Source organism: Pagrus major, chromosome 23, assembly GCF_040436345.1.
Source record: "Pagrus major chromosome 23, Pma_NU_1.0".
In the NCBI taxonomy this organism is placed as follows: domain Eukaryota; kingdom Metazoa; phylum Chordata; class Actinopteri; order Spariformes; family Sparidae; genus Pagrus; species Pagrus major.
Window position 1 is genome coordinate 24,366,701 of NC_133237.1, and position 118,013 is coordinate 24,484,713.

Here is a 118,013-nt window from a genome sequence, read left to right on the forward strand (position 1 = left end):
CACATATTAATAATTCTGTGAATCACGGACCCTCCCTGAACAACTGATCCAGGGGTTCCTCCAGAGGGTTTACCTTTTAGTCAAACATGTAGCCAGTCGATCCATCTGAGAGGATTATTATTATATTTGATGAGATGAGTCTGTTTTGTAAGTGGGCAGCTAACTATGCATCATATACACCCTGCAGCCACTCACTACTTTTATTTTACGTGCTTTCATTGTTGTACAGTTGTACAATTTTTATACTGACTGTGTGTACTGTTTAATCTTTAATCTGTGAAAAGGGAACCAAAGTAATCATTCTGACAGGCCTATATTTCCCCGGCGTTACAGAATATTGTGCATGGATTTATAGAAATAAATAGTCCTCTGTGAAAGTCCCTGAAGGCCTCCGGACTCCAATTTAAGAATCTGTGTCTCATCATTTTGGTACAAATCATGGTTCTGCCTGCTGCTTAATGAGACAAGAGCAATTTAATGCACCTGCTTCTGACGCTGAGACAACTTTTATCACATTTCACACAAATGTGTCAGTTTTTCAAATAACTTTTCACTGATGATATTATTGAGGATATTTACCTCAGACAGATACTCTCACTGCTCCCCTCGGTCCACAGGTCGCTCCTCTGCTCGCGTAGCTCAGCTGGGATGCCGCCTGGAGTCGACAACGTTGGGCCTGAGAATTCGGTTCGGTCCGCAGGACGGCTGGAGAGCAGCTGGAGGCTCTATCTTCGCGGGTCAGGTCAACTGAAGCAGAGAGCGTCGATCAGGCTCGACACCCAGGACTGGACTGGAGATGGGGCTGCCCTCCGAGATGCCAGCGCGAGTCTGTGCGGCAGTGGGCAGAAGCATGCGCTTGTGTGCACGGCCGTGTCAGTGTGTGAATGAGTGAATGTGTTCGAGTGTGTCTCCCAGTGCCTGGTGTACGAGCACAATGCCCTGCTGTTTTCGCTGTGCCCTCCCTCCCTGCTCCTTGTCAACCTCTGTCCCAACCCTGCAGCCCTTTGCGTCCATCCAACTCAGCAACCTATTTTTCTTTTTTCTTCTTCTCCAGCTCACTTGTTCATTTATGAGAGCCTTCTCTTTTCTTCTGCCCTCCTCTTTCCCTTTCAATCTGTTTACGGGTTTCATTGAAGTTGTTCGAGTGTAGGGAGTCAGTCCTTAGGCCACCTCTTGTTCACTGTTCTGACAGGGGAAAATGTGTTTCATTGTAGTTTTTCATAAGGATTCGTAACTAAATAAATATATTTGACACTAACGAAAAGATGTTTATAGTGGAGATGTAGAAATTGTGTAGTAAATGATGATAAATGATGTTCAGATGCTGCAGAAACTAGAAGAGATGAGCAGGGGAGCAGCGTTTTTGCCTCCATGCAGACGACCAGGACTGACGAATGGATTGAGCCTGTCAGTGAATGTGTCTGTGAAGGTGTAAATGTGGACTCCGGATTCTGCGCAGTAGAAGGACGCACGGCCCTCAGTGTAGTCCACGAACACGCCCACCCTCCTGGGCCTCTGCTCCAGAGCCAACTGGGTGACAGGAGAGGTGTTGGCAATGAACTGTCCTCCAGCCTTCAGGCTCAAAGTCCAGAAGCCGTTTGCAGGGCAGACAGTAAACCTGCCCTTCCTGTTTATGGACTGTCTGACAACACCCAGGCTCCACTCGATCTTCTCCCCGACCTCCACCTCCCAGTAGCACCTCCCGCTGCTGAAGCTCTCCTTGCCCAGTACGTTCGCCACGCGGTCGAACCGCTTCGGGTGATCTGGGACCTCCTGGAGCTTGTCCGTGTGTCTCACCTGTTTTCTGTCATCTGAGACGGAGAGGTAGGGGTGGGCTGTCTTAGCGCTCAGGTTGACGTCCACTAAGAGAGAAGGAGGAGAAAGGGTCAAGAGTGGGTCGAACAGCGGGGAGATCATTAGATCATTAGATCACTGGATACTTTTTGGGCGAGAGACCACTGTTAGAGACAGTGTTTCAACCTTTGTAAGTGTGAAACCACTGGATATTTTTATTAACCTTCACCAGACCAAAATTGAAAAAGCAAAACAAAAAGAAAATGATGATAAAACAAACCTTACCTGTGTATTTCTCGATCCTCTTTAGTTCTGTCAAAGAGTCACAGGGAGAAGAAACGTGACTGTCCCTGAATTTCTTGTCGAATGCTGATTTAAAACATTTTAAAAAGTTGCTTTACTCACCAGATTTGGAGAGCCTGTTGACTTCTACCTTTATCTTTTCCATCATGTCTGACAGCGCCCGTCTGACGACCCCGACACAGGGGTCTGTTTCTATGGTGATCTTGGACCAGTCCTTCATCTCAGAGGGACACATCGTGGAGACAATGCTCTGCGTGACATAAAGACATTTTACTGATGGTAGCCAGTGTCGGCGCCATCATCGTTATATTACCTGCAGTAGAAATAAAGGTGCTTACCACGGTGACTTGCTTCACATCATCACTCTGATCACTGTTCACATGAATCTGAGGATCAGACTCTGTCGTCTCCTTCCTCAGCGCCTGGATCTCCTGTTCCAGCTCCTCCATCAGTGTCTCCACTCTCCTCTCCTCCTCTCTCTGTCTCTCCTCTATTGCTGCAACGACCGCTTTGTGACTCTTCTCCATGGCGTTTACGAGGGTGGAGAAAACCTTCTGGCTCTCTCGCACCTCCCTGAGGTAGGAGCTCTGTTTGGACATCGTCATGTGTCATCGTTCGACCATAAAGACGCAAAGATCTTAATGATATGTAAAGGTTTTAACTCACCTTTTGGAGCTCAAGGGAATATTTCAACCTTTCTTTCTTCTGCAGCCTTTCCTGAATCATTTGTTCAACATCTATAACCTGCAACAGTGACACAAGCGTACAAAAAAATGAAAAATGTATTGTCAGATCAGAACACCTGTGATGAGATAAGAGATGATAAAGTACCATTTCTTCATCAGGTGGTTTCTGCGGTCGAGTCTTCCTGTAGTTGTCTGAAACGTCTGCCAGGATGCGGTTGACACTGAGGTCAGGCCTGTCAGTAAACACTCTCTTACAGTGGGGGCAGTATTTGGACTGGTGTCGTCCCCAGTAGCGGCAGAGGCAGGACAAGCAGAAGCTGTGTCCACACGGTATGGTCACCGGGCTGGTGAAGATGTCTCTACACAGAGAGCACAAGAAGTGCTTCTCGGGGAGGAGGCTGATCGTAGAGGCCATACTCTGAAAACGACAATGTCAATAAAGTGTTTTTATTTCATTCAAAGACCTCTGTGACGAAGCTTTTACTTGGTGACAGACAGAAACAAAACTTGATTTGAGATGTGCCCATTAGAAATCATTTGACAAACAAAAGAAGGAGGACATCTTTGTATTTTATGCAACGAGTTTCTAAAGTGGATTCCTGTTTTTTTAGGAAATTCGGTCGGAGCTTTAATTTCAGTAAAGCTCCGACCTCATCCCTCTATAACGGATTTAAATTGTATGTGTCCAGCTATATCTTCAATTACAAAGGTCTTTATTCATTCTAGCAGCCGGCTAGGCTAACTGACAGGCTAACCTGGCTAGTTAAAAACACCTACGTGATCATCTAAATGATCAAAAATGATAAAACCTGTAAACTATTCACAATATACACAAATCAAACTGAAAAGTGAAAAGTATTTTGACTAAATTACAGATAAAGAAAAAAAGCACTGAGATATCTAGTTGAACTGATGACTGATGTATTTATTATTATTATTATTATTATTATTATTATTATTATTATTGTTGTATTTAAGTAAATAGCATTTTTCTTGTTGGAGCTGGTCAGGATGGAGCTTGTTTTATCTTCTCTAAGTATAGTTTAGTAGTTTATTCCAGTCGTCACAACCTTTGACAGACTTATTGGAGGAGATGATTAATTAGTTTATTAGTTTATCACTATAAGCACCACCTATAACATCATGACATCAGAGCACGATGATTAATGTAGTGATTTTAGAGGAAACTGCCAACAACTCCTACTGCTGGTAAATTCACAAGGGTCATCAGTCGTTTAAATCTTGGAATTAAAGCCAAATGGTTGTAAACCACGTGTTTTATCTTTAACAACACGTAGTATTTTATAATTGAGACAGTTTTTTTAATCTATATTTGCCTCTGAAATGAAGAAGCGTACGATAAAATGTAAATTTTTTCAGGAAAGTTCAAATACAAGTACAGCACGTGTCTTATCGAGTTACAAGTTCTCAGTTGTTGAGTTGTTTTTTCTTATTGTTTCACAAAATCAAATTAAATATGTAAAACTTAAACTTGCCCCGGACCAGTTAAAGCTTTACACTGAGGTGGGACCACACAAATATTTGAAGGTCAGCCGTGCGGCGTTCAGAATCTCAGGAACGTCATGTCCTTCAGCAGTAAAAGCATTCCTCTCGTATTGTGTAATGATACACAAAGGAGCGGATATGTACATATTTCTTTAATCCACTGTAGTAGCATTCATTTCAAACAGTGAAGCCCAGCCCCTCGGGTTATTTCACACTCTTCACTGTCATTGTCACAGACATTTGCGTTAAAAAGAGTTTCTTTGTGATCGAGGACAGATAATGCTGAGAACGGAAGCAGCCATGTAGACGATGTGATGTGAAGTATGCAGTCAAACAGGTAGCAGCCAAACAATTAGTTACATCACCCAGCAGCTGAAGCACAATACAAACCAACACATAACAGCAGCTACTGAAGCCCTGATGTCAGTTTTCATGTGATTCCTGATATTTATCTTTCTGACAGTCACGTAGGAAACACACTCAGGTTGTATAACATGATCATAAATGATTCACAGGTCTGATTTCTGTCTATAAGCAGCGTTTTTGAGCAGTGAAACAGAAGGTAACTGAGCCCAGCGTGGTCTTACCTGTTGGAGGATCCTGTCCAGAAAACCAGTGCAGTCGGTCGGCACAGCTTCTGTTCACAGTTTCAGGTGTTAATACATAGATACTGCAGTCGGTGTACACTCAACAGGTGCACTTAGGTGAGTGTGTGTTATCTAGGAAAGAGGCAGTGCTTCACACAAAGGCACTCTCAGTCCAGACTCCACCCTGAATGTTATCTGAGCTACACTTTAACTAAACCTACAGCAAGACACCAGGAAGTGTAGGACAAGTGTGTTTATTCAAAAGATTTACAGTTCAAACCAGCCATGAGATTTACGAACATCCTGTGACACAACAGTATCAAAGTAGAGAACAAGTCAAGTTTGTGTTTCAGCACATTGAATGTATAAAATATGAACAGAGAATCTCGGTCTGTGTACAGGACAGCCATTATCTTCTTACGTCACGCCCGGGGTGGGAAGCTCAAATGCTGTTAAAGAGGATTTAATGTCGTACTGCTGTGCTCCCGGTTGCAATTAAGTCATATAAATGTAAAGTATCTGACCAATCATTGTCTTTTCACAGCCTCCTGGTTGATCAGCAGCTGACAAGACAACAGATAGTGACATCCAGAGGAACATCAGGCAACACAAACTAAATATTTTTGACAAGACGATGAGACAATTTCAAGCCATGTTTGTGGAAAGAAAACCAAATATTTTGGACGAAACATTGGGACACTTTCCAGCCGTGTTTGTGGTAACAAGAACATGAGATGTTGGGACAATTTGCAGCTGTGTTAATGGCAAGAAAACCAATTTTTTTTTTTGACGAGATGTCTGGACACTTTCCAGACAAGTTTGTGGTTCCAAATTAGATATTTTTGAGGAGACATTGGGACAATTTCCAGCCGAGTTTGTGGTAACAAACCAAATATTTTTGAAGAGACATTAGCACAATTTCCAGCCATGTATGTGGTAACAGAACTAGATACTTTTGACGGGACGTCAGGATAATTTCCAGCTGTGGCGACGGAACCAGGTAAACATGATCGTTTTCTAACCCTAACCGAGTGATTTTTGTGCCTACACCTAACCAAACTATCACAAATGACCTGAACCTAAAGAAAAATTTCAACATATCTGTGGTTTGCAGAAATGTACATCGCCAACATTTATTTTAGTAGTCAGCTTGTTGTATTGCTGAAAAACAGGTCAAAGGTCAGTACGTCGCTGTCACTGACGCGGACCTGCAAAGAAGCGATTGATGAAGATCGAGTTAAAGTTGAGTCTGGCAGGAGGAGCCGTTCTGTCCTCCATGTGCTTTATCGCTACCTGGGCTGTTCCTCCTGCTGATCCACCTACAGCTCCGCCTATGATCCCATACAGAACCATCCCACCTGGACCCTCTATAGCCCCAAACAGCGCACCCACGACAGCTCCCACAACAAACCCCGTCCCCAGTCCTCTGGCCAGGGAAGTCCTGACCCATCCATTGTCCATCTCCGCCTTGGCTCTGATCTCTGCTCCGACGCTGGTGGTGTAGGCGTCCTGCTGCTGATACAACTCCTCCGCTATGTACTGCTTCTCCATCTCAGTCCAGGCCTTCTTTATCTCTGCTGCCCTCTGCTTCCTCAGCCTCTTCTCCTCCTTCTTCACGCAGTCCTCGGCCTTCTGGAAAGTTCTGCTGGAGAAGAAGCCCCCTCCTAAGGAGGCTGTCATCCTCTCTATCTTCTGCAGCAGCTCTCGGTCCCGGCTGCGATCTCTCCAGTTCTTGCTGAAAACGTGAAAGCGCCCGCCGTACTTCTCGATCAGTTCTCTCAGGTGCCAGTCGGTCTTCTGCACCCTGTTTTCCAGCGTCGCTGCCTCCACGTTTCCTTCATAGGCCAGGAGGATGATGCAGTGCCTCAGACAGTGTCTTCCAAAGCGTTCCCTCATCAGTTTCGGGGCTCTCATTTCATTCGGGGAGATGGTCTCCATGTCGAAGGCAATAAGGAAGGCGTGGGGACCAGGAATACATAAGCACTTCTGCCTCCTCAGCTCCATCTTCCTCTTGGGCCGAGAAATATCCTTGTCGTAGATGTTCGGGCCGTTGATCACAGCCACTCGTCTGCCAGCCAGCTCTCCGGTGTTCTTCCTGCTGTCAGAGATGCTGCTGATGTCTTTAGAGAACACCTCCCTCCCCAGTATGGCATTTGTTAGGAGGAACTGTGTAGGTCCATTGCTGCCGACCACCATGAGCCTTAATTCTGTGGGAGATCCTGTGAAACAAGGAGGTGCAGTTGAATTTGAGAAAGAAAGCAACACCATGTAAATCTGAAGAGACAGAAGGAATTTTAATTGTGTTGAGAGGGCCGGTGTAAACCTTTGTTAATCAATTTAAACAGGACAATACAAGTAAACACTTAATCTGATCCGTTCTCTCTGGTTGAAATAAATGTATTTTTTCTGCGCATGTTTGCCTCAGGTGGGAGTAACAGTAAGTCACGTGAACACGTTTGTGGAAGGGACAGAACCCTTTGTGTTGATGCAGCATTGGTCGTCAGTTTTTACTCAAAATATCTATAAATATTTCAGATAATTTCTTTTTTTTCTGACAAAGCACTTTTTGTATAAGAAAAAAGTTATTTGCTTTTATTTTAATTAGCACTTTCTCTTGTAGCTTTACCAAGACTACAAGCACAACAGCACTGTGACTTTGCTAAATGCTAATGTTTGCATGCTAATGTGCTCACAATGAAAATGATAACAGTCATAGTTTAGCATGCTAACCTTAAAAGCACACAACTCAAAGTTCAGCTGAGGCTGATGGGACGGCCACTAGTTTTGCAGCTTTTTGATCATAAACCATAGTTTCTGACAAATGAACATTTTGGCGTCGGTGAGAAGTTCAGTGATGACTGAATAGATTATATTACATGGACATTTTACTCAAAAACACAAATATTAAGATCATGATGGTGATAAAGAGAATTAACAAGGTCAGCAGGGTTAACAAATCAGTTATTATCTGTGACCCTGTGGTGGTGCACTGACAAAACAATTGATCCAGAGTAAAAGTACATTTAAAGCAGTTGTTTCTGTGTCATGTCTTTATATACTGTAGATACAGTGTGAAATCAGTGCTCTTACCTTTCTTCCTCTTCTCCATCAGGCAGATCTACAGCTCAGATTCCCTGTTTTGTTTCGGATGATCACAAAGTTCTCCGGCTTCACCCTCAACTGAACTCATCACCATTACTGCTGTGTGTATTCAACGACAACACATGGCCATCCCCTCTTCTCTCTCTCTCTGTCTCACCCGCCCGCTCGCTCGCTCTGACTGCTGATTAGATAATTGGTTAGCAGGTTTAATATTAAGTGGAAAATGTCCTCAGGGCTGGAAGCTGGCAGCGAGCACAGTCACATTTATTGACATTTACAGTGAAATACCTTAATTACTTCATAAACGACTGTGTTTTGTATGTTCATTTCTGTATTCACACATAGAAACACATCATGTTACACAACAGTCACCATCACAACAACCTCTCCAGTCTTATTCAGTGCTGGTCAGAGGTTATTATATGAATATGACAACATTAACTGGAGGGTTGTTTGTCCGCTAACAGAGCCGAAATGGTTCTTACATCAAAACGAGAAAGAGGTTTAATGAACAGTGACCCTGAAGAGTAAATGCTTTAATAAACAAACAGTGATGTGTTTCAGTTCCTCTGTTTTAAAGGTGACGACCCGACAAGGTTATGTCACAGCCAGCTCACCAGACTGTTTATTTCCCCGTGATGAGGGAAATCAATAGCTCATTAAATTAGTTTGATCCTGTGTGGGTGGAGCACAAAATTATCATCCAAATACAGACTGATGTCTTCATGTTCTGTCACTGCAACAACAAATGACGGTGTTTACAAGGACCTGCCGATAATTTATCAGCCTGTAGTCTTCTCATTAAGCACCAAACAAAACAAATACTGTCCACTTGGATTTATAATACAGTTGGTCTGATAAACATTAGGAGTTCAACACAGCAGCAGACGCAAAAAAAGGCAGAACTCTTATCACGGTCTTATCATACCATGTACATTTGGTTATCTATGGTATTTAATTCTACTGTGTAAGTGTTGTTTGTTTAATCAAGTTTAAATCAAGTTTCATTTCTGTCAGGACAGAATATTTTTTTAAAATAATAAAGCATTTGTTTACTCAAAAATCCCACTAAAGTTACTTTTGATACTTAAGTACACTTAATATTAGATACAAGAGACTTTAACTTTAACACAGTATCTTTACTTTTATTCAACTATGACTTTTGGGTACTTTTTCAACACTTGTTTATTTAAATCATGGGACTTAATAAAGTCAGCAATTTGTTTATGCATTTAATGATACAAGTGTCTTCGTGAATTTAAGCCATTAACCACGACTCTGTGATGTTTACATCAGAAGTTATAAAGGATTATGTCATATCATATATCCATTATTATTATTATTATTATTATTATTATTATTATCTCTAAAGATATCTTATAAAATATAAAATCATACAAAATGAACTGATGGTGAAGAAAAGACCTTTACACACTGGTGAAACAGCGCCCCTCTGCGGTCAAACCTGACAACACACGCAACCGACGTCACATTTATGGATTTCCTGTTTCGCGTGACGTCACAGCAACCAGGAAGCGACCTACAGCGACGTAAACAGACAGAAAAAGGCCTTATTATTGACTTTTTACTTTATTATATCGCCTTCATACACTCACGCTTTACATTACTGTGTAGGTATGTTGCCATAGAAACCATGACACAGTATTTTTTTAATGTTTATAATGCAGTCGGACGCGCGTGGCTGCTCTGATGGGACCATGTGTGCCAGTGAAGGTCGATCCAGGAGTCAGACTCACAGTTAAAATCTGTCACAGCATCGAGAGATGATCGCGCACGCGCTGCACGCGCTCAGACGGGCCCTGTCTCCCGGCCCGCGCCGCTTCTCTCACGTTTCCGGCGCAGGACTGATCGAAGATGGATCGTCTGACTCTGCTCAGCTCACCGAGCACGCGTCTCTCTACGTGCACGTGAGCAGGCTTTGGTCAATTGTACTGATTGGGATGTGTCCATGCAGAGATGGACGCGTGCACACAATTGCAGATGCGAGAGCTGTGTCATGTCTGGAGAGTTTGCACAAATTCTGTCAAAGTGACCTTCCTCCTCTTCCTCCTCCTCCTCCTCCCCCTCTTCCTCCTCCTCCTCCTCCTCTAGTGGCCCTACTGCCTCAGAAGATGCTCCTACTGCAACTTCAACAAGTACATATCCAGAGAGAACAATGACCTCATCATGACTGAGTGCCTTCAGAGGGAGACGGACACCCTGCTGCAGCTCAGTCAGGTGTCCTGGTAGGCTGATCTGTTCAAACCTCCATCCTCTCCCCCACCTTTACTTCTGACTTCTCCACACAGTGTTATCCAAGTCTGTGTCTTTACATCATCACTTAAAACTTTCTTTTTATTATTATTACAGTGTTACATCAGTGTTTTTCGGTGGAGGGACTCCGAGCCTGGCTCACCCTTCGACCATCGCTGCCGTCCTGGAGACTGTTGCCAGGCGGGTGAGTCTCTCAGATGAGGCCGAGGTCACGCTGGAGGTCAACCCTACTCCTGTGGGAAAGTCCAGGTTAGAGGAGTACTGCCGTGCCGGGGTGAACCGTTTCTCCATCGGGGTCCAGGTGAATGTAAAATCTATAAAATACTTTTTTGGATAATTTCGCTGTATTAATGCATATTACAGACAGACAGCTCCAACTGTTGCACATATTATGAACCATTAAAAACCCATTACACTATTTTTTTTTCACCCCACTGTCATTACAGCGTGAAATCATTCATCCCATGTTATCAGACTTTCATTCTGTGGTCCTGGATGAGTTTTTGTCATTTTCTACTTGTATTTTTGGCTCATAGGCCAAATACATGCTATTTCCCTTGTGTCCTATTGGGGGCTTTGCCTCATAATAAAACTTAACCCTCATGTAACTGATAAAAGACCACATTTAGTGCCCAAAACTGCCATAAAAATACCATAAATTAAATTAAAAACAGTTGCATCCTGTAAACAAGCTGGTATTTAAAGGGTTAAAATCCTGAAAATGAATGAATATTTGGTATTTATTATCAGGACTGATGATGGTTGAAAAATGAAACCTAGTGAAAGTTTAAATTAATATAAATATATCATATTTTATGGCAGATTTTGACATGTAATTTTTTTTTTTCATCCTTTAGTCTTTGCAGGACGAGGACTTAAAGCTCCTGGGCAGAGACCACAGCTCCCATCAGGCGCTGCAGACCATCGAAGAGGCCAGGAGGCTGTGCCCCGGGAGGGTGTCGGTGGACGTGATGTTCGGACGTCCCAAACAGAGCGTTGAATCCTGGGAGAACGAGCTGTCCGAGCTGTTGAAGGTGTGCGACGACCACGTATCTCTGTACCAGCTGACGCTGGAGCGAGGCACGCAGCTGTTCAAACAGGTTCAGGGAGGAGAAGTGACCGTGCCTGCTGAAGACGTGACAGCAGAGATGTACCAGTGTGTCAGGAGGACGCTCCACCAGCACCACTTCCTGCAGTACGAGGTGTCTAACTTTGCAAGACATGTGAGTCTTTTTTCTTCCAGGAGCCACTTTTCTATCATTGAGTTAACTGACGACACCTGATCAAATGACATATTTTAAGGATATTTCATATTATAATCATCAAAAAACAACAACAGTGCAGAACAGCTGATAAAACATCTGATTCAGATGAATTTTAAGCAGATTATTTGCTGGGAATTTTGCATCAGAGATACATTTTCCTATTTTTTACTTTTTACTTTTTATACAAATCTCTGTCTTTTTTTTGTATATTTAAAACTTTTAACAATCAAACATACTTCATAGGTTTCTCTTATGACCTGGTAAGTATTTTGCTGCTAATCTCTGTGGATGTTCCCTTGTAGATGCTCCTGAAGTTCACAAATCTCTCGCTATTTAAAGATATTTGCTACTTGTGCAACAGTAAATCTCTCAGTTACTGTTGTTGGGTGTACAGAAAGCTGCTGGGCCTCGTTTCTAATAAATAAACGATGTGGTATTGGATTAGTGCATCGACTCGTGTACTCACAGATACCTGATCCAGCATTTTTTAGGCAGTAAGGGAATCATTTCCGACGCTGGTTTTGTTTTCAGAACGAGCAAATTATAGAGCGACCGTTTCGAGAGAGATTGCAAAAGATTGTTTCAGCTGTTTGTGATTCTGCGACATCTGACCGTTACTCAGCTTTCCTGTTGTTTGTTTTCGATGAAATGTCTTCACAAACAGTCCCTCAACGAGGCAGATGTCTGCTCTGTTTAGCCCCGTATGGCCTTCATGACACTTCAGTTAGAAAATAGTCACGACGACACAATAATGCTCCACTTTGTTTTGCAGAACGCGGTGAGTCATCACAATATGAGCTACTGGAGGGGACGACAGTACATCGGCGTCGGCCCAGGTGACCTATTATCTAGATTGCGAGCGGTGATTGATGAATTATAACATATTGCAGAGAGAAGCTGAACATTTCTATGTGTGGCAGGAGCACATGGTCGGTTTGTCCCTCTGGGGGAGGGAGGTGTCGCTCGGGAGGCCAGGACCCAGACCCTGGAGCCTGACGTGTGGATCCGTGAAGTCCAGCAGAGGGGACATGGGACACGGAGGCGGATTCGGCTCGGCCATCTTGAACTGTGAGAGGCTGCACTCACAGGGTTGATAATGAGTGTAAATATAGAGATGACACAAGGGGGCAGCTGCCTTTACCACATTTTCTGAGCCCATGTGAGATGTATCAGTGAGAAACACAGTGTTAGAGGTCGCTGCACATGTGCTCGTTCTTTCAGACATTCTGTCCTTGTGAATCTATTATCAGCCTCGTCCATTAACTCGCTCCATCACGTCCTTGTCAGCATCAAACTCTGAGAATTGTGTTATAAAAGATGTTTGTCGGCAGATTGGAGGAGGTGTTGGTGATGGGGATGAGAATGACCAAGGGCATTAATCACAAGGTGAGCGCTTTATACCCATTCTGCTCAGCACACTTGTGTAATCTTCAGGTGATGCTCAATAGAAATGAGATAATGTTTGTTTGTGGGTGTGTATTCTGCAGCATTGGCAGATGTTCAGCCCTCAACTGGGCCTCCACGAAGTGTTCGGTACGTCGACCGAGGTCAGAGAGTTTCTACAGAGCGGACGTCTCGTTCTGGATGACAGGTGACTCATGTGACGATCGTTTGACAGTGTCTGAATGCAGAAGTTTGACATTTTCACTGCTGAGAAAGAGATTATTTACAAGTGTCAGGAAACAAAAGGCAAAGATTCATGAACAACTGACTGCAGAAAGTTGATGTGGAGCACCAAAATAAGGTGGGAACAATCATAAATACATCCACTCTGTGCATAGAGAACAATATAACAGTGATGCATTAAAATTCTCAGTTATTCACATGTTACGTCAGTCGTTTGCTATTTTTATGAGCTGGAATCAACAGAAAATGGGGGGAAAATGCCTGTTATAACTTCACAGAGACCAAAGTGATGTATTCAGTAGCTTGTTTCACCTGAACATTCAATTAACGTTAATAAAGGACAAAGAAAAGCATCAGATCCTCACATTAGAGAAGCAGGAACCAGGAAACGTTTGTTGTTTTTGTTTCAAATATCAATTAATCTATTATCAAAATAATAGCAGATTAAGTTTCTTAATCTGTGGTCTGTTGTTTTTTTCTTCCTCTTCTTATCAGAGGTCTGCGCTGCTCCTGGGATGGACTGGCCGTACTGGACAGCATGCTGCCGGCTCTACTGGTGGAGCTGGAGAGAGAAATCGGTCAGAGGCTCCAGAGGGACGAACAGACTGATGGACACATGAAGAAGAGCTCCAACCCACGATGACAGGAAGGTGAACGGAGATGATAACGTCAGAGGAAGTTTGTATGTGACGAACAGGACGTTAAACACAAAGTGACCATAAACAGTCTCTTATCTTGTCCCAGTTATAGGGACATGAAACAGACTCTGTATTACACTGTGAGAAGTGTCATCAGTCTGGTCTGGATGAGACATTAGATGTTAATATATTTTTAAAAGCCGCCAGGTGCCGTCATGTAATTATTGCTGAATCATTTCTCATTAAAGAGTCACTGCAGTTTTTCCTCCTGCTTCCTATTTCTACATAATGTAGTTTCTAAGTGACTGAAAACTTTAAACCTTCAGCGACCAGGTTAATTTGGATTGGAGATGCACGATGTGGATTTTTTCAGCTGATACGATAACCGATTATTAACTGACTGTCGTGGCCGATAGCGATAATAGAAACCAACATTTTAATGCTTTTGTTGTGCACACCTGAGTGCAAGAAAGGCTACGATGTCGTGAGCAAAGATGGGTTACTTGATATTTCATAGCTGTCATAAGATTTAATGGTTAAACTTGAAGACTTTTGTGTTTTGTTGTTCTTCTTCTCTGTGTTTATTGGCTGCTCACAAAACAACCTTAAAGGTGCATACCACCACTTCTACACTACTCGTGTAGATGCTGCACAGTTCAGTCAACAAAAGCAGCTATAATTTACATTATCTGCCGATAACCGATAATGTATATTTTCCATTGCTGGGCCGATAATATATCGTGCATCCCTAGTTTGGATCCCAACTTATTGAAATAAAACAAACTAACCGATTGAGGCACAACAGATCAGTGACTCCTGTGTTCAGCGAGGTAAAATGACTGTTTTTGTCAGTGGAGTCTGGTGACTTTGAACAGAGCGATTTAACTGCTTTTTCTGGTTAAACGTAATTATTCTCTCCCAGTTTGCAGGAAATAATCTGAATTGTTGTGAATGCCTTCTCAGTGTGTGTGTGTATTAAGAAAACATGGGGATTTTTCTGCTCTTGTAAATAGGTGAATGTAACACCATGTTTCAAACAGACGCCATTTCAGCAAGACAAGCCTCGCAGACAGCAGTTATTAAAATCTCAGACTTAATTAAATGTGACCCTCTGCAGTAGCTGCGTGACCTTTTCATTATCTCACATTCATAGAGAAAATACTCTAGTAGCGCTTTGTTTTACACGTCTTAACTACTAATTATTTCTTCTAATGTGGTGCTAATTACAGAGAAAATACTCTGGTAGCGCTTAGTTTTACACGTCTTAACTACTAATTATTTCTTCTTCACACTCTACAGACCAGAATAATAGATCTCACAGGGCAGGTTGTGATGAACATTTGTACGTACGTCCTGTCCACTGAGGACTGTTACGTCTGACTGACTGATGCCGTCAAATCAGAAATGCACATATGAATGAAGCATCGCTCTGGAGTATTTACTAGTGACAGAACAGGTGGTTCCTGTCTCATTATGGATAAACAGATGAATGAACTGATGGTCCGTTCAGATCGCTGCCCAATTCCCCGTCGTCATGGAGACGGGAGGTGTGAAGTGTGAGCTCTAATTAACTGCCTTCGTTCTCTTCTCTCATGATACAGTAATTCATTTGTTCGGTCTGTTTCTTTCACTGTGTGTGTTCATATAAGCACCACACAGTGTCTCCTACACGCCTACACAGCTTTTACATTTAGGATTTTATTGATGTGTGAACATTACCAGCATACACAACCCCCCATTTATTTTACAGCAGCGATCACGATGTGCTCGTCATAGTAAAGCTGGAGAAACAGCTCACTCCGATGAGTCGCCCGCTGCACCGACAGCGTCAGCACCTGCGATCTGATTTCATTTCCCTCTCTATAAAGACATCAGCAGAAGGGCATAAGTCATTTTCTTGCATCAATTTGCTTTAATAAATCTGGTGTCTGAGAGAGGGGGGGGGGGGGGTTTGGAGAGAGAAGCTGAAGGACATGAAGGAAACATGTCTGGTTTTAAAGCACTGAACTGAACTTTTGACTGCAATCTGGTCTGATTTACATCATTTAAGCAGGAGACGAACGATTAATTGATTGGTTGTTAACTATTAACTTCAACTAGTTTGATAAGCAACAGTGTTTAAGTACTTGAGATCAGTGTTGTTTCATCTCGGACAAAAAGGACTGCAGGGATATCACTGTATTACATAATTGTTTGATACCTTCTGTACTAAACGACGGTTTCTATGAGACAAGAGTCACGTAGAAAAACCTGAAGCTTGTACCAAAAACTGTATTGTGTAAGGAGGATGGTCTAAAAGTACACATATACAGTACACATACACAATACCGATACGCAATATCAGAAATATCAGAAAACATAAACAGATATCGACACGGATATGTCTGTGATAGGCCAATATCAGGCTCTGATGTAAACAGCAATAAAAGAAGTGACTGATGATGGATTGTCTTTGTCTTCTGTGGGTGTTTCCACGTGTGTGTGGATCTTTCATGTGAGCCTATGTTTTGTAGGTTTTTATTATGTGTCATGCTGTTGTAGGAGTCGCTCTGGTCTTGGTCATGACTCGGTCTCGGTTTAGGAGTTCTTGACTACAACACCCTATAATCAGGAGAAACCCATGTTGAGTCATTTTTAAGAGAAGAAAAAGTGGAAACTGATTCCAGCTTCTATCTTTGGGCTGTGGACAAAACAAAACATTCGAGGACGTCATCTCGGGCCTTTTTCTGACATTTTATAGACCAAACAACTAGTCAGTTAATCAAGAAGACGATTGACCGTGAAAATACTTGTTAGTTGCTGAAGTCGCTGTAGTTTTTTGGGGTACAGTGTGCTTGTCATGGTGCTGTCCGGCATACTTGAAGCTCAAAATGGAAATGTTGAATGTTTGAATAAGTTTTAATTGAACTGTAAACTGGTTCTGTATTATTTGAGCTGCAATTTAAAACATTCATAACTCTAATTTGAATTACTGAGTGAACAACTCTAACTTACTGTTTTGAGTTTGGGAAACTTACAATGTTTAGTCGGCATGAGTCCAACTTTAACGTAAAGTAAATTGTCAGAACACAATTTAATTAGATGGCAAAACTGTTTCAAAACATATCATTTTGAGTTAGTATCTAACTCAACTCTAACTTTCAAAGAAGAATATTAAATTATTAGTTGGGGTCAAAACACAAAGATTTAATGCAGTAAGTTGCCTTGAAATTTTAAGTTTTCTCAACTTTTTCAATTTTACAGTGTGCAACTTCTTTATGGGGAAGAATAGTCATGTAGAAGTACACAAAAGTCATACTTGAGTAAAAGTAAAGATATTGTGTTAAAATATTACTTTGGTAAAAGTGAAAGTCATTCATATGAATAATACTTAAATAAAAGTATTAAAGAGTCTATTAATAAATCTAATGAGTGTTTTTCTATCTGATTAATTTAAAAATCAACCACTTTGTCTGTGATGCATCAAGTAATCTGCTAAGTAACTAAAGTCATCACAGAAATGTAATGGAGTAGAAGTATAAATCAGCAGAAAATAGCACTGATCAATTAAAATACAAGTACTTCAGCACAGTACTCGAGTACATGTACTTGATTACATTCATCTGCATCAGTAAAATCTGATGTTATAAGAGTGAAGGTTGAGCTTCTGAAAGCTGAAGGACGGACGGGAAATAACTTGAATCAGCTGGTCTGAGGAGCTGGAACAGACTGAATAACTGTCCTCCATCGACCCAAGGCCACCCTGAATGGACAGCTCACACCTTCCTGGAGACCTGAGTGGGCTGGAGAGAGTTTATATACAGAGGATATAAATAGATCTTCTTCTCAGCAGCAGCAGAGAGCTGAGTGTCTAACGTGGACTCTCTCCATGGTGCTGATTTCATTCAGCTCAATATCCCCCCTCTCACCTCCTCTCACCTCTTTAATAAACAATACTCTGCCTCTTTTGTTTCCTCTCAATGCCCTGATGACACACGAGTGTAGACTGTCGCTGCTGCTGATGAAGCAGCCTCTTGGCACACCTCGGGCCCTTCGAGCCTTTCACTCCTCGCCGTGGGAGGACCGGAGATGTGAACAATCTCAACAAGTGTCTGACAACATGAGGAGACGTTTAAGGTCTCTGACTGACTCATCTCTTCCCACGTCATCACGTTTTGCATCACAATGAACTGACATGAATCTGTTTCTTATGAATACATTGAAAAGAGCAGATGAAGAAGTGAGAATTATAAATATATTTTTTATTAGAGGCATGATATAATAATAATACAGGTACATACAAAAAAAGCAGAGTATGAACGCACTGGTCCAGCCAGGTGCTTACATGAGAGTATAACTCCTTACATAATACGACATTGCAGCATACTACTACAATTGGTTTGTGAGAAGGCTGGAGATTCATTGAATCTGACACCTCTCGGGTTTGTGTTGCTTGCTGGATCTCAGCACCAGCTGCAGGTCGCTGGTGAAGCTCGGCCGACGCGCCAGAGGGTCTGTGGCGGCGCAGGGCGCGCCGAGCCCCCGCGTCCGCCTCGCTCCCCTGCCCCGCTGGCCGATGCACATGGACTGGTAGGTGAGGATGGAGACGAGCTGGTGCCGGGACGGGCTGGTCTCAACAGGCAGTCCCCCAAGAGTGGCGAGGGCCCTGAACGCAGCTTCCAGCCCGGTGCCGTCTTTGGCCGACGTTTCGAAGAAGGAGACGTCCTCACCGAGGCTCTCCGTCACCTCCGCGCGGCTCACGGCTCCCGGCGCCTCCAGGTCCGCTTTGTTCCCGCAGATCACAGCCGGTACTCTCGCGGGATGTTTCAATTTGAGTAGCTGTGCTTTGGCAGCTTTGATCTCGTTGAGCAGCGCGCAGACTTCATCGAAAGAGTTTCTGTCATCCAGACTGAAGACGAGCAGGAAGGTGTCACCTGGAGGAAAGAAAACATGAACATTTAATATAAAAGTCGAGTTTAAAGACACAAATCTCACAATCTAGAGATTATTATACACATTTATGTCCAGAATCGTACAGTTTGTCTCACCTGTCAGGATGGATAACCTCCGTTTCGCGGGGAAGTTCCTCTCACTCGCTGCGTCCAGCAGATCCACCTGATAAGCTTCTCGTCCGATGTGGAACAGCTTCCTGTGAAAGTCCTCAGCTGTGGGCTCGTAGTTCTCTTCAAATTCGTTCCCCAAGAACCTCCTCAGGATGTTGGTTTTACCCACTTTGGGAGCACCGAGCACAACCACTCTGTGACAGTTCTTGGGCTTGGCCAGTCCCAGCTCCAGCAGGTCCACGGACCGCTTCGGGAGCCGATCAGTCGACCGCTGCCTGTTCCCAGAACTCGAGGATCTACTCGCAGCCGCTCTCTTCTCGTGCTGCCTCCAGCTCTCCCTCACGGTCTTGATGATGCCCATGCCTGTCTTGGATATGCTTGAGACTTTGGGGTGCTGTGTGGCCGGAGAGCTCTGGAGAGCTGGGTGCGTAATGCGTGACTGCCCGGTGAGAGAGTTGAACATGTCCAGGATGCCATCAACGGGAAGGTAGAACTTCTCAGTTGTGTTCATCTCCGTGTTCTGTCAGAGACACCGAGAGGCGATCAGAAATCTTACCGACCCAGCTGCTTCTCCATGTGTGCGCCGAACCAGAGCCGAGCGCGCTCTCTTATACACCCACAGCGCCTGCGTCACCGGCTCAACCCGACTCACCCAGAGAAGACACTCCTTTTATAGAAGCATAAAGCAAAACCCAAAAAAAGCACACAACAATCTCCGGTTTGAAGTCGCTACCCTGTGCAGAAAAATGAGTTCTGGAGAGGAGTTTGTAGCTTTAGGAACCAAAATGATCCAAATCAGACTGAAGATTTAAAACATCCTGATGTGTTGAAACCTGATTAAATGCTCTGGTCTATTTTTAGCACCTCACAAACAGGTGTTTCTGTCTCATTATGGATAAATGGATGAATGGACTGATACATAATTGCACAAATCCCTGTAGTCATGGACACTGGAGGTCTGGGCACTAATTAACCGTGTTCATCCTCTTCTCTCAGTGCTGCTCGGTGCATTTCAATCTATTTTTATGGTCTCATAACCACCACACGGTGTTTTCCTGTGCGCCTGCACAAGTCTGACATAACTGTGCATTTGGGAATTTTAGCTGTTCATCAGCAGCAGGACTCTGAACGCAACCCCCATTGCTTTCTGCAGCTGATCACGATGTGTTGGTCAGAGTAGAAGCTGCAGAGACAGCTCACTCTCTGCTGATGAGTCGTCAGCATCTGCACTGGTTTTATTAAAGACATCAATATCAGGGCACAAATTATTTTCTTGCATTCGTTTAAATCTTAGTTGAGAGTGAAGGTTTGGGAGGAGAACAGAGTGAAAGCTGAAGGACAGGAGGGAAATATCCTGTCTTCAACTGAACATTTCATCAGCAATCTGTCAGTACATGCAGGAGTCAAGTCACGTTGAATAACTGCAGCTTCTTTTCCATCAAATCATCCTTTTCACAAACCAAGGGCGCCTCTGAATGGAGAGCCCACATAACACATTTTCTTCCTGGAGACCTGAAGAATGGGTTAGTTATATAAAAAAAAGGAGAGACTTGATTGCCACAGAGCGTTTAACCTCAATCCAACGAGTGCAGTTCAGTGAATATCATCAGAAAACCATGTTTTGATGGAAACGATAATGGAGGTACATTTTCTTTGTACTGAAACGTGTGCTGTTCTGATGGAAGACCTTCATTGTTGACCTGGTTTTCACACAACCCACTTGAATAACAGTTGGCAAAGTTTCTGCAATCATCTTCAAGATGTGTTTAAACTTGACATTTCTTTATGAAATGAACGATGTGCTTATGGTCTGCTTGGGTTTAGGCACAAAAACACACAGGATTAGGAAAAGATGGTGTTTTGGCTTACCTGGTAGGCCTGCTGTCGCCACAAACACGGCAGGAAAACGTCCTGATGACACGTCAAAAATACCTCGCTTTCAGCTGCAAATGATCCTGAAGTTTTGTCAAAAATACTCAGTTTTCAGCTGAAAATGGTCCCGACATCTAAACAAAAAAGCCCTGTTTCCGGAGGTAAATGTTCCCAACATCTCATCAAAACGACTGTTTTCTTCTGCAAAAGGTCCCAATGCCTCGTCAAAAAACACCCAGTTTAAAGCTGCAGATGGTCCTGACATCTCATCAAAAATATCCTTTTTTCAGCTGCAAATGGTCCCAATGTCTCAAAAAGAAAAACAAAAAAAAACAACCTGGTTTAAGGCTACAAATGGTCCCAACATCTAGTTAAAAACATCCGGTGGATTCGTGCTTACAATTGTTGAAACCTTGTATTGAACAGCGGTCTTAGCTGTCACACCACCACCTCCCGCTTCAGACGTGACAGTCAGCTCAAATACTTGTAATCTGAACATGACATGATTCTATGATTGTAGAAATGTTGATGTGACACACATGAAACACGACTTAACAGTTTGCAGAAACAGCACCGAGGACAAAACACCTGAAGTAGTGTAGATGACAAACAATAAGACAAGGAGTGGTTAACTGTGCCTCCTAGAGACAGAGTATCCTGTAAACACAATGTTTTGTCATTGTGGGTCATGGCAGCTTACACTGCATCTCTGAGGATATGTTTGTGCGACATGGATTTTCAGTCAGGAGATTGCATAGAGCACGATATTGTTTGTACTACTTAATACTGTAATGTTGTGTTTGGGGTCCCAGAAGTCCGTTTCTATTGTTGGAGTTTGTTCACAGCAGGATTTAGACCTCTCTTGAGAGTAAATCTCAAGTATAAGTAATATCACAGTTGTACATTGAGTTATACTTAAAGAATAACTCCAATTTTACACATTTAAGATGTCTTGAGATGTTTAAAAGTACTAAACTACTAAAAGGGGAAGTAGTATAATACAGCAGGCTATAAATAAGAGCAGGGCCACATGAGGCTGCACAACCTATATTAACAAAAAATTACTTTTCTTGTGCATCTTTAGTGCATCTTATACCGTTTTTAATGTGCACATTTAACTTATCTTACCTTTTATTTACCGACATCATTCTAATGATCTGTATTAATGTAGCATTTGAAGCCCCTTTCCAAAACTCAATTGTACGGTTGACAAACTGATGATAAAACCAAAAAGGAATTTCTAAGAACTTTATTTTTTTTCCAGATTTTCAATACTTCTTATTTGTGGCTTTTATTTTGAATGCATCAGTATTTATGGTCCTCGCTGAGTGCCGCCATCTTGATGCAGCTGCGTGTCTGGTGGAGGTTTGTTGTGTATTGAGGATGCAGTGGGGCAGAGCTACACACAGTGGAGTGAGAGATGGTCCCAAATGGAAGAGGAAAGTTTACTTCTACAAGAGGAAGAGGAGGCCAGGATCTCTGCTCTGGGGGATGATGAGGAGCAGAAGAGTCTGAGTAAAGACACAGCAGCTCTTTTAGACACAGTCAGAGCCACAGAGGAGGAGCTGAGAGCTGAAGACGTCTCATTCCTGCAGAACTACACGGCTGCAATGAAGAGAGTCCAGCAGCGCCCCCTGCTGGACGATCCACAGCTGCCCTCAGGAGCTCTGATAGACATGGCCAAACACCTGGGCAACCTGACCCTTCAACATCTGGAACAAGGAGAAGGACATGGTGTCCTACACTCCTTTGATTCTGGATCCGAACTCTGCTCATCCAGAACTCCTCCTGTCTGAAGATCTGACCAGCGTGAGCCACGGAGAGAGACAGAAGCTTCCGGATAATCCAGAGAGGCTCGACTGCTATCGTTTTGTCCTCGGCTCTGAGGGCTTTGACTCAGGAACTCACAGCTGGTCCAGTCTGGGTTGTCAGTGTGGCAGCAGAGTCTGCTGAGAGAAAGGGAGATATAGGCTTACAGTCCAGATTATCGGGAATAGGGCTCTATCAAGGTGAATGCACAACATGCTCTGTCATTCTCTGATCCTGATAATACATACACATCTTCACACACACCTTCACTGAGAAGTTGTTTCCGGTCATTAGCACAGGAAACAACCTCCCCCTGAAGATATTACCGTTTGTCTGTGATGATAATTGTGTTGATGATGAGGATTGTGGTGAACTTTTCTTGGTAACTTTTCTATGTATAAGCAATGTGTTTAAACTCCCACTGAAGATGTCATCAGTTAATGTCGCTGCAACGGTGAAACAAGTAAGTTAAAGTTCAACCAAAAAGGAAAATTCAGTCTTTATCTACTCACCCCCATGCTGACTGAAAGTCAGGTGAAGTTTCGTAGTCCACAAAACATTTCTGGAGCTTCAAAGCAAGACAGTGTTGCAGCAATCTCCTAAAAAACTGAAGTAAAAAAAAACAACAGATAATAATCTAAGCCTCCAGAAGCCCAGAGATACAAAATTGATTTGAAAAGAAATTATTCACAATCTTTTTCAAGCCAAAATCCTCACTGTAGCTGCTAAGCTAAAAGCGTCGGGTCTGAAGTGAGCACACAAGCTCGACTTTAAATCGACGGTGTAAATAAGGTCTTTTCAAATCAATTTGGGATCTCTGGGCTTTGGGAGACTTAGATTACGCCGGACGAGCTGTACAGAGCCATTATATGTTGAGGTTTTTCTTTTTACTTTTTAAAACAAGTCCCCATCGACTTCAGCTGTTTAGGAGAACGCTGCACCAGAAATGTCAACGGTCTCCAATGTGGGCAGCAGCAGGCTGGTTCAGTCCGGAGATTCTGTCCTCCACCTGGTGTTACTAAAGTGAGAAGACAACACACAAGACAATAAGAGATCCATTGTGCTTGTACCCAGTGGTGTAACTGAGTACTTCCTCAAGTACTGTACTTCAATCCAAATCTGAGATATACCTGCACTTTGTGAAACTTCTCCTTCTGAAGATAAATAAACTATTTCATATCCCTGTTGGATCACACTTTCACTGTTTTTCTGACTTTTTACAGATACATGGCTCTTCACAGTACAGCCATACTACACACTTATGATGCTCTTATATTAAATGATGCACTGCTGTAGATGTAGCAGCCAACAGTAGATAACGTAGTTAAAATGAGCTCAACCTTAAACATCTACAGCAGGAAATGACAGATACACATGATCCCAGCAATAATATTAACTGCAACATCTCCTTGGCCTTTATTGGTTGTATTCAGCCGGGAGCGGTGGATTCTTGCAAATCAAATTACAGCCACTGGGTGGGCCCACAGACAGTGGATTTTTACACAGCTGACCTGTACTATCATATTCTACTGTCAAATCATAGTGACAATTTTAGCAAATATAACCCAAAAAAAAGTTACAGACTATAGCTTTAAGTTGGGTTTTGAATGCCAAAACTTTAGCTTGTAGTGGAGTTTGTTCACACAGTTTAGTATAAGTACTTTCACTTAATCAAAGAATGTGAATATAGATCAATATTCAGTATAATTTACCATTCTGACAGTTTTAATACTCACTAGTTGTTGTTTGTCCTGCACAGTGAACGCGGCACAGTGTTAGCATCTCCAGTCGAGCCATCCTGCTAACGTTAGCTGGGCTGACGCTGTTAGCGCGGCTAGTGCTAACACAAGCAGCGCCCGCTTCTTACTGCTGTTCGGGAATGTTGTCATCATAAGTGGCCGCCGTGAAAAAGTTATTCATCTTCGGTGGTTTTGCCACAAACTTTCCATTTTCCTCCCGCTTCCTCCGTCTCCCTGCACCTCTTACTTAATTTTCGCGCGGTTTGTTTTGCTAGTTTTATTGAATAATTTCTGCACATGCGCAGTAAGATGGGATAGTCCAATGTGGTGGAGACTGAAGGGGGGGATCCTGATATTATGATGTCATTCTAGCGCGGATTTAAAAAACCAAAACGTAATTAATTAGCGAAAAGTCAAAGACGAAGGCAATGAACTTTGCCTAATAGTCATAATTATATATTTATTATGTCTTAATGTTGTCAATAATCAGTAAGCTATGGCTGCTAGGTAACAGTCACTCAGGTGCTGTCGTAAAGTAAGCCCCGCCCACAGGCTCAGTGGCGACAGCAGGCTGTTCGCGCCAAAATTCCAATCTCAGGGTATACGGCAGACAATTTGGCGCCAAAAACGTAAACACATAATGGTCGCTGACCCGGCGGATCAAGCAACGCCTGTCTGAGGACCTGAGGTGAGTAAACGTCGCTGTGTTAATGTGTTTTATTTGTACAGTTACCTGCTCAGGAAAGTTGAATGTATTTCTGTGTGGGAGTTGAAGTGATTGTAACTTTGATTGACTTGAATCCAGTCCTGAAGGCTTAGAGCAGTCATTTGTACACCCCTCGCAAGTAACAAGTACCGGTGACATGAAGCTAACATTAGCTTTTACTGCCAGTTAGCTTGCACTAATTGTCTTAATACCTGAGCTAAACCCGGTGAGTTGAACATTTTACAGTATTTGTTGTGCTTCCGCCTCCTGTGACCACAGGACACAGCACAAGTCAGTGATAAACACTGTTTTTTTCAGTACACCGAACCTCCATTGTGATTTTGATGTTTTTTTTCTGCCGTGTTTATTACATGAATTACGCCACATTAAATTCAATTTGGGTCACTATTCCGAATCAGTCGCTCGTTTTGGTAAAGTCGGCCTGAAACCTGGTGAAAGTTGAATGTAAAGGTCGAAGTCGAGGGATGGAGTTGTTATCATCGCTGTTAGCTAGCTGACTTTAAAGTTGTTGCAGTTTCACTGTGGGGTCTGGTAAACCCGTAACCAGCTGCTTTTGATGATTAGTAAGGACACATGAACCGGGTGTTGACGGTATAAAGGGCTATTTTGAGTTATTTCCCCGTCCTATTTCTACAGACAGGTTTGCTTGTTAGCTAAATAGTCCGTTGAGCTGTGTGTGTGTGTCCGTGTGTAGCCGTGACCTTGCTGTATAACATATTAATGACACCATCTTAGCCCTGATTATCTATGAATTGAAAAACGTGGACAATTCAGGTTACTCCTATTTTGCTCATGTTAACTGCTGTATTAAAACTATGATGCAGGTATTACCTACTTAAAATGGCTGCTACACTAGATGTTTTTGGATGATTATTGCTGTTGCGTTAATGTGTATGTGTCATTTTACTGCTGTAGATGTTTAATGTTGAGCTAATATTAACTCTTTTATAAACTGTTGACTAGTTTAATCTACAGCAGTGCATCATATTGTATGAGATCATGTGTTTGTAGGTCACTGAGAGAGACACATCTGTAAAAAGTCAGAAATACAGCCTGTTTTCAGGGTTTTGATCATGCACTCTCCAGCTAATCCGAGAGGGTTTTTAAATACTTTATTTAGCTTACGTGGAGTTTCACTGGACAGGAAGGGGAGGAAAAACTGTAATCCTACAAAATAAGCTGTCCCTGTAATAATTATTACAAATGTCAGTGACAACATCTGTAGTCTCATTGAGCCACTTGTTAGCAACCACTGTTTTTAAAGCACGTAAGCGATTCAAAATAAACTGTGGGACATTTAATGATGTATTTTATGTCGTAGAACAAAATGGGTAAATATCTTAAGCCTGTGGTAACCACAGACCTTATTTCAGGCATGTAACCTGGAAGAAAATTCAAAAACCTCATCGACTTTGAGACGAGGGAACCAAATGTGTAAAGTCACCAAGAAGACAGGTGTAATGTCATTTTGAGAAGTTTTTACACGCAATATGCAGCTTTGTTGTAGTCTGCTCAGAACGGTTTCTGTGTGTTTGTCTCAGATGAGTTCAGACAGAAGTTCTGCTTTATTGTGTTTTTAAGTCACTGCACTGGCTTTCAGTGGATAGGAAGCATATACTTTAAAATCTTATTACTTGTCTATAAAGCAGTAAATGTTCTTCAGGCCTGAATACATCTCTGATTGATGTATTTCTGTGTCTCTAGAGACATGTAGTTGTGATGTTATATTAAAGTGCTTTCTTCTCTCCCTCTGTGAACAGTGGGACTTGTCTGCTGTGATCCTGTGAGCCCTGGCATGATGACTTTAGTGTTCAGAACTGCACAGAAAGCCGGTGAAGAAGCAGCTTCAAGTGGAACGAACTCTGACCTGTGTGGCAAACAGACCGGGAGAGGAGGGATATGAGGTCTCACAGACACCAAAGAAAGGTAAGTGCCTGCAGTGGATCCCACTGGTCGAGGATGTGGATGTGGAAGTGGCAAAAGGCAGAGCAAGCAAGATTTGTCAGTTGCTGTTAATAAACACACAAGGATCAGGAAGTGATTCTGGAGGATAGTTGATTGAGTCTCATTCACAGGTTGTTGAATACTGACAGTTCTGGTTGGCAGACTCTGCTGTGTCACTGTTGAGACACCCAGACTGATACAGTAGTTTATGTTGGGCAAGATGAGACAATTTTATTTGTGTAGCACATTTCATACATACAAAGGCAATTAAGTATCTTTTACAGCGGTGTTTCCCAAACTATTTTAAAATGACAACCCGACCTGACGAGAAAGAATTTGTGCATAAATTAATGTTCTCGACCATTTTTAGTCATTTCCGCATCAAATTATATTATCTTGAATAGGTAAACCAGCCATTCCAAAGAGATCGTATCATAAATCACGTATTTTTGTAAACATATACTGATCAATGTATTGTTATATTGTTAGAGTACATTAAAACCACTAACAGGTGAAGTGAGCATTGATCATTTCGTTGCAATCAAATGTTCTGCTGGGAAACCTTGAGTCCTGGCATTTATGTGGATGCCTCTTTGACAAGCACCACCCACCCAAACACTGTTGCAGACCAAGCACACCCCTTCATGGCAGTGACACACCCCGATGGCAGTACCCTCCCCAGCAGGACAGTGCGTCTGCAAGACTGCAGACTTGGTCAGGAATAGTCAGAGGACCATGACAAAGAGCTCAAGGCATCAAACTGGCCTCCAAATTCCCCAGATCTCAATCCAATTTAGCATCCGTGTGATGTGCCAGAGCCAAGTCCCATCCATGTTGGGGCCCCCGTGGATCGTTCTTGGCTCAGTACATCCATTGGATGCTCAATCGGATTGAGATCTGGGGAATTTGGAGGCCAGTTTGACGCCTTGAGCTCTTTGTCATGGTCCTCTGACCATTCCTGACCAAGTCTGCAGTGTTGCAGACGCACTGTCCTGCTGGGGGGGGTACTGCCATCGGGGTGTGTCACTGCTATGAAGGGGTGTACTTGGTCTTCAACTGTGTGTGGGTGAGTGGCGCATGTCAAAGAGGCATCCACATGAATGCTAGGACTCAAGGTTTCCCAGCAGAATGTGGCATTGTAACAAGATGATCAATGTTATTTACTTACATGTCAGTGGTTTTAATGTTACGGCTGGTACATACATGTTACATACTCATTACTACATAGATCAAATAAAAGCATTCAGGTGTTGTTAACAGCCGTATTATTGTGCAGCTTTTGTGGCTGGCAATAGCTCTTTACTGTTTTGGTGGACAGCCTCAACAACCACTTCAGCTTATTGTCTCTTTTGAGAACCATGATTTTCCCATATGCCCGCAGAAACAAGATTGTTTCTCCTTGATGGAGAGCGCTTGTTAGTTTGTTGTCCTTCTGAGTGTGTTGAAGGATTGTTTTCAATTGTTGTACATTATCCTCATCATTCTTATCTGTTGAAGGCCTCGTGGTAGGGAGCATCTCAGGATAACGATGTTAGCCCGGCAAGCTACGACAACCAGCTCACCGCTGTAGAGTTCTAGGCGCAAAAGTTCAGTCACAGCAATCCAGATATTAGTGGTCTGCTGGGCAAACCTGGTGTTATTGGTAGTTACTGGCTAATTTGACCGGAGTTCTGTTGTCTTGCATGGCAAATGTCCTTGCGCTGTCCTTTACGCTGTAAGCTGTGGCCACACAGGCAATGGCAGAAGCAGGAGCTTTGATCAGCTGACTGGTATTGGTAATAGCGTATCCTATGAGCCCTTGTGCGTTCCCGCCAGCATACAGAGTCTCTGGTTACAGAGGCCTTGTTGGTAGAAGCGTGCCTGAAGTGTGCGTGTTTAGTTCAGGCCGAAGTGGACGCACGTTGGCCTGGCTAGGGACAAGCTCAGGGCCACGGTAGAAGCTAGCCTGACGCCAGCAGTTGGTTCACTGTCCTCACCTGTCGCTAGTGTTGGTTCACCAGCGAGCCCAGTAACAAGGTAGTGTGGACGCCTTTGCCTTAAAGATAATGTTGAAGCTCTGTAGTAAAAAAGAAATGATCATATTGCAGGAATTCATTTGCTTTGCAGCTGTATGCAACTTTGATTAAAACACAGCATCCTGCTTGATAACACAAAGATCATTACAAAGCGGTAACGTGAGCCTTGGCCTCACTGCCCAGCAGGCCACTAATAACGATCATATACCTTCTCTGACATGCGATTGTGCTGTGGTGATATTTTTGGTTTAGGAGCAGTTTTTGTGGTCATACTCATGGTAGAAGTGCAGCGAACTCTGAGCTTAAAAACACCAGCAGAACTGACCAGAGACGTGTTAATTTGTGGTGGGTCAGGCGCGTGTGATCTGACAGGTCAGAGCAGACTTATGTTGCATGGACGCCTGGTCAGATCGGCATCTGGAGAATTTGGAGGCCAAGTTGACAGGTTTCTCTTCAGTGGTTGCTGGTTAATTTTTGTTTAGAAGCAATTCCTATTGTCATATTCATGGTAGAAGTGCAGGCAACTGAGAGCTAAAAACACCAGTAGAAGTCACCGGAGACGTGTTAATATGTGGTTGCTCAGGCCTATGTTAACTGACCAATCAGAGCAGACTTAGGACCCACCTCAAAACCCAAACCCACAGGATTTAAAGGACAGTTTTAACAGCTACAGGATAAATATAGATATTTAAGAATATGTCAAATAAATATAAAAAATAAAAATCTGACATATAAAAAAAAGATAAAAAATATATGAATATAAAAACATTTCCTAACTGTCAACAACTCAACCCTCCATGAATCCTGCTAGTAGCCTGGAAAGTGAGAATAATAGTGGGGTGTACCTGTGGCAGGCAGGGGGCGGTATTTGATGACCTGAGAATGAGACTCAAAAATCAGCTATCTTTCAACAGCTTTAGTTTAACAGAATGCCTACATTACAGTGTTGCTTTGTCCTCATTAATGCATGCACGCTGGCCTTCCTCGCCTTTGTTTCTCTTTCCTTTCTGTTTTCACTTTCCCATTAACATTGTCTGCTTTCTTTGTTAACAGGAACTCATATGAGGTTGTCCAATCAGAGGTTGTAATCAAAACACAATAATACAACAACCTTGAAATACAATAATACAACAAACCCGAAAAACAATAATACAACCCAAAATACAATAAAACAAAAACTCAAAACAAAATAAAACAAAAACTCAAAACACAATAATACAACAAACTCAAAACACAATAATACAACAACCTTGAAATACAATAATACAACAAACCCGAAAAACAATAATACAACCCAAAACAAAATAAAACAAAAACTCAAAACAAAATAAAACAAAAACTCAAAACAAAATAAAACAAAAACTCAAAACAAAATAAAACAAAAACTCAAAACAAAATAAAACAAAAACCTTGAAAAACAATAATACAACAAACCCGAAAAACAATAATACAACCCGAAAAACAATAACACAACCCGAAAAACAATAATACAACCCGAAAAACAATAATACAAAAACTCAAAACAAAATGAAACAAAAACTCAAAACAAAATGAAACAAAAACTCAAAACAAAATGAAACAAAAACTCAAAACAAAATGAAACAAAAACTCAAAACAAAATGAAACAAAAACTCAAAACAAAATGAAACAAAAACTCAAAACAAAATGAAACAAAAACTCAAAACAAAATGAAACAAAAACTCAAAACACAATAATACAACAAACTTGAAATACAATAATACAACAAACTTGAAATACAATAATACAACAAACTTGAAATACAATAATACAACAAACTTGAAATACAATAATACAACAAACCTGAAATACAATAATACAACAAACTCGAAATACAATAATACAAAAAACCCAAAAAACCTCAAAACACAATAATACAACAAACTTGAAATACAATGATACAACAAACCTGAAATACAATCATACAACCCGAAATACAATAATGCAACAAACTCGAAATACAATAATGCAACAAACTCGAAATACAATAATGCAACAAACTCGAAATACAATAATGCAACAAACTCGAAATACAATAATGCAACAAACTCGAAATACAATAATGCAACAAACCCGAAATACAATAATATAACAAACTCGAAATACAATAATACAACAAACCCGAAATGCAATAATACAACAAACTCAAAACACAATAAAACAACAAACTCAAAACAAAATAAAACCAAAACAAACTCAAAACACAATAATGCAACAAACGAGAAATCCAATAACGCAACAAATCCAAAATACAATAATGCAACAAACTAGAAATCCAATAACGCAACAAATCCAAAATACAATAATGCAACAAACTAGATATCCAATAACGCAACAAACCCAAAATACAATACCGCAAGAAGTCCAATCATACAATAGATCCCGTATCCAATTATGCAATAGATCCCGTATCCAATTATGCAATAGATCCCGTATCCAATTATGCAATAGATCCCGTATCCAATTATGCAATAGATCCCATATCCAATTATGCAATAGAGCCCATATCCAATTATGCAATAGATTCCAAGTCCCAATAGATCCCATATCCAATTATGCAATGGATTCCAAGTCCCAATAGATCCCATATCCAATTATGCAACGGATCCCTAGTCCCAATAGCTCCCATATCCAATTATGCAATGGATCCCGAGTCCCAATAGCTCCCATATCCAATTATGCAATGGATCCCGAGTACCAATAGCTCCCATATCCAATTATGCAATGGATCCCGAGTCCCAATAGCTCGCATATCCAATTATGCAATGGATCCCTAGTCCCAATAGCTCGCATATCCAATTATGCAATGGATCCCGAGTCCCAATAGCTCCCATATCCAATTATGCAATGGATCCCGAGTCCCAATAGCTCCCATATCCAATTATGCAATGGATCCCGAGTCCCAATAGCTCCCATTTCCAATTATGCAATGGATCCCGAGTCCCAATAGCTCCCATATCCAATTATGCAATGGATCCCGAGTCCCAATAGCTCGCATATCCAATTATGCAATGGATCCCGAGTCCCAATAGCTCGCATATCCAATTATGCAATGGATCCCTAGTCCCAATAGCTCGCATATCCAATTATGCAATGGATCCCGAGTCCCAATAGCTCGCATATCCAATTATGCAATGGATCCCGAGTCCCAATAGCTCGCATATCCAATTATGCAATGGATCCCGAGTCCCAATAGCTCCCATATCCAATTATGCAATGGATCCCGAGTCCCAATAGCTCGCATATCCAATTATGCAATAGATCCCGAGTCCCAATAGCTCGCATATCCAATTATGCAATGGATCCCTAGTCCCAATAGCTCGCATATCCAATTATGCAATGGATCCCGAGTCCCAATAGCTCCCATATCCAATTATGCAATGGATCCCGAGTCCCAATAGCTCCCATATCCAATTATGCAATGGATCCCGAGTCCCAATAGCTCCCATTTCCAATTATGCAATGGATCCCGAGTCCCAATAGCTCGCATATCCAATTATGCAATGGATCCCGAGTCCCAATAGCTCGCATATCCAATTATGCAATGGATCCCGAGTCCCAATAGCTCGCATATCCAATTATGCAATGGATCCCTAGTCCCAATAGCTCGCATATCCAATTATGCAATGGATCCCTAGTCCCAATAGCTCGCATATCCAATTATGCAATGGATCCCGAGTCCCAATAGCTCGCATATCCAATTATGCAATGGATCCCGAGTCCCAATAGCTCGCATATCCAATTATGCAATGGATCCCGAGTCCCAATAGCTCCCATATCCAATTATGCAATGGATCCCGAGTCCCAATAGCTCGCATATCCAATTATGCAATAGATCCCGAGTCCCAATAGCTCCCATATCCAATTATGCAGTCGATACCATATCCAATCATACTATATATCCCAAGTCCCAATAGATCCCATATCCAATCATACAGTAGATCTACTGTATGGAATCCAACAAATCCAATACTTAATGGAATCCAAACAAATCCAATACGTAATGGAATCCAAGATGTAATGAAATCCAATACTTACTGAAATCCAAACAAATCCAATACTTACTGAAATCCAGACAAATCCAATACTTACTGAAATCCAGACAAATCCAATACTTACTGAAATCCAATCAAATCCAATACTTAATGGAATCCAAACAAATCCAATACTTAATGGAATCCATACAAATCCAATACTTAATGGAAATCTAGACAAATCCAATACTTAATGGAATCCAAACAAATCCAATACTTAATGGAATCCAAACAAATCCAATACTTAATGGAATCCAAACAAATCCAATACTTAATGGAATCCAAACAAATCCAATACTTAATGGAATCCAATACTTAATGGAATCCAAACAAAGCCAATACTTAATGGAATCCAAACAAATCCAATACTTAATGGAATCCAAACAAATCCAATACTTAATGGAATCCAATCAAATCCAATACTTAATGGAATCCAATCAAATCCAATACTTAATGGAATCCAAACAAATCCAATACTTAATGGAATCCAATCAAATCCAATACTTAATGGAATCCAATCAAATCCAATACTTAATGGAATCCAATCAAATCCAATACTTAATGGAATCCAAACAAATCCAATACTTAATGGAATCCAATCAAATCCAATACTTAATGGAATCCAATCAAATCCAATACTTAATGGAATCCAAACAAATCCAATACTTAATGGAATCCAATCAAATCCAATACTTAATGGAATCCAAACAAATCCAATACTTAATGAAACCCAAACAAATCCAATACTTAAAGAAATCCAAACAAGTCCAATACTTAGTTGGAATCCAAACAAATCCAATACTTGATGAAATCCAAACAAATCCAATACTTAAAGGAATCCAAACAAATCCAATACTTAAAGGAAATCCAATCAAATCCAATACTTAATGGAATCAAACAAATCCAATACTTAATGGAATCAAACAAATCCAATACTTAAAGGAAATCCAATCAAATCCAATACTTAATGGAATCAAACAAATCCAATACTTAATGGAATCAAACAAATCCAATACTTAATGGAATCAAACAAGTCCAATACTTAAAGAAACCCAAACAAGTCCAATACTTAAAGAAACCCAAACAAGTCCAATACTTAAAGAAACCCAAACAAGTCCAATACTTAAAGAAACCCAAACAAGTCCAATACTTAAAGAAACCCAAACAAGTCCAATACTTAAAGAAACCCAAACAAGTCCAATACTTAAAGGAATCCAATCAAATAGGCGGAACAAATCAGGAGGCAGGACTGAACGGGGCGGCTAGGCGGAACAAATCAGGAGACAGGACGGAACGGGACGGCTAGGCGTGGGACCGGGCGGCAAGACGGAACACCTCGGGAGGCGAGGCGGGACGGGGCGGCAAGGCGGAACACCTCGGGAGGCGTGGCGGGACGGGGCGGCAAGGCGGAACACCTCGGGAGGCGAGGCGGGACGGGGCTGCAAGGCGGAACACCTCGGGAGGCGAGGCGGGACGGGGCGGCAAAGCGGGACACCTCGGGAGGCGAGGCGGGACGGGGCGGCAAAGCGGGACACCTCGGGAGGCGGGACGGGACAGGAAGGCAGAGCATCTCGGGAGGCGAGGCGGAACGGGGCGACAAGGTGGAACACCTGGGGAGGCAGTGCGGCAAAGCAGAACCCCTTGGGAGGCGGGGCGGCAAGGCGGAACACCTCGGGAGGCGAGGCGGAACGGCAAGGCGGAACGGCAAGGCGGAACACCTCGGGAGGCGAGACGGGGCGGGGCGGCAAGGCGGAACACCTCGGGAGGCGAGACGGGGCGGGGCGGCAAGGCGGAACACCTCGGGAGGCGAGGCGGAACGGCAAGGCGGAACACCTCGGGAGGCGAGACGGGGCGGGGCCGCAAGGCGGAACACCTCGGGAGGCGGGGCGGGGCCGCAAGGCGGAACACCTCGGGAGGCGAGGCGGGACGGGGCGGCAAGGCGGAACACCTCGGTAGGCGAGGCGGGGCGGGACGGCAAGGCGGAACACCTCGGGAGGCGAGGCGGGACGGGGCGGCAAGGCGGAACACCTCGGTAGGCGAGGCGGGGCGGGACGGAAAGGCGGAACACCTCGGGAGGCGAGGCGGGACGGGGCGGCAAGGCGGAACACCTCGGTAGGCGAGACGGGGCGGGACGCCAAGGGGCGGGAGATAATTTATTACAGATTACATGCAGTTTCCTCTGGAGCCACAAAAGACTTTAAACTACTTTTTTCACACATGCAGTCAGACTCCACCCTTCATTTATTGCAGCTAATGTCAACAAAACAGGTTAATGGTTAATGCTTCACAGCTACTGTTGTCACCTTGATGAAGGTCTCAGTCTCTCCTCTTAGTCACAGTGACGGCATCATACAGAGCTAACGGCTGTCATTCACTGATTCATTCTCTGCTGACATGAATAAATATAGAAATCACTTTCACTTAACTATCTTAAGGTTTGGTTTATATTTACGGGAATGATCGGAGCACATCATCAGCCCATTGACTCACACGCTGCAGAGTCATCTTAGATATCACATGATTGCAGACATAAACGCGGCACCTGTCTGATCTCAGAGCCAGGTTCACACATCACTTCATTACAGAGTTTGAATTAAAGCTTTAGAAATAAAAATCAGTCATGTCGTCCCCTTAAATGCTGCTTTATGTTACTACTTTACTGCTGGTTCATAAAGCACTGAGTGGTTTGAGGCCAAAATAACATTTCTGATCTGTTCTGAACCATCCAGATCATCTGAGGCAGGTCTGCTTCCTGTCCCCACAGTCTAAACTTAACATGGAGTGAAGTGTTTCAGTTTTTATGCACCACATATCTGAAGCAAACTTTTCTGTTTGCCGCTGCTTTCTACTCTACAAAACTGGGATTATCTTTTTATCATTTTTGCACTGTGATGTAACTTCAATGTCATTTTTATTCCCGTTTAATATGCCTCTACTTTAGCTCATCTTCTCTCATATTTTATTTTGTTTCTTTTCTAAATGCCTCGTATATCCTGTACAAAGCTCCTTAAAATAAAACATTTTTTTAGGGTTGTGTCCGCTGAAGATATCTTTGTTGATGAACACATCAGTAACAGACCTAAAACATCACACTGTCAGCAGAGGAGTGTGAGAACTGGAGATTTTAAATGGCTGATAAACCTCCTCCAGCAGACCCTGGGGCAAAAATGTGTCACTGGACCTCTCTGACCTCCATGATACATGGCACGTCATCATTTCACCCTGGCACAGAGAAACCTACTCTGACGTTGAAGTGTTAAAATTGATTAATCAATTAGTTGATAGACAACAAATAAACTGGCACCGATTTTGATAATTGACATTGAAGAATTGGTGACACTCATATGTGAATAATCAGTAGTTTTATGATAATAAACTCAAAAATCTGTTATATTTTCTTTTTTTGATTGTTGGTCAGCCAAAACAAGACATTAAAAAAAATGTCAAACCATAATTGTAAGGTGTCATTCCCTTCCCATAAATGGAACATTTTCTATGTGTTAATTACCGAATACACTGACAAACTTAAGCAAATTGATAAAACACTTTACAACACTACATAAACTTAATAATTAAGGTCTTGACTACTAGATAACTAGATACTGGTGAGACAAAGATGGAGGACTCGTTAATACTTTTTACGCTGCGCTTAGAACAAGATTGTGGTGAATCAAAATATGTAGTAGCAACTGATAAGTGGGCTTTTGTGGACCTCCTGGACAGTACCGGCCTTGGTAATGAATAACTTTACATCACAGAGATTCCTCACAAATCCACTAGAGGGCAGCAGAGAGAGACACATGAAGTTTGACAGTGAAGTTTTTAAAAACAAGTGGACAGAAACGTGATCAGTGATCTCACACACATTCAACTTGTTTTACATTGACTTTAAATGTGACACACACACCCCCACACACACACACAGTGCTGTGATGTCACTGCTGTGGTGTTATTTATCAGCCTCTCTCTCTCTCTGTCTCCTCCCCCTCGCCCGCCCTCATGTCCCCCCTGCACTGACCTCATCAGGCCTTTGTTGGGAAACAAAGAATGTTCAGGCATCTGTTTTCAGGAGAAATAAAGACAGAGAGGAGGAGGAGGGCCGGCCAGCAGGAGGCATATATATATATATATATATATATATATATATATATATATATATATATATATATATATATATATATATATATATATATATGCCTCCTGCTGGCATATATCAAGTCTGATATGAGATTAAACAGGGAGCTGCAACAAGTTGACTGGAAGAGAAAAAGTTCTGTGAAATAGCTCCACTGTGCTTGTTGTACTTGTGTGATTTCTGCACACTTTTTCCCCTTTATCGTCTGCTGCAGGAGTCATGCTTTTGTTGTTTCAAGGTGGAGCTGGTATTTCCTGTATATCCTGCTCAGTCAACCAGCCACAAGACCCACAGCTTTCTCCAGCGTCTCCTTTCAGTTAGCTAATCATTTTTCAACCCTGTGTCATGACACGATCCCCTCCGCCCGTTCAGATACAAGACCTGTAGCTGAACAATTGATTGAATCCGAGCCAACGTAAATACAGAACAGAGGAGATTTTTTTGGGGGCCTTGTATATAATGCACAAGGACGTGATTCAGACAACAGCCCATTAGTGCTGATAAATAAGTAAGGAGCAGAGATGCAGTGATGAAGCTGCTGAAGAGGAAGTGCAGCTCGTTGTTGAATCCCTGTGGGAGAACACAGTCACTCACGCTGCCAGGAAGTGTTACAGCACGGCTCTATGGGAAATAGAAAGGATCGCTTTACGTTTCTTATTTTTACCCTTCTCACTGCAATATCTCTTTATATCTCTGCCTGTAGGCTGTGTGTAGTGTCTCTAATAAAACTTTACGATAACCATCATTAATAAACAGTACATTTATAGTTAATTAAACTTTAGTTCACAGTTATTTCACTGTTAACAATCAATGAAATTAAGCAATTGTTTGCAACTTCAGATGTTGTTAAACTATAAATCTAAATATATATAGTGTATTGAGATATAGCCTAAAAATATTGTGATATTATTTTGAGCCCATTTCTGGCAGCTAACAAAAACAGAGATGAGAACTAAGCTCGATGAGAAAGAAATGACCGTGGTAAGTTATAATTATGAGACAAAAAAGTCAAATTATTAAATAAAAAGTCAGAATTATTTGACTTTTAACTCATAATTATGACTTTTTATTTCATAAAATTGACTTTCTATCCTAAAATCTCTATTTTATATCCCATCATTATGACCGTTTCTCATGATTTTGACTTTCTGTCCCATGATTTTGCCTTTAAATTCATAATTTTGACTTTCTATTCCATCATTATGCCCTTTCTCATAACTTTGGCTTCCTGACTCACAATTAAGACTTTTTATTTCATAATATTGACTTTCTATCCTAAAATTTCTACATTATATCCCATAATTTTGTCTTTTAACTCATAATTTTGACTTTCTGTCCCAAAATTTTGACTTTTAACTCACAATTATACCTTTTTATCTCAACGTTTTGGCTTTTTATCTCATAATTATGACTTTCTATCCCAAAAGTTAAACTTTCTGCCCTATAATTTTGACTTTAAACTCAAAATTATGACTTTTTTCCTCATACTTTTGGCTTTTTATCTAATAAGTTTGACTTTTTATCTCACATTTGAATTGTTTCCCTCATAATTTCGACTTTCCATGTGAATAATTTATTAATGAATTGGTCTTTTATACCTGTACAAGTATAATATGATAGTTCAGTCTCACCTGCTTCACAGCTGCTCTCCAGCAGCAGCAGCAGCAGCAATTAAAGGGTTAATAAAGTCTGACTCTGCATGCACCGAGCAGCCCTCCCTCCCTCCCTCCCTCTCCATCCATTTTTACTGTGTGTGTGTGTCTGTGTGTGAGTGTGTGAGTGTGTGTGAGTCTTTTTAGGGGGGCCTGTGCCATCTGCAAGCCCAGAGGATTTGTGATCTGCACACACACCAGTAAAGTTTCATAACCGATCCCAGCGCTGCGCTTTCAGTTTGGGACTCGCTGTGGGCGCACACGGCTCCGCGCTGCGCTGGATGCTTCCTGCCGAGCTTTAAACATCTTTTTCCGGACTCTTCTTTCTCTCGGAGAGCCCGTGCGGGATATGTCGAGAGGCGGAGGCGTTTCTTCCTCCACCCGAAGCCTCCCGGAGTTGGGACCCCGCTGACGCGCTATGACATGACGGTAAGAGAGGGGAGGCGGACGCGGCGGATCGTTTCGGGATCCAGCGTTTTTTTGGAGCTTGAATCTGTCGAGGTTTTTCCAACTTTTTCTGGTTAAAGTCGAGGAAACATAGCTGAGTCACGGTCTCTCACTTCACCTACCCGACCGTCCCGTTTGACGCAACGTGTATGATAATGGCCCCTGCTCGTCCTGCGCCGGGACGAAACAAAAAAGGGCAGATAAGTTGGAAGTGGGACGTTGTTTCATCCAGCTGTTGTGTGTTTCTCCACACATCTGTAAGGGCATAACAAAAACACACCTGGGAAATCAGTGTGTAGCCTTCATTGGGCCTGATCTGGGAGCAGCTTAGACTTTGCTTCCTATATAGATAAGAGGAGGGAGGACACTTTACACTAGATTATCAGATGAATTGAGGAAATATGAGTGAATGTGAGGACTTCGGCTCAACATGTCAAGGTCATGAGTTTTATTCAAGCTGTGTGAGAAATCTGACAGAAAGTGTGTGTGTGTGTGTGTGTGTCATGGTGCTGCTGCCTCCCCACACTCAGTCTGACTGATGTGAGACTGATTAGTTTCTCACAATATCAATTAATTTTCATTATGAGTGTGAGTGCAGCAGTAATGGAGTAATTGGATTATAACTATATGATCTGTAATCTGTCATTAAAACCCATCTCCACTACTTTTCCTCCACAGGAGGAGCAGGAAGGAAGGAACAGGTTTTATGGGAATGAATGATGTGGTCACCTGACCCACAGCATTTTGTCTCTTACGACCACTTAACAATCTATTTACAGCACAGGAAGCTTCTCGTATATGATGTTATGACATCGCAGGCCAATTTAGTGCCGTCACCTTTTATTCATAGTGTGAGATGGTCAGATTACTCCAGGCACACCTTTTATTTGGGAGCCCCCCTATAATTACTTTATTAGTAGGTATATATTTTAGTTAATCCAGTTATGGTAAGTCTTTTTCAGAAAAATATAGCTAACGTTGTGTATATTTAAAAATAAATGAATATATAAACATTCAAATCAAGTTCTATTATAGGTTTTTGTAATTTAATGTCGAATATGTATGTGAATCAGTACGTTAAACATTATTTAAAGTAGGCAGCGCTTTCCTCTTCTGTCCGGGCCCCCTAGTGGCGATAAGTCCCCCGAGGCAAGAGCCGAGAATGTCAGTGCCCAGTGTTGCAAAAACAAACATCGGCAATAACCGTGATATTTAAAAATGAAACACTGATATCGTGTTAATAATGAAAGTTAGCTTGCCGGTGAGGATATTTTTTGGATTCCATAAAAGATTCATTTGACCGTAGCATTAATTTATCACAAAACTATTGTTATCATGAATTATTTAGGCCACAATAATCGTCCAGTGAAAATCTGATATTGTGACAGCCCTGACTCATTGCCTGCTAAAGGTTTTTAAAGACTTTTACAAGGTTTCCCACGAGTCCTTGAAAATCCTTGAAAGTTTTTGAATCTGAGGGGGGAAATCAAGGCCAATTTGTAATTGAGTTTCTACGGTTTGTCCAAGAATATAATTAAAAATAATATTTTTTATAGTCTCATTCCCAGGTTGTCTAATACTGGAGAGCTGGGTTGGTACGGTGGCCCTTAGGGTCAAAACACAACAACTTGTCAGAAAAAACACAATATTTCATGAGGGGAAAAAAGTAGGCCACCGTAGTCCACCAACCCAAAACGTTCTGTGTCTTAAACTTTGCATTGCTGGGTCCTTGAATTAGGGGGAACTGGGCCTGGAAAGGTCTTGAAGCTGATGTTTAAGAGGGTGCGGGAACCCAGGTTTAAACTAAAATGTTCCTGTCAAAAAAATGAAATATTAAACACATCGCAATGTGAATTTTTCATCAATTATGAAGCTGTAGACATACCAGCCCTTTGAAAGCTCTCATGTCAAGCCTCTTTTTTTAATATTTTGGATTTGCTTACTCATGACAGCACTTGACTCTTGATCATTGGTGCTTATGCATCTCAGTTCTTAGTTAAATAGGTAACAGGCAGACTGTAAAGTTATCACTGAGTCACTGCTCTGACAGTGAGGACACACAGACTAACGTTCAGGACAAAGTGATAGCCTAGATACTGTACGGTGAAACTGTCTTGAATATTAAAAGTGAAATGTAACAGCAAGCTATTAGTGATTCAGCTGGACTGCGGTGTGTGTGTGTCAGTGCCGGGGTTTGGCTGTTTTGTGGGTCTTCGAATGCTTTGAAGGCCCGCTGCTGCTGCGGTGATGTAATCAGGTCAGAAAAACAGGAGAGGTGGAGCCCCTCCCTGCTGTCTGATAACTGTGCGAGGTAAAACACAGATTGTACTGCCTGGGTCTGGAGGTAACGTTTGCGTTACAGGGAAGGAAAAATTATTATTAATACCAAACTGAATTTAGGAAATATAGTTATAAAGCTGCTCATTGTTTACTTAAGAAGGATCTGTTGAAGTTGTCTCAGGGAAAACTGAGCCCAGGTGTTGTGTTTCACATCACGATGAGGGGCATCGAGAGCTGCTGAGTTGTTGCTCGTTTCATCCGAACACAATTACTGCAAGGAAAAATGTGTGAGCTGCAGTGGTGGAAGAAGTAGGTCCTGCATCCTGTAATCACTGATGGATTAATAAAAGTAAAAGTGGGGCTTGTTCTTCACTTTATATTCTGCAGGGTAGCCTGTGAGTTTATTCCCAAACTGAAAAGTAACAAGTTTTAAGTCTTGAAATAAATGTAGTGGAATAAAAAGTACAATATCCCTTTACAACCCTATTGCAAGAATAAATGTTGGGAATGTACTGTGTGTTTCTGCAAACCACAGCAAGTTCAAGTTTTTTTAAAGCTCAATTTTCATTTTTTTGTTTTGACAACACTGTGCTTATTGTCTGGTTAGGTTGAGGCAAAAGAACCACTTGGTAAGGGTTAAGAAAAGATCATGTCTCATCGAAAATATCCAGTTTGGTGCCTAAAAAATGGCTGGAAAATGTCCCAGTGTCTTGTCAGAAATATCTGGTTTCGTCACCACAAACATGGCTGGAAATGTCACGACGTCTTGTTACCAAAAAAGGCAGTTTTGTTGGTGGAAATGTGGTTGGAAATGTCCCGACATCTTGTCAAAAATATCCAGTTTTGTCGCCACAAACATGGCTAAAAATGTCATGACGTCTTGTTAAATACACACAGTTTTGTTGGCAGAAATACGGCTGGAAATGTCCTGACGTCTTGCGAGAACTATCCAGACGAATCACACTTACAAATGTGGAAACGCAGTCTCAAACAGTGGTCACTGGCTTGGCAGTGTCAACCTCCTGACACAAAAGTCGGCTCATATGCACGTGATGTAACATGAATTGTACATATGTCGATGTGGTATGTATCCGTGGTTTCCAGAAACGTGTTGCCAACATCTTATACTGACGACTGGGTTAACCTCTTAATGGTGGTAGGGTAGAAGCAGAAAGCTGCAGAAGTCCTCAATGTCTTCAAAACTACTAAAGGACAGAGTTGAGTTAATGCATTTGATGCTGTTAGTATGTAATTATCCTGGGAAAAGTTCTCTTCATTAATATTTAACCTAAGAATTTTTAAATGAACTCTAAATGATCTTTCTTTACATCTAATTTGTGCTTTCCTTCCCAGCAGGAACAAACTTGTGGACGTCACTGAAGTTGCCAGCTGAACTGACCTCTAACCATCCACCTTGCCTGAGGCGACGCAGTGGGCTGGCCCGCTGTTAGACTTTAGCCTTTTTCGCCACCTGTGAAACACAACTGCCATCATGCAGACGTCATCGCTCCGCCGGCAGATGAAAAACATGGTCAACAACTACACAGAGGCCGAGATCAAGGTCCGAGAGGCCACCTCCAACGACCCCTGGGGTCCTCCCAGCTCGCTCATGTCAGAAATCGCAGACCTGACCTTCAACGTGGTGGCCTTCACCGAGGTCATGGGGATGATCTGGAAGCGGCTCAACGACCACGGTAAAAACTGGCGACATGTTTATAAAGCTCTGACCCTGATGGACTACCTGATCAAAACGGGCTCTGAGCGCGTGGCCCAGGAGTGCCGGGAGAACATTTACAGCGTCCAGACACTGAGAGACTTCCAGTACATAGACCGAGACGGGCGCGACCAGGGCGTGAACGTCCGGGAGAAGGCCAAGCACCTGGTGGCTCTGCTGAGGGACGAGGAGAAGCTGAAGAAGGAGAGGAGCCAGGCTCTGAAGACCAAGACGCGCATGGCGGGGGTCACCAGCGGCTTAGGCTCTGGATCCATACCTCCTCCATACCCGGGTCGTCGCAGCAGCCAGCCCAGCCGAGGCAATGTAGATGAGTACGGTGTCTGCAGAGGCTCACCATCCTCCCATTACTGTGAGTAGCAAGTCCCTCAGAGTACACAATGTAACTAAATACATTTACTCAAGAACAACGTAAGTACAATTTTGAGGTTTTACTTGACACTTCCACTCTACTGCATTTTGGAGACAAATATTTCAGTTTTTGACCGATACATTTATGTGACGAGTGCGGTGCATCACTACTTTCCGAGCCAGACCACAACAACTAATGTGAGAGGCATCCTGGAGCAGCTGACCGTAAACATTCTAGCCCTTGATGCTAATGTCAGCCAGCATGCTACTGTTGACAGAAACTTAATATCTTACCACCAGTTCCTGCCGAAGAAAAGAAAACCTGTGTTGACTTCATCTCCCCACTCATCGAGACTCGTTTAACCTTCTGAAACCTTCCTTCCTAAAGTGGTTGCACCACACTAATCGCCATTTTGTCTTCTAGCCCTTGAGGCTAATGTTAGCTAGCATACAACTGTTGACATAAGCTTAAAGTCACCTCCACTTCTCGCTGAAGAGTAGAAAACCTGTGTTGACCGCGTCTCTTCACTCATCCAGACTGTTTCAACAGGCGAATCTCTTAATTTTGTTTACGTCTCCGTCCCCATGAGAATGCGTCATGTGTCTAAATTGCATCAAATTCAACACTGCACTTCCTCTGGTCCTCAGCAACAAACCTGCCAAGTGTGAAGTAGATCAGATAAACAGTTCTGCAGACAGAGATTCTTGCTTTATAGTTAGATTGATAAATTCAATTTTATCTGCAATTGGATAAAAAAAAAAACAGAGTGATATCTCAACATGATAGTCTCTAAGTATGACTTCTGGGTACTTTTTACAACAATGCTCACCTGAATGACACCTGAATATTTTACTTGCCGTGTGACATGTCATCTGTCAGGAATGTACACCCGACAGGTCACGAGGTCACTTTGTCATGAGTTCAATTGAGATGTGATCTTTAAGTAACAGAATAACCACATTCCTTAACTTGTCAGTTTATCAATCAACCTCAGATTTTCCATTTGATGACAGAAAAGAGAAAAAGAGGCTGTCCGTTAAATATCTCTACACTCCGCTCAAGCTTTTGAGACATCAGTCACTTCTTATCTGTGATTTATCATTGAAGCTGAAGCTATTTTAACACCAAAAGCACATTCCAACATTTAAAAACCCTTGTAAGAATCAATAAATCGCTCGGGTCTTTTTGGTCCTCTGGTGTTTCAGTAGAAAGTGTTTCAGTTTTGCTCTCCGCTGACGGTCGGACATCTGCATTCCTTTCATTCTGCTGTTGACAGTCACGTCAGCTAAACTGGATTTACAAAAGAGAGGAGGCCCTGTTTGCGCTTGTCTCAATCTAACGTGAAACCACAGCTGGTTGCCATGTTTACTTGTGGTGGTACGATGTGTTACGCTCCCGCAGAGATGTTGGTTTGGTGGCCAGATGATATAATACCCCAGTGATCCCTCTGTGAGTGTGGAGGGGTTAGGAACTGTGATGTCAGCTCAAAGCATCAAGTAGATGTATGTGGTGCAACTACAGCTGCTGTGTACCATATACTTTGGTATTCATGTGGTCCGTGTGGTGTTTATTTAAAGGTATTAGTCAGTAGCAGCGCTGTGGCTTCTTTAAGGCTCCAGCCACTCTGCTATACTTTGATGTCTGAGGTCTGTTTATCATGGCGTTAACAGAGACAAGCCCTCAGGTGGTATCTGACTGTTTTACGACCACTCCGTCCACAAAAGGCCGTTTTTCTCAAATAAATTTTCCACTTGATTCTCTTCCCTTGCATACTTCTCTGGGCCGGAGCGTGTGCCAGTGGAAACGTGGCAGAAAGAGATGCTACAATGGGAGCATGGTTTGTAATACGCAGGCAAGAGATATACATCCGATAACACCGCAGATTATTAAAGTTTAAAGCTGCTGCCCGAGGCGCTGATGCTGGATAACAATTTCACACTCTGAATATCAGCAAATAATTAAAATCACTTGGTGGTTATCGAGAAAACCCTAGATGACAAAAGAGGTGTGCTGCAGCTTTAAAATACTTGAAATATGTGTGTAACTGCAGTAATTGCATTTGTTTTTGCAACACTGCACAACAGCAGACTGTCTCCGTCTGCCCAGGGTGGTTTTTAAAGTCCCCCTCCAGTCAAAAATGTGTTTTGTTTTTGTTCCTACAAAGCAGAGTCCAACACTAGTTTGGAAGACAAGTCCTAGTCCAATATTCAACTTACACAAGTATGATGTGGACACTTGATGCCTAACCCTAACCCTCCATACAGCTTGTCCGGCGTAATCTAAGTCTTTCGAAAACCCCTGAGATCCCAAATTAATTTGAAAAGACGTTATTTAACCAACTTTTTAAGCAGAATCCTTACTGTAGCTGTTTAATTAAAGCGATAGCGAACATCCTATCTGAAGTTGGTCCTGAGCTTGACTGCGTGTCAAGAGTTTAATAATAATAATGTAAATAAACCACTTAGGATGGAGCCATTAGATTTTTTTCGTTTGTTTATTTGGTTGTTTTATTTCCGTTTATATAATCCATTGGCATAGATTGGCAAGATAATTTAACTTTTTTTGTGGAAACAAAATCAGACCAAAGAGTATTTTACATTCTCCAAACATGTCTGGAGGAGATCTTGGTGGTCTCTCTGAGATTCCAGGACACCGGCACATGGTTGGTGTGTTTTGGAGAAGGCGTGGGTGGGGGTCAGGAGGTTGGCAGCAGCTAATTGCCGGCAAACATTCCAGCTCAGGCGGGGCATATTGAGAGGCAGCACAGTGGAAATGATCGGTTTCTGAGACCTGACATCGCCAACGTGTGGCCTGCTGCCCTCTTTTAGCCCCGTGACCGACAGCCTGGCACCCAGACTGGTAGACCGCCAGCTCCCTCCCATCCCCATCCCCCTCCCTCAAACCTGGACCTGAGTCCTGGAACCCACCCAGACGATTCGGGGTAATAAGGTGGGCCCCTCTCCAGCCCGTCCATTCCTCTACCCCTCCACCACCCTAACTCTCCACACAGGCGCACCATTGTTCTCAGTGCAGGCAGAATTAGGCAGACCGTGGCAAGCGATGCCAGCAAAGGCCCGAAACAACGGGCCATGGAAAAAAAATTTACATGCACAAACAGTGCCAGCTTGTTTCTGACCTTAAATATCAGTGTTTCTTTCTTTGTTTTCCATCTTATTCCCATCTGTTAATGGTTCTGTCTTAACACCCAATCCCCCTTTCTTCTTCCTTCCCTGTAGCCTCCTCTTCCTCTCCTCGAGTCGCTCCAGACCTGGAGCAAGCTCGGCCCACAACCAGTGGAGAAGAGGAGCTGCAGCTGCAGCTGGCCTTGGCTATGAGCCGAGAGGAAAGTGAAAAGGTACGTCTCATTGAGATAACACACACACACATACACACGCTGAGCACACACAAACCTCTCATCTTACAGCACATACTCCTGACAGAAAGAGGCTTCTTAGCAGCGCTGCTGCTGACATGTTATGTTTGTAACGCTGTCGTAAAACATTTAACGGCTCCCACACACTGCATGGTGGTGAAGCACTCCCACTGTCCGTCTCTACTGGGCCACCATTTCCCAGAACCTTTAGCTGAAAGCGATAGCATCAACTCTGTCTGTGATGTGGTCAGTAATGGCACTTTGACCAATCAGTGTCAACGAGGAGCTTTCTCACTGACGAGCGAGTGAAAGAGTGAGAAGCCAGACAGGATGTGCACATTGATCCGCTCCTGAGCATCGCACAGCCCGCCCCCAGTCTCCGTGGCAAGGGCAGCTGTTGCCCTCTGTGACTCCTGTCAGCTACTGTGGGAATATATTAATGCACAGCAGTTTCCACTTGTGTAATGAAACCCATCAGCTGTGATTTTAATGATCAAACTGAGATCCAAATATTAGATGTCCTCTCTCCTAAATCATCTTAAATCGTTATATTTCACAAATCAAGCGTGCTTTTACCTTCTAATCCTTCCTGCTTGACCCTAGCCGCCTCCTACAGTGGACATTGATGAACAGACCCAGCTCCAGATCGCTATGACTCTCAGCAAGGAGGAGGCCATGAAGGTACAAGTATGCTGGGACCAGGGATGAGCCTTCCTTTGCATTCCTTCGCCCTATAACACCTCTCTTCACTGAAACCAACCTCACGGCTCAGTCTGGAAACAGCTGCATGCACTGTACTACTCACTCTCCTCACCCCTGAACAGCAAAAGGACATGCAACGTTCTCCAGTGACTAATCCAACGAGGCTTCATCCTTCTGTTCCACTAACAACCAGATCTCTCCTCTTAGTCCTGTAGAATGAGATGTCACACTCGGACCTCTTCTGGTGTGGTGTCAGGGAAGAGTGTGACCCCTTCACTCTGCCCGGGAAAACCTGTAGAGTTGCATGCACTGTACTGTGACGATGTCCAAACACTATTTCCACCTTTGTTGACCAAATACTGACCGCATTTTCCTCCCCTGTCAACACCATCACAGCCAGCCCAACCTGCACCTCCCGCAGTGGAATTGGATGAAGAAAGCCAGCTGCAGTTAGCCTTGAGCCTAAGCAAGGAGGAGCACCAACAGGTAGGTACATTTTGTAACTTTTGCTCTGCGTTATTATTGATCCCACTGCTTTCCTCGCAAGATCGGCCCTACTCCACCTCTGATTGGTTGCCTTTTTGGTTGCATTATCTACGCTTGACTCAAACTGTTCACTCATCATGTCTGTTTTTGTTGCCGTTCTGAAATGGCGGCTTAAGAGTTGTTGTTTCCCTGGTAAACACTATGACCTCTGTGGCCTCTTGCCTGGTCTGCCGCTGCTCCTCAACCTCCTGAGCCATTCTTCACTCTGTCTCTGGGCTAGACAGAGCTGGCAGGCCGGGTGTCTACACCGCTGGCAGGCCGGGTGTCTACACCGCTGGCAGCCACTGGTATGCTCTGTGGACACCCGGACTGTCTGCTCTGCCTAACTAGCCCAGAGACACTACCTGTTTCTTCTTCGTGTGAATTTAAAAACAGAAAAACAGCTTCTCTGGCATGCCAGCGATCATGTTTCTATCGATCCATTAACAAATTAACTTCCTTGCATTTAAACACCAAGGCCGTACGCCTGTAATTAACAGACACCAAACAAAACTGTGTGGAAACGAGGCGTCATTCCTATCACCTTGTTGCATTATATCTGGCAACCTTTTTACCCCACCTCTCTCTTCCTGTCTCGCTCTGTCTTTGTCTTTTTCTATGTCATGGCACCATTAACACTGTAGCACAATAGAGGTGCTCTGTTAGAGACCACAGTGATGCTCTGCTCTCTCCTCTCTTTGACCAGAGAATTTTCTGGTTTGTATCCATTGCTCACATCTATGTTGGCCTAGGAAAAAAAAAAAAATACAAGCAGGCTTTTGTGCTTGTGTGCGGTCGCTGAGTCATAAATATTGAATGATGTGACAATATGTGAAATTTGCCGGAAGCTGTCATGCCCAAAAGGCGTCCATGTGTCTGTATCCGTTACCAGGAGCAGCTCAGCCGCCAAGGAGACGAGTCGATGCTCCAGAAAGCTCTGGAGGAGAGCAAACGTGAGATGGAGACTAAAGGCGGGGTATGAAATATTGGGGTATGGAATATCTCAATGGGGGGGTGATGAAATATAACCGTACATTGTAGTTTACATGCTTCGAGAACATGACCAGACAAAAATCAACCATAAAGCCTTATGATAATGATGAATGTAGGATTATTGAACTGACAGATTTTTTTCCGTTTATGTGGTCAGACCGCCTTCATGGACCTAGTAGATGTTTTCGCGGTGCCCTCAGATCTGCCTCCTAGTAACCCCCGATGGAATAATGCCCCACAGGCAGCTGCTCGCCTGGGGGGCACAGACCCCTGGGACTCCCTGGGTGAGCCTTGAGTTAGCTTAGCATGACCAAAGCAGGAGTGTTGTAGAAAATTACAGTCAGAAAAGCATCATGCTACGATAAACTTACAGCCTCTTTCTCTAAATTCACCTCTCTGTTACTAAAGAAGGCAGCACCGCTTCGGGAGCAGATCCTGCCTGGATGGCACCGCCAACCTCGAACAGCCCCCCTCCACCATGGGAGCCCCCATCGGACCCCTGGGATGGTCCGCAGAACAACATCCCAAGCCTCAACGCCACAGGCCGAGAATGGGCCTTCCCTGCCAACACAGGCGAGTCTGTGTGTGCATACATGCACTCATATAGCTCAGCTGACGGTAGTTTCTTTCTTTCTTTCTTTCTTTCTTTCTTTCTTTCTTTCTTTCTTTCTTTCGCTAACTGGTTGAACAAGCACTTGATTATAGTTTAAAACAATTTTTTTACGTCCTGACAGACATGTAACTTGATATAAACGTTTAATATCTTTTGTTTTTTTGGTAGAATTCAATACCTTAGATAAGGAAATGTACACCGTATGATAGCAGTCATCAATCAAACCATTGAATACCTTGAAAACGATATACCGCTGCAACCCTATATGCATGTATATCAAAGTGTGCATAAAGAAGACCATAATTAATTCAAGGCAATTAGTAACGGTGGTGTAATTGAGAATTAAAAAGCATCTGAGTTATAGTGATAGGTCGAGTGAAGCAGCATGTCCAGGCCCAAAAAACATATTAAAGATAAATATCTCACAATAACTAAATTAAATTGTGTTCTGGCGTGTTTACAGCCGCCTCAGGAGTTGATCCGTTCTCAGTCCCATCAGAAAGAACAGCACCCAAGGCACCTTCTCCTCGAGCTGGAAGCCCCTCAGGTAAACAACACATTGTTTTCACTGTCTCCACTGTAGTTCTGTGAATCCCACACACTTGAAACGTCAGAGTTTGCTGTTTTTACACTGTTAGATGGGGATCTGTTTGACGAGGCCATGGATGGAGGTCAGGTGAATTTAAATGGGCGAGCAGAGGGCAGCCCTGAGCTGTTTGACCTGTCACGTCTCGGAGAAAGCCTGGCTGCCCCCAGCCCTCGTAAATGCCGGACACCTGAGACCTTCCTGGACCCCACAGCGGCTTCGCTGGTAAACCTGGACACCCTGATCCCAGTGAATCCTCAAGCCAAGACCACCAACCCCTTTCTATCAGGTATTAACTGTATTTTATGGCTCTTCATGCAACGATCATTTTCCTTTTACATGGAAAGACCAGGAAAATGTGTAAATGACTGTACAGCAGTGTACTTATGGCACTGCAGCTCATTTTGCACCGTCAGCCAGCCTTTAAATCTCTGTTTTGGCATTCTTGAAAGCACCAGTGGTGACTAAATGCTCACAGTTATTGATATATTAGCTGCCTATTAATTTATTAGGTGCTCAGATCTGTTTTAAATATCCCGCTAAAGCAAACCTAATTGTTTTTCTGTGTCTTTCTGTTCAGTCCTGAGTGCTCCTTCAGCCACCAATCCATTCCAAACTGAGACGCCCAAACTAACTCTGAACCAACTAGGCGCCACCTCTTCGGCCTCCCACGCCACGTCTCTTCCATACAGTGCCTCCTTGCCCCTGCCTATGAGCCACCAGCCTGCCAGCCTCCCTTCATCGCTCACTCACCCCACCCAGCCCAGGCTGGACCTGCCAGGGAACCTCCCCGAGCCCTTGTTGCCCTTCTCTTCAGTCAGCGCTGACGGATCGCAGGCTGCACAGAGCAGTCAGAACCCTTTCTTATGAGGACCAACAGAAACTGGAGAAAATATCTTAGAATAAAGGAGAATGCCTTTAGGTTACGGCTCTTGAAATATAACTCTAACCGCAGACTGGACTGCAGCCCAAAGGACCTGTATGAAACCCTATTCTTAGTTGTTTTTATATTGTGGTATAATACAGTAACCCTTAGATTGATGCAAGCTGGTTCTGCTCTTCACTTCGACTATCTCTCTTGCTCCTCTCGCCACGAATGCAGTAACACCTTTATATCAGCAACTATTACTGTCATGTTAAACTTCTCCAAGGCCACAGCTTATTGCAACTTGACTTCAGCTCATACAAACGCACACAAAAGCACAGTTTGATAATATTTTTGTCACTTCTCTTCGCCATAATTACCAGGCAAAACGTATTACAGCTTTTCAAGTAGTCAACAAGTCTCCTGCTCACTCAGCTGTTTTGTCTGATTGGCTCAGTGAGCTCTGCTGCTGTCATAAACTCTGGCTCCAGAAAATATGGATTTCTTACAAGGAGTTGGAGGCCTGTCAAGTTCTGGAAAAAGTTGCTGCATCAACATGGTTGTGGGGTTTCTGTTGGACCGGACCTGATGACAAACATCGCTGTACACATGATTTTACTGTAGTGAAATTAATTCCTGGGGTTAACTGAATGAAATCATAGTTTGGGATGACTGTACAGTAAGTGCTTCTGGATTTACTATAAGCAAAGCAACATTAGAACATGTATGACTCATGAGTTTTATTCATTGCTTGTGAACCACTGACTCTCATCAAATATAAGGGTATAATAATTACAACACTGCTTCATTCTTCACTTGGGTTTGTTCTTCTGTATTTCCTCCTTTCCAAATACATTTAATATGAAATCATCACAACTCAGGCACACACCCAGTTACAGTTACACGGTTCGTTGTGCACTTTATGCCCCCTTCTGGTAATAATTAGTTATTACTATGCAGCATCAATTCTATTAATCACTCTGACAGGCCAATCTCTTCTTACCAGGGCTGCAACTAATTATCAATTAATCTGCAGATTATTTTCTAGATTAATCGGTTAATCATTTCAGTCTATAAAATGTCAGAAAATAGTGAAAATGTATCTCAAAGTCCAAGGAAATGTCTTTAAATTTCTTGTTTGTCAGTTTGCAACCCAAAGACATTCAGTTTAATATCATATAAAGCAGGAAACCTCCATATTTAAGGGGCTGAAAATAGGATTTTCTGCCATTTTTGCATGAAAGACTACTTTATCTATTAATCGCTTCTCTCTTTATCAACCAGTGTTGTCAAAAATCTCAAAATATTGAACCATATCGATTCTGAATAGTTTGAACGATTTCAATACTCATTTTTTCTCAGTAGCAGCTACGTTTCTTCGCTCTCCTCCACTGTGGTGCCCACATCGTCCAACCTCTTCCGGAAGAAAATTAACTTATCTTTTAATAAAAATCAAAACTTTTATGCTCTCAGATGTGTCAATTTTTCCCCCTGATATCGAGAATTGATATTCTTTCAAGGTACGGTGTCGAAGTTAGAAATTCCAGCATTATGACAACACTTATCAACTACTACATCTACTTCTTACAGTAAACTAGTTAGTAAAACTGAAGTGCAAGAGCTTATTTTATTTCAGAATAATCCGTCTGAAAGAGTAAAAATGAACAGGATAAAATAATTGTTAACTGCAGGTAATACATATTGTAGTGTTGATTTAACAAATGTTGTTCCACCCTGCCATGATACATATATCTCTTTTCCCAGTCGCCCTTATGAACAGTCACTGTATGTATACGATACCAAAGACACAGCATTGACATTTTTATCTTGGCACGTTTTGCCGTTTTCTCAGTGAGTCCAACAGTAAATACGTCATCAAATCCTCTTTATGTTGTATAAACGGTCTTCACACACGGAGGATACTGACATCTGTTGTCTCAAGGCTTCAAGTCATCATTTGAAGTCCTATGAGAGCAGCAACACCTCATAAAGAAGTATAGATAGTTCACTTGACTGTGATGGACTCCAGCCAGCTCAGCACCTCCTGAAGTCCCTCTCCAGAGTGGGCGCTGAGTTCCAGTGTTGTGATTGGCTGAGTGGCAGATGCAATGATGTCATCCATTCTGAACAGCGACTTTATCTCTATAAGACTCATAGTGCAAGGCATGTCCCTGGAGAAGGGCGACAAGAAAAGCTAAAATTAGAAAATGCACGATGACGTGAATACATTTTGTGTTCAACCTGCTGATACCGACTCATGAAGGGTTTAATATGCATGTTAAAGAGTGTCACCTCTTGTTGAAGAGAATAAGCACGGAGACGCTGTGCAGAGGCTCAGCAGAGAGTACTGACAGCAGCTGGATACAGGAGGAGGACACCTGAGCAATGTTGGCTGAGTCCACCATAAACTGTGAAACAACACACAGAAAGAAACATTCAGTCAAATAATTTCAATTTATTTATCTCAGTCAAATGTTAAATACGTGCTGTATGCACACAAAGAACATACAATGACAGAAGAGCAGTCTTTGAAGTATTTCGGCCATATAGGGCCCATGCAGCCTCCCAGCTCTCTTAATGTCAACTTCTTCCTCCTCTTCAACGTCAGGTCTGTCAGGTTGGTTCCTACCTGTTGAGGTTTAAGGAGATCAGAGGCATTACATAGATTACACTTCTGTCTCAGCAGAAATGAGTCTGCAAACTTATCACAACCACCTTTCAAGATTACTCACTGTAGGAAGAGTAGAAGGAGGTGGCCCCAGTTCACCTGACCCGTGCAAATTGAGCTGTAAATGAAATCTGTTAAAGGAAATATCCACAGGAACCAGTGCTGTAGCATTTATCAGTTTCAAAGGCAAAATGTGAGTTTCAAGACACACATTTGATAAGATTTTGCCCCGGGAATCCCCATCTGGTAAGGTGTTTGCCCTTTAGATGTTTCATTACAGAAAGTGTATGCAACCCATGAACAAAATACTCACACATTCTGTTACTGAATGGAATTATTGTAAAGTTAACTAGTCCCCATTTTGTTGGGGACCCCGCCGGAGCCCTCTCTGGGACCCCTGAGGGTCCCCACTATGGTAACCACTGATTAAACTGTTGATACAGTGCCTGAAAAAAGTATGTCATTTAAAATTAATTTAAAACACAATGTGAAATAGCATTTTAGTTTATTTTATCTGACTAATTTTAAGCTTTGTACTCAAACTGCTGCAAAATTACGTGAACATATCGACCAATATCGGTGATGAAAGGCCATATGTAACACTAACTAAGCTAGTATGTAAGCAATATATATATCAGAGGTGTAAAGACTACTGGAATACCCTACCCAGGTAGAAGTAACTTTAACGTTACTGTTACTGCATTGTACTCAAATACTTGCGTAAAAATGACAGTAAAAAGTAGCTTACTCTCAATAAAAGTTACTTTTCGTCCCGTTAATTTTGATAATCAATACATTTTGCCATTTTGCCTAAGCTAACGGTTACTACCAGCTTAGTAGACGTTGTTGGGCTAAATTAGCCAGCTAGCTGTCAGTTTACAGCAGTGTAACGTTACTTTTTCTAGTTCTAGTTTAAATTATCCCGCTGCGCGTATAAAAAGGATATTTTGTAGACGTTTCAGCAGCAACGTTTTTCCGACGCCGGTCGCTCCAAGAAGCAAACAAACGTCATTGCTGCTCATTTCGGGTTTGCAGCAGCAGCAGCAGCATAGCGACGCCAGTCGTAGCATGTAAGCTAGCTAAAGTGGAGTCACTTGGCACCATGGTGACGCTCACGTGACTGCGTTCCATCGCTGTGATAGGACGAAGTAGACATCAATCATTTGAGTCTCGTTTCTGATTGGTTGCCACTCCTCTCGGATGCATATACCGGAAGAAAACAAGCTCGCCATCCCCCGAGCGAGAGTCCTCATTGGTTCACACCACGGAAACGGCCAGAAACGCCCCCCTGAAGCCCTGACACTGCAGTTGCATTGACTGCGTTGTTGTTATTATCGTCCATGTAACTGTACCAGAACTAGTTTGTGCGATATAAACATGGAAGCCAAGCTAAAGAAAGAGTTGGGGACAGCGATGCTGAAGCCAACTGGTCACTCGGGAGGTGGATGCATCAGCGAGGGACAAAGTTATGACACTGACAGTGGGAGAGTGTTTGTGAAGATAAACCACAAGAGCGAGGTATTTAATTATCATTATAGTGTATATTATTGTATGCAAATATATTATATAAGAACACATATTGTTATGACGTGCTAATAGTAAAGGATTTGATCAAGCTGCTGCAGCCAAACAGCCACTGTGAACTTTGTGCATGCAAACTAGTGTGGATCTGTGCTAAGTGCAAACTCAAATCCTTTGTTGTGTTGGCTTTATTCAGGCCAAATTGATGTTTGATGGGGAAATGGCCAGCCTGGAAGCCATTTTAAAGACAGAAACTGTGAAAGTCCCCAAACCTGTGAAGGTGATAGAGCTGGACAGAGGAGGATGTGTGTTTGTGATGGAGCATCTGGACATGAGAGGTCTCAGCAAGTAAGAGCTGTCGTACAAGTTATCAGCATCAGTACCACTGTATGCAGGTTAGAGTAGAAGGCAGCAAAAACATAATTGATTCTGTGTTTTTTAATGATTTTTCTAATGTTTAGGTACTCGAAGCACCTTGGAGAGCAGCTGGCAGATCTGCATCTGCACAACAAGAGACAAATGGAGAAATTGAATAAAGAGCAGCAGACAGTCGGTAATAACGAAACATCTTCCAATACTACACTGAATAGCAGTTACATCTCAAGTTAATTCCTGATTAGTTAAGATTTACTAACTTATTGGACTGAACACAGGAAAAGGAGCCGGGCAGTCTGAGGTGCCTGTTGTTGAAAAATTTGGCTTCAGTGTAACTACATGCTGTGGATATCTACCACAGGTAAAAAGAAAAAAATAATCCATAAAATGTAGTACATTTGTAGCATGTGTCTTTGTGATGTTATAGTAATCCTGCGAGATATCACTGTTGTTCTCTTTTTCTTTATTTATCTTCTCAGGAGAACGAGTGGCGGGATGACTGGGTGGCATTTTACTCCCAGCAGAGGCTGCAGCACCAGCTCAACATGGTGGAGAAATCTCACGGAGACAGGGAGGCCAGAGAGCTGTGGGCCAAGCTACAGGTGCACCCTCCCTTCATCCCCATCAGAAACAAAGCGTGACAGATCTGTATGATTTGTCTAAAAAATCTGGCTGTGCAACTTTTGTGTCTGTCATTCACAGCTCAAGATCCCTCAGTTTTTCACAGATGTGGAGGTCGTCCCCGCTCTCCTCCATGGAGACTTATGGGGAGGAAACGTAGCAGAGTGTGCAGAAGGCCCAGTCATCTTTGACCCAGCCTCCTTCTATGGCCATTCAGAGTTCGAGCTGGGTATTGCGGGGATGTTCGGTGGCTTCAGCAGCTCTTTTTACTCCGCCTACCATGAAAAGATTCCTAAAGCGCCAGGCTTCGCAAAGAGAAACCAGCTCTACCAACTTTTTCACTATCTGAATCACTGGAACCACTTTGGTGGCGGCTACAGAGGCTCTTCAATAAGGATCATGAAGGACCTGCTGAAATAACTGAAGTCACATACATTCATAGAAAAGCTCCACAGTCTTAAACTAATGCAAAGTATTATGCATATATTGACTGATGCTAGTTTGACCAAATACAGTGTGGCTAGCTGTTGAAGAGACTAAAACAACAACATAACAAGCTAATTCTGCCCTGCCTGCTCCACCTAAACCAGTCTGTAGTAACTACATTGTGTGTAGGTTGCCTACAACTAAACATAAACTAGACCAAAATAACTCAGCTCTGCACCTTCTTGGTTTTTATTTAAACATTTCCTGCAATTGGAAGAGGATATTATAAGTATTCTTCACCGGGCACGCTTGACAGTAAGAAGAAGTTTTTAGTTGGTCCAAAACTGAGTTTTTTGCGATGCTGCACACCTGTTTTTAGTTTTAAATCTGTTTTCATTGGCCACTTTTGACCGCCAGCTGACTGAATTATATTGCCGTGCTGTGATTTCATTGAATTCCAGTGATAGCAGGATTGTTTATCTACATCATAATAGCCGAGCTGTTGATGTGATGTACCTTCTAACACACTACATGCACCTTCAAAAATGTTGTTGCACAGGAATGACTGATTATTGTGGAAACTTTCAATTCACTGCTTAACCAACAATAAAACATCTTGTGGTGATGCAAAGTGTTTGTCCCACCCTGCTGACTTTGTTGTCTGTCTGTCTGGTATGAAAACAGAAGTGAATCAGAATGTAAAACCTTCATCATCTTAAAGCACTAATGACCCCTCTTACTGACTGTTTGACAACCTGCCACCAGCTTCTTCTCCCAGGTAACATAAACATACATATATAAACCTAGTCATCTGATTCATTTTTATAGCTACTATGCTATATATGTATGATTATGTTTACCTGTATATAATTAATGCTAAATAGCTATGTTATATGCAATTTATTAGACCATACACTGATCTTTTCTTCCTCTTTCTATGAGGTTTTGATGCACCCATAGACATTAGATTTTGGCAGTTTTTATTCTCTGTCCACAGTGATGGGATGTATCTAAGTATATTTACACAAGTACTGTACTTAAGTGGAATTTGGAGGTACTAAGACTTGCATATTTGCATTTTCTGCTTCCCTCTTCTACTCCACTACATCTTAGCAGCATATATCGTATTTTTCCTTTCATTACATTTGTTTATAATCTTAAGTTACTAGTTGTTCTGTTGATTTCATGTTACATCAGAGCCAAACTATAATTTATTTTTTATTATTATAATTTTAGTAGTGTATTTTTACATAGTGTATGTACTTTTGATACTTAAGTACATTTAATATCAGATACTTTAAAACTAACATAAGTCCTGTTGGTGTGGGTGACTTTCACTTAGTTTCACCGAAGTAATATTTTAACACTTTAATCAAGTGTGACTTCTGGGTACTTTTTACAAAATGCTGGTCCTGATGAAATAAGATTTATAACTTATATTATTAAACTATTAGTATTAAACCACTAATTCACAGCATGAATGCTTTTATTGTCCAAATCCAAGGGAACAGATTAATAGCTTCGCTTCTTGGGTGACTTGCAATACGTATGAACCTTCTCTCTCGCCGTAGTAGGGCGGGTCGTTAGCACAGGAGCTAAACAAACTTGTGCGGGAGCATCATAACAGAGACAGCTAGCCCCGGTTTCGTTTAATTGCAATTAATTTCAGCTCGTGAACTGTCATATTTTACACTTTCAAGCCAAAAATCCGTGTCGTAGCTGTAACTTTTAATATACCCTCAAGCTAATTTTCCACCCACAGCCGCTCCCTTTTCATGGCATAAATGCTAATTTGTAGCTAGCTAAGTGGTTTATAATTTCTATCAACGCACGCTAACGTTAGCATCTGTAGCAGAGACACTGCTGGTGGGTGAAAGTGTGGCAGAATGGCGCTGATGGAGACAGAGAGTGGGTGCTCCGGGGGTGACGGAGGAGAGCCGGACGCCGTCGTTAAAGCTTGTGTGTTGGGGGGCTTCAGTGAGGCGACTGAGACCCGAGCGCTCCTCTCCAGCCTGCCGGAGATCCACGGGGACATGATGGCGAGCGAGTCCACCACAGAGAGGTTCCTGGGTGAGGCAGGCATCCACAGAGGACATGAGTACTGAAATAAACAGTTTTTAATCAGTGCTTTGGATGGATGAGTGGTTTCAGGTTGTTGCTTTTTACTCCCACAGTGATAATGAACAGATATCAAGAGCAGCCTCATCTGCTGGACCCACACTTAGGTACATTATAAATACTCATTCTGTATTATTGTTGTGATTAAAACACCCCCCACTCATCAGTTTTTCAACTTTGTCTTAGAATGGATGTTGAACATGATACTGGAGTTTGTAAGGAGTGAGAAGTCTCCACCATCACTGGTGCATTTGAGCTTCAAGTTCCTCTACATCGTCTGTAAGGTCAGTCAACAACAGTACTCTGGTTTTATACTGGATGTCTGCAAAGTCACTGAAAACCAGCCAGCCAGTGGCATAGCACAGAGTAAAATTGAGTCATTTTACTGACACAGCAAAGTTATCCAGCCAATTCACTAATGCAGATTTGTGATGAGTCCACAGTGTGTTAACATTGATTTGATTTTTCCCTGCACAGGTCAGAGGTTATAAAATCTTCATGCAGCTTTTCCCCCATGAGGTGGCAGACGTCCAGCCAGTTCTGGACCTGCTGACGAGGCAGGATCCCAAAGACTCGGAGGTGCGACTGGTAGTACTTTCAAGGGGAAAAAATAATTCTTGTCAGCTTCATCGAACGTTTAATAATAGTGTGTTTTCCCATCTCCTCATTTCAGACTTGGGAAACTCGCTACATGCTGTTGTTGTGGCTGTCCATGACCTGCCTCATACCCTTCGACCTTTACCGTCTGGATGGCCATTTGGAGTCGGACAGCGGCCAGGCCAGAGAGCCCATCATGGACCGCATTCTAGCCATTGCAAAGGTAAGTTAAACAGGAACTTTGCCGATTATAAACCCCCTTTGTAACTGAAAATTTCAGAATACAAATTTTGTATGTTTTCATCCATGGACACAGAGATTATAGACAAATTAAAATTCACTTGATCCAAGGGAGAGACAGAGGGGCGTCTCACTAGTGCTGATAAACTATAAACCAAAATCCTCTTACTTCACTGCCTAAGATGTTTTCAGAAACATATTTTAGCATTCTGTTTAGCTACAGCAGAGAAAGATTGTGACCCTGAATTGACCGCCACATTGTGTCTGGTCATGTAGCACCAATTTCAAAAATCTTTGTGTCTTTCTCCTGCATGGACAGCCCAGTTTTATGCAAGTACCATCTTTCCAGCAGTGAAGTACATCTTTAAGTGTATCATGTAATCTTGTACATCTACGTCTTGCTTCCCATAAGGGCTCGGCTCGTTTATTAGGATTTGTGGATCTTCAAACAAACTCTAAACAAACTCTCTGAATGTTTGGCAGCTGTGATTCTGTGACAGTTATGACACAGAGTTGCTTAAAACAAAGCAGCACTCTGCTGTTTTAGAGTCAGTGATAAAACCATTACAGGAAAAAAATCAACAAGCAAATCATCAGTATGTCTCCCTATCCATACCAAGTGTACATAATATCTGAGATGAATTTATTTAGCGGTCATTTTATACACAGTATGAGTGACATTTTTCCTTTCTTTATCTTTCCAGTCTTACCTACTTGTCAGCGATTGTTCCAGGGATGCTGCATCTGTACTGGTATCAAAGTAAGTGTACAAACACCATGCAAGTACTTACATAGTATTTTAATTCTGTGGTTGTCTCCAAAAATATCACAGTTAGAAACAGTGCAGCAATAATACATTTAAAAAAAAAAGTTTGTTACTTTTGGTCACGTAAACGCCATCAAAATCTCAGTGGCAACTCATTTCTCACGCACAATAATTGCGGATATGATGAAACATAACCTGGTAATAAATATCTCTGTATGATTATGATATAAACATTATCCAGGTTACTCATTAGTGCACTAATGTGTTTGACGCCTCCACATTAAACGATCTCTGTTATTTCTGTACTGAAGTGCAGCTATTTTCAGTGTGAGTGTTTCACGACAATGGATGTCCTGACCATGTTTCATGATCAATTATTTATTTCAGTTCTATTTTTGACAATCCTTCATTATACAACCTGCAGTGCACATTTTAGACCTGCAGTAAAATTAGCCAAACAATTTAGTTATGTTTTAGAGTCATAAAATAGATTGCTTCCTACAACATTTTGGATCGTGTCCAGTAGTATTTTATATAATATGTATGAAAGGAGGAAGTCTGTGTTTAAGTGCTGCGGGAAGTTCTGACTCTCTTCAACCTCAGCATGAAAACATATGTTTCAACCAACAGTAGCACTGGAGAGATGTGGTTCACTTGCAAAAATATCACTGAAATAGGAACAAAACAGCCACCATGCTCACATGGAAGATTGCTCGATTTCATATGTAAAACTGAAACAAATCACTATTTTTATATACTTTGTGGCTCTTTAGGCCACTAACTCACAGCACTGTGTGAACGATCAGTTCATCAGATTACATGCAGCTTCCTCTGGAGCCACAAAAGGCTTATATGACTTTTTTTCACATATGCAGTAGTACTCCCCAAGACCTGAAGACACACTTTAATGTGTAAAATTTGTGGAGTTACTCTTTAAGCGTCTATGCTCCGGGCCTCATTCTAGGTAAGGTCATTAAAGTAATTACTCTCAGGGAGTTGTTGGCATGTCTGAAGTCCAAAGGCGTAGTCGGCGTATAGCAACAAAGTGTTCCACGTGGTCACCTGGGTTTGGAGGAACATTCAGTGTTTTGCAAGCAGAGCTACTCGAGTAAAACATTTCAGAAAGGCTCATTAAAGACTACGCCACTTTTCCTGATCCTGATTTTTTAAAACTCAGGTCAGTATTTACCCATCAGTATTTATTTTTCTGCACATTGTTGTTGTCAAAATTAGGGATTAAATTAAAAGCTACCAAAAGTATTCACGTGTGGTTTTGTCTTTTGACTAGTGAAAGGTTTTGGTTCATATAATCATAAGAGTTCATTGCATTAAAGATTTTGATATTGAAAAACTGTCCATATTAATATTGTGATTGATTTAAAACATAATCAGACCTGATGTGCGTTTGTTCTGATGTGAAAAGGGTGTTAAATGTTCTTTGTTGAGGTCTTTAAAAGGTTTTAAAAAAGCATTAAATCCAAACAAATCAACCTTATTCTCTGTGTATTTTGGTTAATAACAAAGCTTGTTACAAGGCCAAATGTCTACTGTATATCTTTTATGTGAAGCTTGTGTCAATCATGGACTTGAAAATCAAAGACTGAAAGTAATCTATATAAATATGGCAGTTTACTGTTAACACAACACAGTCTAGATTAAGTAATTAACTGCAATTAATTTTCCAGCCAACAGAGGGCAACGCTCCTCTTGGATTGCATTACTGGTGTCTGCATTTGTTTATCCTCCCGGCACTTTGTATTACTCACTTGTCTTATTGTACATGACTGTGCAGGTTCATGACGCGCCCCGACGTGAAGCAGAAGCGCCTCGGAGACTTCCTGGACTGGAACCTCACCACCATATCTCAGACCAATGACCAGTCAATGAGAGACATTATGGTGCTGGACGGTGCTCTGCAGTCTCTGGTAAACAAACACAGGCTTCCGATCACACTCAAGCCTGTGGTGTTGCACGCACGTCTGTGTGCACTGCTGTATTAAAACCAGCAGAGGGGTTGTTTATAAGAGCTGACACGTCTGGTATGTCTCACACAATACCCAATGTGGTTTTGGCAGGTGTGTAACCTGCTGCAGGTGTGCACCTGCTGCATGTTTGGGATCTGCTACGTCAAGTGACTAATGTCAGTTTAATCCACCGCTTTAAGCTAAACGGTTGTTCAGCAAATGAGAACAGCGTTGGGGGTACTTAGTTTCAATAAAATCCTCTTTTCCACCCTGATGCTTCTCACAGTACACCTGTTCTCACTGCAAATCTTTATTAATGAAGGAGGGTATTTTCAAATCACTTCCTGTCAGCTAAGGTAATGTAATTCAGCCCTCGAGCAAGAACATTACAATCATATCACTGGCACATAAACTTGCATAACATGTTTAGAAGGCATCCCTTTGTACTTAATATGTGTGTGAAGTGAACGTGGTGCTTAGGGCGTTCAAAACTGGCTCTGTTTGTTCAGTCAACAAGCCTACAGGACCCATACTTGCATGTTTTCTGTGTTTGGATTAAGCGTAACATGCTGCAAAGACTCAATATTTGACAACTAAAAGAAATAGCCGCTAGTACGAATATGGTTTTTGAGAGTATTGTGTCTTGTTTGTAGTTCGTTAGTGACATTGTTTATTTGTATATATGTGTGTACCTGCTCTCGTGTCCTCTTAAGTGTGTCAGACTGATCTGATCATGTTACATATGTCCCTTAGGCGAAGCTTTTCAAACATGGAAAACGAGATGACCTCCTGCAGTATGGTAGGTTGTATTTATCTACAGTAAGGCTTTACTCTTTAATCTTCACGTGGAGGTCAAAGTAAAAATTTCCTGAACAGGAGTTAATGGAGCGTGCGATTGTCACATTCGTAGTCTTTTGCATGTGGCAACTGAATCATTTGTGTTTGCAAATTTTTACCTAAATGTCCAGTGCCAGAGGGGAGATATTTGAATCCAGACCTCAGGAGATGTTTCCCTCCCAGTATATACTCTATTTAAATAGCTAAGTCTTCAAGGTGTCGACATATTGAGAAACCCAGAGGCATGGAAAAATATCTTTCTTAGCCTCTAGCCTGATACCTCGAAAACTGTGTATCCCTGTATGTGTTCATCAGTCTATGCCTTATAACAGTATAACAACAGATAATGATATTAATTTTTCTTATTTGTTCACCAGCTCCTACAATTCTGCAGTGTCTGGAGAAGAAACAATTGTCAGAGAGCAGCCAGGCCATGCTGAGGAAACTCGGTGTCAAACTCATCCAGAGGCTTGGCCTCACCTTCCTGAAGCCACGTTTGGCTGCTTGGAGGTCAGTTTAAAAAAAGAGTTTTTTGGAATCTTTGGGACGTCTTGTCAACATTTCTGATTGATAACATAATTAATTTTTTAATCATATGCAGTGCATATTTTCAAAATGGCTGCCACCAATGTCCACAGTAAACAAATTGCAGCATGTCTCAGCAATTAATGGGTCAATTTTGATGATTTTGATATCAAACTATACATTTTCTGGGGTCACTGAAGTGGTTAGAGGTAGTTTAAAGTGACTGGAGGTCAATGTCAATATCAAAGTCATTTTAATTTCATTATTCAGCCTCATCTTCTGCTAATGTTGTGAAAACTACGTAGGTCTCCAACCTACAACCTTGATTTCTAAAAAGTTGGGATGCTGGGTAAAACGTAAATAAAACAAAATGTAGTAATTTGCTATTCAATTTTGACATGTACTTGATTGAAAACAGTAAAAGGACAATATATTTCATGTTTAATCTCATCAGCTTCATTGATTTTTGTAAATATATGCTTATTTTGAATTTCAAACAAGTTGGGACAGAAACAAACGACTGTGAAAGTTGTGGGATGCTCCAAAAACACCTGTTCAGAAACATTCCACATGTGAACAGGTTCACTGGTAACAGGTGTTAGTATCATGAGTGGATATGAAAGAGGCATCTTGAAAGGCTCAGTCGTTCACAAGCAAGGATGGGCGAGGCAACAAACCCATAACCTATTATAGCTCCCCGTTCAGATGGGGTCACTTCTCCTTCCAGCATAGTGAGATGTATCATGTCACGACACATTTTCTGTCGTGTGTATGTGCCTGGATCAAACACACAGAGTTCGAGTGCCTTTAAGCTTATGTTGATGTTTTTCAGGTATCAGAGAGGCAGCCGCTCCCTGGCAGCGAACCTCTCCATGTCCCAGTCAGCTATAGTCGCTGCCGCTGTGACACCTGAGGCGGAGACACAAAAACAGGAGGAGGACTATGACATTCCTGAGGAGGTGGAGACTGTTATCGGTCAGTTTACGCCTCAAATCGGTTTTAAAAAGTTTGTTATTGCAATATGTCTGCTCAGGGAATCAATTTTGTTATTTTACAGAGCAACTGCTGGTGGGACTGAAAGATAAAGAAACGATTGTGCGCTGGTCTGCAGCAAAAGGGTAACAATGTGTTCGTCTGTCCCCAAGCAAACCTGAACTGTTAACATCCCTGTTGCTACTTGTCTTTGGTATTCTTCATGTCAAAGACAGCGTCTCTAAGACAGTTGATGTGTTACAATAATTTAATTTTATTTAACCCTTCAGCATTGGGAGAGTGACTGGGAGGCTTCCCAAGGAGCTGGCAGATGAGGTGGTCGGATCAGTGCTGGAATGCTTCAGGTAGTTTCATGCTGGGGACATGTTTGCTCTTTACCTGTCACTATTTTTTTAAGCAGTGCCATATTTCATTGACATGTGTTTTAACCTGTGTTGTGTGTGTTTATATTCAAGCTTCCAGGAAACAGACAATGCTTGGCATGGAGGCTGCCTGGCTCTGGCTGAACTCGGTAGGAGAGGCCTGCTGCTGCCTTCCAGATTAACAGATGGTATGTGTCGACAGAATCACTTTGAAAAGTAGGGATGCCAGATTTATTCAATACGCCCAGCCATCCTCACAGGATCCACTTTTAAGCTATGTTGGTAGACAATAGACATGTGGTAGAGTGAGATTGGCGTTGCGGTTGGTGTGATCCCATCACCAATAGGCGTGTGAGATGATATGAACATTTCATTTGAAGATTATTCTGGCCAAAAGTGATTCCCAGTATTCTCCCTATAACATTCAAGCCTTCAGCCATGATGCAGGCTTAGGATTTTGTAATGACTGGACAGATGCAGGCTCCCCTTTGTGGCAATTCAAAATAAATCAGGAAATCAATATAGGAAGCTTTTTTGCGTAAAGTGGGGGGCCAATGGGGACATTCCCTATTTCCTAGCCCCCTCTTTCTGGTGCCTTTTCTCAGACCACAACCATTTTTGAACTTGGCTTTCGTTTTTAAGCTCACCTACACCCCTGTAAAGTGTCCTGACTGTATCTTTAACAGTTGCACAAATTGACAAAATGTGTCGACTGACTGACAGACAGATATATAAACAACGAGCAAAGTACTCAAAACTGCTTCTGGGGTAGTTCCTGCTACACACACACACACACACGCATACTCTCATACTCACATGGTGAAAACATTACCTGCCCGTCCGACTGTTGCTGCTGGTAACAAGCACACCATCTACACACTCCATAGTAGGTTGTGTTATGCACATTTAAAGTCGGTTTCAGACCAATTAACAAAGAGACAAACCTGTCTATTTATTGTTATTTCTATCTGCTAAAAAAAATCCGTATAAAAAACTATTTTAGAGGCTGTGTTATTAAGAAATACAGGGACTATTGCACCTGAGTCAGTTTGTTATTTATTTATTCAACATATTTACATTCAGTGATACATCGTCATTGTTTTACATGACAAAACAAGTCCAGATTTAAATATACAGAACCCTTTATAAAAAACGCCTTTCACCTTTCAAATCAAGTGTAAGAACAAGACATAATGTACACATACCTGTGACGACAGCCTTTGCATTCAACATATTTAGTGCTATAGACATGTCACATCTGCTCCTGCTATCAACTCTTTCAGTGCTTTATTAACATTTGAACATTAATGTTGAATAAGTTGATGTTTTCATGTAGAGGCTTGCAGTGGTGAAGATTTTCTGTCCTTATTAACAAATATAACAGTTTTTAGCAGCAGCGAGCCCTCCTCCTCAGAGCCCGCCCCGGTGCTTTTGCTCTCTTGCTTGGTTTGTGGCAGCTGTTTTCAGCCGGGCCACTGTTTGCTCTTTTCATGCCTGCTGTCTTTGCCTTGATTGTGTGCTTGGTCTTCTTTTGAGAGCCAGCACTTCTTTCCTCTGTGCAACTCTCAGAGGAGCCGACTGCAGTGCTGAAGTCACATGGAGAGGCCGCAGAGTTCGCACTGGCGAGCTGACAGAGTGCCAGCGCTGCATTCTGCCTCTGGTCACACGGTTCCTCATCCAGCTCAGTGTCCAGCCTCTCCTGTAGATCTTCTGAAGTGCTCAGGACAGGGCTGTGTACAGATGGTCGCAGGCTCAGGTTCAGAGGCAACTCGTCTTGCGTTGAGTTCTCTGAGTCCGAGCAGCTCAGTCTGTGTTCAGATGGATGATTCCTTGTTGAGAGGTTGAGTGGGGCCAAATCTTCTCTGGTGTCCTCACCATCTTGTTCTGATGCAATTTCAGGACACGACTCAGAAAGGGACGACGACGAGTATCTGCTGCTTTCAGCTGATCTGAAAGAGACAAAATAAAGAGTTAACGGACTGACATACAAACACACTGTGATGCAGCTCAATTAAACCAAGAAAGAAAACTACATTTCTGAATTCTTACTCACCCTCCATCCGCGTGCTGGGCTCTTAACTGTAGCAAGCCTTCTGCAGACTCCTCTTGTCTTGTGTGTCCTGGTTGGGTGGTTGTTTGTGGCTCGGCCATGTTGGTGTTGTGCGGGGCCTCTGAGTCTCTGAGGATGATGTGTGCATGATTTGGTCTGTCAGGCGACCCCAAGGCTGAACAGCCCTCTTTAGGGCTCAGCCTGGTTTCTTTGTCTCCACTCTGCCCATGGTTGCTCTCCTCTTGTGTAGATTTGTTGAGGCTGCTGAGGCTCGGATGTGAATGCATGTATAAGTCGTAATCCTTGGGCCCAAATGTCGGGCCATACAAGTCCAAAGGAAGATACCTAGGTCCTGCAATTGGCATGGAGAGCTCATGGGGTCTATATAGAGTGTAATGCAGAGGGGGGACTGGGTGAAGGGGGTGGCAGTATCTGTATGGGTATGGGGGGAAGAGGGAGGTGTGAGGTGGGGCGATGGGTTGTGGTACCACCGGCCTCTGGGGATCCAGAAACTCTGGCCGGAAAGAAGGAGTGTTTGGCTCGTTCACATGGTTTCGTGGGAAATAGTATGGTGGATATAGAGACCGATCTGTCAGGTGATAAGGAGAGTATTCAGGAATCATGGGAGGGGGGTATGGTTTTAAGGGAATGGATGGTGGGATTGTGCCCCATGGGAAGCCTGGAGGGTTGAAGGAGGGAACAGGAGCTTGCGAATCCTCCGGCTGCTGCACAGGTGACTGAAGTGCTTCTGCGCCGTCACTTTTGGGTGTGACAGGAGAGAAAGCAGAAGGGTGCGGCAGAGACGTGTCTTCATCGCTCTCCCTGTTCTCACTCTCTGTTACTGTATTTGATTTTGTCGCACTCTGGCTGTCCTTGTTGATTGGACTGTCACACCCAACGTCGACTTCTTCCATGTCATCTACGCTCTCGTCTTTATTCTCCTCAGTTTCCTGTTTCTCGGGACTGTTCTGACCCGCAGGCAGTGGGCTCGGACAATCCTTAGGTTTGACAGGGACTCCCTTTGCCGCAGCCTTGAACTGTCGGGCCGTTTGCCCGTTTTTCTGTGACACCAGGGAGATGGAGTTTTTACACAAGTTGTATTTCATGTGGTTGAAGAGATGGGACTTTTCGTTGCAGGTGAAAGGACACTGGAAACACTGGTATTTGAAGGGCTTGCCTGGCGGTCGGGGAATGTAGTGAGGCCTTTTTGGCTTGCGTTCCTGAACCGTCTCCATCTTGCTTTGAATTTACGCTTTCTGAAAGAAGAATACAGCACATTGCAATTAGGTTTTCTTGGGGAATGTGACTCTAAAGCACACAAGAGAGACGCATGAATCATTGCAGACTCTCACTGAGGTGACTGTCGAGTAATGTGGCTCATAGAGTGGTTTGACTGGTTCTGGTGGAGACTATCTCTCATTGGAAGGTTTTTCTCTCTTCAACTGCTCAGGCAGACAAATCTCAAGCTGCACAAAACACTGCACCCTCGGGCTAATGTATTTCTCCAACTGTTTCTCCGCACTTGGTTGGACACCAAACAGAAATTATTAATATGTAAAACTTTCCACTGTATGCAAAAACGAACCCACGCTTGCACAGGTGCATTCGAGTCCTAGTGTGGTTTCAGTTGATTGACAGCTGCCCTGAAATGCCTCGACTGGGCCGGGATCCTTACCTGTCGATCTGTTCTGATATCGCTCCACTCATCTTTGCTATAAAGTTAGAGAAGGCTCTAGGTTGGCAGGTGTCGGGCAGACTAGGCACTTACTAACACAGACCTCGAGGGCATGCAGAGACTTGCTTTCCCTCTCAACCTTAATAAACTCTATGCTGTTGGCGTGGGAACTACCAGCCACCTGCTTCCCATGACTACACCTGCGGGATGCACTCAGCTCTAAAACCTCATCGTTCTGATCATTTGATGAACTCACCAGCTCGCATGAGAAGTCATTTTCTTAAATCATTTTCCATGCAGTGTTCCAGCTAGAATGTGTTGCAATAGTTCAAGCTAGTTGTTTTTTGTTAAGTCGTCAAGCATGTGGCATCTGAAACACTTCAGGTTTGCCTTTGAAATGAAACATCACCTTAAGCTGTGAGTTAAGTGTTGCTGGGCGCCGCACGGAGGAACCTGCTTGTCGTGCGCTGTCGCAAGAAGTTGTCACTCAAGTTTCTGTCCAACTGCGGTAGCACGCAAAGCCACTCCCTTCTTAAGGACTGAAATCCATGAGAAAATCCCTTCTTCAATAGCATATATCTTCACTGTGATTATAATTCAGTCAAAACCTTTTGTTTTTGATTTTATCCCTCATAAAAAAAATACAGATTTGGTTCACATGGGCTCAGTTGTTGAGAATGTTCTTTTAAAATGTACAGATCAGTCTGAATATTTATAGAAAATAGTTATAAAAACTTTAGGAAATATGTAATCTAACTAATCTTGAACTTTTTTGAGGATTTTCTGCAGAGTATATGAACTTATGCATTACCTGTGCTTCATATGGCAGTGAAGGCAGGGACTAATTGAAGTCCTTGGGTAACAGGTGCATATGTAGCACATACCTTCCCTAAACAGTCATTACAGACTAATCAACAGTACTTTCACAAACCGCTGTCTTTTCAAATAACACAGGAAGGTTTCGGCAGAGTTTTGGTAATAACTGATGTAACTTAATACCGCTTCCTTGTTAGTAAAAGAAGAATAAAGAAAGTAAAATAAATACCTTCTCTGGTTGTAGTAACGGCGTCTCCTCCTGAGCTGCTCCACAGTCCACAGCCAGCGTTAGTATCTGGTCGGGACGTCCGCTCCAATGAAGTTCAGAGTGCGTTTGTGAATGTGTGTGATGGTGCATGTGTGAGCTGTACTAGGTGATGTTAGTTGTGTGGTGAGTTTCCTCTCTCTCAGGTGTTGTCTCACTAGTGGGTGGGGCTTCAGCCCAAACAGCAGGGCCCTCAGGCAACATCGATGTACCTGATATTAGTCAGGCCTGAAGCGATGATTTACATGATGGGGTGGGGTGGGGGCTCTAACTCCTTCCTCACCCGTTTCTCTCGAATTAACCATACTCTTGTAATTCTGCAGTTGCTGTACATGACGTGTTGCTTCATGTGTCAAGTTTCAAGTGAAATTCAGTTGCACGGTGGCAAGATCGCGCATAGATTTGCATACTCGCAGGTAAAATTGGTGCTGATCTTGTTTAGTGTTATATAACTTTTTACGGGAGCAGTGTTGGCATGAAAGATTTATAACCTCTTCAAATTTAAGCAAATGAGCTGAATTTTTGGCAACACTTCATAATAACCATTATTAATAAATGGTAAAATTTTAATAATAATAAAAAGTTAATAGTTATTACAGTATTAAACTATGACACGCTTTATAAACCATTTATCGTTGCATCTGATGTAATAATATTTTATAAGTGGCTAATAAATACTGTGTAGTTCATCTATAAACATTATCAGGATGGCCATCATAGTCACTGTGCTGCACGCTCAAAAAGGAAGTTTTTTATGCCTCTGCGCCGGCGATACCCCGAGCCTAATGCTGTGTTTTCAGCGTGTCTGTCTGCAACATTATTACTGATGCAATATCTGATTAACTCTTTGATGGAATTTCTTCAAATTTGGCACAAAGGTTCGCTCAAAGATGAACGCCTTGGTAGCTCAGTTGGTTCGTTGAGTGGCCCCTGTCCAGTCCACATGTGTCCTCGGGACATGTCGTCCCCTCTCTGTCTCATCCTGTTTCCTTTCATCTCTCTAACCTGTCAAATCTAATAAAGCCAAAAAAAACAATTATAAAAAACATGTTTTTGGCATTATTCAACGTCATTATTACAACGTCGTTACTACTCTGTAACAGAAGGACAGACTTGAAAAACTTCAGGCTTGAACATGTTTGTGAAGCATCCATGTTGTAGAATTTGTAGCTTCTTTGCAGCAACATCCATATTTGAGGTTTACTAGAATCATACTCGTTAATATATTGATAACTTCCAAGTATTTACTTCAGTCATAGATGTAAACTATGCAACTTCCAACCATCCAACCGCAAAGCAGTGAATCTATTTTTGTCTTTGCTGTTGTTCTTGAGATAACACCACTAATTAATTTCTGCCGTCTTCTTGCAGTTGTGCCACTCATCATTAAATCCCTGACCTACGAGGAGAAGAGGGGAGCCTGCAGCGTTGGTTCAAATGTGCGGGACGCTGCCTGCTACGTATGCTGGTCTTTCGCCAGAGCTTATGAACCCAAAGAGCTCAAACCTTTTGTCACTCAGATTGCCAGGTAACCTTCCTCTTCTGTTGTTTGCCTAAAAACCTACATGGACCACTTAAAAGCACATTTTGTGCCAATGAGTGGTGATGATGACTCATCATTTCCCTGTAATAATACTTCCCCACAGGGAAATTTAAAAGACGGGGTCGGCTACAAAAACATCAGCTGTGCCAGTGTTTTCATGTGCTCCAATTTTAATTTGCTCTTGCTGCTGTTTGTCGGTAATGCCAACTCAACACAACCACAGTAACGGTTTGCCATAATTGCCACCCTGTACATAACCTACATAACCACCTCTCATTCATGACAAAAAACGGAAACACAGGTCAAATGGCTCTGCAACCGACAAACACCTCTTTGCTTTTTACATTGACACTGTTATATCTGAGATAAGATAAAATCACCGAATGAAAAACTGCTTCAATCAAGAGATGAAAACTCAGTCAGATTTCTTTAGGCTGCACCTTGTTGTGGATCTCATCTCATTGTAATTTGCATAGCTGCTGCATGGTTTGCCTCAAAGCAGTAATTTACTGCCTCAAACCAGTTTTTCTGTGCCACTTCAAATCTTTCGTGTCCCCACATAACCAGCAGATACACCTGTGCGCTGCTTGTGTACTTAAATGTTGAAGTGGGCTGCAGAACATGTATAGAGCACATGACGTTTCTCAGATTACACATCAGAAGTTGATCACTGCAAAGGTGATTAAATATTGGCAGCTAAATGATAACAGTTTGTTTGGATGCATTTCCTAGTTCATTCTCTCACTACATGAACCTGCTACTGCTGCCAAATAGTACACGCTGTTATTCTTTTGTGGCTCAGTGACAGCTGTTCTTTTGTTTACATACATACTTGTTCATGCCCCCGTTTGTCAAAAGTTATTAAATGTTCCCTTCTGTTGTGAAACAAGTAAAGTTTAGAAACATCACCAGCAGGGATCCAGTGAGCCCTTGAAAGTCCTGAAACTTTGTGACTTTAATTGGAAATAATCAGTCTTGAAGGTTTTGGAAAATGATATGATGATCTGATATGGGTCATGAAAAGAGCTTGAATTGATATATTTTGTGCAAGAAAAAGACATTTAGGTTCACTGTAACACAGCAGAGAGGTGTTCACTCATTCAAGCTTCTCTCTTTGTAATTGTTGTCTCTGAGTTTTGTAGCAGTAATCAGTATTTTAAACTACTGTATGTCATGCTAGCTCTTTGAATCTGAGGGAAGTGGACTTTGAAAGTCCCTGAACAGTCTTTGAATAAAGAAGTCGTGGGAACCATGACTTTTTACTTTCCCTCTGAAGTTTTATTGACCAAAAACAACAAATTAAATAAATGACAGATTAACTAACAATGAAAATACCCCTTTTTTAAACATGCAATATGTAACATCGATGGCTTCATCTGTGTTTCAAACAATATGTTCCTTTCAGCTTTGTGAGATTTGCATAAGTTATATCATTTAACATAATTAGAAAGCTCACTCTGACAGAAAGTGCATGTTTGGTCTAAATTGTTAGGAAAGCCTTGTTTGAGGATTGAGAGCCGGAGCCTTAAAGTAATGAGAGACATTTTTAAACTCGGTCACCCGCGTAGAGAAACAAGGCTGCATATCATCCACTGACGTGTGTTCAGTCTTTGGCAATAGTAACGGTTTGCCTCCTCCTTGATCTGTCTTCTCTCGGTGTGCAAGTACGGACCTGTGGCCTCTGACTGTGCAGACCAGCTCTGCAGTGTCAGTTTGAACCCCTGCGACTTGCATTATCATCAGCAGTCGCGACAACACCCTCTCTTTCCCTAGCCTACAGGATTGCCAGGTTTCGCCTGTTGCTGTAGGTTTCGGTCGCTGTTTGGCAGTGGAGCTCAGACAAGCTGGTTCCTGCTCTATTCATCACAGCATGATGACATTTACTGAAAACTCACTTTTGTTAATGTGGGACTAAGTGACTTGAGGGCACACACGCATACGCACACACAGCTGTATCTCTGCAAGTTACAGTTACATTGTACTTGTTAATTGCAGCAGCCACAGATTTTTGTTGTTCTGTTTTTGTTTCCAAGCCCTTAAGGCAGGGCCAGTTAGCAAAGCCAGACTGGGGCAGTTAGCAAAGCCATACTGGGGCAGTTAGCAAAGACCTGGATCTTGCAGTTTGGAGGCAGGGAACAAGGAGAGGTGAGCAAACAAGACCAGCAGCAGTTGGTCTCAGGCTGTCACTGTGATGTATAAATACGTTGGCCCCCCCCCTTCAACAACTGACATTCACACACCCACTACTCATGGGACTTATGGAGGGATTTTAAGGTCTGACAGAATCAGAGACAACTTCCAGTATTGCACAGGAGTCACTGTTAATCATATTGTTGCTGTTTTATCCCTTTGTGGTGGGAATCTGCACACCGCGGCCAAAACCGTTCAATGGCGATGATGCAATCGACGCTTCAATCTGAGTCATTGTTCCTTAACAAGATATCAAAATGATGATGCACTGTTGCACCGTAATGAGACAGAGGTTTACGTGGTTAGTATGTCAGCAAAGGGAAATTTTGCAAAGACAGAGACGATGAGTGTAAAAATGTTGCAATTTTTTTTAAAACTGCAAATAGATTTGTTAAACAAAGAGGAGGATACCAAAGCAAGAAAAACAGTCGCAAGTGTTAATCGCAGAAACAGGCCTGGAATTAAGTTATTTTTAGTGCTATGCCACTTTGGCCTTCGATAAATACCTATTTAGTGGGGCTTTGCAGCCGAAATTGAGGGCACCAAGGGCCAAAAACAAATGGTGCAATAACAATAAGTCATAATTACATCAGTAAATGTTATTACAGAGGCGATCCAGGCACTCCAAAAAAGAAAATACCAAAAAATATTGAAAAAACAAGCATGGAAATAAAAGTGTTTTATTGCAGTGGTTCAATCATTACCTAATAAAGGCTTTTTCACTACAATAAAGGCTTTTTAAGACCCTTTTCTCTGTTTTCCCAGAGCATCCGACACAATTTTTGCCTATATAGTGTTAAATAGAGCAATCAGTCATCTTCTCTTTTTCTGCAAATGTTAATGTTACACTACACTTCCCACTAAAAGGGAAGCTTTAATAAAATCAGAGAAAATGGTCACAAAAGGTAAGAATGCTGAGCTTTCGAGTTTTCTGGAGTCATTAACAACATCATCAAGTACCCCATGTTTAGGGAAAGTAGTTGAAAACACAAAGGGGAACCATTTCCTGCGGACTGCTGGCAGAAACTGAGGACAATTAGCTGATAATGAGCCTGATCAGTAATCAGCAAAAACCATTACCGACCGTAAACCACAGACTACTGACAAAGCTGATGAACGTCAGAAAGCCTTGTCGTACTTCAGCTGTTACATCATGTTTTTGAGGTGGTGACAAAATGTTTAATAGTAAATGCATACAGTATTTGAATAAGACGGAATCTCACTGCACTCTTGGTAAAATCTTACACCAAACTCCCTTGAAGAAATATGTCATTTTAACAATTCCTCACATGCCCGCAAAAACGCATTGCTCTGGAAACACAAGATGAAAAACATCATATGCTGACAGCGTTCTTGTCAATTCGGCATCAAAATAATTCATTAAATGTATTTCTATAAAAACTTCTGATGTTTGTCGCCTCACGTCCTGACCAGCATTTATTAGTAAGCTGTGCTGCTTAAGTGTGAGAAGACTGCGGGAATGAGACGCAAGTTGTCCACACATTAAACTGTGATTTTCATGTATTCTGTGAAAATGCGTTACTGTAACTTGTCTTCTATCAGATCATTTATACTCCACACTTTGTCTTTCTCCGTGCAGCGCTCTGCTGATCACAACCGTGTTTGACAGAGATGTCAACTGCCGCAGAGCCGCTTCTGTAAGTTCTCTGGTCAACATCCTTCCACTGCTTAATAAAGTTATATCCAGTTACATGACAAGTTACATGAGAAGTTAATTTTTGTCTCATTTTGTCCCAGGCTGCCTTCCAGGAGAATGTCGGCAGACAGGTTTGTGACCACAGCTTTCCCTACATGTGTATTATGACTAACAGAATCACTGTGATTTGAAGTTTATTTGCTGCCAAATAATCAGCTCTTGCTCGAACTTGTTTGTGAAAGCGTTTGAAGCAAAGAGATAGCCTTCCAGTACGGCTCCAGGGCATCGGCAAAGCATTTCATTTGCCAACAGCCCTTACGAAGAAATAAATCTCTCTGAAAATCTTTTTACACAATGTGCTGAAAACGTCTCTTTGTTGCTTGTTTGTGCCTCAATAGGGGACATTTCCTCATGGTATTGACATCTTAACTGCAGCAGACTACTTTGCTGTTGGGAATCTCACCAACTGCTATCTGAATATCAGGTGAGAAACTGTTTAATCTACACATCAGCTGTTCTTAACGACCTTTACAGCCATATTGACTTAGTCACACACTATTCCAGTGAAGCTGCACTAAGGAAGACTTGTTACAGCAGCCTGAACAATAAAGTGAGGTGGCAATAAATAGTGTCCCCTCCTTCCTCTTTGACACAGCAAAGATTTCAGTTAAGTTTTATTGTCACTTGTGATCATGTGGTAAGAAATGACTCAAGCACAAAGCAAAGTCCAGAATATTATATTCCCTTTCTGCCGTCCCACCGGTAGATAAGAAAAATACCCTTAGGACAAAAGAGTGAAGTGTGCCGACATCATTACAAAAGTACCCAAAATGTTGGAATTAATGTGGCCCTGAAGCAAAACCTGGTGTTTATTTTATTCCACGTTATGCAGCTGTACATATGCATTGCTTATATTAGCATGAGTTTAAAAGCCTAACCAAGGACGGGGCTGCAAATTCACCGCCACTAAAACTGTATGATCAAAAGTCAGTGGGTGCTTGAACATCACACCTATATGAGCTTGTTGGACGTCCTTTTGTTAAAACCAAGGGTGTTAATATGGAGTTGGACCTCTTCTTTGTGGCCATAATAGCGAGAAGGCTTTCCACAAGGAGTTTTTTCTGTGGGAGTTTGTGCCCTTTCAGCCATTTGTGTTGGCTAGGAGCCAGATGAATGTGCGTGCTTTCATGTGCTGATGTTGCTTCCTCAGGCAGTTTGGAGCTCTGTAGTGACTATTGCAACAGATGATGGACGGTTTTTAAGCGATACATGCTTCAGCACCCGTGGGCCCCATGGCTGAGCTGTTGTTGCTCCTAGGTGCTTCTTCTTCACAGTAACAGCACTTACAGCCGACTGAAGCCGATCTAGTAGGGCCACTGACTTGTGGCATCCTATGACACTGCCATGTTTAAATTCACTGAGCTCTTTACAACCCACCCTACATTTTTAATGTTTGTCGATGGAGATTTCAAGGCTTTGTGCTAACACCATGTCCACATCTATAAGCAAGGGGAGAGAGCCACGACTTCACTTTCAGTGGTAACTGGGACATAAAAACTTCATGCATAAAATCATCAGTCAAATTTGATTTAAAAAAACGCTTCAGCCCCACCCCACCGGAGCACTTGAACAAATGTGAGAGGTCAATCCCTGAAGAGTAATCCCACCTTCTTTGGTAATCCTGTGCATTAGCATCATATCCTCCTATTCATTACTTACTCAAGGTCCATCTGCTCCCACAATGAATCAGTTAAAACTGTCATACGTCTCAACTTTGCTCACATCAGTGCAGCAACAAGATTGTTTGATATGTTTCCCAGTTTGCCTGTTAGGAAGCAGACAATTGGCTTTTGGCGGGAAGGAGCAGGATGCGTCTCAAACATCTCCATCTCTGGTGTTACTGACTTTTCTATTCGAAATGCTTTCAGTGGTTGGTCTCTTCTCTTATGACATCTCTGGTTTTATGCACCTGTTAGTCATTGGTGTGGCTGACACACCTGAACTCAATTAATAGTGCCGTCCACTGACTTTTGGCTATACAGTTAAGACGCCCTGTCGCATTACTTCTCCCCATGAAACAATCTGTACACAAACAAATAACATACACATGGTTAGCTTGTGAAGAACATGTTTTTCACTTCGGCCACCTTTCCGAACATCTGGCACGTAAGGAATTAAATATTTACATCCAAGCCGGCATAGAAAAGCTCCAACCCTCTCAGGACTTGTCACCTCTGGCAGAAATGTGTCGCCGCTAACACAACAAACATTCAAGCAATGAAAAAGAAGAAAGGTGCTCGCCTCAGGGTACGACTTGGCTGCACATAACAAGGAAAAAAGAATAAAGATGTAGAAAATGATGACTGAGATTGATCTCTGGAGAAACCTGTGTGAAGCTGCCAATCATTTTCTGTTGATATTATCAGCTTAAGATTTCCTTTTTTTGTTCTCTAAGTGTCTACATAGCTGGCTTCACAGAATACACCAAGGCCATGATAGATCACTTGGTAGCCATGAAGATAAACCACTGGGATGGGTAAGAACTTATGTTGCTCTGCCTGCAGAAATGCCACTAAATTTAAAGGTGTAGTAGATCCAAACTTTATTCTTCTTCATGTGTTTGCAGCGTGATCCGAGAGCTCGCCACTAAAGCACTCCACAACCTGACTCCTAAAGCACCTGATTATATGGCGACAACAGGTAAAAAAAATGTCACCGTACCTGTTCTCCAGGCAACAGCGAAAGTTGCTGACTAAAAACGGCTTTTAGAAAATGATTTTGAACCCTATAATTATTGTAGATGAGAAGATAAATGCTCTTTTTTTCCTTGTCGGTTCCAGTTCTGCCACAGTTGTTGCCCGTGGCGGTGGGTATTGACCTCCACAGTCGTCATGGCGCCATTCTGGCGTGTGCAGAGATCACACACGCTCTGTACAAACTGGGCCTGCAGACCAACAGGTAGATTGACATTTTGGATATTTGCTTCCACACGACATGTTCGCTCAGACTAGTGGAAAGAAAACATCCAAAATACTCATGTAGGTATTTTAGTTCAGGGGCCTGTTGCATAAATATACACCTACTCTTTGACCTACATTCTGGAAATGTATACAGATTAGTGAATATTTAATAAGACAGCCTCAACATTTTTCACACTAGTAGCACCTACATGATCTTAATCTTTCAAGTTTTATTCCCATCTACATTATATTCTGAAGTTTTTTATAGAGGGATTAGTTTTTACATCATTCAAAGCCTGATTATTGAACATTTGATTCCTAAAAACATGGTGCAAGTCATGTTTTTTTCATGGCTGCTAACAGTATTTTCTGATGTGTGGATTTGATAAAGAGAGATAAGCAAAATCACGTCTGTAAAAACCTTTGACTGTTGTCTTCTTGTATTTGTCCGACAGGACTGTGGTGGAAATCATTTCTTCCGAATGTGTGGACGCATTAAAAAACATCCATCAGAAGGCAGGTGGACATGTTGTCTCGACTTGGATAAACTGTGGTTAAAGTTTTCTCTGTCGCTGATGTTTTTTTTGTTGACTCACTTTCAGCTACATGACAGAAAACAGTACAGGTAGGCAGAAACAATCTGATTGGTTTTCATCAGTAGTATGGTTAAAAAATCTAATTATTGTCCAAATTATGCTTTTTTGTAGGGGTTTTGGTGGAGAGCTGATGAGGCCGGCAAGTGAGTCCAAATTAGGGAAATCTCTTTCATGATTTGTTGCAAGAAACATAATAGAAGACATAACAGACAATATTATCTTCTCATTATGGTTTTAATTTTTTCTACAGTGTGCAGCCTTATTGAAAAGCTGTCCCTGTCCAAAATGCCTTTTAAGGACGATCCTGTAATCAGTAAGTTAATTTAAATGCACCTTTTTAAATGTTTTGCATTTCATTTCATTCAGCATCTTCGCTGAGAGTCTCTGATGGTTGTGTGTCTGTGTTTCAGCTGGCTGGCAGGAGCTGATTGATGACACCATAAAGACTATTCATCTCTTTTCTAGCGGTTTGAAGGATAGCATTATGGTAAGCTTGGTTTATCTTTATGAATATGATAGTGTCCAACTATTTGTTTATAAAATGCTGCTCTTAATCATTGGTCCTCTTTCTCCTTCGTCTGCAGGCTGCAGTGGTATCGGCCTTGTCCGCCTTATGTGAGGAGTACTACCAGGCCGAGACAGGCCAGGCTGACTCACAAATGCAGCGTGGGTTGAATATTATTCCCTTGCTACACTTGTTGTACTGTATGTCTGAATGTCAAAGTAATCTCTGCCTGGTTTGGTGTGTGTGTGTTTGTCTGTAGAGGCCCTGGTGTCTCAGTACATTGAAGGTCTGAAGAGTCCTCAGATGCTGACGCGTTGTGGATCTGCCCTCGCCCTCGGCTCTCTGCCTTCGTTCATGATTCATGGCAAAGTGAAGCAGGTGTGTTTGGAGGATGTGTTAGAGACAGCGCACAATTACAAGTAATTGCACCAGAGTTAGCTTGCAGCTAATTTGCATTTGTAAACAGCAAACAGCAAAACTTTCTGATTCTATAATGTTTGTAGGTCTGGAGTTAATCTGAAATGATCAAGTCATTAGTTGTCAACTATTTTTAATAATCGATTAATTGTTTCAGGCACGTTTTAAAGCAAAATATCAAACATTTGCTGGTTCCAGCGCCTTAAATGTAGGGAATTGTTTTGGACTGTTGGATGAACAAAAGAACCTCTTCAGGCGATGATGTGATGAGCAGTCTTCGCAATTTTTTAACTCTTTATAGACTAAGAGATTAATTGATTAATAGGCAGATGATTTCGATAGTGGCAAGAATTATTAAGTGGTTTGTGTGTGTGTTTGTGTTTGTGTTAGATCCTTGAAGGCCTCCAGCAGATGTGCGCCGTCAGCCAGAAAGAGGGGAGTTTCACAGAAGCGAGAAGAGATGCAGTCAGAGCAGTTTCTCAGTGAGTATGAAGATATATTCTTATTTTATGTAGTTGTTCTGCTTCAGGCTTTTGTCAAGAGAGCCCATCGGTCTTCATCTTTTCTTTGTGCTGCCTGTCTGCCAGTTTAACCGTGCAGTAATGCTAAAATAAACATTTACCTGACTATACCTGCAGGACCTGCAGGACGTGTCCATCCGTTTGTTTTTGCCCTCAAAATGTAAACTTTTCCCCACTTCATCACGTACTGTTTGTCCTCTGGTGGCCTGTTTTTTAAAATCTGTACCTCTTTTTCATCGTCCATCAGGGTGTGTGTGAAGGCGGGTGTTAGCGCTCAGGGCTCCCCAGACTCCAGCCTGTGCTCGGAGAACGTAGCGGAGGTGTACGGCGTTCTGCTCGACAGCATGAACGACTACACGACGGACAGCAGAGGGGACGTGGGAGCCTGGTGAGTGAACTTCCTTGTTAACACTTGCAGCTCCACACACATGCTGTTTTAATTTGCCTCAGGGATGAGGAATGCACCACTGCCTGAAGCCTCTGGTGTTTTTCTGTCCCTCCACTTAAGGGCCTGTCTCAGTAGTAGCCTCGAGCCATGCTTACCACCAGGAATGTCACCAGTCTTGTCACTTGCCCTCACAACATGGGATGGGCTGCTTCTCTCACACTGTCTTAGAGATATTTCCTTCATTCTTTCTCTTAAATCTGATTTCCTTCTTGTTTGCAAGTCTTTACCTCTCCCGTTCTTCTTTTCTCTGTGTCCACACCCACACAGAGGCAGATTTATCTCTCCGTTTCATCTGTTGCGACATAAATGTACTTAAACTCGTCTTTGCCTAAAAGGCCAGTAATCGGGCGTTCCACCTGTTCCCTGGGCACCTGTTCCGACGTGTGACTTCAGGATTTTGTGAAAACGCTGCAATAAACAAATTGTGCCCCGCAGCCATGACGCTAATTTGACTATAAAACTGTCAAATCCGGTGAAGCTGAAAGAAAATGTTCAAATGATGGTGTTTGTCCTCTTGCCAGCTTATGTTTGTGCATGTTGCATGTGTGCAACATTTGTCAGACGTGTGATAAACGACTCTTTTGATGAACTTGAGTTGAGATCATAATCAAGCCGGATTCCAAATGTGTCGGGACGCTTTGTAAAACCAGTCTTTTGTTGCTCCTGTCACAGCTTGTTTGAAATGTGACGCTGCCATCAGATTCAGCAGAAGCATTAGTAAGCATGAGTAAGTGTCCAGAAAGGATTAGCAACTGATCACATTCCACTTTATTTATGTTTTTAGACTAGTGTCCTGACTTCTTTGAAATCGGGGTTGTATCTGCAAGCGTAACTCTTTCCTCTTTCCGTCATGTGCTCAGGGTGAGAGAGGCCGCCATGTCCAGTCTGATGGAGGTGACTCTGCAGGCGGCCGGCGTTGCTCCAGAGATCCTTTCAGCAGACCTGTGAGTCATCAATCTCACCACACAGACAGAAACAACTAGTGTCACGTCACCAGCAGGGGACCACAAATGTCATGTCAGCCCATCTCAGGCTTCTTTGTTCATTTGTTTGAGTAATCTTAAGTGTCGCTTCAATGTCTGAAGGTGTGGCCACAGTACATGAGCCTAAGTCAACCCAACTTGGATTATGTTGGTTTTGGGAGCAGGATCGAAAAAATTACGCAATATTTACTCGTACTGTTGACGGACACCTGTTGATATCTAAAAAAAAAAATAAAGGTAGAATTAATATCCAGAAGAGTCAAGGCTGCAATGATTAATCAATTAGTTGTCTACTCTTCATAATTGATTTTGTTTGATCATTATTAAGAAGAAAAAGTCAAAATTCTCTCTTCAGTGTCCATTAATCTGTTGATTATTCCCTCAATTAATCAGTTAGTGTTAACCAAAGCCCAAGATCCTAAAATGTAGACCTAAAATTCACAAGAAAAACTCCAAAGCACTCTCTTTGAAACCATTTTAATGCCTTTTTTTGTCACATCATGGTCACGTTAGACCTTTTAAACATACTCCAACACATTTCGGCATCAAGCTTTTTTCTGGGAGTCAAGGAAGTGCTCCTAACCTTACGTTTTATGACATCCTCAAATGTCAAAGATATTCAGTTTACTGCTGTAGAGCAGGAAATAAACCAGAAAATATTAACATTTAAGAAGCTGGAATCGTTGGTACATTAGTGAGGTGACATCCTGCATGTATTTCTGATTATGTGGAATAAAATGGCAGCACTTCTCGTCTTTATTTCCTACTCCTCTGTACGCAGGGTGAAGTGTATGATGTGCTGCTTGGCCCAGCAGGCAGCAGAGAAGATTGACCGCTACAGAGCTCACGCTGGCAACATCTTCCTGCGTCTCCTCCACAGCACAGAGCCTGCAGTACCTCACATCCCCCACAGAGAGGAGCTGTTGAACATCTTTCCTTTGTGAGTCAACCCGACCTTTAACTAAGTTTGGCATATATACACACAATCTGAATGTTTGAAGTGCAACAACTTGTTATATCCCTTGATCTGTGACTCCACTTGTTTGTTGTGTCTTACAGGGAGACCACAACCAGTCTGAACTGGAACGCCCCATCTCAAGCTTTCCAGTACATCACGCAGCTGCTGGGACTGCCTCAGTATCAGCGCCACACCCTGCTGGGCATCACCGTGTCTGTGGGAGGGATCACCCAGTCCACAGTAGGTCAAACGTCAGATCAGAGCAGAATGATGTGCAGACGGGTGACAAGTTTAAAGAAACATACAAACAGGCACTTCAAACAGGACACGAGGGTCACTGACTATTATTTATCTGCTCCGGCTCATGCAGCAGCCAGTTTTTTGGACACTTTAAATCACCATCATCCAAACACCAAATGTGTTGTGAAAGAAAGGTTTTCCATCCCTCCTGCAGCTTTCCACACCTTGTACTAGTTGTCCTGGCATCTCCTGTTGGAGCCACACCTTTTTAAGACGCTTAATTATGTTTAATCGTTTAATTCATCACTCATCTGTATTTCATAAAACTCCTCCTTCACCCTACGATATTAGTTTCTTAGAGGTGTCTATAATAACCCTTTCACACTGGACAAAAAAAGGGTAAGACCCACTGACATCTGGCTTTTGTATTCAATGGGAAAGTGTACAATTCTCATCACAAAATAAAGCCTGATTTTCTGTTGTTCATGTGCTGCTCCTTTTTATCTTTAATCCTGCTGTAGTTAATGACTTGGCAACGTCAGCTGTAGGCCGGAGGAGTTCAGGCCAACAGGGGGAGCCATGTGTCTAATGTAGTCTACTCAGTCCTCTGCACTGTAACTCTTCACTCTCTCGATAACACCTTGCTCTCAATCAATACTTTGAACCACAGGTATCAGGCTGCGGGACCTTTTCTATTTTCTTTCTTCTTCTGGCAACCACCTGAGCTTGAAGTGTTGTGACGAGTCCCTCATGGTCCCGACGAGCTTGTATTTCCCATCAGTTGACTCTCTGCTCATTTCCACTCCTGACCCCTTTGCACACCTTCACTCGGGGGCCGTGAACTGGTGTTGATCTATTCCTCCCGTCTCCTCCTGAATGACAATCACCTGTTAAAACCAGTCATTCAAAAAGTTCCCGGCCACAATATTTTGCAACGATTATTTTTAACTTGAACTGTTTGTGGATCTAATAAAAGAAAAATAAGTTTAAAGCCTGTAATAGCAGCAGTGAGGTCAGTGAAGTTGAACTCATCTGCCGATGGAGGCTGTAAACATGTTCCCTCAGAGACGATCTGGCTCTTTTCTTTTACCTCCTCCAGCTTTTTATTTTGCCACAGATACATCCTCAGAGACGAGAACGAATGATATGTTTGTACAGGGTTGCACGCAGGAAACTGAGCCAATGCTGCATTGCTACACCAGCCAAGATTGCCATTCTCACACCACAGGCACATATTCACACAGGCCAGAGAGAGACGGAGCGTCCACTGACTTTCCAGGAATCGCCTTGGAAGCCAGTTTGATGTAGAGAGATCATAAGGCAAAACAAAAGACCCGAGACTGAGACAGAAGGATACTTTTTCAATACCACATGTTTAAAGCAGTACAAAGTCTGCATTTCATTGTATTAAAAGTACAGAAGCTTTAAAAAACTGACCTTAATACCAGCAGAACACGTTTCACAGTATTTATTTGATAATATGACTTTTTAAATGCTTGAAATAATCTGTAGAAGTGTAGAAGAGGAACTTGCACAAAACGCTGACAGTGTTTCCTTGTAACTGTGTTTATCCATCTCATATTTTGTTGCTATGTCGCAACTGTCAAGGTTTGACACTTTCTTTCCTGCCGGCTGTTGAGATCATCAATGTCACTGTTTTTCTTTCCGAGGCCCCCTCAGGCTCACAAGACAGGTCTTTATTAAAGCAAATCTCTGTTTCTCTGCAGCTAATATCCTCGTGTTGTATCTCTTTAAGACAGTGATGGATTAAGGAAACAAAATCATGTTGTTACTACAGAGTACTGATTCATGTTAAATCGACATGGGGCCAAGTTTTGTTAGCTGAGAGGACATCTTTAGAGTTTAGAGAGATGGGGAGATAGCGGGACTACGTCACGTCTGTAACAAGTCACAGTGAGTCAGGGCAACACTTTTGCAATGTTTCTGACGGGAAATGCAAAGTTGGCAACATGTCTGACCTGAAGAAACACCTGGTTGAAACCAAAACACATCTAAAAGGCTGATGAATGAACCATTCATGATATCATGAAAGTCAGCTGACAAATATTTTCGTTGTCATTAGTTTGTTGATTATTTTCTCAATGAATCTGTTAGTTGTCTAGTTGAAAAATGTTAATCCCAGTTTCAAGACGACGTCCTCAAGTGTCGTTTCCTCACCAAACCAAAGATATTCAGTTCATTGTCACTAAAGAGAATCAATCTTCATCATCCATCCAGGTGCAGTTTTCCTCCCAGTCGTTGTTTGACTACCTGAGGGGGATCCAGGAGGACCGTGCTGCTATGACACAGTTTGGAGACACGTTGTTGATCATCTTCAGAGACAACCTCCGCAATGACAGGTATGACAGATACAACGTTGACCTAGATTTATTACTTCAGACCCTTTTCCATGATGTGTCTGCCTCGTCTACAACTTGTTTGTCAAGGAAGAACAGCTTAAATACTTACTCCACAATTCATCAAAATGTGCTCATTTTGACAGACTAGTGGTATTATACTTGTAGTAGTATTATACAGTATATCGTCTCTTAAGTGACAATGTTTTCTTTTCATCCAGGGTGTCCATCCCTTTCCTTAAGATGCTCAATCAGATGCTCGCTAACGGCTGCTTTGAAATCTTCACCACACAAGAGAAGTGAGTGCTTTGACGGCTTTGTTTAAAATAAAAAACACTGTGCCTGATGTCTGTGAGCGCTGAAGTTGTTCTGTCTTTGTTTTTCTAAGTCATCAGTTCTGTGTGGAACTTTTGAATCTCTGCAAAGAGTTCAAGAAGACCAAAGATATTTCTAAGCTGCGTGCCTGCACTGCTGTGTAAGTCTCCATCTCATTGACAAACGTACACATTATATACTGAAAGGCAGAGAAAACCATCCATGTTGACTGTCTGCTGTCTGTTTTCCAGCTTCTGTGGGCTGGTCCAGTTTCAGGGGGAGGTGAGGAAGAAAGTGTTGTCCCAGCTGCTGATGCTGCTCTGCCACCACTTCCCTGTGGTAAGTTCACAAGACAGGAACACCTCACCGGTCTTTGAAGGTCCAGTGTGTAGGATTTATCGGCATCTAGTGGTGAGGATCCAGATTGCAAACAGCTGAATACCCCTTGTCTCAACGTCCCCTGTAGTGGCCGCTTAAAACTCAAACCTCTCCAGAGCCGGTGTTTGGTTTGTCCGCTCTAGGCTACTGTAGAAACATGTTGGACTCTGAGGAAGAGAAGAGGACTCCTGTAGATATAAAGGCTCATTCTGCACATCCTGGTTTATGGTACAAAATGGAAAATGTGGCTTTCTACAATCTGAGACCTTTAACATCAGCATGTTAGTGTTGTGTTGTCACCTTGTGTGTTTTCTTACATTGTTTTGCGTAACAACAAAATAAAGTGTTCCTCTCTGACATCTGCAGATCAGGAAGACGACGGCCGGCCAGATGTACGAGATGATGCTGACCTACGATGATGTCATAGACCCAGAAGTGTTGGATGATGTCATGACCGTGCTGAGTGACACTAACTGGTGAGTGGTCTGAGTCGACAGTATCTCGTCTTATTGTTAAATGCTTTTGATTTGTATGTGACATGTTGTCGTGCTCGGTGTCCGTTTCAGGGAGGAGGACCTCGCCACAGTGCGGACCCACAGGAACCAGCTCTGTGATTGGTTGGGAGTCCCCAAACCGCAGGTCATTGCCAAGGTAACTAACTGACGAGTGAGGCTTGATGTAGGCAGAAACAAACAGCAGACTTTTTCTGTTTTATCTCCTTGTTAACTCCGATCACTCTCTTTGATCCACAGAATCCCGGCCAGGCTTCCTGATGACCCGTGGCTGCAAAAACTAGCTGCACATCATGTCCGTGCACATCAGACTGTAAGAATTAAGACTGGACCTTACTGAAGCTTTACTGCTCTGTGTGTCTAACCGTCATAAAACAATACATGAAATGAATCACAATCTTGACAGTTTTACGTGATAATAAATGGATGAAAACGACAGTTATTTCCACTGTTTTATTATTATTACTACAACGTTAAAACAAAATCACGTCTGTGTAAAGCTTTAATTTTAGGAGGTAGGATGTAACTGTAGACTACAGTATTTGTATGAGGCTGATGAACGGACTCTTGGATGTTTTTCAAGTATAAAAGTGCCGTAAAATAAAATGTGTAATGGCGTCTGTTACCTCGTGTTGTTTTCCCTCCTCTATTTTGTTTATATGCAAGAAAGGCTGCACTGCTGAGGGTTCACCCAGGTATAAAAGAGACAAAGAGACATCATTTTGTCAAGGACGTCCGAGTTTTTTGTTAAGTTTTGGCGTTTAAACATCTTAAAAAGTCTGAAATCATATCATCTCAATTTCAGACCTTTAAAAATCTTCAAATGTCTTCCTCAAATCCTCTAGAAGTTAACTAACAAGTTAAAATAGTTTCTGTTAATGTTACTTTTAAGTGCACGTTCACCAACATCTGGCTCGTGGCTCATTTTAAACCCTGCTGCACGATTAAGCTCAGATGAGGGTGCAAAGACGAACAAAAAGCTGCTGTAAAAATCCACCAGACAACAACGGGAGCGTCACCAGCGTGATCCACTCTACGCTATCAACGTTAACTCCTGCAACTGTGGTCAGCAGGTTAGGGTTTATTTATGAGGTGTTCTGGGTGTGGAATAGTTATAAAAAGTAATTTAACATGTTGAAACCTGCAGAAACCCTGAGAACACCTTCCTTCCTTCTAATCACAGTCGAGTGAGACTTGTTGTTTCCAGTCGAGCTGTTTACTTGTAACCTGTACCTGGAACAACACAGAAGGGTGAAACTGAAACCGCAGCGTACATGCACTCCAGGGAAATCGTTGCCATTTAGCCGTTTTGGCACCAGCTATGGAATGTCACTGGGGCCCTTCTTCCCCTTGGGTCCCGCGCAGACCTACTTTTTCTGCATCAGTGGAGGTGCCAGGGCCTGGAGGAGTCCCAGGCCTGATAGCGGAGCCTCCCTGGTCGCCTGTGGAACAGAGCCTGTTGTGTCACCGTTGGTCCAGGCTTTCTCATTACAGCCTGATAGTGGACACATTGTCTCAACCAGCTTCCCCGGTCTCACTCTGACCACGATACAATCGCAGCATTATTTCAGGATGAGGTGGTTTTCTGATTGTTTATCGCAGTAACGCCCTCGGCTAGTAATCATGACGTTTAATTACATTTTTCCCCTAATATGATTAATTTAACAAGGTTTATTCTTTCCCATGGAAACTGACGTGTAGTCTCAAAGAAACTGGGAAGAAAAATGGCCGTTTTGTATCCCATCTGTTTGGCTCGTCTGTCCTTCAGCAGTTACTTTAATTGTGTGCGTGCTGCCAGATCATTAGTAACATCTGGCCATTATTGTCTGGTTAATCTTTTACAGTCGATAATCATGAAACTTGGCTTTTTTTTCCCCCCGAAGTGAAAAACTTAAAACAGATCTTCACTTTTTTTCAAGTTTTAAAGTTCATCCCTTCATTTGATTACTATCAAAGTGAACTCTGCCGTCGTTAACCACCAATTAAGTCTTGACGTGATGTTGTAATTGTACTTTAACTAACTAACCCAGAAACCTCACTATCACTGTACAATTCTGTCTGCTACCGGGCTCATTGAATAACTCACTTTTTGTCCTGTGTAGTTGTTATTTTACGACTCTGATGGAAACAAAAACGATCCAGTTGTCTTTGCCAAAGCAGCGCCAAAGATAATACCACGTGGAAACGCTTGGGGGGGGAGTTATCACACAAAAAAAACTATTATATAACTAGTCAGTGTTGTACAAAGTACCCAAAAGTCAAAATTGGGTATGAGTAAAGATATTGTGCTCAAAAATAGCTTAAAAGTGAAAAGCACTCATACAAACTGAGGGAAAGATTCGAATATTGAATGTACTTCAAAAGGTAAATGTACATATAATTACATGTATGTGTGCGCTGTATATTATGGGTTGAACAATTATCGATTATCAGATCCAATATTCAGCATTTTTCCGTGTTTTTAAAAAAAATATTATTATTATCTGATTGCAGATAAAATAAATTAATCCAAAAATGCAATCTGCAAAGGAACTAACCAGTAAACTAGTCAGTAAAGTTATCACGTACATGGAGGAGAGTAAACAGTACAATATTTGCCTCCAAGATGTATTAGATCGAATGTATACGGTGGCAGAAAATGGAAATACTTCAGTCAAGTACTTCATAATTATACTTTTAATAATAATTAAACTTTTCACCGGTCCCCCCTCCTCTCGTTCCTCTTTGGTATTGCTGTCGGCGCCACAAACACATGACTATCGCTAGCAACTGACCTAAAACCCTGATCTCAGTGCTGTGAGAAGGCAGTAAAAAGCCTGGTTGTATTAATAAGTCGGCAGGTTCTTGATCTAGTAGAAAGTGCCGGTTTTGAACCGTCTCGTGTCCTGGTGGTAAGAGGAAACACACATCAGACTTTGACACAACCCCAGAGCGCTCTCCATCGAGTGAAAGCCCGTCCGTTCACCCTCGAACAATAAGTTAAAGCGTAAAGGTCGTCTACAGTACTTAGTTACATGCACTTTGCCATATCTTAGCCGTTTAATTACTCTTACATGAATGACCTCTGCCTTAGACAGAGTACAGACGTGACTAAACTTCAGTTGTGTCCATGAAAACCGGATCCATCAATGACCACATTGTTATCCGTCTTATCGCTGTCTTGCATGATATCAGCTGAGTTAGCGTCCCTGACAAGCGGCTTCGCTCGGCCTCATTAACGAGGCCACATTCGCTCCTAACCCTCCTCCGCGGGTGTTGAATTTGTCTGGCTTGTCCGATATTGCCGCAGCCCCATAATTCAACTTTAATTAATTCCCAGCCTGATGGAAATTCCTGCAGCTTCTGATGAAAGAAACGGTGTGTTTCTCTCGAGGCGGATTGATGGTAAAGCGAGCAGCTTTGCTACAGTGCTCGGGGTAGAGAGGAATGCTAATAATTCTTAAAGGCTTACAGTTCGTCGGCAGTAGCCATGGCGATTCTTCACATACAATGGTGGCCTTTTAGAGGAGCGGAGCGGGGAGGAGGGGGGAGGCTGCTCCCTCATTGACTCAGTTTGGTGTGATATTAGGAAAGACCTCTTTGCACTTTCCACTGTTCTGCTTGTTATGAGATTAAGTGGTACCCACAGCAGTTTGCCCAAGTTAACGACGGGGGAGAGGAGAGGGCAGCAGAGTCACATCTGTCCATGTGGAGCGAGGTCAGGCTGTCGACAGCAGTGCTGCTATTCATACTGCATTAATGTAGTTTTAGAAATGCCATTAATGCACACATCCACAGTGCTGTTGACTATTGTGTTCCCGAGGTTTGTGTAAAAATCATACAATACAACACCCCTTCGTTAGGCGTTAGACAATACAGCAACATATCATATCGCTTCCTCGTGCGATATATTATCAACACGCCGGCACCAAGTATCGACATTTTTATTACAACATGCTCTAAATAGATTCTGCTGATAATTTGACCAGAGTTTGGCGATGACGACCAAATTGGTATATGACGATCTCCCCTCTCTGCAACACATGTCCACAATTTAACTGTTCAGCCTCATAAGGTCAAAATAAAATGCAGTATAGCTAGCTGTACTAAGGAAGCTAAGCTAAAATGCAAATAACAATGGCTGAAGTTAAAGAGAATGGGCTGCAGGAAAGAAAAAACACTGCTCTGGTGGTAATCGAGTGTCTTGGGTTTGTCCAACTCTGAGGGACACACTACTTAACTGTGCTCTCTGGTGTAGCGCCTTTTAAATCACGATGTCCACGGCTTCATATCTCCTCACGGTGTCACATTTTAACTCCAGAACTGTTCTGCTTCCTGACAGTTTATGGCTATTTTACGTTTGTCTGACTCGGCTGATGTAGACTGTTGGTATAAAACCTTCTTCTGCTATCTGCATGTTACTGTTTTCAACATCCTCCAAGCTAACAAACTACACACTGACTTTAACCCGGTCACTAGCTGCACAAACCAAAATGAGTTAGCATCCGTCGAACCCTAACCCTATTTCTGTTGCGGGGATTCAACTGTTTTGATGCCAGGGCTCGACTTCCTACGTTCCCCCCCGACACTATTTTGCAGGCAGGGGTACCTTCGCTGCATCCAGGGTTTAGCGCCGCTCAAGACGGCTGTGATTGGTTTAAAGAAATCCGAACGAGTGTTTTTTTCCCCCGGTACCAGAATGAGACCTAGTGCAGGCAGACGAATGATGACATGATGGTATTGTAACCATTACTGCGGGGTTCAAAACAGCTCGAAGCCTTGTACTGGCAGGGAAAACGCTAAACTGTAAACTTGGATAATCCCCCCAAATCATTGCAGCATTTCCTTCGACATACAGCAGATGATTGAAGTCGGAGAGCTTGTGATTTTGATTATGTTTCATCCTTGTTTCGTGCAACATGTCACTTGAGGACAGCGCGAGCGCTTTCTGAAGTCAGGCCTCTGTGAGACGAGAAAAACAGTGTGTTTCTAATTTTCCCTCATGATCCGCTGATTAGTATCGACATCACATAAGCGTGTATAATCAAAATCACTTCCCCTTTCACAATCAATGGTTCGACTGTTGTGGACACGGAGGCCAGTGATACACGAGCTGCCCTCAGGATGACCCTCATGTTCATGGAGGACGATCTGACATGTTCACAGAGAAGCACTTCTGAGAGGCTGCCCGCTATATTTGGAAGATGTGGATAAAAATCTGATGTCATGGAGGAATGTATGTGACAAATCACAGTAAATCAACACATTAGGGTCCAAATCCAACAATGTCATGACGCTCTCCTGCTTACTGACTTCCTTACACGAGAGCTGCCGCTGCAACTGATTAATCCTGCAGAAAATTTGGATTTACGCAGCTGAAAACTTAAATAATAAAAGATCTGTTGTCCACAATGAGTTAAGAAGCACGTATTAGCATTTAAAATGAACAAATATCATCAACAGAATGTGATGAAACGTGAACATTATGTCGATGGTGTCTGTGTCCTGTGTTGCAGAGGTTACCACCAAAGGTAGCATTCTAACAAGCTAGCCTAGGCCCATCATGTTCACCCTCACGTCAGGCTGCCAAATCCAGTCGAGCTCGGCGCTGTCCCCCCTCCTGTGATCCGGGGCCCCTTTAACTTGAGGGCCACTGAGCTAATTAGCTAACATAGCTAGCAGAGCGAAGCAGCTGTCGGACACTCTGGTGCCCCCTGTGTTTTTGGACCTTTAAGCTTCACTGTGCTCTATATACACATTTCTGTTGTGCCCCCGCCCTGAGATGGAGCTGTTGTCTTTATTATTCCCAGGTGTTGCTCCTGCTGGGACTTCCTGTTTATGGCCTGAACACCTGGTGGAGGAGCTCCAGCCCTCCTCCAGCCTGTTAGTCAGGTTCATTAGCAGAGCTCAGGCCTAATTGCCCTGAAATTTATGGTGTGGAGGAGCAGCTGTTACAACTAGCTTTGAGTTCAGGACTCCTGACTGCCCTCCAAATGAAGTTTAAACATGTTATTATAAGCTCTTTTTCACTCGTCGTCATTATTTGGAGTGAAAGTGTTTTTTATTTGCTCGTGAAGGACGCGAGGCGAAGAGGAAGTCTGTGTGTTCGGTGGAAGCTGTAATGTTTATGTAAAGACGGCGACACACGTGCTCGGACACGTCTGTCCTCCACAATCAAAGTCTGTAGCGACTTAGTCGAGCACTCAGAGCTGAAGCTGAAAACGAGGTGGAAAAGCAAAGCAGCTTACGGGATATCACAGACGTCATGGACCTGAAGCTGTAAAGAAAACGGCAGGGAACAAATTTTAGGCAGAAATGACTGAATATGATAATTATACGACTGATAGAAATAGCAGATACGATAATTATATGATTGATAGAAATAGCAGAAATGCTATAATTATGAATATGACAGCTGATGCGGTCTCCCTCCAGGAAACCGCAGTCTTTATAAGTTACCAAGAAGCCATAATCAGCAGCACACCAGGCATGCGCTCTCTGCCGGGGAAATTACCACGTTGTTTGGAATTATAGTCATTTGGAAACGAAGGCAGCTGGATAAGTTTGGGAATGTGGGTTAATTGCTAAGCCTGGGTCCTTTTTACAGACCACAGGTTAATGGGCAGTGTGTTTTTATATCAACAGCACACACAGATGTTTAGAGATCATTTGGCTAATTGAATGGAAAGGTCGTACTGTGCTGCCGACCTCCTGCTGCTTTTGCTTTTCCTCTTCGCTCCCTGTGGGACAGAAGGCCACTGTGCACCTCGCCGTTTATTGGACGAGCCTGACGATGTGTCAGAGACATTTTGTTTATTTTATTTGAACAATGGGCTCTTATACACTCTGACAGCTCTTGTATGTGATTGGGACGTATTGTTTCTGAGCGCTGCAGCCTCCAATTAAACTTCCTTCCTTATTGCTGTTGTCCTGAACAGTGACGGCACATTACGAGCTGCAGCAGCTCCCAGATCCACGTTCACTGTGTATTTTACATTTACAGTATTTATATGTGCATACATGCTCTCACTGTGTGCACATGAAGAGCAATATATAGGCAATATATCCATATTTTATTGTTATCATGACTGTATTTCGTCTTAGATGTTGGATGTGGTTATATCCTGATAAGTGTTTTAAAGGCTGCGTTACAGTGAAGTGATGCCATTTTCTACCTGTATACTCGTCTTTACACACTGAACTATTATATCCACATAACTGAAGATTATTCAATCAAATATTGTGATCTTATTTTGTTGCCGGGTGCTTTTGAGGAGATTTCAAAAATATCTCTGAATACTATACAGTATTGCAATATTACGTATTAGTTAGGCACTACAATTTTGTGAATAAAGTCGAAATTTGGAGAATAAACTTGACATTTCCAGATTAAAGTCGACCTTTTGAGACGACATCAAACAGCTGTATATGACCGTTGCTCCCCTAACTGGATTTGATGGACCAGAAGAGATGGACCTCCTCCCTGGTCCTAATACTCCTCCGTACAATACAGTCTAAAAATATTGCAATCAATTTAATTGACTTTTAATTGAATTTTAATATATAATATGGACATATATGGAGAATATATATTTCCGTATCTGTCTGACCTGTGACCAGCGAGCGACAGATTGCGTTATCGGAGCGGGAGTGAAGGTCGTCGGCCGGCTGGTCCGTCGGGGTTAAAATGATATGGAGAGACATGCCGAGAGTTCCTCACGGCCTTCTGGGAAATGTCTTCCTTTGTACTGTGTGTTTGATGAGAGAAGCTGAGGGCTGCTTACTTAACATCTCTGAGAGCTGTGAAGGTCTCTGTGTCAGATAAGACTTGTTATTTTTTCACAGTAGTCTGGTTATGGCTAAAGATAAGACTAATTTTAGCCTTGAAGACATGCTGCTGCCTTCTTGACCTCTCTGCAGTTTCGGGCCTTTTTTCCGTTGCCAATCCATCTGAGCGCCGCCGCTGTCCCTGTACTTTCTTTGGACCTTTAGCGAGCAGTCGGTCTCAGTCCAGTTGAGATGTACCTCCTCTCCCTGTCATCACTCTGGCCTCGGTTGAACCTCAGAGAGTCTCTACGCTTTGTTTTTGCGGAGACTGTGTGCTGCTGCTCTGCAGAGTGACTTCATGGAGACAGCTCAGACGTCAGGGGGTTCTGGCTCGCCTCTCGCTTGGACGCCGTCCAGAATGAGCTCATCCACGACGGCGCGTCCAGCTGCTCGGTCGTAGGAGTGCCGTTCTTTTCTCGACCTCTGCACCCGTGCCCTGAACCCAGAAGCTGGCTGGTGTGAGGACGAGGCGGGGGGCGGGGGGGGGGGGGGGGGGGGTTAGTGCGAGTGTGACACCGTTCCCAGAAGCTCCGGCAGGGACTGACCACTGGCAGCCTGCCGCCCCCTCGGCGCCTGCTAAGCAGCACGGCCTCAGGCCTCCTCTGTTCCCTACGGAGAGAGGCCCAGTTTGTTCTGGACACACGCCAGCACTGAGCGGTAGGGGGCATGGCCAGGTCAGCTCTCAGGGGTGGTCCTGTAGTCCGAGTGTGTGTGTGTGCGTGTGTGAATGTATGTGTGATGTGTTTGGAGCCATGATGATTAGCTTGTGTTTTTTTTTGTGTGTGATTCTATTATTTTTGCCTCGGCGTTAAGCCTTCGGGCTGTAAGATGTCTTTGCCGAGCTCCCAGCGTGTCCTGGGAATAGAGAGGAGGACAGCACATAAAAGATTATGGTTCTAGCTCATTCAACTTTTTCCCTGAAGATAAATGCTGACAGGCTTCTGGGTCCAGAGGGACGCTAGCTGCTGCAGCCTCATGCTACATCGCCGGCCTGAGAGGAGCGGTGCCGCTCTATCAGCAGATATCCGCATGAGTGAAAGATCTCTGGAGCACAGAAGGTATCAACAGCCCGGAGAGAGGTAGCTCCACCGGGCCACGTCTGATTCTGTTAGTGAGATTACTCTGTCACTCAGTCGACTCCTGAGCTAACGCAATCAATCTGTGGTGAAGCACACGAGCACGAGGGCAGCCAAAGGTCAGAACCTGAGAAGGAGTCATATCTTTGCTCTCCCTCCTCCTCCTCCTCCTCCTCCTCCTCCTCCTCCTCCCTTTGTGGCCACCTCCTACAGCTCTGCAACCCGCTCCCTGCCCGAGCTCGCCATTTGGAATCCATTATCCGACCCAGCTCGGAGTTTTCTGATAATTAAAAGGAGACGTTCTCCAACGCTCTGCCTCAGATTAACGGCTGTTCCCTGGGATCAGCCTGTGGGAGGGCGGACACAGCGGGGAGGGAGGTGGGTGCTCTGGGGATAGGTACACAGCGGAGAGCCAGGTCTATGAGTCGGACTAGTCTTAAAGGGACAGTTCACCCCAAAAAATCTAAAAGACACATTTATCCTCTTAGATGTGAGATGTCTGCCTTCTCTCCAGCATAATGCAACTAGATGTCGCTCAGCTTGTGGTGCTCAAAGCGCCAAAAATATACATTTTAAAAACTTGTATCTTTCCAGAAATCATGACCCGGTTACTGAAGATAGTCCACAGAACTTGTTGTGAGGCTAACCCAAACCGTCTTCACTTTATGGGCTTGGCACACCTCTCCTCCATGATTAGATCAGATCAATCCCCCAGGAAGAGCACCAGGGTTTGAAGGCCTCATAACGAGGTAGATCCAGGTATTTTCATACCCAAGTGAAGTTCTGTGGGCTTCAAGCGCCACTGAGCGCCACCTTCAACACTGTATCCAGGTTTCATGACACATCCCCGGGTTAGATGCTGCTTCCTTCTGCACAGTAATATTGCTTGGTGGGTGGTAGAGAGAAAATAGTTCCTGCAGGAAACTGCTCACAATAAGGTCTGTTGATTATTTTGAGTAATCGGGTCATGATTTTTGGAAAGTTTCTTAAATGTGTTTTGTTGCTGCTTTGAGCACCACAAACCATCTAGCGCCATTATACGTGAGAGAAGGCAGACATCTTCAAAACTCTGCAACTCACAGCCGACCAATCCAGATGGAGAAAGAGCCCAAAAATATGAATGTTTAATATCGGGCTGAACTGCACCTTTAAGTTTGCTTGTTCGGAGCTCCTCAGGATCCAGTGAGGAGGAGAGGTGATCTTCTGGGGTTACGACCTGGAATAAAGCTGCGGTTTGCAAAAAAATTAAAGCAATCAAAAACATCTGTCACAAAGTTCAGATCCTATTCTGGGCCTGTGGGTCAACTGTGGACCCAGATGGATCCGCTTGCAGGACTTGGCTTCTCGACACAGGAGTCAGAAACTCTGTGATTGCAGCTCACTGCTGCAACATCATCAAACCATGATCCCACCTCAAGTGCACTTGGTCAGATCGGGTTCATCCCACGTCTCTGAAATTATGTTTGACAGCGCCGACTTATTTTATTCTTCGGTCTTTGGCTTTAACGTGTATTTGCGTTCCATTCCTCATTTCCCAGATGATGGAAATTTTCCCCCGTTATTCAACCGTCCACGATATATGAGAATAAAAATCAGCAGCTCTGACAGCAGCCAGAATTAACATGAAACCGCTGTCCGAATACATTTAGTCAGTTCGGTGAATTCATAAATAATGCCAGATGAAGTTAAAGTGAGAAAAGGGCCGAGGTGGAGAGGAGTCGGTTTGATGCAACATGAGAGATAAACTAAAATAGTGATGATCGTTTGTCTGTGAGTCAGAAAAGCTGATGAGTCACATCAGATAACTGGTTTCGCAGGAACTGCTTGACTCAGATTGCTGTTTTCAGCGTGTGGAGAAACACAAGCGTTTGCACTAATTTTCCTGGCAAATTTCAATGTTTCCAAATTAGCAACGTGAACTGGGTCACAGGCAGTCAGTAGTTCGCGGTCGGAGCATGTGATAAGGCCGCGGCTCAGAGAGTCGATCTCTCCGGGGGGGTTTATCAACCGTGGCGGGTCTTGAACTTGTGACGTGCAAACAGACGGACGCTCGACACCTGCAGGGCCTGAAGATCATCACAAGACTCTCAAATCAGATGATACGGTGGCTGTTAAAGTCCTTTTGTTTGGTGTTGACAGCTTCTATATTCTCCTCATCATGTGATACACGAGTGTGCAGCCATCTTTCTGCAGGGCTGTAATTTTTCAATATGTGCTTTATTTCGTCCGCATCTGCATCCTGTGATCTTTGTACGCAAGATGTTATGGTGCGTTTGTTTTCAGGGCCTTTGGAGCTGTTGGAGGTCAAATCAAGGGGTCTTGGTGAAATATTTTTGGAAATATGGTGAATTGATGTTCGCGGACCTCGAGGACAGATCCAAGCCACTTCAGACACAAACTGCTTCTGTGGTTTGGTGCATCTGATCTGCAGTTACCACTTGAGGGAGCATCGAAAAAATCTAATCTGTTGTACTGAGGAGATTTTTGCTTTCAACACCTCTCCTCCGCTCAATAATCCTATTTGTTTGTACGTCTAAAAAGGAGTTTAACATCTGAAATGTGGTTGCGGCCGCTGTTTCTCGTCTGGTTAACCTCAGCGAGACAAATCACTGACTTGTTTCCAAAAGCTGACTGTCTCTTTGTTCACAAAGACAGCCAGAGCTTTAAAAAAGAAAAACAGTTCTTTATTTATTTTTTAAAGGAAATGTTCACCCCGTAATCAAAAATACATACTTTTCTTTTTACCTGTCGAGCTATTGATCTATCTGGACTGTTTCGGTGTGAGCTGCTGACTTTTGGAGATATCAGACTTGGAGAACTCTACAGCGATGACTCCTTACTTGGCTATTTAGCTCGGTTAGCAATTCATATAGCGGCCCAAACTGGGAGCTTGGAGCAGCAGTGGAGTGTTTACACTGCTAGCACAGGAGCTTTGGACTGGGAGGCTAACTGGTTAGCATGCTAACTTCGGTAGACATCCCTGCAATGCATCATAACTTTAAAACTGCGAATTTAAGTTAATTCTCTAATGTTTTAAATTAAACTTTTTACATATTTCACCTTTTAAGATAACCTACAAACCTTGTTGTGTGAGCAGTTTTACGTAGGATCTACTTTCTTTCCGGATGCCTGCATCTACTCATGGATGACAGGCCGGCTAAGTATGCTAATTAGCACTACACCTCAGACGAGGAGGACGCTGATAACGTTTACATCCTGTGGTACAACCACCCGCCTATGAGTAGATGCACTTCTGCATGGGTGTAGTTCAGTGGAAAACAAAATAGTTCAGACGTTAAACTGCACCTAACAAGGTCTGTGGACTATTTTGAGTAAAGGGGTTGTCTAGATGGATGAATAACACTCCAGGTAAGAGGAAAACACTGTCCCTTTAAGACTGTTTCTTCTGTTATTGTACTGAGCGCCTTGTCTTTTAGCAGCGGGTCCAAATTACAGGGCTGGAAGCTGTGACTTTCAGGTGGTTGGAGCGAACATACTCTGCTAACCTCTTGCTTCCCCTGAAATCTTTCAGCTCTTCATGCCTCATTTCCCTCCCAGCCTCCAGTGAGCACAATGACCAGAGCGGTTACACTGTGCCAGACGTGTGTGGGTTATTAACATGATAGATATCACACATAGCTACAGTGCTGCCATTCACTCCAACACATGTTTCATATAAACCGGGCGCTATGAGGGAAAAAGAGGGTTTAGAGATGCTGAAAACAAGACTCAAAGACGCTACCTCTTCTGAATCCGCTCCTGATCTGGGTTATGCGAGTGTGTGTTTACATTCATGTAAAGAATCTGTTTGAAATAAAAGGAATGAGAAAGTTGAAGTTGGCAGAGCGGCAGGAGAGGAGAGAGAGGGCCTCTGAGTGAGCGATGCCATGCCGCTCTCCCCCACATGGCAGGCATGCTGCTGTGGTCATGGGTCGACATCAGCCTAATAACAAATTACTGCTCTGCTCCAATCAGAAGGAATTCAGACATCCGCCCTGGCCAGCCGCCCTCCTCTCTATCCCCTCTATTTTTAAGAGCCAGACCGAGGGGGGTGGAATTACACTCCAATATACTTAATCATTTCCATCAGTGATGTGGGATACAGAGCGGGGACTCAACCCCTCTGCAGCTCTGGGGGTTGTTTCCATGAGGCACGTTCTCTATCCACATTAATGGTCTTGGATGGTTTCGCTGGAGATCGCCTCACAACTACTGCTTGAAGTTTAAAAAAGCCTTTTGAAAACTTTCAATGATTTGCGTCACTCATGCTTTGACCCAGCAGGAGTAGGGAGGCAGACTAATTCTAGAGGAGATCTGTGGATGAGTAGACGGGAGGAAGAGAAAAAAGGACAGTGGATGCGGCTGCGGCGGTCAACCAGCAGCTGTCATCCTAAATGAGTGACTCAACTCGAGGAAGTGGCTCTTGACATGCAGTCGAGAGTAAAAGGAAGTGTGCACGCTGCTCTGACTGAACTGTTTATCAGCTTGTCTCATCTCACTCTCCACATGAAACTGTCATAGTAGCAGTATTGTCAGCGCGTTACTCCCAGTAATGTTATCATATGTTTCTGAGATAAAAATTGCAGGATGTGGGATTCCCCCTACGAGGCGATCGTCCCTCTTCTCTCTCATCTATGTGGTTACGAGGGGGGAGGGCAGAGGAAGGAAGGAGCGCGTGCAGGGGCACCGGCGAGCTCGCACGCCTGTTGGGAAGATCACAAAGACTCTGGCGGGAGGCCGGCTGTGATGTGGCGGCACAATGACACACATGGTCACCACTCTGTCCCTGGGTGGCTGCAGTGGAGTGCTGCTCACCGGAAAACCCCCGCCGTCTGCTGCATGACACAAACAGTACTTTAAAAGACAGAGGTGGATGTGTCTGCTCTCCACTTCAGAGTCACCGCGGGCCTACAACTGCAGCTGACGTAAGACAGTCTCAGCCACTTTAATCTCTGCGTTGGCGACAGCCGTGACCAAAGGCATTATGTTTTCGGGGTTGTCCGTATGTCCATGCATCCGTGAACGCAGTATCTTAGGAACACCTTGAGTGAATTTCTCCAAATTTGGCACAAACGTCCACTTGGATTCAGGGACGAGCTGATTTGATTTTGGTGGTCTTGTGTTTAAGCCTTCAAAACACGCTGGCATCATTTAGTTCATAGAGCACCTCCTCTTTTTGCATCCTTCAGATGAGATGGAAATAAAGTTGGTTGAGCACGTCCATCAAAGATCCCTCAGTGTTAAGAAGGGATGAGTCTCCTCCTCCTCCTCCTCCTTGCGGTCAGATTTTTTGAGAGATTTCCCAAAACGTCACCGGGTTCTCCAACCTTGGAAAGATCGCACTCATCATGACGTACATGTTCAGAGCAGTAAAAACATTGTCCTGCTTAAAGATATCTTCGCTAACCTCGATCAGATGTTTGGTCTTGAAGAAGTCATCCTGATCTACCACACAGCAGCAGGGCGAGGGTGGTTTCCCTCCATTGGTTGCGCCACAGATGCCGATGATGTACTTGTACTCATGTTTTCAAATCTTCGCGTTTTTGGCCATAACTCAAAAATTCATACGCTAAATATGACAAAGTTTCTAAGTCTAATGAAATGAAATGATTAAGTGACATGATGACATTTTGAATCCAAAAGGTCAGAGGTCAGCTTCACTTCATCAACATTTTGTTCTGATGCGGCATTGGTGACACTAATAGTGCCAGCTTGACAGATGAAGATGCAAATGAGGAATCCATGTTTAGTAATTGGTAACATCAATATTTGAGGCATTGTGTGCTGTCATGATGAAACTTTGTGTTCTTCTCTAAGGCTGAGCCAAACTACCCCACGGAGGAAACTGGCCGCTTGTATCCGTAATTTCATCTTTTCGGTCATTACCCAAAGTTCATGACTGTAGGTGAGGGTTGGAACGTAGTGGATCAGCTGGTAAATCGAAAGTTTTTCCTTCTGGCTCAGCTCCCTCTTCACCACAACAGTTTAGCACAACCCAAAGAAATCGCCACCATAACGTGGTGGAGGGGTTTGTGTGTCTCTGAGACCCTGGGAGTTGTGCTGCTGGGGCCAATAGCTCCTGTTAGGGTCTCCCAAGACAAATTGGTCTCAGGAGGGGGGCCAGACTTTGAGCAATTCGAAGACCCCATGTGAATCACCTGAAAAAGAGAGTACCTCGCCCAGTATGGGTGAAACAGGGGCCCCCTTCTGGAGCCAGACCTGGGAGGGGAGCTCGGAGGTTAGCTTTTGGGCCTAGCCCAAAAAACAACAACATGGAGCCGGGGTCGGGTGCAATGTTTGCTGGGTGGCAGGCAAAGGCGGGACTCTTGGCGCCCTGACTGGTTCTAGCCACATGAAACAACTTTGTTTTGTGTTTCTCTCAATTTAATGACGCACTAAGCTAAGACATACAGCAGTAGTCCACCACAAGCTCAAAAATCCACTATATTAGCAACGGGACCTTTAAATTCCCTCAAAGTCGTTACTGCAGTCAGGAGTCTGTACAACTTGACTGGTCAGCGGAGGCGTAACCACAGCGGGACGGTAATTCTAGTTAATTATTTTTGCTAATGCTGGTTTTGGCAAGTCATAAATCAGGTATATAACAGGTTGTGCCATAACCACAAATTAAACTGCATTGTTGCTCAACAAGTCTAATAAGCCAGCGCTTGTCATACAGGTGCAGTCGGCTCATCACATGTTGTTGTGGCGCTCGTCCAGGTGAATCAGTCCTTCATGCCTGATTACTGGCTGTCAGCTCAAACCCTCCTACCTGCGCTGACACACGCTGTAGTGAAAAGGCAAGTTTCTGCATGTGGACCGAACAATAGCAAAGTGTTTGGCATGATGGCAAGAAATCCATGAAGTTCAACGTAATGCATCGTCCAACAGAGCTGTAATAAACAGTCAGTCATTTATGGTTTGCTGAAAAGTCTTGTTCTGCTGTGTGGTCTGATTTTTTTCCTGTTTTATACTTTCTTTCTTGCACGTATTGCTGACAGTATCTTGAAGAAACTGACACTCAGGTCCACCAACTGACATCCTGACAGCGGTTTGAGTTCACAGTGGGTTCATTTCACTCATAAAATGGCATTCAGATCACAAAAGTGTGAAGTGGTAAATGCCGCTGATCGGAAAAAAAAAACACCAACTGATTCTGAAAGTGAGTAAGTGTGAAAAAATAAACTGCTATATGAAACAAAGGAGGGGTTTTTTTTTTTTTTTGCTCTGACGTGAGACTAAATCAAGAGTGATAAAGTTGTTTCCTGTTTTCTATATTTTGTACATTTTAATGGCTTGTTTTGGAGCAGAAACAAACAAAATGGTTTCAGTTTTATTGTAGCTGCTTGATGTCAACTTTCACCTCGGGGTAGGCTACATTCTGTATAAATAAAATGTAGAATAGCCTCATTCAGCTATTGTAAAATATATAAATTGCATCCCCACATTTATGTCAACAAGGAAAATGATATGGTATATCATATCGGTATGATGCTGATCTTCAGTAGCTGCGATGAGCTGGTTGCACAGTGGGCCCACGCCCCCACAATCTTGATTCAGTTAAACACCTGAACACCACATGTTGCATTTGAAAGTGTGTGAAAACTAGCAAGTGAGCTGAGAAGGTTAAAATAGTTTGCTAGAAAGGATTTCAGGCTATAAAACCTTGAAACTGTAAGCTAAAAGTCACAGACAGACAGTTGAAACTAAAATATCTGTTAGCTCAAAGTTCTGGTGAAACAACTAAAATAGCTTTAAAGTAAAGCTTAATTTGAGCCTTGAGTTTCGTAACGATTACTACTTTTATATAAGTCGGCCTCGTAGCCTAGCGTTGGATAACAACTACCTTAAAGGAGCAGTATGTAGTTTTTATGTAGAAATTTTAATCAGACGAGAAAGATCTTCACTGACTGACTTTTGATGCCTAAATAAACAAAACTCTCTTTGTTTTTATGACTGAATAAACAAACTGACCTTAAAGGACAACACAGTTTTACTTTGTTTATACGTGGCGGACCCTGCCACCTGTCTAGCTTCAAACAGGGGACCTTATTTTCCTCTGAGAACAGCTTGTTTATTCAGTTTAACTTCCTGCTCCAAAACCACACAGAGCCTCTTTAAAATCAATTCAAATGAAGATATTTAAACTTGATGGACTGACGAGTTCAGCTCATCCGATCTGTTGGGAGTAGCTCTACGTCTTTAAACGTTTAAAAAAACCCACTGGTGTCTCTTGTGTGGTCTGAGTTTCGAGGAAGTCAAACACAACTTTCAGCTTTTTAGAGCTCATTTACTATTTGAACTGCTTTCTCTTCAAATCTCACGGCTGTGGAGTTGAGCGGCACTTAATCAAGTGAAGCTATCTGAAGTGAGTCATTCCACAGGAACAATGGTGTTTAGATAGTCGGCGGCGTCTCAGTTTGAATGGGTGACTCATTAACAAGGAGTTATGAGCAAGAGTCCAGGTTCTGGATTCCCTGAAGAGCAGTAGCCATATTATGGCTGCTCAGCTCTGCTGTTTACAGTCTGCGATGGCCTTTGACTCCCCCCCCTCCCTTCTCCGCTGCCTCCCTCCATCAAATCCTGTATTTATTAAACAGCCCCACCACCTGTCTGCGCAGGAGGAATGTGTGCATTGTCAGGGCCTCAAGAAAAAACCCACCGCTGCCAGTTTTCTGCCTTCCATTTTGGAGGAGACAGGAGGAGGGAGAGGCAGCGAAAGGTTAACCGCTGGACTGCTGTGGTTAGGGCCTGCCTTACCGGACCATGCAGCCTGCTGGTTCTCTCATTAGCTGCCTCGTTTTCCTTCCAGAATCGTTCTTTCCCCCTCATTCCTCTGCGATGTGCCAGTGGGTTTTTGCCTGGAATACTGAAATAGCCTGTGTCTTGTTTTATTTGTCAGGCATTCAGTGAGAATTCCCCCTCCAACCCACAGCTGGCTCAGGAATGTCCTGCGACTCCCCTCTCAAGTCTCCACTCACTTCATCACCTCCCTATCCCCTACTCCTTCTTTATTTTTCCTCTTCTCCCTCACTTTCCCTCCTATCCCCTACATTTTATCTCTTCCCCTCATCGCGTCCCCTTTTTTTTCTATCTGCCCCGCTCGTCTTTTTTTTTTTTTCCAGGGATGGCAGTTAGGGAAGGGGGCGAGCATGGGGAGAAGAGTCGGCCGGTGCCAAAGCTCACAAACTGCTCGCTGCAAACACAAAAGAGTTGCTGTGGAGATAGGATCACATATGGCTAAATTGGATTTGTCTCCTCGGCTCGTTTTTTATTATTTCTCTCTCTGTCCGAGCCTCTTGTTCTTCTCAGTGTTGCTTTTTCCACTGTGAAAAAAAGGTAGACACCTTTCAAAAGATGGGTTACAAACACCTGCAGTGTGTTTTCCAAAGTTTATCACGCGTCCAGTCATCCAGTGCGCCATTTAGTGAGATTAAGCTGCGTTTGAGGGGCAACAAAGAAAGTATTCATATCTGAAGATGTAAACACTGCGGAGGAATCTGCCCCGAGCACTATTTGTCATCAATAACTCATCCGCTGGAATGTATCAAGAGACGCATAGAAACGAGATTTGCTGTGAATCATCTGAATTTTTGTCATTCAGTGGATTTAAATGGAATTGGAGGCAGAAGACGAATACATTTCCATCCAAGGCAACACTGACTGTTGTGAGGCCTAAATGGCTGTTTTATCACAGAGGCAGTGGATGAAAATAACACGTTCAGGTACAATCTCGCCCAGCAAACTGAGTTTGAGTACCACACTCTGCAACGGGATATTGGACTTCCTCACAAACAGAACCCAGACAGTTTGGATTGGCGCGACGTTAGTGCTCAACACCGGTGCCCCTCAAGGCTGTGTGCTCAGCCCCCTCCTGTTCACACTGTACTCCCAGACACCACCATCGTCGGCCGCGTTATTAACAACGATGAGAGTTCATGTCGGGAGGAAATCATCAATCTTGCAGAGTGGTGCTTGACGTCAGCAAAACCAAGGCATGGAAACGGGCATGGTTGCTGCACGGCCCAGGACAGGAAGGCTCGACAGTGTGTGATTAAAATACCCGAGAACATCACTAGTACCCATCTACAGAGCGTCAGCGTCAGCCGTCCTAGCTACAGTCTGGTCACCCTGCTGCCATCTGACAAAAGATACAGACGTATCTGCCGCCAAACCACCAGACTACAGGGCAACGTCTTTCCTCAGGCTGTCCCACTGAGCAAAAACATACCAAAAGACGTGAATCCACTGTTTTTGACGATCATACATTAGCCTACCAGATGAAGGTACTTTACAAGGTACTTAACCTGTAAGGATGTCACTTGGAAATCAATAGTGAACGTTGAAACCCTGTCGTCACGTAAACTTTCATTCTGGCCATGCAGATGGGTGATGAGTGTATGTATGTATGCTGTTATGTGCATGTATTTATAAAAACACATCCATTTCTCTTATTTCCTCTTATGAGAAGGGTTTGCACTATTAAAACATCTGCAACAACTATTTATAGACGACTGATAGCGGAAAAAAACAGTGATATCATCATTTAAGTTGATATTGTTAGCACGTTGACTCATCCGGCAAACACAGTAGCAGCATTAGCATTTATTTGGAGACTTGTTTCTGTCTACTTTTGCTCTGTTTTTGGGCTCCACCATTTTCTGAGGCAAATGTAAAATGTTTTGCTTTTCAGCTGCTAGTTGCTCCTGTGGTCCATCAGTCAAGGAAAAAACATGTTAACATAGTCTCGTGATCAATTTGTTGATATCTAACCAGTGTGTAAAGCTGGAGGACAGTTAAGGATTAAAAAAAAAGATTGGTTGAATGTGAATCTGAAGGCAACAAAGAACCTATTTTTAAGATGTAAAGTAAACATTTCCCCCTGAAAATAGTGCCCCGAGCACAATTTGTCATCATCCTCCCCTCCAGTGGAATGTATCAGGAGATGAACGGCAGCTCAGTTCGCTCTGAATCCTCCACCGAGAGCTATTTCGTATGTATTCAAATAAATACCTCTGACATGACACAGGAGCGTGCGCCGTGCTCCCTGCCAAGCTACCTGCCTTCAGCAGCCGGACCAGAGGAGATCATTCACGGGGGCTGATACTCAGTAGGCGTAGCTGTTACAAACTACAACCGAAAACCTGTGACCTCGGTCTGTTTCAGATGATTTACAGCATTGGATCACGGTCTCCCTTCGTTTTTTTCCACTCCTCACACAGGGGAACAAAGAGAGCGTTGTTCTGGGGCCATGGAGAGCGTAGTGGAAGCAGGTCCACGGACGGGGTTAGGTCAATGTTAAGGTGGTTTCGGTGAATGTGTGCCTTTCTTCTGAACATGCACGACGCCTGGATAAGGTTTGTCAGCATGAGTCCCAGATCCGTTTTTTTTTTCTTTTTTAATGTTGAAAGATGATTATCCAACACGTCTCGGCCTTTGGAGGGAGTTGATTTTTCTCTCCATCTCGTGGTTTCCCATAAAAAGCTTTATCACGCTCGAGTATCTTCCAGCCTGCACAACTTCATCCTCTGAGTCATCTCTCTGAGTCCCCCTCGCCTGCAAAACATTTTTCCTATGTAAAAGAAATTCCTCTGAATGATTAACAAGAGTTCCTCCACAGAAAATCACTTAATACAATTATGAATGGACCTCTCCTGTGAATGCTAGTGGGCTTTTGTAGGTAGTCTAATCCTCCATCACTATGCCATGAATCTATTGTTCGGCTCTCTGTCTCCGAAACAAAACAGCAGCGGCGAGCAGCATGAATAATACGGCGTCTAATGCCTCATGAAATATACATCGGCTGCTGTGCTTTTCCCAGTGATCTGCACGGCTTTGTAGCACTTCGTCCTCCATGATTCATACGTGTTGTGTGTGTCGGAGAGAGAAAAGTGAAGATGTGGAAGCACTTGTTGATGCTGAAGCTAAAGTGAACCAGATGTAGTAGATGGGATACGCCGCGGTGCTCTGCGCTGAGGTCATCTTTGGGCTCCAGTTTTTTTTGGCGACCGTTTATAGTTTGGTGTACGAAGACAAACAAGGAAGTGTTTCTGTGCAGGTGTGAGAGAAGTTTCCTGTCAGTGTGTTGAGCAATCCCAAAAATAGAAAAAAACGTGTATAGTGAAAGATGATATGAAAATGAGCACGTAGTCATGGTTACTATAAATAGTCTTTTGGCAGAGGCGGTGGCACTTTTGAGGGGGAGATGCAAAAAAACAGGTCTGGGTTTCATATCCTGGGGAATAATTCACGGTGAAAGTGAATACAGTTGCTTCAATGGAGCCTCTGTCAGTCACATCACCGCCGGTTTCCTAAATGTGAGGGGAATATAGACGGCCTATTTACAAATTATATGTTTGAGATGTCAAAGAATACCGTGTCAGTCAAGCATAAAAAATGGTTATTACGTAACGATGATAGATTGCAGAGTGAGATCCTCTGGTGCGAGGGCTCGTGTGATTATGGTTGAGAGATTCTTTCTTTCTTTGCTCCAGTTTTTCCATCTTTCTTTCCCCTTTTCCTATCGAGTAGTCTGGAATATGGACTCTCATTAGATTTCTGTAGTAAGTGTTAGTTAATAAGTAATAAGGCCCCAATGAGTCCTATAAGATGCTTCTTAAAATGAAGAAAGACTATATTTTAAGTGTTTATAATAGCAAAATACAAAGGTTCATTGTTAGTTTATCAGACAGTCTATACAAGACAAGTTTATGAGCACTTTTAACCCTTTATAGATGTTAATTAAAGCCTTTCCTATAATTATTTATCATTATTACAAACACATTTATTAAGTTTAACTATCTTACTTATTATGTCAAAAATGTTGAAGATATAATATGTAAGATTTTTGCGTTGAAATCTCTTTTGTTGAGTTTGGCACTCAGATTAAAATGATCCAAATGTTTCCGACAGTTTTCAAACCCAGAGAAATCCTGTCGCTATAACATTCAGGACAACAGAGTGAGGAAGGAAGTCCGCAAATGCCCCCAAAAGCCAGGTAACTTTACTCTATGTTAGCTGTAAGCTAGGCAGCAATGACACACACAAAGGTTGTGTGTTTGAATTCAACCCTCACTAAACTCAGCAGAATCCGATGCGGCTCCGGGTGTTTGTTCCTCCAGAAGGTCTGACTCCACACCCAACTCTCTCCTCCAGAGCTTCGGTTTGGTTTTGATTGTTTAATTGAAATTAAATGTACCTTATTAAAACAAACTTTTATTATCATTTATTAGCAGTTAACTATACTTATACCGCTACCAGATCCAAGCGAGAACAATGCCTTACAATCTTACAATAATCATGTTTAATTTGCCATTATACTGACACATATAGTCTCACTAATGTTAATAAGCAACTCTAAGGGCTGTGATACCTGTTATCTACGCTTATTACAAGGATATTCATATAAAGCGTTACCTTGATTTCTTATATTCTAGTCTAAACGGTTGTTTTTCTTGGCGAATACGTTGTACAAGAGTCTCTGAAGGCCTCATCAGAAGACAATGATAAAGATAAACTCTTGGACGTCCTGTGCACCCAAATGGTCCCAGACACAGATAGGACCTGGTGAGTGTCATTTCGTCATACTCTCGAGAGATACGCAGGACCTTGAGTCCGGAACGAGACATCCAGCATGGTTTGAGCTGTTCTGACTTGCCTCTGACACACAAATCAGCAAATGTAAACAAGCACACGCACAGAAACACAGACTGGAATGTCAAGATAACAAACAGCACGTCTGGCTTGCGACTCCAGGTTCCTCCTCCTCTGCATGCAAATACTGTTTGAGGTGAGCTTTGCATACACATTATATTTAAAGATTTAGTTGCTGCAGGTCAGACGTGGGTCGCTGTGGTGGTTTTCGTACCACCAGTGTGTCATAACCAAAAACACATTGCCCTAAAAAAAAAACCCCAACAACATCATGAATAAAAGCCTCGGAGCACAAAACAAGGACCCGTCTGTGAAACATGAGCTGTCACAAAGTGAAAATGAAAATATTTGCATTGTAAGGCTGCACGGTCCTCGTCCATGAATGCAAATCAGCTACAAAGACAACCTGCCAAACACTTACACAGTGGTTGTTAGAGTAAATAGTTGTGTAGAGAGGACGGGACTGTATGAAAATGACTGGAGTGGAGTGAAAAGTGCAACACTTGACCTCAGATCTCCAAAAAACAGCAACTAAAAGATAAGCGTATAACTTTTACTTTGATGAATTATAATTTAAACCTTTATATAGGAATGAAGGCGAATGCAAACCAACTTTACATGACACATTCAACCTTTTTGTACCTTCTGTTATGATACAAACTTACATGAAGCAGGAAACGAAACAGGTAGCCACACGCTAACGGTGAAAAGCTAGCAGTAAAGCTCTGACGTCATCGCTGGATAAGGGATTTATTAATTTAAATCACAAATCAGAGAGAAGGGTGACTAATGTGTATATGCAGAGCTTTCTAGGAAGGGAATGATTTGTGCAAAGTCCCTAAAAAGTTTGGATCTTTGTTTAAACCTTTTTACATGAAGCCTCGTCTTGCAGCCTAACAAGAAGACATTGCGTCTCGGTGGTGGTGCAGTCCTGCATCTACGAGTGAGTCGGACTGGGAACCGGGCTGAACCTCAAGCTACTGGGTAAAAAAACAACATCTGTCAACCTGCAGTCACAGAACACAACACCTTCTCTCATCCCATCTTTCACATGTCCACCTCCCCATGAACAACATGCAGGTCCCTTTCCTAGGTACACACAGAAGTTGCAAATGGGGCCCCTGCTGTCCCAGCCCATTGTCAGGGGGCCGCAGGCATGCTTGGACACATCAGCCGAGGATCAGATTGCTTTTGTTGGGCCGGTCCCAGGGTCCGCGCTGCTCGCCACCACTTCAAAGGGCCACGTCAGTGCGCGTTAGGGGAGATGAGAAGCGGTACGAGCGCAAGTCAGCGGAGTGTGATCGGCGGGGGCCCCGGTGCACCCTCAGGACGACACCGTGTTGTCTTAGCAAGGCGAGGGGAGTCACGCATTACTGAGAAAACACGCCGAAGAGCCAGGCCAGCAAAGGTGGACGGGATAGAAGTGTAGCAGGACAAACAGGTAGAAAACGCTGAAGAAGAGGAAGCTTACAGGATAGATTCTGTACATGCGGGGTCAAACGACTCACAAAACAATCATGAGAACAGAGACGGAGCCTGTGTTATCTCCTGTACGGGCCACCGGACCGAATGTATGTATAACATTCAGCTATTTGATAAGAGCTACAATAGGACAGAGGTGAAGCAGGTTGGGGAGAGGATGGTGGAGGTCAGGAGTCACCACACAGGAGGCAAAACATCCTCCACAATACTCCCAAAAATCACATCCCCTGGTGTCGTCGCAGCCAGACCTGAACATCCTCTCCCCGGTCCAAACACAGCAGCACACACACACACACACACACACACACACACACACACACCTAGCTCATCACACAGAGACTCAGCTGTGAAAATGTTCGGCTTGTAATGTCTGAGAGGGTGTTTCAGGGTGTTTACACCCTGTGTACATGAAAACGAGGAGGGAAAACGAGACGTTCGGGTTGATATTTTTACATGTTTGTTGTGGTGCGAAAACCACTCGGTGATTTTCGTGCTTTAACTACAAAAGAAAGATTACATGTTCCTGTTTTTTGTGCCTGAATGTGCTCAAAAATACAGCAGAAAACAGCGCCGTTTTTCTTGTTTCCTGATGTTTTTCACCGCGCGTTGACGCGGCAGACGCGGCAGACACTGATGAATGTTTTTCATCCGTCAGTGTCTTATAATTCTCTGCAGTCTTGACGAGGAAAGGCTTGACATTCTTGCGTGCAGACTGCAGGTATTGCCGGTCGGTGTGTGTGCTTTGAGTTGACTCGTGCGCAGAGAAAGAGGCGTCTCAGCGACAGGTGTGACTCTTGACCCCGCCGCTGTCAACACATCGGCGCTGATGCTTCGGCTCGGGCATGGAGAGACACGCCTGCGCCACCATGGGGCTTTGTCTGCTCACCTGCTCGCGGGGATACAATATCCACCCTTTTGAAACAGCAACAGTGCACACTTGTAACTGATTCAGCCTCTTTTTAAAAAGCCGTACATAAAGCGTGCATTCTGTTTTCCTTCTCCGTGCTGCAGATTATGCGGTGGGCCGCTCCTTCCATGACTCACGAGGAGGGGACTGATCGTAAACTCCTTGTTGATGTTCGGCAGGAATTTGCTCGCTGGAGATGATGTCAAAGCCCAAACATCTACTGGCAAATCACCAGTGAGCTTCCTTGATTTATTTTCTGGACAGCGAGGTTAATCTTTACACAATGATAACATTCCTGGCAAACGCTCCTGGAGGACACACACACATATACATACGCGTGCGCGCTTTCATTCAACCGGCAGATGATTCCAGATGTTTCCTAAACGGATGAAAGGCAGGGAAGCTACTCACAGACCTGCATTAGACTCAACTAAGGAGTTGGAAGCGGACCAGCTGGATCCACCCGCGCCTCCATACTGTTTCCTCCTCGCCCGGGCCCCTCCCAGACGAAAGGCCCATATTTGTGATTTATCTCCCCGGGATGTGTCAGGCGCGTGGGGAAGACGAGAGGCCCGACATCCCTATTGTGACACGCAAAGCCTCATGATAAGAGGCACACAGGGAGAGAATAAAATGAATATTTAAAATTATAGATGTACACTTTTCAGCACAGTGTCGTTACTCTGGCCGCCTTTTCCCCGCAGCATCAGCCAAGTGGAAAAATTATTTCTCACTCGAGGTTTCAAACTGGCAGCGAGGAATTATTAAACTTCTCCAGTGGACCGTTTCTCTCATCACTGATCAATGATCCGCCTCGTGGAAATATCAAGATGTTATTAAATCTGTCACTCCAGCTCCACAGAGCCTTGTGGTCAGGACCTCGGCTTACGCGCATGACAAACGCAAACAGGAGCTTCTTTCAGGCCCCGACCACAACCTCAGGTGTGCGCGAGCCACCCACGTTTCTCCTCATTATATCTGCGACAACACCGAAAAGCCACAAAACCTCTCAAAATGTCACTGGGAGTCAAAGGTGGGTGTGTTTTTTTCCACCTGAATGGGAAGATTGTAACAATTATGGTGTTACCTCACCGGCGACAATGGGCCCATTGTGCGGCGTACAACTCCCCGGGCTGCTGGTGGATCTGAGGCTTGGCGAGGAGAGAGCGGGACAGGGTGGAGGTGCAGAGCGAGCCCAGCGCTGAATCGCCTGCTTTGTTTGCAGACGTATCTTCGGATTTTGATCATACGGGTGAAATGGCCGGGGCTCAAAGCTGCTTAGCTGTGGTTGTAGTCCGGCATCAGACATGTGGAGGCACGTTTAATCTTCCTCTGAATATTGTGGATATCTTTACAGTCTCCTAAATCATCTGGATTTAGTTCAAGGCACAGAAAATGTATTTAAACATCTGAGCCATTTGATCTGAGCCATGCTTGTGACTGTAGTGACTCTGTACTGGACACAGGTGATCAGCTGTACACTCCTTTGTGAGGGAGTATCCGTGTGTGTGGTTGTTTCACCTGCTGCAGCTCTTTCAGCCGCCTGTGATTCACCTGCACGGACGCATGTCTCATCATGACTTCTGCGTTTTCAACAGGTGTCAGGCAGCACAATAACATGAACTCCTTCACACGGAGGCACGTTCAGCGAAGGTATTCAGCAGCGAGCGCCTTCAAAAGATCACATTAAACTCCAGAAAACAGTTTGAGTAATCTCTATAAAGTTCAGGCTAACTTGAACACATTATACAGCTATTTTTTGATTTGTAAACACTGCCTTCTGAACTAACAATTGAACTGCAGTATCCCCAGACTCCCTTAACAAAGCGCAGAGTTTTGAGAGTTGTTGAGTGAGAAGAAACTAAACAAACTTTGCAAAACTTTGCTAACACAAATTCAGAGTTATTCATGCCCTCTTGTAAATTCGGCATTAAATACATTACATGAAGTTGTTTCTTTCCTTATAGCCTGTCTACTTTAATGTGCGTCTGACCTGCCAACATTTTGCAGCTGTTTGAACTGATCATTTACACTAAATGAATGAAGGAAGACAACATTTTATTGACAGTAAACATGGCAATTTTTTTACAAATACAGTAAACAGTAACCAATAAAGACTACTTCTTTGACACCTGTGCGGAAAGTCCCCAGACTCCCTTAAAAAAACACTCAATTTTGTGAGTTGTGGAGTTTTTATACATTTTTTAAACTTTGTGAAATGCTGTCTTCAGTGAATTCTTATATATTTGGGCCTTCTTGGTAATTCGGCAAACATTATGAATGAATACTAAGTGGAGAAGTGAGATTTGATCTTACGAGTGTGGAGATGTGTGGTGATGACAGGTGTGAACTGATAACTGAACGTAAAGCTGTACCTTTATGATCGGATCAGGACTGATGTAAACAGCCCGTTAACATTGGCAACGCAGCTGTAAAAGGCTTGTCGGGCGGTTTTGTCATTAGTTCTGATTCATATGACCCAGGGAGTGTGTGTGGAGTGTGCCTGGAGCTTGCATGATCAATCTTCTAGACAGTGTGCGTGTGTCATAGACTCAAACCAGCCAAACAACTTGCTGATTCAGCCCTGCAGTGCTAAAGGTGTGTCAGACACTGAGCTAATCATGTGGTCTCAGCCAGCCGGGCCGGGCAGGCGAGGAGCGGAGCAAGAGTGCCGACCAACACACAAAGCACAATAATAAGATCACAGAGCGCAGCCTCCATGCTCAGCTCTCATGATCCCTCAGCTGATCCCGCAGCTGATCTGGCAGCAGCGGCCTCCGTGTTCCACTCACTCAGCACATCGGCCGCTTTCAACCTCATCCAGGTTACTAAATATTAAGGCTTTTCTCTGCGTTCAGCACCACCTGCTCAAAAACCCTAAAATAATCTCCTCATGTGGACGTTTCCTTTCAGTCTCAAGACTAATTTCTTCATTCGCTACGTGTGCGTTCAGAGCAGCAGGGCCCAAACTTTATCGCTTGGAGGCCAAAACTTAAAGTAAATGTTGAGCCACGTGCAGAAAGCAAACAGTAAATAAAATATACAGTGCCTCGATGTCTTTCCAGTCCGTTTCCATCAGCTCTCTGGATACCTGCTCGACTCCTTATTACACCACGGGCTGTGTTGGCGGACTGCCTGACACGTCCTCAGGATACAGGAGGAAGATACAAACCTAACAGGTTATTTGCGCGTTTGCTTAATGCTGTTTTTTAATGTCACGCTTCGTGTCCTGACATGCCGCGCATTGTTTTTCTCATACGAGAGCTCAAAAACAAAAGGAGCTGTGCGAGTATTTAGCAATAACTCTGGCGTAGTCGGCCTTTTTTTCCTCTTCTATGGTTCCTCAACAGAAAGACGATCCCTTCACAGCACACTGAGGAGCAACGTGATGACGAAATGTGGTCATTTTATACTCTGGGATAACAAGTGTGATCTCTGCTACAGCTGTAGTCAAGTCTCAAGCTTGTTTTTGAAGAGAAGTCTTGAGCAAATGATCCCCGCTCTGTGTGCTGTTTATTTTAGTTTCCTGTAAAACATGCTTGACTGTGTGTGGTGGTGAGAAGGTGTCGAAACGTTTGCACCAGTGTTCAGAAAGGAGAAATTAAAGAAGGAAACTTAATTTAATATTCTGCGCAGAAAGTCAGCACCAAGCTGACAAACAGATATGTGTTTCATATGATAGTATGAGAGGAGGGAACAGCTCTGACCTCCTTCTTGGAGTTTATCTTATAAGTTCCCTCTAGGTATTTAAGTATCATTTGGATGCAGGACTATTTTCACACTGTGGTACTGACGCTTAATTTCACGTACAGGATCTAAACGCTCCCTCCACCACTGCACAGCTGACACAGCCGGCCAACAAGCGCAGCCCTTTTAGTGCAAATCACATTAACAAGCTCATGTGTTTACACAGGGCGAGAGTACGAGAGACGGAAATGCAGGAGAGGAGAACAGTCGGCCTATTGTGTCCATCCACATGCAAAGTTTTATATTTGCTCATGGTTTGCCTGAAGAAATGACCGCCGAACAATTCAGAACACAACAATCAGTCAAACCTTTGGGATAAACCAAGCGTGATGGCTCTTTATGGAAATTCTGACCCAGTGGTTTTGGATACAGAGGGGTCTTTAAGATCCTCTGGCACCCCTCTGAATGGATCTCATTCTGCCCGTAATGAGAGCTGGATTTCGGAAACCCAGAGTTGTGTGGGTGGTGCGGTCCGCTCTGAAGGTGATCCCGATTCACAAGCTGGTGACAGCCGTGGTCGCAGGTGACGGGAGGTGGCGGGTTCGTGGAAAAGCTAGGGGTCGGGGAGAACCATGCAGGGGTCTGTGAGGACGACAAAGAGTTCACGTTCGGGGTTATTCACAAACACAAACATGCACAATTGCAGCAATTGTAGCATCCAACCATCAGGAGTTATTTAGGTTTATTGAGCTCCAACAGCTCCAACTCCAACTGTTTAACTACTTAATATGATGATTGTGTTGTGTTTTACACTGTAAAAAATATTCATCTCTGTAAGAAAACTTTGACAGTTTTGTTGGATCAACTTGTTTCAGGAACTTTTTAGAAATAAGTGTAAGAAACTTGATAGAATGAACGATCGAGAATTAAAAAAAACTGCAACGTTTTCCAGAGAATAAAATAAAAAGACAGATGATTATAAAACAGGTTAAAGTGATAGTTGAGGTCTTTCAGTCTATTTCTTGCAATAGATGACCGTCAGCTCTTCCCCTGTGTGAAGAAGCAGCGAGTTGCCGCGAGTAACCCGACCCTACAACATCCGTATCCCTACGCACAAGTGCATACGGACATTGTGCGGTTGAGGGAATGTAGTGCCAAAGGAAGCAGAGCATCGTAGTACTGTACACCAAACCAACCACCAAGACGTATTTTAGCCACCCTAAATAAGTCCCACCTAAAAATATATGTTTTGAACATTTTTGCCGCTTCACGTTGCCAAAGGAAAACAGCCTTTTCCTTTGATTTCATTCCCTCAACCGTAAAACGTCTGTATGTACGGTTACTCGCTGCTTCCCAACACGGGAAGAGCTGACGGCCATCTACTGCAGGTAATACACTGACCTCATACAGCCCCACATATAAACCCTGCATTAAAAAGTACAATATCTCTCTCTGAAATGTTGCGACCGCCCAGTTTTTGAACCATTGCAGTCCTGGAGGTGAATTTTCCCATCCTTTCACTCCATTGACGTCTAAAAAAAAATCCTGGGGTTTTAAGGCTGGAAACAATCTGTGGCCTGATCTCTAATAAAACGCAGCATGTCAGAAAGGAACATCATGGTCGCCCTGTGGTCCAACGATCTGATCGAAAGCAGTAACTCGCTAACCGACATGTGGTAAATACTTACCTCCACCAATGAGGATAGTAGGATAGCGTGTGTAGTGCTTCTCCATGACGACGCAAATAAAATGTCTTAAATCAAGGTTGATATCATACCGACTTGTGGTTTCTCACAATCTCACAGCTCGTGGTAAGTCTACCTTGGATGGTTGCAATACGATTCTCACCACCATAACCTCATTGTTAACCTCTATAGAGCAGCAAAACATGGAAATATACTCATTAAAATGGTGCTTAAGTTCAGTCATTGAGTAAATGTTCTTCGGTTTCTTTCCGACACTGTAGCTGTGGCATCCAGTGAGAAAGTCTCTTCAGAAAGCAGGCGAACAATCGTGTAAAGGTAAAAGTGTTTTCTGTTCAGTGTTCAACCCTGAAAAACCAACACGAAGGGAAACTTGGGCGATATCTCCACAAAGATCTCCTCCTCGAAGTATAAAGTGGCCACAACCAAAAACATAACCTCACTCATCGATTGAAAAATGCCCAGGGAGTCTGACTAAGCCTCATCGGCACTGGCAGTTGGCTGAATCTCTGATTGAAGACAGATGACGTCCCCCGCAATGTTGAAAACATACATATAAATCTGTTTCGCCTGGTCTCCATGAAACTCAGCTTACAAAAAACACAATCCAGAGATCAGCTGCATGAAATCAATATTATTTGGATAGTTGAATGTTTGAATGTTCTCCTGCAATGCTGGAGAGCGTGTGAGCTCCCAAAGTGTTGCGTAGGACCGATGCCAGAGTCTGAGGGGAGATAGAAGGAGCTGATCTCCCCGTGAGAGCCAGAGGACTCGGGCGTTAACAAAGAGAGGCGCTCCTGCTTCACCCCCACAGTCTCTGAGTCTAACATGGCTGTCACCCGGCATCAGCGGGCCTAATGGATGAGGCTTTTTGTGTGCCGCATCCCGGACTGATCGAGCAAATCAAAGAATGAGTGTTCGCATCAAGGAAGCTCTCATGTCACAGTGCCATGAAGAAACAGGAGGGACGTGGGCCAGAGGAAGCCTTGAGAATCAGATCAGCGAGGCTAATCTGAGCGGAGCGGAAGTCGTCCTGGAGAAATTTCTGCTCCTCTCAGTGAATC

The 118,013-nt window shown here is 43.1% G+C and overlaps 9 protein-coding genes and 1 long non-coding RNA gene across 16 annotated transcripts; 5 read left to right on the plus strand and 5 right to left on the minus strand.

Annotated features, from left to right (window-relative positions):
- Nucleotides 1–1,317: 1,317 nt before the first annotated feature.
- On the minus strand, nucleotides 1,318–4,948 carry btr02 (bloodthirsty-related gene family, member 2). Of its 2 annotated transcripts, XM_073493748.1 has the most exons (7): nucleotides 4,877–4,948; nucleotides 2,929–3,201; nucleotides 2,764–2,841; nucleotides 2,436–2,684; nucleotides 2,200–2,347; nucleotides 2,080–2,106; nucleotides 1,318–1,862 (listed from the first exon to the last, which is right to left on the minus strand). In XM_073493748.1, the coding sequence occupies exons 2-7, from the start codon at nucleotides 3,196–3,198 to the stop codon at nucleotides 1,318–1,320; spliced, it is 1,317 nt and encodes a 438-aa protein (XP_073349849.1). In that variant the 5' UTR covers nucleotides 3,199–3,201; nucleotides 4,877–4,948. The 2 variants fall into 2 exon arrangements, with proteins under 2 accessions (XP_073349849.1, XP_073349848.1); XM_073493747.1 differs by having other exon boundaries at nucleotides 2,764–3,201.
- On the plus strand, nucleotides 1,600–8,541 carry LOC141018997 (uncharacterized). Of its 2 annotated transcripts, none has more exons than XR_012180761.1 (5): nucleotides 1,600–1,984; nucleotides 2,255–2,427; nucleotides 2,517–2,675; nucleotides 2,943–5,876; nucleotides 7,989–8,541. It is a non-coding gene; the product is annotated as an uncharacterized lncRNA (long non-coding RNA). The 2 variants fall into 2 exon arrangements; XR_012180762.1 differs by having other exon boundaries at nucleotides 1,600–1,824.
- On the minus strand, nucleotides 6,049–7,178 carry LOC141018995 (GTPase IMAP family member 9). The gene has a single exon (XM_073493750.1). The coding sequence runs from the start codon at nucleotides 7,142–7,144 to the stop codon at nucleotides 6,071–6,073; it is 1,074 nt and encodes a 357-aa protein (XP_073349851.1). The 5' UTR covers nucleotides 7,145–7,178; the 3' UTR covers nucleotides 6,049–6,070.
- Nucleotides 8,542–9,409: 868 nt separating the features above from the next.
- Nucleotides 9,410–16,221, plus strand: rsad1 (radical S-adenosyl methionine domain containing 1). The gene is made up of 9 exons (XM_073493749.1): nucleotides 9,410–9,906; nucleotides 10,091–10,224; nucleotides 10,349–10,553; nucleotides 11,110–11,475; nucleotides 12,290–12,353; nucleotides 12,438–12,585; nucleotides 12,849–12,903; nucleotides 13,005–13,108; nucleotides 13,639–16,221. The coding sequence occupies exons 1-9, from the start codon at nucleotides 9,763–9,765 to the stop codon at nucleotides 13,784–13,786; spliced, it is 1,368 nt and encodes a 455-aa protein (XP_073349850.1). The 5' UTR covers nucleotides 9,410–9,762; the 3' UTR covers nucleotides 13,787–16,221.
- A 1,958-nt stretch (nucleotides 16,222–18,179) lies between these two features.
- On the minus strand, nucleotides 18,180–19,334 carry rasd2a (RASD family member 2a). The gene is made up of 2 exons (XM_073495376.1): nucleotides 18,809–19,334; nucleotides 18,180–18,694 (listed from the first exon to the last, which is right to left on the minus strand). The coding sequence occupies exons 1-2, from the start codon at nucleotides 19,332–19,334 to the stop codon at nucleotides 18,180–18,182; spliced, it is 1,041 nt and encodes a 346-aa protein (XP_073351477.1).
- Nucleotides 19,335–26,760: 7,426 nt separating this feature from the next.
- Nucleotides 26,761–52,698, plus strand: epn3a (epsin 3a). 5 transcript variants are annotated; one of them, XM_073494507.1, is made up of 11 exons: nucleotides 26,761–26,896; nucleotides 42,849–43,579; nucleotides 46,816–46,934; nucleotides 47,556–47,633; nucleotides 48,051–48,140; nucleotides 49,072–49,155; nucleotides 49,330–49,456; nucleotides 49,581–49,745; nucleotides 50,249–50,332; nucleotides 50,424–50,660; nucleotides 50,952–52,698. In XM_073494507.1, exons 2-11 carry the CDS (start codon nucleotides 42,988–42,990, stop codon nucleotides 51,239–51,241), a joined length of 1,866 nt encoding a protein of 621 aa, XP_073350608.1. In that variant the 5' UTR covers nucleotides 26,761–26,896; nucleotides 42,849–42,987; the 3' UTR covers nucleotides 51,242–52,698. The 5 variants fall into 5 exon arrangements, with proteins under 5 accessions (XP_073350608.1, XP_073350609.1, XP_073350606.1 ...); XM_073494508.1 differs by lacking the exon at nucleotides 26,761–26,896 and adding an exon at nucleotides 38,900–39,197 and having other exon boundaries at nucleotides 49,584–49,745; XM_073494505.1 differs by lacking the exon at nucleotides 26,761–26,896 and adding an exon at nucleotides 38,903–39,197.
- Nucleotides 51,962–54,953, minus strand: arl16 (ADP-ribosylation factor-like 16). Its single transcript, XM_073494510.1, has 5 exons — nucleotides 54,850–54,953; nucleotides 53,969–54,023; nucleotides 53,746–53,865; nucleotides 53,529–53,644; nucleotides 51,962–53,407 (listed from the first exon to the last, which is right to left on the minus strand). Exons 1-5 carry the CDS (start codon nucleotides 54,924–54,926, stop codon nucleotides 53,242–53,244), a joined length of 534 nt encoding a protein of 177 aa, XP_073350611.1. The 5' UTR covers nucleotides 54,927–54,953; the 3' UTR covers nucleotides 51,962–53,241.
- Nucleotides 54,954–55,217: 264 nt separating this feature from the next.
- On the plus strand, nucleotides 55,218–57,478 carry fn3krp (fructosamine 3 kinase related protein). Its single transcript, XM_073494285.1, has 6 exons — nucleotides 55,218–55,422; nucleotides 55,622–55,773; nucleotides 55,887–55,978; nucleotides 56,079–56,161; nucleotides 56,280–56,402; nucleotides 56,503–57,478. Exons 1-6 carry the CDS (start codon nucleotides 55,282–55,284, stop codon nucleotides 56,839–56,841), a joined length of 930 nt encoding a protein of 309 aa, XP_073350386.1. The 5' UTR covers nucleotides 55,218–55,281; the 3' UTR covers nucleotides 56,842–57,478.
- Nucleotides 57,479–58,415: 937 nt separating this feature from the next.
- Nucleotides 58,416–87,260, plus strand: tbcd (tubulin folding cofactor D). Its single transcript, XM_073494671.1, has 39 exons — nucleotides 58,416–58,917; nucleotides 59,022–59,072; nucleotides 59,152–59,249; nucleotides 59,443–59,544; nucleotides 59,639–59,785; nucleotides 60,507–60,562; nucleotides 62,361–62,493; nucleotides 63,286–63,331; nucleotides 63,747–63,879; nucleotides 64,727–64,869; nucleotides 64,952–65,012; nucleotides 65,157–65,231; nucleotides 65,343–65,437; nucleotides 71,427–71,583; nucleotides 75,389–75,446; nucleotides 75,547–75,576; nucleotides 75,844–75,929; nucleotides 77,901–77,981; nucleotides 78,072–78,145; nucleotides 78,286–78,403; nucleotides 78,861–78,921; nucleotides 79,008–79,030; nucleotides 79,113–79,144; nucleotides 79,252–79,314; nucleotides 79,412–79,488; nucleotides 79,586–79,667; nucleotides 79,766–79,884; nucleotides 80,314–80,405; nucleotides 80,692–80,832; nucleotides 81,753–81,836; nucleotides 82,657–82,815; nucleotides 82,935–83,073; nucleotides 85,312–85,433; nucleotides 85,652–85,729; nucleotides 85,819–85,905; nucleotides 85,997–86,084; nucleotides 86,490–86,599; nucleotides 86,690–86,774; nucleotides 86,876–87,260. The coding sequence occupies exons 1-39, from the start codon at nucleotides 58,734–58,736 to the stop codon at nucleotides 86,894–86,896; spliced, it is 3,591 nt and encodes a 1,196-aa protein (XP_073350772.1). The 5' UTR covers nucleotides 58,416–58,733; the 3' UTR covers nucleotides 86,897–87,260.
- znf750 (zinc finger protein 750) lies at nucleotides 66,308–68,555 on the minus strand. The gene is made up of 2 exons (XM_073493721.1): nucleotides 67,303–68,555; nucleotides 66,308–67,198 (listed from the first exon to the last, which is right to left on the minus strand). Exons 1-2 carry the CDS (start codon nucleotides 68,532–68,534, stop codon nucleotides 66,637–66,639), a joined length of 1,794 nt encoding a protein of 597 aa, XP_073349822.1. The 5' UTR covers nucleotides 68,535–68,555; the 3' UTR covers nucleotides 66,308–66,636.
- Nucleotides 87,261–118,013: the final 30,753 nt, after the last annotated feature.

Excerpts from the sequence above, each read along its gene's own strand:
- btr02 (XM_073493747.1), bottom strand. The coding sequence starts at position 3,198 with ATGGCCTCTACGATCAGCCTCCTCCCCGAGAAGCACTTCTTGTGCTCT. Across the intron at positions 2,348-2,435 it reads ATGTGAAGCAAGTCACCGTG|AGCATTGTCTCCACGATGTG; the intron begins GTAAGCACCTTT and ends TATGTCACGCAG. Across the intron at positions 1,863-2,079 it reads GAGGATCGAGAAATACACAG|TGGACGTCAACCTGAGCGCT; the intron begins GTAAGGTTTGTT and ends CTTCTCTCTTAG.
- LOC141018995 (XM_073493750.1), bottom strand. The coding sequence starts at position 7,144 with ATGGTGTTGCTTTCTTTCTCAAATTCAACTGCACCTCCTTGTTTCACA.
- rsad1 (XM_073493749.1), top strand. The coding sequence starts at position 9,763 with ATGATCGCGCACGCGCTGCACGCGCTCAGACGGGCCCTGTCTCCCGGC. Across the intron at positions 12,354-12,437 it reads GTACATCGGCGTCGGCCCAG|GAGCACATGGTCGGTTTGTC; the intron begins GTGACCTATTAT and ends TATGTGTGGCAG. Across the intron at positions 12,586-12,848 it reads CGGCTCGGCCATCTTGAACT|ATTGGAGGAGGTGTTGGTGA; the intron begins GTGAGAGGCTGC and ends GTTTGTCGGCAG.
- rasd2a (XM_073495376.1), bottom strand. The coding sequence starts at position 19,334 with ATGAACACAACTGAGAAGTTCTACCTTCCCGTTGATGGCATCCTGGAC. Across the intron at positions 18,695-18,808 it reads GAGGTTATCCATCCTGACAG|GTGACACCTTCCTGCTCGTC; the intron begins GTGAGACAAACT and ends TCTTTCCTCCAG.
- epn3a (XM_073494507.1), top strand. The coding sequence starts at position 42,988 with ATGCAGACGTCATCGCTCCGCCGGCAGATGAAAAACATGGTCAACAAC. Across the intron at positions 49,156-49,329 it reads AGATGGAGACTAAAGGCGGG|ACCGCCTTCATGGACCTAGT; the intron begins GTATGAAATATT and ends TTATGTGGTCAG. Across the intron at positions 50,661-50,951 it reads CACCAACCCCTTTCTATCAG|TCCTGAGTGCTCCTTCAGCC; the intron begins GTATTAACTGTA and ends CTTTCTGTTCAG.
- arl16 (XM_073494510.1), bottom strand. The coding sequence starts at position 54,926 with ATGAGCAGCAATGACGTTTGTTTGCTTCTTGGAGCGACCGGCGTCGGA. Across the intron at positions 53,866-53,968 it reads CTCCTTCTACTCTTCCTACA|GTAGGAACCAACCTGACAGA; the intron begins GTGAGTAATCTT and ends AAACCTCAACAG. Across the intron at positions 53,645-53,745 it reads AAGACTGCTCTTCTGTCATT|TTTATGGTGGACTCAGCCAA; the intron begins GTATGTTCTTTG and ends GTTGTTTCACAG.
- fn3krp (XM_073494285.1), top strand. The coding sequence starts at position 55,282 with ATGGAAGCCAAGCTAAAGAAAGAGTTGGGGACAGCGATGCTGAAGCCA. Across the intron at positions 55,979-56,078 it reads TAAAGAGCAGCAGACAGTCG|GAAAAGGAGCCGGGCAGTCT; the intron begins GTAATAACGAAA and ends GACTGAACACAG. Across the intron at positions 56,403-56,502 it reads AGCTGTGGGCCAAGCTACAG|CTCAAGATCCCTCAGTTTTT; the intron begins GTGCACCCTCCC and ends TGTCATTCACAG.
- tbcd (XM_073494671.1), top strand. The coding sequence starts at position 58,734 with ATGGCGCTGATGGAGACAGAGAGTGGGTGCTCCGGGGGTGACGGAGGA. Across the intron at positions 59,250-59,442 it reads TCCTCTACATCGTCTGTAAG|GTCAGAGGTTATAAAATCTT; the intron begins GTCAGTCAACAA and ends TTCCCTGCACAG. Across the intron at positions 85,434-85,651 it reads GACAACCTCCGCAATGACAG|GGTGTCCATCCCTTTCCTTA; the intron begins GTATGACAGATA and ends CTTTTCATCCAG.
- znf750 (XM_073493721.1), bottom strand. The coding sequence starts at position 68,534 with ATGGAGACGGTTCAGGAACGCAAGCCAAAAAGGCCTCACTACATTCCC. Across the intron at positions 67,199-67,302 it reads GCCCAGCACGCGGATGGAGG|ATCAGCTGAAAGCAGCAGAT; the intron begins GTGAGTAAGAAT and ends TGTCTCTTTCAG.